At 45.2% G+C, this 121,896-nt stretch overlaps 11 protein-coding genes and 1 long non-coding RNA gene across 18 annotated transcripts in view; 6 read left to right on the plus strand and 6 right to left on the minus strand.

Moving 5' to 3' along the window:
* The window catches only part of apln (apelin), a 23,243-nt gene extending 971 nt beyond the window's left edge, over nucleotides 1–22,272 (plus strand). Inside the window, exons 2-3 of the mRNA XM_076046321.1 lie at nucleotides 14,395–14,567; nucleotides 17,854–22,272. Of these exons, the coding sequence (XP_075902436.1) occupies nucleotides 14,395–14,561 (167 nt within the window). The 3' untranslated portion in view covers nucleotides 14,562–14,567; nucleotides 17,854–22,272. The remainder of the gene's footprint in view (nucleotides 1–14,394; nucleotides 14,568–17,853) is intronic.
* An 18,099-nt stretch (nucleotides 22,273–40,371) lies between these two features.
* On the minus strand, nucleotides 40,372–57,418 carry vimr2 (vimentin-related 2). Its single transcript, XM_076046644.1, has 10 exons — nucleotides 57,217–57,418; nucleotides 55,385–55,529; nucleotides 55,135–55,293; nucleotides 54,899–55,018; nucleotides 52,757–52,852; nucleotides 50,779–50,910; nucleotides 48,317–48,433; nucleotides 44,957–45,067; nucleotides 44,738–44,862; nucleotides 40,372–41,266 (listed from the first exon to the last, which is right to left on the minus strand). Exons 1-10 carry the CDS (start codon nucleotides 57,315–57,317, stop codon nucleotides 41,224–41,226), a joined length of 1,149 nt encoding a protein of 382 aa, XP_075902759.1. The 5' UTR covers nucleotides 57,318–57,418; the 3' UTR covers nucleotides 40,372–41,223.
* Nucleotides 57,419–57,544: 126 nt separating this feature from the next.
* Nucleotides 57,545–71,668, minus strand: ocrl (OCRL inositol polyphosphate-5-phosphatase). Of its 4 annotated transcripts, none has more exons than XM_076046640.1 (23): nucleotides 70,525–71,667; nucleotides 68,789–68,880; nucleotides 68,323–68,361; nucleotides 67,810–67,923; nucleotides 67,031–67,198; nucleotides 66,628–66,874; nucleotides 66,331–66,504; nucleotides 66,136–66,237; nucleotides 65,919–66,033; nucleotides 65,624–65,740; nucleotides 65,060–65,241; nucleotides 64,733–64,844; nucleotides 64,300–64,409; nucleotides 63,792–63,927; nucleotides 63,558–63,668; nucleotides 63,300–63,465; nucleotides 62,898–63,133; nucleotides 62,251–62,274; nucleotides 60,728–60,847; nucleotides 60,536–60,620; nucleotides 60,300–60,427; nucleotides 60,108–60,219; nucleotides 57,545–59,646 (listed from the first exon to the last, which is right to left on the minus strand). In XM_076046640.1, the coding sequence occupies exons 1-23, from the start codon at nucleotides 70,659–70,661 to the stop codon at nucleotides 59,522–59,524; spliced, it is 2,952 nt and encodes a 983-aa protein (XP_075902755.1). In that variant the 5' UTR covers nucleotides 70,662–71,667; the 3' UTR covers nucleotides 57,545–59,521. The 4 variants fall into 4 exon arrangements, with proteins under 4 accessions (XP_075902755.1, XP_075902753.1, XP_075902754.1 ...); XM_076046638.1 differs by having other exon boundaries at nucleotides 67,004–67,198; XM_076046639.1 differs by lacking the exon at nucleotides 62,251–62,274 and having other exon boundaries at nucleotides 67,004–67,198; nucleotides 70,525–71,666.
* A 295-nt stretch (nucleotides 71,669–71,963) lies between these two features.
* Nucleotides 71,964–76,888, minus strand: LOC142901908 (protein eva-1 homolog C). 2 transcript variants are annotated; one of them, XM_076046642.1, is made up of 8 exons: nucleotides 76,763–76,888; nucleotides 75,317–75,522; nucleotides 75,082–75,205; nucleotides 74,303–74,455; nucleotides 73,974–74,117; nucleotides 73,806–73,877; nucleotides 73,642–73,722; nucleotides 71,964–73,012 (listed from the first exon to the last, which is right to left on the minus strand). In XM_076046642.1, exons 1-8 carry the CDS (start codon nucleotides 76,839–76,841, stop codon nucleotides 72,639–72,641), a joined length of 1,233 nt encoding a protein of 410 aa, XP_075902757.1. In that variant the 5' UTR covers nucleotides 76,842–76,888; the 3' UTR covers nucleotides 71,964–72,638. The 2 variants fall into 2 exon arrangements, with proteins under 2 accessions (XP_075902757.1, XP_075902758.1); XM_076046643.1 differs by lacking the exon at nucleotides 73,642–73,722.
* LOC142901912 (uncharacterized) lies at nucleotides 76,812–79,266 on the plus strand. The gene is made up of 3 exons (XR_012929009.1): nucleotides 76,812–76,928; nucleotides 77,495–77,603; nucleotides 79,053–79,266. It is a non-coding gene; the product is annotated as an uncharacterized LOC142901912 (long non-coding RNA).
* A 795-nt stretch (nucleotides 79,267–80,061) lies between these two features.
* On the plus strand, nucleotides 80,062–83,893 carry clic2 (chloride intracellular channel 2). The gene is made up of 6 exons (XM_076046645.1): nucleotides 80,062–80,360; nucleotides 81,560–81,669; nucleotides 82,196–82,321; nucleotides 82,428–82,528; nucleotides 82,818–82,999; nucleotides 83,300–83,893. The coding sequence occupies exons 1-6, from the start codon at nucleotides 80,307–80,309 to the stop codon at nucleotides 83,456–83,458; spliced, it is 732 nt and encodes a 243-aa protein (XP_075902760.1). The 5' UTR covers nucleotides 80,062–80,306; the 3' UTR covers nucleotides 83,459–83,893.
* Nucleotides 83,894–84,176: 283 nt separating this feature from the next.
* Nucleotides 84,177–86,436, minus strand: urp1 (urotensin-related peptide 1). The gene is made up of 4 exons (XM_076046646.1): nucleotides 85,664–86,436; nucleotides 85,297–85,425; nucleotides 85,164–85,204; nucleotides 84,177–84,996 (listed from the first exon to the last, which is right to left on the minus strand). The coding sequence occupies exons 1-4, from the start codon at nucleotides 85,764–85,766 to the stop codon at nucleotides 84,871–84,873; spliced, it is 399 nt and encodes a 132-aa protein (XP_075902761.1). The 5' UTR covers nucleotides 85,767–86,436; the 3' UTR covers nucleotides 84,177–84,870.
* A 1,252-nt stretch (nucleotides 86,437–87,688) lies between these two features.
* Nucleotides 87,689–89,961, plus strand: c1galt1c1 (C1GALT1-specific chaperone 1). Its single transcript, XM_076046789.1, has 2 exons — nucleotides 87,689–87,956; nucleotides 88,625–89,961. Exon 2 carries the CDS (start codon nucleotides 88,639–88,641, stop codon nucleotides 89,593–89,595), a length of 957 nt encoding a protein of 318 aa, XP_075902904.1. The 5' UTR covers nucleotides 87,689–87,956; nucleotides 88,625–88,638; the 3' UTR covers nucleotides 89,596–89,961.
* A 531-nt stretch (nucleotides 89,962–90,492) lies between these two features.
* mcts1 (MCTS1 re-initiation and release factor) lies at nucleotides 90,493–92,320 on the minus strand. Its single transcript, XM_076046791.1, has 6 exons — nucleotides 92,122–92,320; nucleotides 91,544–91,696; nucleotides 91,363–91,460; nucleotides 91,155–91,288; nucleotides 90,843–90,910; nucleotides 90,493–90,750 (listed from the first exon to the last, which is right to left on the minus strand). The coding sequence occupies exons 1-6, from the start codon at nucleotides 92,130–92,132 to the stop codon at nucleotides 90,669–90,671; spliced, it is 546 nt and encodes a 181-aa protein (XP_075902906.1). The 5' UTR covers nucleotides 92,133–92,320; the 3' UTR covers nucleotides 90,493–90,668.
* A 789-nt stretch (nucleotides 92,321–93,109) lies between these two features.
* Nucleotides 93,110–102,608, plus strand: cul4b (cullin 4B). Its single transcript, XM_076046777.1, has 20 exons — nucleotides 93,110–94,086; nucleotides 94,644–94,759; nucleotides 94,848–94,951; nucleotides 95,437–95,506; nucleotides 95,918–95,991; nucleotides 96,092–96,254; nucleotides 96,765–96,854; nucleotides 97,320–97,402; nucleotides 98,078–98,145; nucleotides 98,268–98,386; nucleotides 98,477–98,669; nucleotides 98,769–98,873; nucleotides 98,958–99,068; nucleotides 99,203–99,288; nucleotides 99,771–99,878; nucleotides 100,013–100,126; nucleotides 100,240–100,345; nucleotides 100,445–100,617; nucleotides 100,693–100,845; nucleotides 101,502–102,608. Exons 1-20 carry the CDS (start codon nucleotides 93,612–93,614, stop codon nucleotides 101,595–101,597), a joined length of 2,607 nt encoding a protein of 868 aa, XP_075902892.1. The 5' UTR covers nucleotides 93,110–93,611; the 3' UTR covers nucleotides 101,598–102,608.
* Nucleotides 102,609–102,753: 145 nt separating this feature from the next.
* Nucleotides 102,754–112,606, plus strand: lamp2 (lysosomal-associated membrane protein 2). 3 transcript variants are annotated; one of them, XM_076046785.1, is made up of 9 exons: nucleotides 102,754–103,086; nucleotides 104,190–104,293; nucleotides 105,086–105,296; nucleotides 105,379–105,549; nucleotides 105,627–105,841; nucleotides 105,927–106,046; nucleotides 106,380–106,434; nucleotides 106,511–106,681; nucleotides 112,083–112,606. In XM_076046785.1, the coding sequence occupies exons 1-9, from the start codon at nucleotides 103,041–103,043 to the stop codon at nucleotides 112,223–112,225; spliced, it is 1,236 nt and encodes a 411-aa protein (XP_075902900.1). In that variant the 5' UTR covers nucleotides 102,754–103,040; the 3' UTR covers nucleotides 112,226–112,606. The 3 variants fall into 3 exon arrangements, with proteins under 3 accessions (XP_075902900.1, XP_075902902.1, XP_075902901.1); XM_076046787.1 differs by having other exon boundaries at nucleotides 111,017–112,225; XM_076046786.1 differs by lacking the exon at nucleotides 112,083–112,606 and adding an exon at nucleotides 107,870–110,045.
* Nucleotides 112,607–114,731: 2,125 nt separating this feature from the next.
* atp1b4 (ATPase Na+/K+ transporting subunit beta 4) lies at nucleotides 114,732–120,923 on the minus strand. Its single transcript, XM_076046681.1, has 9 exons — nucleotides 120,719–120,923; nucleotides 120,468–120,524; nucleotides 119,737–119,953; nucleotides 117,398–117,526; nucleotides 117,171–117,275; nucleotides 116,660–116,859; nucleotides 116,039–116,095; nucleotides 115,798–115,890; nucleotides 114,732–115,716 (listed from the first exon to the last, which is right to left on the minus strand). The coding sequence occupies exons 2-9, from the start codon at nucleotides 120,519–120,521 to the stop codon at nucleotides 115,555–115,557; spliced, it is 1,017 nt and encodes a 338-aa protein (XP_075902796.1). The 5' UTR covers nucleotides 120,522–120,524; nucleotides 120,719–120,923; the 3' UTR covers nucleotides 114,732–115,554.
* Nucleotides 120,924–121,896: the final 973 nt, after the last annotated feature.

Genomic DNA, 121,896 nt, shown 5'->3' on the forward strand with positions numbered 1-121,896 from the left:
TTGCTATGATTATTTTTGTTGTTGTTGTTTTTGTCTGGCTTCCGTTGATTCATTATCGTGGTTTATACGTTCTCACAATCCGCCTCACCTTGACGTTTTGCCCGTAAGACTCGAGAGATGAAATATTAAAGGGTTTTTGTGTGTGTGTGTGTGTGTGTGTGTGTGTGTGTGTGTGTGTGTGTGTGTGTGTGTGTGCGTGCAGAGCGATGGATGGGCTGCATGCACGGGGCTGTTATGAAATGTGAGATATGCATGGCACATGTTTTGTAAGGTGCGGTGATTGTTGATGTGCTCCATCTGACCCGAGTCCAAGAGGATTATTACACCAGCGCGATTGTGCAGCAAAGCACAACGGCTCCTATACGTGCGTTTGTGTGTGTGTGCGTCCCTCCTGCGGTGATGATAATGAGGACTGTAATTGCCGTATGCATCGATGAAGGGGGGAACGCAGATCCCAGACGCATGGATCGCACGGTCTTCTCCTCCTCGGAGGGATGGTGGTGTCTGCGGGGGGGCTCAGTCTTGATGCCTTGTCACAGTAAATTTCCGTGAAGCCGCCGCGTCTCCGGGAGCCATTGTCGGATTAGGTCTCAAAAAGAAATCGTCACGCCGGGAACAAAAACATTAACACGGGACATTTAAAAAGCAGAGGCTTCTCGCTTGAGGCTTCTGGCTTTGGCGGCTGGCGAGAAGCAGAGGGGTTTGTGAGTGATGTGGCGAGCGGCGGGGACGGGGAGGGTTGGCGGGTCGATCCGGGGGAGAGCGGCGGTGGTGGCGGCGCGCAGATGTGATGCAGGTAACGTTTTGGTGTGAAAAAACAGCAGTTAGGCCTGTGCAAATTGTCACCAACCCACCAAAAAACAACCCCAAGACAAAACAGACTGAAGCTGTGTTGATACTGGAGGCATGTGGCATGAGGTGGGGGGGTAGGGGGGTTAAAATGCAGCCAAACACAAAAATGCTTGGCAAAATGACTGGACACAATTCCATGTAGTGGATGTGTGCAGGTTTTCCGAAGGTGCCTCGTCCTGCTCTGCGCTATCGATCACGGCTCCCAGCGCTTCCCAGCACATTCGTTAAGGGCGACGTGCTATTTTTGTCCGAAGGCGGTGAGTAAATGGGAAGCAATTATCCGGCGTCGTGGTCAGTGGCGTTTTTTTCACACACGCCCCAGCGTGAGGTGCTGAAGTGCGCCTGAGAGAACCGCGATGCGGGGTGGGTGGGTGGGCGGGTGGGTGGAGAGGGGGGAAAGAAACACGGCTGCTGCGCCTCGGGCTTTTCACAGCAGCTTATCCGTCTCAACGTTGTTTAAGCCGCGTCGCTTATGTCTCTCTCTCTCTGGCCGCCGCTACAGCGGCTGCTACTGTGGCGGCAGAGCTCCATTGCCGGAGAGGAGAAGGCAAAAAAGAAGGAGGGTGGCGGAGGTGGGGGGGGGGGGGAGTCAAAGGGAGACGGAGGGAGATGCAAGTGTGTTGCAGCGCCGATGGGTGTGGGGAGGGATGCTAGTCGCTAGTCTGCGTAGCAGCGCGAGCCTCCGCTAGCGGCGCGCGCCGTCGCGGGAAGGTGTCAGGAGAGGCTCCGCATGCAGGCAGCGGGTGTGAAGCCTTTCATCTGGAGACAAACGCTTTTCCAGTTGACTGGGCTTTCTCTCAGGCATCTGTGTGTGTGTGTGTGTGTGTGTGTGTGTGTGTGTGTACATGTGTGACTGCGAAATGAGAAAGAGATGCGCCGATGCGAGCGAGGCGGGTGAGCACGCACTTGCAGGTTTCCAGGAAGCGTGGCGCGTAGAAATAAATAAATAAAAGGGGGGGGGGGGACAGCTGAAACACAGCGAGGGGTGTGGAAGCGTGCGTGATTTTTTTTTCTTTCTTTTTTTTGTGTGTTTTATTTGTGGACGCATTTGCATACGAGCGAGAGCGCTGGTGCACGCAACAGGCGAAAAGCAGGAAAAACAACCCCGGCGCTGCTTCCAGTATCCATTAAGTGCTCTGTGAGTGTTGCTGCAGATTTGCCCCCCTTTGCGACATTAGCATCCCTTTAGCAACCCCCCCCCCCCACACACACACACACATACACCTCCCCTCCCACCCTGGCAGCACACTTCAATATCCCATCCTTGAAAAGCACTCCGCCTGAAGAGCAAAGGCTCCAGCTTTAGACATGTGCTATCCATAATTCATCCAGGAGGCCGGTCACTCTGCCTCCCTGTGTAACTCTTCAGCCGGCCGTACAGACGCCCCTTTCTTCCCAAAACAGTCCCGCCGTCTGTCACAGCCTCTTCAGGAACATCAAAGCTGGATTTTTTTTGTTTTTTTCCCTGTCTCCACCACCACCCCCCCCTCGAACCATCACCACCGTGGAAACGCGCAGCAGCCCGTCTTCACCTTGGGACGTAAAGGATAACAAACAATAGCAGCCGGCTCTGACACGCACGTACACTGACACGCATGCGTGGGCTGAACAGGTGAGCGTGCGTGTGCATGCAAAGACCAGGGCCACTATCTGGCGGAGAAATCACCCGCTTGAGAAGTGGGACGATTTCATGCGAGCTGTCAGCAGTGCTATTATTCGGTATTAAACTTTGATGCATTGTTGGGGCTGCTTGCTCGGCGGCTCCGTCACGCATGCGGACCCCCCTGCGCCGCACCCCGCCTCGCCGAGATGCTAAAACAAGTTTTACAGGTCAGCGCGCAGCTACGAAAAAGAGGAGCTTTATTAGATTTAACCGCTCATTAAGGCACCCGCAAGACACAAAGAGCCAGAAGTCCGATTGTTTTCGCTTAAAACATCTGTGGATTTCAACCGACTGCAACCAGGAAGCTTTAAATCATAAACCAGTGGGAATGTTTTTTCCCCCTCCCTTTTGTTTTTAACGTGAAAGAGGTGTTTGCGCCCCGTGGACATGATTACCGCGGCCGTGGAGAGAACAAAAGCAGCTGAACTCTTCCAGATGTGCAGGCATAACATGCTAACGGTGGGCAAACATTTATGTCGGGGGTGTTGGGGCGGTGGAGGGGTGGGGGAGGGGGGAGGGGTGCGCTGAGCGGTTATTACAAGATTATATAGAATCTCGAGGCTGTTACCATCCTGTTTTAGGTACGGGAGCCTGTGAGCAGCAGCTGGGTTTATGTCCCACGCACATACCAGGAACTGACACAAACATGGGGTCAGATGGAATCCGTTCTCTTTTCTTTTTTTCTTTTTTTTTACGATGAAACTGGATTAGGTCTCCGGCAGCATTACGAGCTAAAGAGCAGAGCGTGCACCACATACTAAACAAGTTCAGGGGTTGTTTCTGGAATGCGAGCAGTCGCTGGTTGCGTGCGCCCTGGTTTGCCTCATGTTTTGCCTCCCCGCGAGTGCACGAGGAGCGGCATCAGGACCACAGCAGGCGCAGACATTTGTAGCATATGAATGGAAGCGGTTTGAAAAATTTAAGCACTTTGGCGGCGGCTGTTTCTGAAGCTGTAATAGGAACACTGGGATTATTTGTCAAGGATGTTATCCCCCATCTGGTTTAGGGGAAGAGCAGCAGACATTTTTACAAGCTGCTTTCTTTGAATAATGCAAGAACGCTGTTCAACCATTTGCAAGTTCAGGAGCTGGAAACTCATCTCTTGGTTGTTTTAATTGCGATGAACAAACTTTGATCAAGAGAGCAACCAAAGTCACTTAACATGTGCTATAACAAGTTCATTGGAAACAAGACCGTCTAAGCATTGATGTATTGACCCAGCCCTCATAACATGATTTGAATCATGCGCTTCAGACTAGCTGCAAAAAATAAAATAAAATTTTAAAAAAATCCCTCTAAAACGTTTCCTGTAATGAAGCACTTTGCATCTGTGAAATGTCATCCAACAGCAGCTTGGGTGAGTGGGACTCACATTTGCACCGGGGATGGTGGGAGTTGCGCGAGAGATTTTGTGAAAAATCATAACTCATTTGGTAGGGATATGAGGCAAACCTTTTTGGGGGAGGTTGGGGGAGTCGGTGGGAGGGGGGGGGGGGGCGAACACTCCCGGGAGAGCTGGGATGTTGAGGAACTCGGGGCGTGCGCGACTGCTGAGATGCTGTAATGTGATTCAGGACTCTCTTTGAATGAATAAATCGACTCACTTAGATCTTCCCCCGAGAGCGAAGGCGGTGGGAGTGGAGGGAGTAAAAAGTCCGGGCTGGGGATGGAGGAGGGGGGCGGGGCAGGGCGGGGCGTGGTGGACGGGAAGAGGCTTTCTGGGAGACTCGCAGCTGCATCTGACGTCTGGCAGCCGGTGATCTAGTCCCACTTAAAAGATGCATTCACTGACGCCGATTCTTTGCTGCAAAGAGCCGATTGTGCCAAACTGCAAACTTCTGATTTTCATGCCTCTTGCGGTTCATGCCCCGCCCCCACAGGCCAGCCTTGAGCGAAGCCCCGTGTAGGTGGCGAGGAGGGACAGACGTCATGTGATCACCAGCCCACTAAACTCAACAGCGTGCGACTTAATCAGAGCCAGATATTTTTTTCCCCCCTTTAAAAAAAATCCTCCTAAAAGAAACTCTCAGGGCGCAATATTAAAATGATTTATGGCTCACGCTCCTTTTCAACATTAAGCGTCGAATTTACGGCGGTGGATCGGATTCCCGATCGAGATCTGAGAGGACGTTTTTATGAACGGGCCGCCGGACAGAGGGAGAAAACGCAGGTGCTTTAATTACTCACATTGCTCAATTTGTAGGAAATTTACGACCGCGGCGCATTGCCTTTGAGAGGGCCTCTGCGCTCGCGATCCAGAATTTAGTGGCCGAACGCGACGCGGGAGTGGGAAGAATCAAATAATAAGTTGGCCTTACGGTCCTCTTGCCGTTAATGTCAAAGCTCGACGGGCGCCGTCGGAGATCAGAGTGGCTTTTCCTTCAGGAAAAATCAAGGAAAGATCCCAGCCTTGCAGCTGGTTACTGTTAGGCCGCTCTGTGCTGAACATCAGGCAGAGGATTTCTGTTTTCTATGAAGACGCTCGAACGGATTAAGGCTGCGAGGCGAACGTGGATTTTGGGTTCATTTAGCGACACCCCCGGTGGGATCAGCGCTAAAGCCCCCCAGCCTGAGGCACTGAGGAAGCCCCGGGCCAGTAACTGGTTGTTGTGGTGAACATCATTGCGCTCCCAGTCTGTCATACACGTGATCTCACCTTGAGTGAGACGCATGGTGATTGTGGAATTTCCTTCACCTCGCTGGAAGTCACTGACTTGTCCATTATTCATCGCCTTTGGTGTCCGGAATGTAATTTTCACACTCACGGATTCGTACTCATACATACATGACCAGCCACGGAATATAAACCAGGACCTCCACCGCCTCTACACGCTGTTTCCTGGATCAGGACCGGGCCCCTCACCGTTTGCCTCGTGCACTGATCAACCTCTCAGCCCCCCGTGAACATAAGCAGATGTGTTCGGGAACACACGAGCAAAAAAACAATGTACGGGTTCCATAAACATCCTCCAGACACGGGAACAAATCCTGGTAGCTGATTAAAGAGGCAGCGGAGGGTCACAGGGCGCCAAGACTCGCCGCCGCACCGGACTGTCTGTCAACATCCTCCCCAGGTTTATTCCCGGGCCTAAATGCATGTGACAGAAATCACCTCACATTTCATTGCATAAGTGCAGACCAAAGGGCGTTTCATCCCTCGCAGCACGCCATGTGCTCGGCACATGCTGCAAGAACAGTGTCGTCTTAGCTTTGAGATTTGCTACAGGTTGAACAGGTATGACACGACTGTAGAGTATAGATTAGCGACAGATTCGGATGATTGAAAATCCAGTTTTGCAATGTTTTTTTTTTTAGAATATTATATGCCTTCTGCAAGCGTCCTCTTCTTTCTCCTTCTTGACTTCAGTTGTGATGTCACAAGGGGCTCCCACGTCAGTGAGTAAGCTTCCAGTCACTTCAGGTGTTCCACCATCTGAGACCAAATTGCAGTTAAATTTGTTGGCAATTGGCTTGTTTTTGTCCTATTCCCAACATTTGGCAGGCGCTGCATAGCATCAGGTTTAACAGGAAGCTGCAAACAGAGGGCTAAAAACATGTTGTTTGCTGGAGACAGAAGCAAGTGAGCGATGCCGCTGCACTGGAGCAATGAATATTCAAGGCCATGGTGTCTTCGGATATTTGTGTCTTTCTCAGTCTAATTAGACAAATCATCAACATACAGCAGTATTTTTTTGTGTGCGTCAACCACTAAAACGTTCAGCTTCCCTCGAGGCGATTCCGGACGCTGACCGGATGGCGCGTCGAGTTAATGCGTCCGCCGAGGGAGGGCTTTTGTTTCGCGACCCTCGCTGTTTGCTTCTTTTCATTGTATCGGTTGACACATAACAGCGTCTGACGCAACTCCGTTGCTACTTTCCAATAATAGACGAGCGTGCGGCGGTAGAAGGGGGAAACTGTCCCTTCGGGCACTGGAGGCTCGCTGACGTTTCCTTTCACATCATCGCGTCCAGAATCGGGAGACGGCACGGCGGGTTCACAGCATGGGGCGGGTGACGCAGGGGAGGGAGGGGCTGCTGCGCATCAGATTAGTGGGTCCATGGAAACTGGTGGCTGGAGGATCCTTCGCCCTTGACACGCAGCCCCTGGAGATAAGCGCTGACGGAAACAACAAAACGCAGGTCTCCGCCGTCCCCGCCTCCCCGGAGGGAAAGTTGAAAATAAATAAATAAAATCTCCCCGCAGAGCCGCACCAACCTGCAGTAACCCCACCGCCACAAGCTCACCCCTCGCTCAACTGCGGCGGGGAAACAGTGAATAAAACAAGAGGCAGCCGAGCATCGGAGGGGAGTCAGCGGCTTCATTAGCCAGTTCAGCGTTGCGGCGGGGCCCCTTTGAACTCGCAAGCGCTGTGATCATGGCGTGGCACGCCGTCTCACACCTCATCATTTCATGTATATACGCTCTCTAATTCAGGAGCGCGCGCCTCGCTAACTCAAAGGGACATCTGCTGGAGAGCCCCAAACTGGCGGCCGGAGCACTTCATTCTGCTGCGGAGCCTCGGGTGGGAGTGGCGGTCGGCGGGGTGGATGGAGGAGGTTGAGTTTGGAGCGGGGCGGGCAAGAGGTGAAGAGGTTACGGTTCTTTTCATGCACTTGGGCTTCCTGTTGCAGACAATCGCCGCCTTCAGCTCAGCTGGCAAGGACCGACATTATCGCCCGACAACAATGCCGGGCCACAAAACAGCAATAAAAGAAAGTGATCACAAGCCAAAACAACCTCGCAAACCCGCTGCTGCCCCCTCCTAAACACACCCGGCGGTGCAGCAGAGGTTAAAGACGCCTCGCCCTCGCTCAGAGCTCCGATTCAAGCCGAGCACGAAAGCGAAATGTGTAAATTGAGAACCTGCTCGGTTTTCGGCTGACGGTGTCACTCTTTTCTCTTCCGAGCGCCTCGCATGGTGGCTGCCATGGTAACGTGGTCTGAGAGTCAGCAAAGCAATCGGTACCAGTTTCTGCCGAGACCCAGGGCCGACGCAACGAGCCGCCAGCCCAACACTAAGTGCAGGTTTACCGGAGCCACGGAGGACGGGGGCGACTGAAATGAAGGCTGCGATCCATATGTTTAGGATAAACGTTGCGTGTGGGGGGGAGCATCATATCTCCAGCATGTCGCTGGAGACTCATTAAGTGCTGAAAGAATGTTTGGCTACAATCCGACACTATTAACACATGTAATCCTCAGCCACGCAATCCTGATCCTCCCTAACGTGCTTATACAGTGGGACGCATCTCTGTCTGACTGACTGGCTGGCTGGCTGGCTGTGTGGGCTGGTGCGTCTGCGCTAATGGCATGCTATGGAGGGATTCATCAGCTAAAGCTACTTTTAGTGAATGAGAGAGGGAGGCACACGATGGAGACAGCAGGCCTGCTCCTCCAACGTCATGGTAATAACCATGGCTACACACACCAGGGTATTTAGCTTTCCGCTCTCTCTCTCTCTCTCTCTCTCTCTCTCTCTCTCTCTCTCTCTCCCACTGACACAAATATTGTTCTCAACGCCCGTGAGTATCATGCACGCGCACACGCACGCGCGCATAGTAGGAGTAAGACAACCTCGCACAAACACACACGCGTGCAAATAAACCTGTATTGTGTAATGTCGAGGAACTGGTGAGATGCAAAAATGATGTTGCAGCAGGAACACAATCTACCAGGAATATGTCAGCTTTAGTACTGTTAGTGGTACGTTTGAACATCAGGCGGCAGAGCAATTACGGCAACCTTTAGCGAGGAAGCCGATTCCAATTTCCTGGATAATAACGTAGCTTTGTGTTAGATGCAGATGTTATGACGGTTTAACAGTGACTTTTTGCACAGCGCTCTCCTAAAGGCCCAGCGTGTAAGATTTAGCCGCATCCAACGGCAAGAAAGCAAACTGCAAAGAAGGCTAATTCTAATTCCTGTTCTGATGGCAGTCTGTGTGTCAGTCGGGTATCACTGTAAATCATACGTCTGCTAACTGCAAAAAGCAAACTGCTAATCTCAGATTGCTGAAAGTAAAGACCCTAAAGAGCTGATTGTTGTCGGATATAATGTTCTATGTTGCTATTATTTTTTAACTGAGGTTTTTCTTGAAGATCTGCAAAGCGGTAATTATAGCAGTTGGCTCATTTATATAATGTGCCATGCAAACGAGGTTATGCGGTGGAAACCTTACGTAACCCTGCAAGTGACGTAGCAAAACAAGATTTGTTTACCATTTTCAATACAGACCAGATGCCACATCTTCAAGGTAAAGTTGTTACCAAGTGGCCGCCGCTATGTGACAGGCCAAGTTGGAGCAAATATTAGGACAGAACAACAACATCATCCTGTAGACTGATGTGTTGTTACAAGTTATTTTATTGGGGGGTGATGAGTAAAAATATAAAATAATAATAATCACACAGTAGTTTCTATCTGGGTTTTCAGCACTGATTTGTTCACAGCAGTTTGCTTCCACTTCAAAACACACCTGGACAAAGCCAAATTTATGTCACAAACTATAAGTGGCAGACTACTGATGCGGAGCCAGAAAGAAAACAACAAGGAGAACATGAATCAACGAGAAAACAAGCAATTTATTCATAATCAGCGAGCCTGCGAGTGATGAGCCGGATGAGTAAACAAACAGATAAGATTCGAGTGGACAGGAAATCGATTTCAGTGTGACGCGGAAGAGGCGGGGTGGGGGGGGAGAAAAAAAAATTAAACACGGCAAGGTGGTCGCGCTTGACTGAGTGTGTTTACATTTTCAGGCGGCAGTTTTATTCCTTGGCTGACTTGTTGCTGATTGGTTGCCGTCCCTCCCAGCGTTCAGAGTGGCAGACAAACTCCTCGCTCGCGCCGTGGCTGCGTTTATCAGCGCGGCCGTTTGCCGATGTGGGTCCCGTTGGCAGGGGCGACTCACAAATCAGCTTTACAGCTATTACATAGCAGCCCCGGGGCCCATTTGCAATGCTGACGGTGTTCCTGTATTGATGCTGGAGGCTGTGATGTACAGTTTGCTCTCGCCAAACCATGAGGGCAGCTGATGAACTTGGCGTTCAACCAGAGGACGGTCATTTATTTCTCTTCCCCCGGCCGAGCGGCTAAACGGACGGACTGATGGACGAGCGCTGCAGGATGAGCGTCTCTCCAGGTTCTGCTGATGGAGTTTCTCGGACAGATCAGGGATAAGCTGTCAGGCTTTTCCACTTCCTGCTAGTGACGTTACAAAACGAACGCAGGGGCCCTTTGAAAAAGACGACATGACATGTGTCACCTCAGGAGGCGGCAACGGAACTAGGACAGGGAACGAGGTGGGAACCAACGGGCCATTTGCCATTTGTCTTGAAGACCGGGTCATTTTCTGACAACTATTTTCTTCTCGTGGTATCAGCACATATTTTGCGAGTACGAGCAAAGTACTAAACCGCAGTATTGGTACCGATACCCAATACTGGTATCAGTATTGGTGCATCCCCACAAAGAACCAAGTAGGATGACTAGTGTTGGGGTTGGAAAAGAATCTCAACTCAAAGGTCTTCATAAGTCAACCTGGGACCCATGTTGTCAATCATGTCCCTGCGTTTCGCCACCTGAACGGAGATGTGTGAATCCTCACAAGAGAGAGATCCAACATGGAAACACTTCAGACGGCAGATCCCATTTCACAACACAATGGCAGAGATATCTTTGTGAAGATGAAATAAGCCTCAATCTGCTGGTAAAACCGTGCAAAAGGTCGCGCACGTGCAACAGATGCCGCCAGGTTGAATTTAAATCAGGCGCCGACGCTCTCGTCAGAGACGCAGTTCCTCTGCCGGGCCGCAGGGGTTAATCTATACTGCCGGCGAGGCGTTATCACAGCAGCCCCAGCTTATATTTAGCGGCTTTCATTACACTTCCCCATCCCTTGGCCAAGATTGGATGTGGGGGTTGAGATTTGTCAGGAGATGTTCCTCCGTCAAACCTCCGGCGCTGAGGTGCAGCGGCTGACAGCTCCACGTCTAAATCGTCTCATTACGGAGCCAGGTTATGACAGCCGCAGCCACCCGGCGGAGGAAGGAAGGGCGGAGGAGCTGTGCACGAGCAATTACTTTACCATCTTTGCCTTGTAGCGCGTGTGTGTGTGTGTGTGTGTGTGTGTGCGTTTGTGAGTGAGGATCCGTGCATATGTGAGGAACAGCTGCTAAACTAGCTCACATCCACCGGTCCGCAGCACTAAGGCATCCTGGCTACATCGTGCATCTTTGCCAGGATCAGCTTCACTGCAAGCGCTTGAAATGTCAAAACGGCTGTGAATTAAGTGTCGGGTCTCCGGCAGAGTCGAACTTAAAGTACACATTTGAATAATTGCGTCTCGTTGCTGTCAGCGGCGCTCGGCTTTTGTGAAACGGTGAAAATTGTCTCCTCTGCCGCGCTCACGCAGCAGACTGCCGCTTTGTACGCCTATAGATTGTTCTCCTTTTCTCGGGGAAATGAAGCAGCACTCCCCCCCCCCACCGCCCCTCTCCTCCCACCACCACCACCCACCCACCCAAATCTACTCCAACAGACTGTATTAACATTCAACCTCCAGGATTTGCGAGAAATGAGCTGAACGGCTGCAGAATGTGGCCCTTCGCTCTGCCGCATATCTGCAACAATAACAAAAGGATAATGCCCGCAGATTAGAGCTCTAAGGGGGCAAAGATGGGCATTAGACGTGGAAAAATATGCAACACAGACTTTTTTTTTTCCCTCGGCGCTACAAATGAATTAGCCCAGTGTTCACGCGCCAAAAAAATAAATCGCAGCAGGGAAATATGCTCCCAGAAAGGAGATTAGTGTGGAAATGGAACTTGAGACGTCTGGCATTTAGGGATATACATTGAAAACATTCAACAGGCTGCTCAGCCGGCTCAGCGCTGCGCTGCACTGCGCTGCACTGCGCTGTAATTTAAAAAATCTAAAGGGTAGGAGCTTGTCGATTCTTTTCTCGGCTCTACAGAAAAAAGGCCCATAACTCGCTGCGGCTGAAGGTCAACAAAATGAAAAAAGAGGGAAAAAAAGGCTGTGGAGAGACTCGGCCTTCCTTCTTAATGGCGTTTGAGTTGTTCCCATAAAAAATAAAAGCGCCCTCCATTCTGGCAAATTGATCTCGGCTATGAGAGAAGCAGTCTCAATCGGCCGGCGTCCTCGAGGGCACAGCTGTGTCTCGCGCACGTGTGGCGGCTGAAAAGGCTCTCGAGGAGGCTGCTCGTCCTCAGCCTTCGACTTTCAGTCCGTCTTTTCTTCTCTCTCACTCTTTTTTTTTTTCTTTCCCCGAGCCGCCGCCGCAGCCAGCCAGCTGACCCGAGCTGTGTCTTCACCCAAAACACCGTAAAGTGAAGGAAGGTCATTCTCGTGGGAATTCTAAAAATGGTGCCGGTGTCTCTGAGGAGCTGAGACAGGAATGTCATGACCTCGTGTGAGTGATGTCAATCAGCCCTCTGATGGGAAACAGACAATGGGGATTTGTGTTTCTGGCTTTTGAAAGAGTCTCGGAAGTTGCGAGAGTGGACGGCGGAGCATGTTGTGCACTTTAGAAAATTTTTTTTTTTTGACTGGAGCTTCCACAACCTGTGTGATCAGTTAGATTGGCCTGGAGAAGACCTCTAGCATTTGGAGGAGAATGTGGATAACGCCACCCGAGTTAACTCAGCTCAACATTTGGACTTAATAGGCTTTATATAACAATGTAATGAGGAGGACTGGCATTTAGAAGAAGTCGTGGCTTCTTAACTGGTGTCCCGTCTGTGAAAATGTGTTGTGACCAAAAAGCAGTGGCTGTGTAACAAAAAGAAAAATGTAAAATTAAAGATAACGAACGTTAAAACAAAAATGAGGAGCGTAAAACCACAGCCATTGAACTAAAGGAGAGAACAAGGAGATGAATAAGTAAATAAATAGGTACCAAGTGATGTCAGAGCAGCTGTTTCCTGTTTTCTCGACCAGCCATCAGTTTAGCGCAGGTGTCTAATTATCAATCCTGCTGCAAACACATTAACCATGAAAACCCTGAGAGACGCGAATCACTTTGATTCCATTTGGCCTCTGCTGATGTTTCTCTATGCAGGGGGCAGATTAAGAGTTAACCAGTAACTAGCTCAAACCTCCCCGACAGACTCTGGCTTGAACAAGCTCACTTTGGCCCACAACAGCTTTCAGAGCCAATGTCTTCCAACGTCACTAAATGGGCTCCAACTGCTATGGCCGCCTCACACACAGTGTTACGGTGAAGGGGAGTGCAATGCGGTGCGCAGGAGAATTACAAGCCAGAGGTTGAGCCCTGAAGCACCTGCACCGCAAGCACGTGACCGCACTTGAAATTCAAACCGCAGATGGTTTGATGGCAGTAAACCTCTGACATGACCACACACTCAATGACATAATAACTTGCAGAGATGGATTCCCCAGATTCACGGATGTTAAGTCTGTGTTTTTCTCTCTACCGAAGACCTCCCTCTTTCTTTTGTTCCCCCCTCCTTGTAACATGACAAGTTGACATGACAGCTGCTCCAGTGTTGTTCCAGCAGACCTCTTTTTGACCAGAATGATGACAGTTAATGGTTAACTTCCTGATCCTGCCTCGTTTTACACTCAATAACACAACAGCGGCTACACCAGAGCATAGCGGAGCTTGTCGGAGGAAAGATACAAGGATAAAATGCAAGATAACATATAGTGAAATCACAAAAACTACATTTTGAATGTTATTGTGCCTCAAAAAATGACAAAGTAGGGAAGAAAGGGGAAAATGAAATTAAGTTCATGTAATGCCAGTGTTTACTCTCCGAATTAAATTCAATTTGTGTTACACATTGTGTAACTTTCACTGTTTTTTTTGTTTTTTTTCAATGCAATTATTTACCAATAATAAACATTAATAATCTCCTTAAATAATGATTTCACTTGGCAGTATATGCCGAAAGAATGAATGGCCAGACCACGCATCTGCTCAGGGTGTTGGAATTTTTACCATCAACTGGGGTGCAAGAAAGGTGTGAGAGTCAGAAAACATGGATTAACATGAACATTGTTTGCACTGTGCTTTCTTAGCATTAACACACACACACACACACACACACACACACACACACACACACACACACACACACGCACACACACACACCTTCTCACCTACTTATTCAAACATTTTGATATGGCCAAATAAAAACTGCCTGCTGCTCGTACTCAAATTTTACGGCCGAGACAAAACGATCTGTGGAGCAAAAGAGCAGGCACGTTAAATATCCCGTTACATACGGCGATATTAATTGAAAACATTCAGGGGAAGAAAAAAAAACAATCTCGGAGAGAGATGGTGTTTCGGCTGGTGAGGGTTCAAAGGTCAGAGAGACACTGGAGGTGGACCCTAACCATTTGGAAAAGAGGGGCTTAAGGGGATCAGGCCACACTTATTGGGAGGTGACTGGGAACATCTGGCATCACTCTCACACACACACACATGTGCTCGCGCTCGGCACGGACGTTCACACACGTCCCACAGCCACCGCGGCTCATCTCTAATCTGGGATCAAACGCCGCGGCCGGACGCACCTCCGCACTGTCTGCTGCCGCGCTTTTGTTTGCAATCTTGAGTGAGAGTGACGGAGACATGAGACATGAGGGCCTTCGACTTCTCGCTTTGTCTATCAGTGGTGCCGGGTGGGCTAAAAGAGGGGCCACACACACACACACACACACACACACACACTCACTCCTCTCCGCAATTGCCGCTTGTTTCCTAAATTTATTACCAATGTGGTCCCTCGTTCTTCCTTGCCAAACCCTCATGATGAGATTTTGACACTCTGCAACCTCATTCTCAGGCATGTAATGGTTCTCCCCTCTTCTATTTGTGTGTCGTCCAGGTCCCATGGCCTCCACGGAACATGGCAGAGAGCTGGAAGAGGCGGCTCCAGTGAGAAAAATGGTCCAGCAAAACCCAGCGAGGGTCGGCCAGACCCACAGACCAGCCGGCTGGAAGAGGAGACGCCCACGGCCACGTCTCTCCCACAAGGGGCCCATGCCGTTCTAAAGCAAGGTGGGGTTTTTTTTTTTTTTTTTTTTGTCGGTTTTGCTTTCTAAGCAGCCACAGGTGAAGAAAACAATCAAAGACGTCGTCTAAAACAGCATCCAGCAGCTGCGCTCTGCCTGGCGGACCAACTTTCTGTCAAGTCAAGAACGTTGCGATCCTCCAGAGGACGCGAGCAAAAGCTCTCACTAATATATTAAATCATAAATGCTGACTAGTAAGCGGGGAGGAAAAGGAATTCATAAAGGATGATGAATATTGAGTTAGGTTGTAAAGCTGTCCGCGGGTTCAAACTCTTACAGGAAACACTCGGGAACTCGGGAGCACGGCAGCCAGACTCGGCTGCAACATGAGGATGTTATTGTTGGCGCTGGGGGTGAAAGAAAAAAGAAAAAAAGGTGCATGTCTCAACAGCTCGCTGGACCACGGCCCAGAGGCTCGCATGCCGCCGGGGAAAGATAGGGGGCTGTTTGTTGAGGCGACGTCATTTGATTCCACGTATGGGGTTATAGATAGGAACCCAAAAACCTTTGGGCTCCGTCCAGCTGTCCCCATCTGAGAAAGTCAATTAAAAGCCTCTCACAAAGATAATACTTTGTCCGGTGGGTGGAAACTAATTTTCTCGTGACGGAACGTTTGACTCGCTGTTCTTTTCATCCACACACACAGAGAAAATATTTTCAGTTTGCACCTTTTTCGGGTTCAGTTTTCTGCGCCGTGCCAGAATAAACTCGCTACATTCCAATGAAAACAATTTTGGGGTTCATTGAGAAGCTAAAACACGCTTCCACTGCGATCATGTTTGCAGCACACACAGATTAGGGGACCCCTTGGCGGCGAAGCCACCGCGTCCCCGTCTGCATCAGGAAGTGAGGAGCCCTTTCATATGTCCCTCCCAGATGCCCTGAGACGGGGCGCCTCGGTAAAAACTCAGCGTCTCAGCGGGAGGCGCTAACAATACCAGCCTGACTCGCCAGAGTGCCTCCATAAATTACGCCGGAGTGAGACGCGGTAGCAACCAGAGTGTCGGGGGAAGTTCTGGGAGATCCTTTGTTGAAGGAAGCCATTCAAGTTAAAAAAAAAACCCCATCTATAGTGAATTATAGATCATCGTTGTGTTTTTGAAAGGTTGAGAACCTCCTTTGGGATTCAGCCTGCTGTAAAGGGGTGAAGTGTAGCCTGGCCTTAATATAGGTCGGCAGCCTTTCCTCGGCTTGCCAAACCAAAGAGAGAGAAAAAAAAATGTGGCAATCCTCTGTGCAACTTAATCAGACGCAACTTGTGCTCAGCGCCAGGAGGGCTGGCCACACATTAGGAAGAGCTTCGGGAGGTTGTTAAGCAAAGCAAGCGGCTCTGTGAGTCATAATGCCTTTCACCACAACACACACGTTTGCCCCTTTTAGACAAGTTGCATTTCCCTTTCCTTTCGATTTTTGCTGAGTTTAATACTCCGCCAGGACTAGACAGACACATTTACTCATCTTTGTGTTTTTAATGGGGGAAGTTGTGATAGAAATGACATTAGTGCAGTGAGCACCACTGTACGGCTGCAGTAAATTGCAACCACAACGAGCTGTGGTCCCATTCAGGTGGACTGAGGATTATGCGAGTTAACAAATTGGTTTCTAATTTCCAATCCACCAATAGGAGCCATAGAATTGTTATCAAATGACTCCACTGATGGTAAAAAAAAAAAAAAACAGCACCTTTCAAAGGTGCTAAATGGTCACACAATAGCGTCACAGTTTTCTGGTATTTTTGAAAAGGGACGACCCTATTCATTTTCATTTTCTATGGGATCCAAGTGGAACATATCTGACGGATAATTGAACCCTTCAGTGTTGTGAGGAACTCAACCGAGTCAAAACTGCCTTGAATGTCAGGACGGTTTACACCAAACTGGCCACAATGTAAACTGGGCAAAAAGTTCAAATTATTTCTAGTAACAGTGTTCCAGCCTTTGAACGAGTTGGCCGAGGACTTAAAGGCCCAAACTCCTTTTACAATTTCTAAGTACCCCGCTTCATGTAACAAAAAAAACAAACACACACAAAAACCAGCTCTGCCGCGACCCTGCATGGTTCTGTCCCACTCAGCTGCAGCCTCCATCAGTTGGAGCCATTGACGGTGGTTGCTATTCTGAAAGCAGCTGGAGAAGCATTTACACGATCAAAGCTGCAGTTCAATAGAGACCACCACCATCACCACCAGTGGAGGGTAGTCAGCCGGTCCACTTAGAACAACGTTAGAACTACACTGTTAAAGTCAAAGAAAAAGAACTATGAACTACTGTAAAGTGTCTGTCTGCCGACTCTTTACTCTAAAGTGACATATCCCCGTTTCAATGTAAAAAGCAGCTCTTCTTTGATTCCCCCGGACAACCCAGACATTTTTTTTTTTTTTTTTTTTTTGCCTTTTCACTGTTACACATTCCAGATGCAGGGCCACTCTGAGAAGAAACATTGTGACCCAGGTCATCCTTTTTTTTAAGTATCAGAGAAATCACAGATCTGAACAAGCTCTTAAAATCTGCTGGATGAGAGCCATGCCAGTGACAGGCTGAAAGACGACAGGATGTTACAGATTTAATGCCGCAGGCAATTTACCAAAACCCCTCGAGACCTTGAGTGTGAGTAAGTTAACTGAATGAGTCTTTTTTTAAAAATAACATCAAAACATCCCAGAGTCGGTCTGCAGATCTTCCCATGCGCTCACTCTGAGACATAGTAGGACTTCAAGACGCTCTTGCCCTGACATCATCCCGAAGAACCAAAAGAAAAAGAAAAAATTCACAAAGGATGATAATAAACACAATGGAACCCAGTGGAGATCAGAAAGATGTGCCATACATTTCTCCGGGCATTACATGAACACAAAAATATGGCATGTTGGAACCAATGCAGGCTCTTATCGATGAATGAACCTTGTTGTTCTGCCACAAAGGCCCGCTGCGCTAGTCATGTGAAAAGTTGGAAATTATCGTACAAGAGAGCGGCAGATACAATCTGGGGGAAGATAAAAGGCTCCCTCCCAGCTAAGAAGTGCTCCAGTGTCCCCGAGCGCTGGGCCTGCATTCCGTGCCGACGACTGTTTTTGTTACTTTCCTAGCGCAGACCATGAAAATTGGCTTGAACACGCCTCCGCGAAACCTTTTGTTCACCGTTTGCTAGTTGTTCAAGCACAACGGAGGGAGCTCCACCCGAGGGGCTTCCATATTGGAGAGGAAATTGAAATGTCTGCAGGAACAGTGATGACACACGCTGATAGCAACAATCTCTCTTCTCTGTTTTTGCAGACACTGCTTTGAGCGCCGTCCCCCAGGTCTCTGATTTCTATGCTCTTCCTTCGCCTCGGGGAGCCTTTGCATCGAAGAGGCCTGCGCTACGCCCAGCCTGAAGAGTGATGTCCATAGCAACCTGCTGGTTCTTCAAGCAACTCTGTCCACTACAAAAAAAAAAAAAATTAGAAATCAGGACAAGCTACTCACCCTCAGTTTTATCGGGAGGCGTTCAAGGGGGGTTGGGGAGGGCGGGGAAATGGGGGTGGGCGGGGTCTGGAGCCCGAGCTATTAGACTCTGTTTCTCTGTCTCTCTCTCTCTATCTCTCACTCCCCTCACGACTTACCGATCTCTGTCTTCTCCCAAGTGTTTTATTTTATGGTTTTGGTTTATTTTTGTTTGTTTTATTGTTTACCCTCTGCCCTTTATCAATTCCCCTCCTCATTCGCTTCATTCAGCCCATATGTGACGATCTCTCTGAGTGTCTCACACACTTTGCATGACATGTGGTGGAGAGGGAGCCTGGTTCTAAAACGACCCGAGTCTTAAAGCAACTGTCACTTCTCCTCAACGCGATAGTTCCCATCTCTCAGCTCCAAGGTTTGCCGACAGTCACCGATCCCACCGCTGCGCAGCCTCTCAAAGGGTCTGCAAGCGGTTCTGTGACTGGGAAGCTACCGAGGTTAAAACGCCGAGGTCCTGTAGTATAGCGGAAAACACGATTGCAGCACACAAAACAGGTTTTGAGTTTGAGCGGCAAGGAGAACTTGTGACCTTTGTTCAATTAGCGTTATCAATGGTGCTTTTGTACATCAGCATGCGAGGTGTCGTTGCACTGAGAACAGCACACGTCGTCAGAAACCATGTGACAGAACCATTCCTTCCTCTAATCCAAAGCTATCTTGGTGTTTCTGAACTCATTAACGCCTCGGAAGGGTTTTTAAAGGAGTGAGCTCAAGGTGACTGTAAGGTGTCCCGCCTCGGATTCCTTTGACCCCCAGATCCCAATCCCAGTCCTGTCCCCAATCCCCATCCAGCCTTCTCACCATAAGGCTGCCCAGCGCAGCTGCTCTACACGACTGTTAACAGGCGGGGCCAGTCTGCCCCCACTGACAGGCCAGCTCGCCTTTTAATGAAGTGCCAAATAATCACCTCCGTCATAATGCTGCCAGAGATGAAGGAACGCTCAAAAAGAAAGAAAAAAGGTTAGGGAGAAACACATTACCTCTCGTTTTCAAGTCTCGCTACACCTACACGTTGTGCATTTCAAAATTCCTGCAAACAGAAAAATCCCCCCATGAGACGAATTAGGGACAGAACTATGAGCAGCGGCCCGCCACGAGAGCATACAGCTGACCGATATGTCTCTGGAGAAATGCTATGCCTTCATATCATCACGTTGGAATATTTACCGTTTCCTGTTTATCTCTGTATTTAAGTATTTTATCCTCTTTTTTTGTTTCTCAGGGTGCTGTGATAGAGGCTTGTACTAGAGGAGTCTATTTTGTGCATTTATTTAACGGGGAGAAAAAGAAACTCAAAAGTCAAACACATTTTAAACCTATAACGAGTTTATTTTCATATAGTAGTACTCTCTCTGTACTCTCGACATATGTATTCGCTAATATAGCCATGTATCCACGCCGAGTTCCCTCTAGTTCCCCCTCACCTTACCTTACTTTCGGGCACAGTGTGCCCTTCCACAGCACAGGTGGTCGCGGCTTTGATCATTACGCTCATTAAATCCTCCAGTTAATCTTTCTCAGATGGATCTCCCCAAGGCTGGCCAGGGCCACTTAGTCTGAGCTCATTGGTAAATTGGCTTAGACTGAAACCACACCCTCCCCCCGCCCCCCTTCTCCTTCCCAACCCTTTGACCCCTGCTGATTCAGTGCGTGCCCATATAACTTATAAAGGATCGTAACCTGTAGAGCAGCCACCTCTCTGCGTACTGGGTGCAGAGAGCAGCTCCCCAGCTGCTTTTCTTTTTTCTGTCACTTTTTATTTCTTTCATACATTTTTTCCCCCCACCCACCGCCATTCAATCAGCAAACACTCAGAATTTGAGGTCAGCTAAAAGACCCTTTAAGCGACTGACAGGTTAACCCAGATTTCAACGCGTTTTTCCCTCTCGCCATGTCTCATGCAAATATTATAATCAAATGTGGAGGCTTCTCGGTCCCGGCGTGAGAGGCTGCATCTGGAAAAAGCACAGTGGTGAAAATCCACCCAGCCGAGATCACCCTGATGAAAAATGTATTAAATCCTACGGGCACTGTGAAGAGTAATAATTTCAGTTCCGCCATTACTTTTTCATACCCTCTCAGACAGAGATGTAGATTATATTAATGCTCCTCGGGAGTGAGACAGCTTTGCTCAGGATGTCTCATGTATTATTGGGGGAAGGCGGTGGGGAGATTTGAGCTGGGAATGGAAACTCAGAGCTGCAGGAGTCGGGACGCTGGAAGTGGGCTAGGCCATGGCAAGCGGGGTTCAAATCAATATCCCCCCCACCCCCATCTCAGAAGTTTTTTTTCTTCTTCTTTTGATATACGGAGCCGAGAAACGTCTGTATCCGCACTGTTCTTCATGAATGTATCCTCACCATCTGCACCAGCCGTGCTGCCCTCTCAGAGACCGGAGCAAACCAATGTTTATGTAACGTGCGCTTTTAAACAACCGTCTGGGTGATCAGCCAAATCCAGAAATTTAAAAAGCCAAATATCCCATTGATCCAAAGCCTCCGGTGTCCACCAGTCCCAACAAGACACACGTGGCTTTGCTCCAAGACTTCTCTGCATGGGCTCGCAAGGCTGCACTTTTTTGCAATTCCATTATGCTGCTGGAAAAAAAAACACACCCTGAAAAAAAAACAGGAATCTCTTGGTATGGAATGATTTTTCCAGTGTATTGTGACAATTTTTTTTTTTTTTTGTCTGATTCTTGTCTAGCTGGTTGTCCAAAGCTTACCTTTTTTAAATACAGTGTGAGAAGCTGTATCTTTTGTGGATGTAACAAAATAGAGAAGTAGTCTGCAGCACAATATGTCATGGACACGTGAAAGCTTTCAGGCGTTCTTTTCTCGTCGATGATAGCCCTCAGTCCTGCCCTGCACATCAGGTTAATGGGCCTTGCGGTGTGGAAGGACAAGCACGTTCAGGCTCAAACTGAAATGGTAAACCAATACATTATGCTGGGGGAGCCAAACCATTTTGCTTAATGGTCCTTTCCAGCAAAGGCTTACACAAGAGAAACGATTCCTGCCCCTTCAACGTTTTCCTCTCCAGTTCCTCTTCTCTGTGACCATCACAAGGCCTGAGTAATGTTCCTATGCACTTGTTAGCATGTTTTCCCGGTAAAAAGAACATTTGTTCCAAGAACTCGCCCCGGTTTGTCTTTAGTTCTCCCCCCCCCACCCCCCCTTTGGTTTTCGCCGTCCAAACAAATTTGGCTGGGCATGTTCGAGAAGCTGTGACGGAGATTAGAGTAATTTTACAGCGGCTTTTAGGACATTAGCTTTGCCGCTGACCTCTGTTACCCAATCAAAAGTAGATACAACCATGATATAACGAAACAACATAAAAACCACAATGTTTTTATGTTATGGGGATATCCCCGTCCTCTCCCCACCTGATAAAATTCCTTGCAAATTGTCGCTCATTGTGGAACTGGAAACAGAGTCTGCACGCAAAACACATTCCATGATTTTGCTCTGTGAATCTCAAGAGCCCATCAAACTGCATCATGTTGGGCTTCAGAGTGGGTGTCTGCAAGATGAAGTGGCTGATACTCAATCCAGCGCATTCACACATTTCCACTGGCTGGGCAATCCAAAGGAAAACTAGATTTTATCTCCCATGGGAAGTGACTAAGATGCGTCATTATCCCGCAGCCTCCAAATGAGACTTCCTCCACCCAGAATAGCACAGGCCCCTCCCGCCTTGATTGCGACCCATTCACCATTTATCTAACCAGAACAGCAGAACAATCCAAGGAGAGACGCAGTCCATAGGTTTACATGCCATCGCAACCGTGGTCCCAACAGTGTTACTAGGCCTCCAGCAGATTCCATCCAACGACAATGTATTACTCCTGAAAACTTAATATTCTGTTTATGGTGTGTGCTCATATTACTCACCAGGCCAAATGTACAGTCCCTGTCTCTGTTTTGATGTTGAACTGGGCAAAAATAAATGACATAAATAAATAAATAAATAAATAAATAAAACACGTGTATCAGATAATGGTTGAAATACTGTGTACATATTTGAACTTTTGGTTTCTAATTTATAAAAGATAAGCTTTAGCTCTTGGAGTACTTATTTTATTTTTTTCCTTTCATGCGTAGCTTTGTGTTTTTATTTTCTATTTCTGTAAAGTGTGTAAATATATCTTTATGATAATAAGTAATATTAAAAATCTTATTTTAAGAAAAACGCAGAGTCGTGTCTCCTTACTTTGGCAGAGTTAGTTCAAATTATTAGGTGAGATGCAAGGGTTTCTCTTTTAACTGTTTATCTTTATTTTCTAAATGCACTGGGTTCAATTCAAATGATTCTTAAGGCTTCTTGTCTCATAAAGGTCATTTATCATAAAGGGGGAAATTAATTTTGGGACGCAAATCTGAAATCCGAAATCTGATTCAGGCACTGAATGAAAAGTCAGAAATTAACCAAAAAAAACATTAAATGAACAGCGTAGTTACATTCGTCCATCTTAAGAAACAAAATGCCATTTTGTGCAATAGTCCAGGTAAACAAACCAAAACCAGGAATCTGCCAACTCCTCTACTCTTATTCACAATATTTCCTTCATGTTTTATCCCAGTCAGCACTGTTGTTTGGCAGTTTTTCCTTGGAGCAGCAGAAAACTGGCCTAAAGCTCCCGAAACGTGTGCCCGACTGCTGTGCGCGATAACCTTAACCGTCAGCTGAATCGTCATGAGAATGAATTCGCTGCAGCGTGCGCGTCGGCTTCGGAAAACGTAAATCAACTCTTGATCCATTAAGGAAGGCTTCGCCAGTGACAGGTAGCCTTTCTGCAGCCTATACTGCATGCTAAGCACGCTGCGCATTAATGCATCGCAGCTGCTGAGCATGCACGGAGACTATGGATATGTCGAGACGCTTTTTGAGATTCAGCCTGCATGAGCGCCACATTTACATAGTCCACCAGTTCTGGCCGCTGGATCCAGTAAAGGTACATTGATTCTGTCAGCATTTACATTGCTTTACAATCTGTAAAGTTGCCATTTCAAATCCATTTCCAGATTTTCATGTTTCAGGGTTGACTCCATTGGAGCAGCCCTGAGAGATCATTTCTTTAAAAAAAAAAAAAAAGTAAAATAAAAATCAGCTTCTGTTTGCATATCACAAAAAAATGCTCACTTAAAACTGATGCAGTTTTTGACCATCCAGGTTTGGAAGGGTTCACACCGGGCTGAGGTGTCAGTAACCTGGTGTAAATGGTAAATGGTAAATAGACTGCACTTATATAGCGCTTTCCAGCACCTTCACGGTACCTTCGATCCTCTATTCGCGGCCCGCTTGACCAACTGAACCACAGCTTAGCAGCTAAGATTAGTGGAGTAAGTCAAGAAAAATAACTGCTCTCATTTCTGAATGTATCATCAGGCTGGAGACAATAACTGTTAAGCAAACATAGGCAAAGAGAATTTCGCGCCTCGTGAAACTCAAATTCATATTTTGGATCCAATCAATAGGTTTCAGTTTAGCTGTTGTGCATGCAAGACATGCGCTCGTGATGTCACCAGCAGCCACTCTCATCATCTCCACCATGAATTACATGTTTACCACACATGTTGCTTTGTAATTACGTTGCGTACATAAAGAGGGGGGGGGGGGGGAGGCAGTGTTGAAACGCTGGCGCTGAAGTCTTGCCTCTTCAAAACCCCCCACCGGGACCACTCAGGCAAGTGTCTGGTTAACGCTCGGAGCTGACATGTCGTGATAGACAAGACGTGCACCCCTGAGCCCCAGCAGACCCCCAAAAGACGCCCCAAGGTTATATCATCAAGCCCGGGTCAGCTGTATAATTGGGCTCGGGGTCGCTGGGTGGATATGGAGCGTGACAATGAGGCTCTAGAGTTACAGTTTGCGGCCAGGCGGGCCGAGAGCCACCAGCCGGGCACTGCCGCAGAGCCAGACGCTTCCCTTTGAAGAGTTCAAGGTCCGTCTGCGAGCGTGGCTCCGGTCCTGTTGGCTGCGGTTGGAATGTGTGTCACCGCCTGCCATCAGGACTTCCCTGCTGCTGCTGCTGCTGCTGCTGCTGCTGCTGCTGCTGCTGCTGCTGGTGTATGGGAGAGGAGTGGGGGTGAGGCGGGGGTAGATGGTGGGGGGCTAATGGGTAAAATAAGTTGTCTATCTTTGGTTTGTCCTGTGGAAAAAGACGGTCAAAAAAAAAATGATGGGCTGCATTCCGCGGATATTAAGTGTCCGACTCCAAACATCCGCTAGCTTGAGAAAGAGGAAATGCAGCGATTCACAGATTGGAAGGACGTGGAAGAATGCGGCGCTCCTTGCCGTTGGTACCGACTTATACCATCAGAGTGGAGACCAGAGGATTAACATCTGGGTTGTTCTTGGCACAGAGACCCTGAATACATTTCTGCCACATCATAAAAAAAAAGAAACCTCAAGTGCAGCTGGCTGTCACACCGTACCACCAACAAAGCCCGCAGAACCGGGCCGACAAACCCACTGTGACGGATATTAAGCAGCTCTCCGCCGTCGCTCAACCACCTCAGCTCCATACACTCAATTAAATCACACGGAATCCGTGCGGGGACACGGCCACTGAGGCACACGTGCAACCACCAGGTGTTGAAAAAGGTCTTGGAGTTTTTCCTTATCCTCCTTTGTACTTTATGCCGTGGCTCTCGTCTGTAGCAACAAGTCGATGGTTTAACGGCGGTGCGGGTGTGCGAGGCGTTAGAGCCAAGAGTGGCAGGATGTTGTTGACAGGTTTCTGTTCCTTCCACACCTTTGATGATATTTTAGCAGGAACTGCATCTGCTTGTCACCTTGTTGTACACATAGGAAGCAAGAAAGAACTGTGAGACTTTCAAAGAAAAGAAGTTTAAAAGAAGGGCAAATTAAAAAGAATCAAAGTTAATGATGGGTTTGAGTTTCTGAAACCGAGCCTGTTTCTATGCATCCTGCTTTATCACTCAGCTAGTCTTGTCACTGTACTGCAGAGTTAGAATTAGTTTTGTCTTATAAATAATGCCCAATCAACCATCTTCCCACCAGGCAGCATCAACAGTCGACTGCCAGATTGGCATTTGGCCTTTCAAGGAACACAAATCCCGCCTTTGGTTTAATGAGGGACAACTGGACACGGGGGGGCCGTAGCGACAACTTTTTACAGAGGTCACGGTCGTCATTAACTCCGGCTCGGGGGCCCGCGGCCGTGCCTTGTGCATCTGCGTCGGCCAGCGAACCCGCCAGGACGGCAGACGCGAGGCTGGGGCCAGGTAGAAGGCAGCAACAACAGCCTGGCGTAATGCACCTCAGCTGTGTTAACAACAGCGGCGGCGACGGATCACTGGAGTGGTCGTAAAAACAGAGGCAGCGCAAACACAAACTATAGGGGGAGCCGCCGGAGGAGAAATGGAGAGCTCGCACGGGATTGACATGTAGAAAACGAGAGACGTAGCGGCATGATTTGGCGTTTCCTCTCGGCTGTACATGTGTTTGTGGTTTACTGTAATTTTTAAACAGAAAAAAAGAAAACAAGGAAAAGGCTGGGAGGGAAAATGACAATAATGTCCGGGGAATTTGCGCCTCCCTCTGAACTCGAGCCACTTGTCAGCGAGCCAAGACTTCCTGGAGGATTATTCTATACACCGTGCAGCTTAGCCACATTAGCTTTAACTCGTGGGCGAGGAACAAAGTGAGTGCACCGGGCCGTAGGATAATATTATCAGGGTCATAACTTTCCCATCATTACAACGTTACACATTGATGAGGGGGCCGACTCTGGATACGAACCGTTAACTCCATCCTGGCCCTCCTCAAGTGTCCTCTCTGGGGAGCGACAGGGTGATGCGGAGAAAATTTAGCCGCTGGCTTCCAGGATCCATCCATATTTTTTTTTTTCAGTTTTTGTTACAAGAGCATGAAGGAACGGTGGTAAAGGATTCACGGGTCCAGTGTCCAAAGGAACCTCTTTTCCGTCACGTATTAAGTTCAAAACAAGCGGCCCCGGCCCGCACGCAAATTTATGTGACAGCGCCACGAAAAATTTGCCTATTGTGTTGCACGGCCGAGATCTAAACATTTTCGCGGAGCAAGGATTCAGTCTGGAATGTTTCCTATTGTTTTGGGCGAATCATATTTTTAACAGCGTCGGATGTCAACAACTTGAGAGAAAAGTTTAAAGTGTCCACTGTCGTCGGGGGGTCAAGGGGTTTACTTTGGTGGCTCCGTTTTGAAGCGCAAAAACATTCCGATAAATCCAGAACAGAGCGAAAACATCACGACAGCTGTCCGGAGGTACGAGAAGTCCTGCGGCCTCATCAAGCGTGGCCCTGATGGCTGGGTGACACTAGGCGGGCTCCGTCTGCTGGAGGATGTGTGGCTGAAAGCCGACAGTTCTCCTTTGACCCGGAGCACTTAGAGAAACAATTTGCCGCCGAACGGGGGGGAACCGCGCCGCGCTTTTCATCTTCTTAGAACCAGTGGAGAGGTCGTCAGAGGTCTGATCCGACCCGGCCGGGAAGGCGACACTTTGCTTCACGGGCTGTCATGCGACCGCAGAGTCGACGGCCGCCCAAACCTCTTTTTTCCGCATGGATGATCAGTGTGACAAAACACCAACGCCTGCACGCACGCACTTGGTTCTCCATCTTTGTGAGGGCTCTGCGCTGACTCACATTCATTTTCCAGTCTTTAGTGCAGCCCAGCTTTAACTCGAGTCCTTTTAACCCTCACCTTAATTCATACATTGCCTCTTTACTTACATTTTGACACTTAATGTGAGTGGTAAAGTTTGTGTGGATCAGCAAAAACGACCTCGTAGCAAAGACAGACCATCAAGGGTACACAACAGAATAGAAAGACATGTTTACACACATACATGCACCACGCAAACGCACACATGCAGGGAAGACAGACGACAACATGAGTTGCCCTGCAGGTATGTCTCTGATCTGTCAAGATGCTCACAGGAGTCTTCGTAAAGACTGTTTGTCTTAGCCCGATGACGACATTAAGAAAATATTATTCTGGGACTGACATTTATCAAAAAACCTGGTTACCAAGTGGGTGTCGTTAGATCAGTGGTGCTCAAACTTTCTCTGTCACGCCCCACCTTGGAGGAAGAAAGTTCTTCATGCATCCATGGCTGTGTCTTGAGGGATCCCGATGAACCTGCAAGTGGCCCCATGTCTCTAGGACAAAGTTGACTTTTGACCCCATAGACTTGCATGGCATTCGATGCAGCTTCAGTTACGTAGGCAGGCATTTGGATATATTCAAAAATAGAAGTCATGGAAGTCTGTTCCTGAGCTTTACAGATCTCGCAGATCCATTATGTTTCATTAGGTGGCAGAGGAAGTTGATTTTCTGTGACAGATTCCCCAGAGCTCAGCCTGCATTATTCCTTCCAATCAGTTTTACCTGCAGTGTGTCGCAGAAGTGCGACGAGGGTTCGATGTCATGTTGCAGGCAATGAGAGGGAAAGATTTTGTCACCATGTTAACATGCATGGTATTTATTTTACTCATCTTGTCTTCACCAAGCTGTGTGTGTCAAAATCTATACGATGCGTTGTGACTTGTTGCCCCATCACATCAGTTTTGGTTTCACATTTGCATTTATTTATCTATTTGTTTTCTTAAAAAATTAAAAGGTTTGTGAGGGTGAATTTACGAGGATCACATTACTCCAACCTGTCAGTCAATTCAGTGGCTTGACTTTCGCTTGTTCCACTTTTCAGGAAGTGTGCACTCAAAGAAACTAATCTGAAAATCAACCCTTGGTGATGTCATACAGGGCACTGACACCTCTCCCAGGTGAATGAGAGCAACCCCCCACCGTGGTGAAATCAAGCATGTGAAAGGTCAAAGAAAACATCCGTTTCAGCAGGAAACTTAAGCACTTAAGCGCTTTTCACAGGAGACTTTAAACACAGGGCTAAAAATGCAGATTTCTTTTTTTTTGAAGAACATTGTAGTTTTAAAAGCCATCTGCTCCGTCGTTTTCAAAGCACAGCTGAGTTTCCTCAAAGAGAGCTGAGTTTCTGCAGCCAAAGACAATTCTTGAGAATATTTTCTGAGACTACATTGTTCTTGTAGTAATTGTGCAGTAATACCACTTGGAAAAGCACAAAGAAAAAAGTGGGCTATTGCCACTGTAAATGTAGCAAGCCACTTCATACTGGGAGAAAACTGGACACTGAGCAAATATTTTTTTTTAAAGAGCAGAAAATGAGCAAAGTTCATGGACCAAGTGGAGGACTGAAGCAGAACAAGTAAAAAAAAAACATTGGTGGAAAAGATATCTTAAAAAAAAAACAAAAAAAAAAACGTATATATAACCAGAGTGCATGCTGCAGGAGCCTGTCCAGAGGCATTTTAACACAATGATTTTGTGACACACACGGTGACCCATAATTGTCTGCAGCAGAGTGCCGAGGGCCAGCGATTGGCTGCCCTCACGGAGCCCTGTGGCCTCGTAGGATGAGAGCCATCATTGCAATTGCACAGGATCAGCAAATCACTGTCAGATGCCCACTGGCCAATCGGCTCGCAGAGAGCCGAGGCTGCTCTCCCCACCAGTGTCACAGGGTTTGTGGGAAACAATAAAGTCAAAGTGGTTACAATAAAAGAAAAAGAGGAAGCCATTTGAGCATCCTTTTCAAGTCAAACCTCTAAAAACGGGTGCAGGGGGGACATTTGGGAGTAATCGCGTGCGTTGTGATTTCTTTTCCTGCATTGATTACAGTCCTGAGCCTTGCCTTAAAAAAGGGTGGAAGTGTATGAATAGCAACAAAACGTTGGGCTTTCATTCAACAGGACACACAGAGAAAGGCTGTGTTTGTACATGTCTAGTAAATACATTAGCGTGGACCCAGAGACATCAGTCAGAGAAGTAATTGGGTGACGTCCAGGCATCTCCAGGCTGCCAAGGCAGATTAGGTGAAGTCTTTTTAAAACCATAAAGGCAGATTTTCTTAAATCGCTGCCAAAACTCTGCACGTTGACAAGCTTTTTGAAGACGTTCTGTGGGGAGGGGGACCGTCCCCATTAGCCCGTCAAGTACTTTTCTGATGTATTAATGCAGGTCAGCTCGAAGACCTGCAGCTGCAGTGGGGAAAAGGAGCGAGATGGGGTTGGTGGGTGTGGAATAAGCCCAGAATCAGCAGCTCTGCCTCCGCCGTCTTCTCTTATCTGCCTGCACAGCCAGCTCAGATGTGCGCGGTCTCCAGACTCGCAGACACAGTCACGCTCCCCCCTCACCATCCCTCCGCCCCTCCACCACTCGCCCACCACCCACCACCACCGCAGGACGAGTTCCTCCCCCTGCCTCGCGCGCATCAAGCTGTGGCGGTTATGAGCAGCACCTAATTGGCCAGCTGTCCGAGTGGACAGAGCCGCTAATGACCTCGGAGGCGCCTCGCAGACAACACTTTCTGGCTTTTGTTTTTCCACGTGACACTGGCTTCAAGCTCAGGACACCCTGGAGTTGGTGTCAGCGCGAGGTGCCAACCTTGCCCTTTACGTGCCGGAGCGAATCTGCATTTTCACATTGCTCATTCAGGACGCCGGCTGATTAAAAATTCATCGTATGGTAATAGGAGGCGTGCAAGTGAGGCGCCGCTCGCAGGCGATAGATGCAGTCGAGTCTGAACGCTAAATCAATCTGATGGCTTATCAACTAATTATCTCTTGGGGGGGGGGGGGGGGGGACTTTGAATGTTCTTTTTGCTGTGGATGGCGTGTATGTGTGTACTGAAGTACAGCTCTGTGTGTGTGTGTGGTGTGTGTGTGTGTGTGTGTGTGTGTGTGTAGGAGAGGGTTATAGGTGGCAACCTATGTGGCAACCATTGGACATCAAGGTAGTAAGAAACTGACAATAGGTTGATAAAGAGGAGAGGACATATTACCATGTTTGGAACAAAGCAAAACTCAAAACGTTTTTTATTGTGCAAAAATGTTGCCAGTGTTTTCTTCCAATAACGCGTAATGTGTTCCCAAGCTTGTAACACAAGCTCACAGCCACCTTCGGTGTCCTTCTGTTTCTGAAAAAGTTGAAGGTACAACAAAGCATCAGCTTAACATGAAGCTAAGATCGACGCGGTTTTCAAGAGAAGTTGTCAACAGAGGGTTAAATATGCCGATGATGAGTTTTTGTATACTCGAGTAAAAATGTTTTTCTTTTAGTTAACCTTTAATTAACCAGGAAGATCCCACTGAAATTAAGGAGGGAGGCCTGGCAGCCAATAAAAAACACAGGTACAAAGTACAAAGAAAAAGCACTGACAAGTAAAAGAAGTGTTGAATTTAGAAGCAAATTATGAAAAAACAGTATGTTAATGTAATGTAATGGCGTTCGCATCAAGTTTTCTTAGTTTGGTCTAAAAAGCAAGATTTGGAAATAGGGATGGATTTGGGCATATAGATTCTCGACAGAAAAAAAAATCTATGAAAAATTGCTGAATTATGAACTACATGTCATCCATGTTTCCACGCAACACCACAACCAACGCACAAACAGCAAGGCTTTAAATCTCTGCCCCATGTCCAAGTTTTCGGGCCAGTTCTGCTTACATCCACAGAGCAAAGATCTGCAGCCAGCTGCTGTTCCAACCCTTTTCCTGGAGAGTATCTCTATGCAACAGGTAAACATAACAGATCATCCCAGAGTCAACCAAACGCACGGCAGGCAAACACAGCGAGGCAGCGGTGTCCAGAGTACACTCGCACCAATATCGACAGCACCAGATTAGGGACAACTTGACAAGAGTCAGAACTCAAAAGGTCAGACGTGCGGGCAACCATGTGCATTAGCTAACAAACTGCGAGTGGGTGGAATATCTCAGCGCCTCACCCGACTAATCCACCCCCCCCCCCCCCCAGTTTACAGCTATAAGTCACGTTAGGTAATTGTTAAATATGTAAACACTGAGGCGTTACCTTCGCCGAGCTGAGCGGTGTGTTGAGAAAAAGATTTTTTTGGCTAGGTCCAGACTCGCAGCTCAGCTGAGGTTGGCCCGTGCGGGGCTGTCCCTACAACAGCTACTCGGCTCGTGTAAACACGGCCTCTGTTAGACTAACAACTGGCTGAAAACATGCAGTAAGTAAGTAACCTCATTCCAGAGGGGACTCACTATAAAACCAGTGCTGGCACTTTGAAATACACCCTAGTTCTGTTGTTGTTGTTGGGGTTTTTTTGCAAAGCAAAACACGTAGTTTTAGCAGAGATGAAGAGAGAAATTCAGCGGCACGTTAGTCCTGCACACAAAATACATATAAATACCTGCCTGCATGATGTATAAAAGGCGTCACATGTTTCACCTCCATTTGTACAACCTTCCATATTTGATTGTGTTATAAACTAGCAGATTAAAGTGAGCTAAGAAAGACAGCTGAGTTATGAGCAACTTTTCAGTAGCAATGAAACAATTTAAAGGTATGGTGCCTAAAAATGTGGCACGATTTATTGGCAAAAGCTCAACAAACTAGTCATATATACATATTACTTACACAAAATATTGTGTGTTATACCACGATAACTCAATTTTAAAACCAAAAAAAATGCCTACATGAGCAGTTCAAATGTCCAGGTTGTTCTCGAATGCAGTTCAAAACGTTATCTTGCTCATGTTTGCTGAAGTGACATGCCAGATAAAAAAGTATACACACCCCAGGGATTTAACTCGTCTGGAAAGAGAAAATCCTTCATTTAGGAAAAGAAATGTGCCAAAACCTTGACATTGACTCGATGAACCCCCGATCTGACAAGCAAAAAGGTTCAGCCTCTTCCTCCAGAAACGGACGCTAAGCAGTCACATGCTATTCCAACATGAACACAACAGTCAAAGTTGCTCCGGGTGAAGGGGAGGGTGATTGGTGGTTGGTGGTTGGTGGTGGTTGGACAAAGAAGGTGGTCTACAACCCTGTGATTTACAACATCTCGTGGCAATTTGGGTGGAATTTTCTGTTTCTCCTTGTTGTATGACTGCCAAAAAGGTTGACAGCAATATTGAGTTCCAGGACCAGCGGCCAAGCAGACACACGAGCCATATACGAGGGAGTTTTGAGAGCGTTCGGATCTGATAGATATCCTGGCAAACGATCCAAAGTTATTTATGTCAGATTTTCCATAAGGCCTTTTTTTAAGCCATACTTCAAACAAGAGCAGAGGGCAGGCCACGCTGTTCTTCTGACGTCTGATTTGCTGAGAGAAACTTTGAGGTCAAAAGCTCGTAAGACAGTCGCAGGACAGCGGCTCTCAACACAGTCTCTTCGCCAACAGCTTGACCCAATCAGACAGTGCGACCAAACTGCAATGCTCTTAGATACCATCAGCAGTGGCCTGTGCTCCAACACATCCAATTTATTCATGTGTTAGATTCGCAGACAAAATGTGCGGAATTTGTCTCTTCATGTCAAAATGAAGATCTTTTTTTTTATTTTTTTAAATGAAATAAATAACTTGTGCCTTTAATAACGGGGGTCATGAGCAAACAAGAAACAAACTGTGGTTTGACTTGATTTTTTTTTTTTACAACTCTTAACCACTCTGTTCAGGAAAAGAGACTAACCGAGTCCGGCAGCTTAAAAGCTCTTGGCAGAGAAAAGAGTTTAGCGCGTACAAATTCAATTCGCTTCATTCAACAGCGTATCTCTAAAATCCTCGGGTTATGCAGCTCAAACTGCAGGAGTGACAAAGTCAATGGCGTCGGTCCATAAATCACACTGTCATGAACCATTAAACAAAATCTAAAAAATGACCCGCGGGTCACTTCGTTTTCACCGCGCATGTTTACGGACTCTGTCAGCGTCGGAGCGAACGGCGGCTATTTTGCGTGAAGCGCGGCGAGGGGTGGCGAGGGGTGGCGAGGGTGCGAGGGTGGAACTTGCTCGGGAGCGCGGACGTGCTCTTGGATGCCGTGTTTCAACACATCCCTGCGAGGTGTTCCGACAGCGGGGAAGACGTGGACAGACAGGATTGTGAATGTTACATGAGGTAGGGGGAGCGAAGAATGTCTTTCATCTCTAGGAGTTGTTTTTTTTTTTTTCGTCCTTAAAAAAAACAAAACAAACGATGAGTGTAATGTGGGGCAACGTACATCTCTCTCAGAGTCGCGCTTTCCTTGGCGTGCAGAACGTTTGCAGTCAGTTTTAATTTTAGGCAGAATTCTCTGATGTTAATCACTGTAGTTATAGCTTACCTGGTGTGTGACATTAGAATGGTGATAAAGGTTGAGTTTGTCTATTTGAACACTTTTTCAGGTATGTATTGGATATTTTATCAAGCATAATAAAAGTACACAGTGGACAAAAAATGAACTTATTGTAACAATTATTTAACCCCCCCCAAAAAAATCTACTGTCTTCTGATTTATGCACCATAATACAGTCAATCTCAGAGGTTTTAAATTGAAGCACTGAGCTTTCAGAGCAAGGAAAGTATTTCCAAGGTTTGTAAACACCTGCTGAGCCAACATTCATCACTTCTACAGAAACAACACTTAAAATAACTAAAACCCATTACAGGGGACAGTTAAAGGGCCATAACCCTAATTCCTGACCTGCATCAACCTTTTACAGGGTCATTTCACAGCCAGTCTCGTGGTAGGGGGGCTGAGAGACCGCGTACCCACAACAGGCTGGCCGTCCTCGTTTGTGGTCACTCAACGTTATTTTTCTTATTTCCTCCTTTTTGATGAGACAGTTTATTGAGAGCTTTGCACTCGATGAAAAGTAAATATTCCCACGCACGGGAGACGCATCCCACCGCAACAGATACCACTGGCCCACTGTATTTTAAGCCGTATGTGTATTTTCGCTTTTATGTCGGCGGGCGATAAAACATAGCATGCACCGAAATACCGCCTCTCATAAAAAATAAGCATAAACAGATAAACATGTGCCGTAATGGGGAAGAGGCAATGGTGGGGTTGGGGGGGGGGGGGGTTGACTGGTTTGCGTTTCCTTTGCTTCTATAGTTAGCAGTGCCTGGAGTGCCTCTATAAAAATTCGCAAGGGCATTGTGTGGCCATATTAAACCAGGCCGTGTGGGTCTAATTATCAATTAACTGGGTTATTACGCTCCCTTAACTGAGTGAAATAGCACATATGTGCTGTGACGTGCGCAGGGTACTTTGATTAGCGCTAATAACCGCTCTTTTGCTCGTTTCTTTTTTTTTTTACCTCTACCGTTCTCAGGTAATTTCCTCTACGCCAACTCCGCATTTACAGCGTGGAAAGCGTACAAAAAAATAATAATTTTTACATCCTCACACGGGAATAATTAGAATCACATAGCGTTAGCGTTACACTGCGTGGTACTATTGAAGGTAGGGGAGGACGAAAAAAAAAAAGGTTGTGGACATGCTGGGAGCGGCGGCCAGTAAAAATCAGTCTCTTTAAGGCCCCCAAATCCTGGAGGCGCAGATCTGGTGTTTCTGTTTTGCCCTCGTTCCCAAAACATTTGTCTTCATCTTCAGGGTGCCTCGCTGGTTCTGGCCACGCCGCTGCCTGTTTGATGATTGAATACATTTTTGGCCGTGTTGTAAACTTCCTGTGCGGTTGCACCGTCAGGCCCCTTGTTCCACTCTGCTGCTCCCCAAAGGCCTTGCATGAACACCATTATTATCCCTGCAAATTAGCCCAGTTAACCTGGCCCCGCTCCGGCCCGCTCTTTGTTAACCCCTCATTTTTCAACTGCGTCTGGACCGCCGACCAAAGGGGCGCAAGAGGGGAAGGCGGGGGGGGGACTCCCTCTCCCCTCCGTCCCCTTCGTCCACCTCTGTCCCGACAGATCGTAACCCCTGTGAATATTAAACAGCGCAGGGCCGCAGGAATGCCGGGGCTAAATTAGCTGCAGATGTCGTCCGAGGTTTTTTTTTTTTTTTTGCTTGAGAGGTGTTTTGTCTGCAAACTGAGATGTAAAGCGTCGCAGGGCCTGACGTCCTCTGGCGAGCCTCCGCGCTGAGGCGGCGCGGCCCTGCGGAGCCTCTTTCAGGGCCTCGTCTGCGGTTGAACGCTCAACCATCCATTTAATAGACACTTGCAAAAAAAAGAGAGGAGCTTCAGAGGACGACCCCCACAAAGAGCCCTCTTCAGAGCTGAAGGGAAGACTTGAGCTGTTTGACCTCAAGGAGACGTTGCAAAACAACAACAGGAAGAGACGGTGCAGCTCGTTTCCTTCGAGTCTGCCGCACTTTTCAGACTTTAGCGTCCACTGTGGTTAATGACGGCAGAATCTCAACCCAACCATGAGGCAAAACCTAATCAAATCATTTCCAGTAATCCTCCGTTATCCCTCCATTCAAAAACCTTATCACCATACAAATGATCACATTATAACTTAATCCGCATATAGGCTTCATAGTTCAGCCAGCCAGCACTTTTCCATAGGAAGCTACACGGCGACTGAAATAACTGATTTATATTGCGGTTTGGTTGCTACACAAATGTCCTTTGCGTGACACAGGCAAGTTTTCCAGTCAAGCGAGACACAAAAAAGATTTCCTTCAACATGCAGCAATCATGTCATTCCAGGGGCAGATTACATTTTAATGAACGGTGAAATCTAATTTAAAAAAAAAAAAGCTGATGAAAAAAGTGAGGGAGGTTGTTTCTTACCTGCTGGTCACGTCAGTTTGACAGGAAGCAGGCCGTAGGTGTCTGGGTGTCTGGAAAAAAAAGAAAAAGATGAATGACCGCGGAGCAAAGAAAATGATTTCGTAGTTTGTTCCAAATTCTAAACCAGCCATGGCTCGGGGCTACGGCTGCCGACATAAACTGTGACACATGTGATTTCTTACTCCCAGCACAAATTATGATAGTTTGGACGACTGCTGCTCTGGCTTCATTGCCTCAGAGGCACAGGAAGAGGTATTGGCTCTGGGCTCAATGAGTGGAACAAGAATAAATCTCGATATTGACTTGGTTTCACCTTGAGAAGTAAGTAAGAAAAAAAAAAAGAAAAAAAGAATGTGTTTTTAAAAGCAATCCATGACCTTTCACAGTTTGTATAAATCAATACTTTGTATATAAACGATGGATTAGCAACTCAGCGTGCACTTTCTCTCAGTGGTGAAGTGAACCTTTTAAACATAAGGTCATTGTTTTTGTTTGATGGCTGTAGCACTGGGAAAACTGTTATTTACCCCCCCCAGCCCCCACCCCCCAAAAAAAATCCATTAGAAATAATAATGGGAGGGGGGGAATGTTGGCACAAAGGTTAAAATAAAGGTAGGGTTATAGAGAAATACCTACTGGAGCGGAACTTATCAGATCTGCAGACAAACAACTTTAAATAACTACTGAACAATTATCTTACAGATGCAATTACAAGTTCTCTTAGGCTCTTAGGCTCATCTATTCTATATCTATTCTACAGGTCTTTTTGACCACCAGCTTGCTTCTGCTTTCAAAAACAGTCAATATCTGCGTTGAATCAATCAACGAGCGTCCGTAGGTGCACTTTGACCGCCATCCCAGAACATTCGCCGCTATTTGGTTTTGTTTGGCATTTTGCAGGAGATGTTGTTCTAATTTTCTAACATGGACAACGTGTGTATGAACTCTCTGTCTTTGCAGGTTTTCAGTCCCACTCTGTTCCTACTTGACACTCGTGGCCCCTGTTGGCGGAGGTGGTCAACCTCCCCATTTGCAGGAGATTTTCAGATTTCAATGAATGCACACTACAGCGGCAGCCATCCACCATCTGAACGATACCGTTTGAATTTAGGGGTCGTGTTTACATAGGAGAGCAGACGGAATTAATCACAACACCGTTGTGTAACTCCACCACGTGTAGGTCAAACTACGGGACGATATTGCAGTCTGTGGGTGCATTAACTCCCGACTGCTCGCTCAGCCATATTAATTCTTCTTTATACACACTACATATTAAAGTATGCCATCTATCACAGAGACATTCAGGAAAAATAATAGGTGTGAGTGCGGCGGCAGGTTAGCAGGATGTCTCTCTGATACCATTTTTTCTTCCCCCTGCATCTGATAAGAAGCCATTACATGCCAGACACGAGCTGCTATACGCAGCATTAAGTGCAGGGAGCAGCCCATTAACTGATAAGGTGAAGCTGAGCATGAGAACTACATTCAAGGGTGGCCGAGACACCCCCCCCCCAAACCCCGGCGGGCCATCTGCCAAGAATCTAATGCAGCAAATGTTCGGATCCACCTAAGACTTAAGCTGACAATAAAGTCATTAAACGGGTCTGAAAGCCACTGCGGCAGAATAGAAATCCAGACAGTTTTCTTCCCCCTCGCTCCCCGTAGCCCCGGACTTATTATCTACCTCCATCCAGCGCGGCCTCGTCATGTTGATTAATTGAACAGCTTGGGACAAAAGTGGAAACTTTTATCAACTTTGGCCGTGACGAACGCACTGCGAGGAGTTTGGGGAAATTAAAAAAGGCTGCCGCGCTTTATCGGGCCATCGGAAGGCGGGACGAGGCGCTGAGGGGGGATTTTCTTTCGCTGGAGAAGTGACGGCTTTCAAATTTCGTGTCAGACGGCGGATCAAGATGAAGAGCCTCGGCGGCCGCAGGGTTGCAGCGGGGCGTTTGCCACCTGCTCTGGGAACGAGTCGGGGAGTCGCGGGGTAAACGCGGGGTCGGCGCTGTCAGCAGCCCATCACTCAGCCACGCGGGCCAGCCGAGCGGGCCTGTGAGATACGAGCGGGGCAGAGACTGCAGCGATGACATGATGAGGGAACCAGAGGAGTTATTTTTTTTGTTGTTTTTTTTTAAGCTGTCACACCACCACCATCTTCATCCAGCTCGGCGCCGCCTATAAACTGTGTGTGTGACGGCCTGAATACGTGTTGATTTGTGCACTGGGCCTTTCTGAAGGTCCCACAGTGGAAGCCCCGCCCCTGACCCCTGTAAAAAGAGAGGGATGCCCACTTCCTGCTGCCCTCAGGCGTGCCAGGCCCGTCCCGGGGGAGATGGGGCCTCAGTAATTTATTATTTGTTCCCCTCTTGTTAAGGAAATACTTTCTCAATAGCTCCTTCTCCTTTGTATATTTGTACTGTTCTTATTTTCTTCCCCGATTCAACCCCGTCCCCGTGTTGTTTATTTGCTTTCTAAACACCGCCGCGGTTCATCACGGCCAACCTGCCACAAAAGAGACTTTAAAAAATGACTTTTGTCCTCGCCGCGGACACTGTTTATTTGTCCGGGCCAACCTGAAGGGGGATAAAGTATTTTTGGGGGGATACCTACGCGTAGGTGACAGCTGAGCTGAGTCATGCACGCTGACCCCCCCCCCCGATCGTCGTGACCCCCGGGGGCCTTAATCAGATTCCCTCCGCCACGTCGCCAGCAGATTGAAGATACGCGTGCGCGTACACAAGCGGCTCGGATGTCGCGATTGGTCAGCCAGAGGCCTGCCACTCTTAATGCGGAGGCATTCCTGCGCCGTGTGACGTTAACGAGATGTTATGTGCACGTGTGAGATGGTTTCTCTCAGTGCAGAGTCGAAACCGTCGAGGAGGATTCCGTCTCGCAGCCAAACGTCACCCCGAGGGGGAGCAGGCTTTCATTTATCCCCTGCAGTGGCTTCTTTGTTTGTTCATGTTGGTCAGGTTTTGCTGCACACACACACTCCAACCATCGAGACGAAATTAAAAAAAAAAAAAGGGAAGATGAAAAGGCCAAGTCACTCAGGCCGCTGATCCATGACTAAGCTTTGCAAAAAAAAAAAATCTTCTCCCTTCAAATCAAATTGTCCGGCCTGGGGGGTTGGAGGTGGGGGGGTTGGGGGGGGGCAGGGGGGGCAGGGGTGGGGCAGTCCTACCCCCGGGCCGCTCAGTGTCACCGGCCATCTTACAGGGGTTAACGCGCATTCTTCTCAGTTGTCAAGGACGTGTGATGGGGGCAAAGGCAAACAGAGGAGCAGCAGAGGTCAGCGCACTCACAAATATGGAGCCTTTGAAAGGCTTAATTGGGTTATGGAAGAAGCTTAGGCAGCAGAAATGAGCAGACGTCCAAAGGCCAGCCAAAGACATCCAAAGTTGTATTTGGTATAGCAGCCCATTTGGACTTTAGTACGATATATAACACCGTGTTTTGTTTGAATGTACTCTGGGATTTCGAGGACTTCATTACTTTTTCAGTTTAAACTAATAGCTATCACTTATTATCCGGCCTATTTATTTAAACATTTGTGGTATGTAGACGAATAAACTTTTGAGGCTTGCATTTTGTATCTCAGAATTCATGCTACGTCACAGGTAGGTACGACTGGCTACAAACAAACTAAATGACATAGTAATAGAGCGATGTTCTGTTGTCCATGTGATCTGAAATACAATCAGTAACTGAGCCTTATTCCAACCACGATAGAGTCAAACACACAGTCGGCAACTAAACATCAGAATGGTAAAGTTGATATTAGTGATTTGTTGTGCATTTACGGACTTAAAGTTCACTCTGCAGGTCTTCGTAACACAGTTAGCTGTTTAATTGCGGCTGCTCTGGGACTTCCGGTCGGCGGATGTAATGGAGTAGCTGCGTTTTTTCGAGCTCCCGCCACACTGCCTCTATTTCAAAATTTAATTTGGTTTAATTCTGCTGAAGTTTACAACTGATACGTTTTTGATTTGCGCCTAATTGCGGCTGCTCTGATTAGTTTTCCGAAGCCTTGCGACTAAAACCACAAAAAGTATGACCTTTCCTGCACAGATGCATATCCACAAAAGCAGGATGGATGATGAATTTCCTGAAAGTCCACATTTGACTATTTTCGCCCGAGCCTATTCTCCTCCGTGCGTTTCCTTGCTTTCTAGCTTAACAGCCCTTCCTCCAGAGGCTGGGCTGAGGAGATAAAAGTAGGGAACGGCAACTCTGGAGGACAATCTTCTTTGATATTTTCCTATTTACAACAAAGAGCGGAGACGTCCCACGAGATGCGCGCCGCAGAGTGCTTCACTGAAGTAGAGATGTAGAAGGGAGCACTGGCGGGGTGGAAAAAAAAACATCCCCTCCGTCTTCCATCCTCTGAGATCCCGGTTGAGCTCTGCAGTGCTGAGAAAATAGGCGCAGGAGTTTCCTCCTGAGCTGGCCGTGCTTAACGTCGAGACAATTAAAGCAGTCACTGCAGCAACCCAGCCCGGCCGCTCGTCTCCCGACACTGAACTCAATTACTGCGAGGGCTAACTCCTCATCACTGCGTGTGGTTAATCTTATCAGATCCATTATTAGCTGCGTTTTTCATCTTTATGGCAGAGCTAACAAGTCTTTGAGAGCGGCTAATAGCCGAGAATCTTCAAGTCACATCTCATCACGTCTCATCACGGTTGACAGAAATGAATCCCCTCGCTGTGCTTTTTATTGAGTGGAGCCGGCGTCAGTTGATTTGTCTTGCAAGTGGTTTAATTTGTGCAGAGAAGGAAGCCAACATTTAGTCATCAGAGAAGCACATAAGGCGGAAGATCAGCGGGGAACGGGTCTGGAAACGCTTGAGATGACAGCAAACTGGGACACGCTGACACCGATGGGGGGAAAAAGGAAATTGCGGCGTGTTTGTCTTGTGGAAATACAGAAGAGCCGCTGCGGGAAAACAAACAAACTTTTTGAGCCGTTTAATAAAAGTGTTCCGCTGAAAAGTTGAAAGGCAGCCTCACACTTTGTCAATGCACGACTGTGAGCGCAGAGGAAGAGTAGGTTCCTTCACTTCAGCAGCAGTGACGGGGGTCAGGGGTCAAGAGCCGCTAATCAGATAAACTTTGAGTAACGTATGAGGTGCTATGAGTCGACAGGGGATAAAGTGGGTCTGCCTGCGTTTGCCGCCCAACAAAGCAGGTCCAAAAAACATGTTTGATGTTCTTTTGCTCAGGATAAAAACCCACTTGAGGAAACATCGCTGGCCGACACTGAACGGATATTTACTTATCACAAAAGCAGGGCTCCCTCCCCCCATTCCCAGCCCTTCCTCCCATTGGTCTCTGACAGCTCCATCCTTCTTCAAGTCCAGGGGAGGTCATGTGCCAGTGACCTCTTATCGGAGGCCCCACTTTAGCTTGCAGGCAGCGCGATTTCGCAATGAAACGTTCACACAACGGGTCAGTCAGTGGCGTCATCTTGAGGAACACGTTTGGTTTTCTTTCTTCTTTTTCTTTTTTTGTGATCCAGAATCCAGCCACATCCTGCCCTCAGGTCACAGGTTGCAGAGCCTCCCCTCCTCTCCCTCCACCAGACCCCTGGAGCAAAGAGAGCCATAGAGACACACAGTCAGCAGGGAGGAGCATCGGCACGACCAGACACTAGTTGGCGCCAGCAGCTCGTCTTTATAAAGTCCAGACGGAGGAAGTAGAATAATGCAACAAGGCAGCATGATGAAAGTTATGTTGAGTAAACGGCCGTGCAATTTGGCTGAGGCAGCGTGGGAATGGGTGGTCAGTTGGTGAATAAAATGGACTTATAAAGACCATCAAGATGTGAGAGCACAGCAGAGGGTCCTGTAGCGAAGGATGAGTAACTTCTCACTTGTTAAGCTTGAAACTGCACCATTACAACTTCTGCATAAGGAAAAGAATAGAAAAAAACAGAAGTTTAAGTGTTTGTTTGAATTTCAAGCCTCTCTGACGATGCTAAGGCTGGATGAATGATGTGTTGAAAGTTTTGTCCTTTAACTTTGGATGGACTTTAATGGGCTGCCAGCGCTTCTATCGTCTATCCAATAGAAGGATGTCTATAACTGCTTTGAAAGGAATTTCAGCAGTATCATTTTCGCACATTAACTATGGACCATTCGCTCAAGCCAGGAAATGGTTCAAATGATGTTTATAGCTATAGTTTTGGATGCGGATGCTACTTTAATCTATGTAACCTGCAAAAACACAAGCATGATTAAAGTGTCAGAACTATATACTAAGCCTCAGTCCTGCACCAAACAAGCACTTTAAATTTCTTTTTTACTCCAACTTTTCAAAAAGTGCACAGCAGAGCTGCTCTGCTTGGTGCACCGTGCCGCAAATTGTTAACTAAATAGGATATTTGTCGGTTGTCGAGCAACACGTTGCGGTGCAGCCGAGAGCGGACAGAAGCAGAGTGTGACACAGATCTCATTAGCTGTGAGCAAAAGCAGCGAGCATCTGCTTAAACTGCTCTGAGATGCTCTCGCAGGCGATAAGCCATCCGATAATGGCTTCCCGGGGTCATTAGGATCTGTTGTGCAGACAGTTGGCCGAGGCTGCGGGGAGAACAAACAGCCGCCGCTTTCATTTCTTATTCATGCTCTCAAATCTCAGGTGACGCAAAAAGCGTCCAAACGAGAAAAACAAATAAATAAAAAGAGAAAGTGGCGAGATGGAGGAAAGTTGGCTCGGGCCACTCGCCGTTCCTGGGCTTGGAACGTCTTTGTGGCAGTTTGTCTGGTAACGAGGGGGGATTAAAACTGTGGCGAATTTGGAAATGTGTGTAAGAGGGGTTTGGGGGGGCTGACATTAACAGGCTGGCATGGAGAGGAAGCTGGCACTGGCCCAGCACACAGCAGCGACAGAGTGAGGCCCCCTTCGCCCATTCTAATGAGCCGTGGAGGGTCTGCGGCGGGGCCCCCTGGAGGTGGGACGCCGTCAGGAAGTGTCGGGCGGCGGCGTGAGGGAGCTGAAGTGCGTCACTCAGCGAACCAGGGTGGCAGATGCTCAAAAAATGTTGTTTTTTGTTTGTTGTTTTTTTTTTTTTAAAGAAAATACTGATTAAAAAAAAACACAACACAAGACATCTTCAAGGACACAAGTAGGAAATTGCATCATCTTGTACTTCCTGTGAGCACAGGTGGCCAGTGATGTCAACCCTTTGTTAAGAGGAACATGTTATTTTGAGGAATGTGGAAGTCCAGATGGGAAAAAAGATGTAATTCAGTCCTCTCGACGCTCAAGGAACCAGTTGTTACACTGTAAAAATAAAAGGTCACATCATCTTCCTCTCCCACTTCCGGTTGGTTCCTTCAGGGGTGACAACAGCAACCGTGTCCTCTGCATCTCCTCTCTGGTCGTCCTCCTGGCCTCCTGTCTGCCAGTTCCAACATCAGCATCGATAGATTCACTGCCCCTCCTCTTTAAATGTCCGATCCATCTCAGTCTGTCCAGTTCCCACTCTCCTGCTATTTTGAATCAAATGTAATTTCGCTCAAAGACAGAGAAGCACTTGGATCAAAGTGAACAATGGCTTTACAATAAATAAATAAAAACATGTACGGCTCTCTCAACATCTTAGAGGCACCGTGCAGAATTCTGCTTCTGATTCCAGTGTGGGAGAGGTATTATTGGCTTTGTGACGTCATCAAGGGCTGAATGCCAAAACTGTTTGTTTTCACACACACTCTCTGAAAAGGGAAACAATTCAACAGGTTAAAGGGGGGACCCTTCTTTCATTTCTGAGCGGTTCATCGAGACATATTTTTGTTGGAAAAACACCAGCGAGGTGATTTTTTTTTTTTTTTTTTGCACAATCCGGGACCTTTGAGGTGCAACGTCCCCCAAATAAATGAGGTTATTGGAAAAACTGCTTACGAGGTGAAAAATGTCACATCACTCACATATCTTCACCTCTGTGCAGTCTCCTCCTCCAGCTGCCAAAAACTGTTCACGATGAGCATCCAAAGTAAACAGAGCATCAAGTTAGCTTCGAATGCAGCGAAACCACCCCGGGATCAGGATGTGCTCTGCCCTGGAAGGTTCATTCTCCTCGACGTCTTTTAAACAATACGTGGCACTTGGCTAAAGCACCACAGGGGACGTCTGCTTTCATTTGACCCTCTGTGCGGCAGAGATGGAACTCTAACTGACTCTAACTCTAAGACGCGCGCAAAAAAAAAAAGAAAGGCTGAAAGGCAGAGAGCCCTTTAATTGCAATCAGAGAGCCGCGCTGGTTGAATTTTAGACTTTTCAACAGAAGAACACAAACTAATCAGCGAAAGAGCCGAAGGCGCCGTGTTTTTGTTGGAGCCAAACCCCTCTGCGTTCGTCTGGGGGGGTGGGGGGCGCATCCGTCCATCCCGTCCCACGAGAGTCGGTTCACAGTGTGAGCGCGCTGTTCAAAATGTCTTCTTTTCATCTGGGCCATAATTGCACAGTGCTGCTACGTGCCGTAGTGTGTGTGTGTGTGTGTGTGTGTGTGTGTGTGTGTGTGTGTGTGTGTGTGTTTCAAAAGAAAAAAAAAATGACGGCTCTCATTTAAGAATAACAACCTGCAGCCGTATAAAGGTGAGCAGGAGACGTGAAGGTTGGACGGGCCCTCTTGGTGCGGCGTTTATGGCAGCTCATCATCACAAAATGGCCCAGCGCTCGCACATAATGGACTGTTATGGCATATTATGTCTGTAGGTTAAAGCGTAATCATTGCCATAAAGGCCAGTCCAATAGGACAGAGAGGGAAAGACAATATTTCATCGGCGTTAAGTGTGAAATACCCGCTGTCGTATACTCACAGCCTGTTTCAATCACCACCGCCGTCTAATTCACTGTGCATATGGTTTAGTACGAACACAAAGATGATAAAATTGCTTTGCTTTTTTTTTTTAGCTGTTCTTGTTAGCCAAGCCACTGCCGAGCTTTTGTTGTTCTGTTAGCACACACATCAAATGTTATCTGTATGAAAAATGGATGTGGGACATGGTCTGACATCGTCACAGTGATCTCTTTTTTTCAAGCGTGTTGCACCGTACTCACCTGTAGGCGGCTATTTCCATGTCTCTGGCCATCTTCTCCGCCAGCAGCTTCCTGTAGTCGTCACACTGCTCCCTCGTCTGCTCCCGCAAGTCGACCTCTTGGCGATTCATTTCATCTATAGTTTCCTATACACAAAGACAAAAACCCAGTGGAGGGGCACACTGTTCATTCTGAAGAGCTAAACAGGTGCACTGATCTTTGATGGCGACCCTCTCAGACCTCCAGCCCACTGATCTCCTCTGTGTGCGCAGCCTTCCTCATCTCGACGTCGTCCTCCAGCTCCCAGTTACACTTTTCCAGCTCAGAGAGCTCCTTTTGCAGCTCAGAGACCTGCAAACACACACACACACAACATACAGCAAACACTATTCAGTGAAACACCATGACCGGAGAAACCACTATGATTATTCAGCGACAAATGCAAAAATGCAGGAAATGTTCTAGAAATTTGAATTTCCCAAAGAATAATTATCATGCATTTTCATTATCTTTCCTGCAAATTATGCAAATGGAGAGACGAAAAAGCGGTGAGTGAGTAATGGCTCACTGTGTCAATAATGGGGCTAACAATGATGTTATTCTGAAATTAGTCACTGGAGCGTTTGCTGGTACAGGAGGGAAAGAGTTTTAAAGTCTAAATCCAACAAACAGTGACTCTGCAAAAGGCTTCCAGTCTCTCCAAACTTGGAGCCAAGGACTAAACTCTCAGTGACTTGCTGACAAATAGTTTCAAGGCTTTAACAGAATGTTTAAAAAAAAAAAAAAAGCTTTCAAGAGACAGATAGATGCCTGACGCCTCATGTCTAAAGACACTGACAAAGCTAAAGACTTTGTCACGACTGAGCGTGGGCCAGAACCCAAATGCTCGAGGGGAAATGAAAGAAGACAAAGTAAGTGCAAAACCTGACTTGATAAACACACTTGGCACTGAGTAAAGGCTGATTCTCAGGACGAACTGGCACAGGACAAAGGGAAATGCAGCCCACACACACACACACACACACACACACACACACACACACAGAAGTAACTGTGGACAGGTGGAAACAAACAGGGCCAAGAATGACCATCAGACAGGTGGGATGCACAGAAAGGGGAAAGGTAAATTAGTGATATGAAACAGGAGAGAAAAACTTCAAAATAAAACAGGAAGTAAAGGGGGCAGGGCAAAACAGGGGAGTTGAACAACGGAGTTGTGATGATGAAGCAGGTTTATCTTGACTGCAATGCCAAGAACCAGAATCAGATTCAGAATTTAGAATCAGAATAACATTTATTTTCCATTATATGACCCCTTAACCTGAGACTGGTTTTATTCCTCATTGTTAAAAAGGTAATCATATGTAACGTCAGCATTGTATGTTTTCTACCTAAGCTATTAGGTGGAACCGCCACCAGGACAGTGTGCGCAGTCTGGTTGCGTCAACAGTGGCATTCGTTTTGAATCCGAGGCTGTGGACTCCTGTCAAGAGTAATTACAGCAATCACACAAGTTCAACAATCAGCTCTGTGGGCCAGATGTGGGAACCTGCACCTCAGCTGCAGCTCATCCTTTAGTCGCACCATGTGCCCAGAGGATGGCCGCTGGCTGATGGAGACTCCCCGGCCAGCAGCCAGCCACTCAAACACTCCCGTGATAAGTGAAGCCTGGGACGCCTGTGTAAACCAGCAGAGGCGTACCACCCCATCAGTCCCGGCCCTCTGCTGTATACAAGCCTGCGTCAGGGCTGACTAACTTCGCTGCAATCTGAGCCTGGCCGCCTCGTCGTCAGAGAACACGGCATCCATCTAGCGCGAGGCGAGGCAAGAGCAGATCGGACCGAGCCCACCGTCAGAGGACGGCGGTGCACACCGGGTGACTTGACTGCGGTTACAGAGGCGGCGTGTTTATTTAAAGAGCTCGGTAGGAAGAGCCTCAGTAATGAGAACCAAACCACCACCTTGGTTACAGATGTGGGCAGGTGGCGGCTGTGGTCCGATTGTTGATGGATGTAAAAGCAGTTTAGACGGGGAGGAGGACATCATCTGTGTCCTGGAGTCACCTGATGGCTTCTGGCTAACAGAAAGAAAATCCTTTTTTTTCCCACTTCATTGATTTACTATTTCACTGCCTATTTCCCTCGGACAAAATATAGGGTGATATTGAACACTGATGGAATCGCTCCCATAATAAACTCATAATAAACACCTAAGCTGTTCAATTTCATTGAGCTAGACTTAGTAGTTTTCAAGATAATTGCTTTTAAAATGATGTAAAATTTTTGGGTCACCCTGTATTTTCCTTTCTTATGCCCTTTTTTCCGGTGGCTGGGAGGAAAAATATCAGATGAAGGTTTATTTCCTCACATCCACTTACAGAGGAAATATCCGGTCACTCAGTGTGCGTGTGCGTGTGCGTGTGTGTGTTTCTGAAGTTTTTAAGAAGTTTATGACACTGCCGGCGCTCCGAGAGGCTGCGCTTAATAACTGAGGACACGGAGGGCAATAAATCCTGTCTGAGCTGAAGTCGAGCCCCTCACATCTCCCGTTGGAAGTGTCAGCAGAGTAAACACTCCGGTCAGCAGGATCTCCCACACTGTTGCTCCGCTGTCACTCAGCCACTCCCCACTCCCACTCGCCCCGCTGTGGGAAACCATTTATTTTTGCCATTGTGTCTGATTTAGAGGCTGATGGCCGACGCAGAGCCAATTGTAATTCTGAGAGGCTGTCAGAGACGATGTGGGAAATGCACGCAGAAAAGGTCTGAGCCATTAGGCAGCGAAGGACGTGGGGGTGGGGGGGTTAAACGCTGGGAAATTGTCACACTGTCTGACTTTGTGAAATACTTTTGTTATTTTTGCCTTTAAACGAAGTCGTGCAGGAAGGGATGCAGAGGCTTAAACCTGCCAAAATGGGAAGCAAATGGGACTAAAAAGGTTTCGCTAATGATTTAACCTGAACATTTGCTCCCCTAAACGCCGTCCTTCTTCATTGTTCTGCACAACTGTCAGATATTTAAGTCTCTCTGGCAGTCTGGCTGACGTCCCTGTTGGCCGTTACACTGATTAATATCACAGGTGAGACGTGGCCTCCAGTTGTGTGTGTGGCGGTTATCGGACAATAACGTGGACACAGTGAGCTACACAACTGAATGTCACACAACAGGTCATGCGAGGTGGATTAATGCTTAAAGTTGGTTCAAACACCACACGTGGTATAATGTGTAACAGCACTCACAGACTTGCATCACTCTGTGATGTTGAAATGACCTTTAAACATCTAAATCACATCAGATCATCTCTGATTTCACTGCCGTACATTGTGTGTGTCTAACATGTTGCGCACACACACACATGCATGCATACACATGCACACACACTGGCCTATCCCCAGAAAAGCTGTATATTCATTGGAATGCAGTTTCATGTGGACTTCAAAGGCAGAGAGCTGTGGGCTGCGTGTACTGTATGCAAAGCATGTATAAGGAATCCAGTGGAGGCGTGTGCACGGACACTCTTCTCTAATATTTCTTCCCTTTTCTTATCACACGTGACACCAGAGAGACACCAGGGAGACATCGGGGAGACGGGCCGCGCTCACCAACATCTTCATTTCGCCGACATCCTTCGCTCTGCCTGCAGCTTCCTCCATATCCAGTCGTCCCCCAACGCCGTCACCGCCGCTAGCCGGATCAGAGGCGGCCGCACCGCATTTACACTGCAAAGGAAAGAGGAGGAGGTTCTATTGAGAGATTAAAAATCCATGACTTAAAAATGTATAATGGAAAGTTTTAAGATGAACCTTGTTTCACGGCATTTATTTTTGTATAGCGGTCTATGGGAAAATTGCTGCACGGTTTTTGGCTGCAGTACCTCAAGTGGCCACCAGGGGGTAAAATCCGTGCGCATGGCATATTGACAATCTGGTATCCAGTTTGTACAATACAATCATGGGACAAACAAGCAGAACGTTCGAGGGTGAGAAGCGGCTGCACCGAGCTGCTTCGAACAAAAAAAACACAGAAGAAGACGAGGACGACGCTGCTACAATGTGTCGCAAGACAATGTCTGACATCAAAGAGCGACATGGATGCCAATAAAGCCGCTGTTCTGTCAAAGCTGGATGGCATTTCCACATTAAAAAGTGGTCCACGATACATGTACATGTACAATCATGTATCACTGACCATAACCTCTGATTGGTCCACCTGAATGTGATAGATTGTTAGATGAAGTCAAAACCTCAAGTTCCACCTTCCTTTTCCAAGCACTTTCTGTCGCCCTTTTCACCAGATGGATGGTTTATAGGTAAGGGGAAAAAAGGATTTAGGAAAGGTTCCATCTGGCTCGCCAGGTGACTCAGTGTGAGTCTGCACAAACACATGAGAGGCTGCAGATGACGGCCCTTTCTGTTCTGCCGGTCAAGTGCACTTTGGTAAAAAAGGGCAAAGAGCAATCAGAGCCCCTCGGCCTGGCTAATGGTTAAACCTCTCGGCCGGCCGCGGCCGCACTCTTCACTGATTAGACGGAACAAGCTCCGAGCGGCTCCGAGCGGGCGACAAGGAGGAGCGCACAGGTGTGCGACGGTCGGCCGGCAATCACCGCGACCAGGCAACAATCATCTCGGCATCCACACAATCGCGCTCGGTGATTGAGGGCAGGCAGCTGCAGACGGGATGGTGTCCAGCTGGCCAGAGATGAGAAATTTGGGAGGAACAAACGCACAGGAAAAAAAAAAAGAATATATCAGCACAACACCTTTCAGACAGGAGAGTGTAATGGACACAAACACACACACACACACACACACACACATTAAGGGCAGCATTCACTCGGGTGCTGCCGAGGCGTCTGGGAAGGCGGCCAGCAGTCTGATTACGGCCCTGACCTTTGACCTGGCCAGACATCCCGACCCCAGAGGGAGGTCAGACCCACCGGAGCTGCACGCTGACCCCCGGAGCAGCAACCTCTGCCGCTCCCAACACACACCCAGGTGGACAAAGGCGTTCTGTTCGGGTCCAGGAGAGCAGCGCCGATTCTCAGGTTCTACCCCGAGTGTTGTGATAAGAGAGCGGGGAGGGGGGTGGCAGGACGGCCGTGTGCTTTGTGAAAGTTGAGATTTACACGCGAGGCCGGGGGGGGATGAGCTGTGGAGGGGGTTTGTTTCAGAAAGAGAGAGAGAGGTGATGAGGTGTGGAGAAAGCAGGAGGGGTCCGAGTGGTCAGCGGGAGGATAATGATGACAGCTCACTTCTCAGAAGTATGTAAACACACTTATTTTGAAAAATTAACAACCTTGTCATTCCTCTAAATATTTTGCATTCCATATGCTTACATATAGAATACACAGGACCCCTCCGAAGGGTCACATTATGACTTATGGAGTGAGCTAAAAATAAATAAATAAATAAATAAATGTTTTTGTGCAGCACTGAATCTGTCCTGTAATTCTGCAGTGGTTGCAACATATTTACTGATGCAAGGACAGAAAAACAAAGAAAGAGCGCTGCTTGGGTCCTTTAAATAAAATGAGTCAAAAAAAGAGAAACAGGTGCTCTTTGGCTGGGGTGCATTCACAGAAGCTGACACATTCAGTTAAGTCCTTGCACAAGAAATAGGGAGTGTACAAGTGAAGTGCAGGATGAGGGACTGAAAAATAGATCTACGCGTTTCAGCTTCTATATTTACTGATGCATTGTTTACCTGCTGCCTGTATTTTTTATCTAATACCAGCAGACCAAGGAATTCATATTCGCTCTGCTAAGGCAGATGGAAAAACACATTTTCAAGGACTGCTTATATTTAGATTTTAGTCGAAAGCAGTTTTTGAAATATATTCCATTATTGCCTCCAAATTTTTTTTCAACATTATCAACAGTAACATCTCACCACCCGTGAGGAGGATGATGTCTGAGTGCTTTCATCATGCAGGTGTATCTCAGAATGCGCTAAGTAGAGAGCTGCGATAAGACGTAAACAAGCGTGCGGCGCTGTTTTGTCCGAAAGTGCTTCCGTGTCACGACATGTTTATGTGCTGCTTTTTTTACGTAACGCTGCGCCATACCTGCAGGCTCTCCGCCAGCTGGCTGTAATACTCCTTTACGTCCAAGGCCGGTGTCATGTCAGGGCACTCAAATTTAATGGCTGCGACCGCGCCGCACGTCCACTCAGCTGGCACTGGTCGACCTTTGACCCCCTGCCCAGGAAGAGAAGCAGCAGCAGGTATAATAAGATCATTTACTGTGACCGCTTACATAAGGGTTGCGCACGGGTGAGGTACAGTACGTTGTTATTTTCATCTCTACCGAAATAACTGCATTTACAACAACTTGTATGGGAAATATAACGTCCTTGTTGTGTCACTTTGACTGCCGCGCCTGCTTCACAACAACACAACACAATTGGAACATGTTTCTATATTTTTAAAAACGCAAAGTATATTTTGCCGTATTGAATTCAGCATTTCACATTCAACAAAGTGTCCGATAATGCTAGCGGTCAATGACAGATGCATCAGCAAGGGGAGAGCCCAGTTAAAATGTGATTGTGTTGTAATTTTATGTTTAAGTATATTTATGATTTTATGCATTGAAATATTTTTTTTTTTTTTTTAGATACATCTTATTCAAATGTATCTTAACTTTATTTAAACAAGATGGTCTAATATTTGACTTTCTAAAGTGTAGTAGAGGGAAGATGGATTTAATCCTTAAAACAACAGTGAAAGCTTTTAGCTGGAGAAACCACCTGCAAATCAGAATTTCACACATGGATCATTAACCTCAACATGTACATTCTCAGTTTCTAATATGAAGGGTCTTTTCTTTTTTCTTTTTTCTTTTTTTACTGTATCCTTTGAATAGAAAATGAGCTGTTATAGAGTTGCACCATTTCCCCCCTTCTTTCTTCTCCATCTGAGCAACATGGCTGCTGATTCATCAGGGGAGACCCGGGCCTATCTGGAAGTGCTGATATTACCGGCAGTTAACAAAACAAAGGCAACTTCTGTTTTCATTTAGCATTCAGCCACATTTCGTGCGCCGAGCCATCAAGCGAGTCCCTCAGGGAGTCTGTCAAGCGGCGGGCGGGCCGGCCGCCCTTGAGGAGACAAACACGGTGTGATGGAGCTGGCCCTGCTGTAGCTCCCCGCCTCACAGCCCTGCCGCCTCCTGCCTCCGCCGCCGACACTGGGGCGCGTCTGTCATCTCCCGGCGACGCGGAAAATATTGCCAAAGGTGGAGAGGGCAGGTTGTGTGTGGGTGAGCCATAAGCTATGATGTGCGGTGGGAAAAATGTACCTGCGCTGCGGCTGAGGGCTGGGAAACAAGTTGATCCGGCGTCGTTTAAAGAGGCAAAGTTAACATCACAGCTTTTTGCTGCGAGCTGCCCATAAACACAAGTTTCCATTTCCCCTTTATTGTGTTGCAGATGAATGTCATATGTGCTTCCTATTGAGTTTAAACATACAGTCAGGTTAAGCCAACCGGACCAATCAGAACCACCTATCTTGAGTTTCTAACATGGAACGATGAAACAGAGGTATTCGTATTGGTTCCCAATGAAGGTTTGAAATAGCTCAGCTCATGAATCATGTAAAACTAGCGCTGGATTTCTCAAAAAAAATGGAACTACTATTTTTAAGAATACGTGTTAACAAAGTGTTACCATATGAGTAACACCAACTTAAAAGCTGATTGAGTCTGTTTGCTTCACTGAGTAAATTTGCTGAGGTGCCCGTTTGCAAGTTTTTTGCCGGCTGAGTCACAGATTTTTAGTCGTAATTTGAACGCTGCGCTTTAAAACACTAGGCCGTGCCTTGCATGTTTTTTAAACGACTCCCCCGCATCTCTGTGCTCGCGGGGCCGTTCTTGGCTCCTCGTCAGCAAGGTGACCGGGGTCGTCACAGCTGTGTTTGTCGCGGCCAGATCTGGGCTCGTCTCCAAAGCTCCTGTCCAAAACCTAAGTGCTACATTTTGAGTAATCTTCACGGCTATAATAACTCCCCCCGCTTCAGCACGCCGCAAATTTACGTCCCGCCTCACCATCGCACGTCGGGCCTCCGCGGCGGCCAGCTGCTCCTCGTAGATCGCCACTTGCTCCCTCAACGACAAGCACGCCGCTGTGAAGGCGTCCACCTCCTGCAGGGGGAGAATCAGGTGAGAGGAAGGCGAGGAGTGCCGTAGTGCAACACTGCAGTGTGGAAAGCGTTGCCTCTTTTTTCACCCTGACAGGGCGACCAGCACATCCACCTGTTTCACTGAACAGCAAGGCGACACTGCAATGCAGAGGAAGGGGTGAGGAGGAGGAGGAGGAGGAGGAGGAAGAGGAGGTGAAGAAGGAGGAGGATCAAACACAACAAAAGCTCTGTCCACCAATTCATTTGCCAGCAGGAGTCTCTCAGCTCATCCACTCTTTCTAAAGGCCAGATTCATTTTCCACTTAATGCAATTATTGTTGTCACTTCGGCCTGCATCTACAATCACCCAGAGTGGGTTTGGTGCTGGAGTCACGCAGTCTTTCCTGGAGGGGAGACTGTCTGAATTGAAAAAGTCTGATTTTGTTGCTGCTGCTACTGTTGCTGCTGCTCAGACAGAAGCCAGCAGCTGGAAGGAAGTTCTTGCAATCGTTATCGCTGATTGCTGATTTTACCAGCAGATGGCAGCACAGCAATCTGGATAAAGATTTGCAGCTATAGCACTGAGCACATTTGCGAAGTTTTAAGCACAAATCCACACACAGGTATATAATTTGCAACCTTTTTTTGAGCTGAATCCAAAACAAATGCAGAGCGGTGCAGGAAGTTCTGCGACTGAGCAAAGCGACTTCAAACCACAAACAAAACACTCAAAAATATTAGCAGCTGCAGTCACAAGGGGGAGCGACAAAGCTTTATCCAGTAAAGAAGCATGACAGAGACGAAATATAGCGGGACCTGGAGGATGTGTCACTCATAAAGTAGTTGTGACCAAAATTACAATAGATGGAAAAGATTAATACCATTCACTCTGGCATGGTCCTTTGCTGTCTTCCACACACACACACACACACACACACACACACACACACACACACACACACACACACACACACACACACACACACACACTGTAGGTAAGAAACAGCCTGAGCGTTCAGCTGTGTCACCCATCGACTTCCAGAGATCTTGTCAATCTCATTTTATTTTTACAACTGCGCACTGCCACAGCCAGCCAAAACAAAAATCCTCGAGCGAAAATAACCGTGAAACAACGACGAACAAAAGACAAATGTAGGTCTTTGAAAGTGGAGCGGAATTGGCAGAAGAGCAGAGGGGGGAGAGGGGAAACAAAAGCAGGCGGTGTTTTATAAAACAAACCAAACATGTCCTGCTTCATCACTGTCAAGTCTGTCATTATGTTGGAGGAGCTGCAGCTCGTTGTGGGCTGAGCTGGGCGGCTGCGTCTCCTCTGCTGCTGCTGCTGCTGCTGCTGCTGCCCTGCAAGCTGCTTCCAATTCACAAGCTGAAAACTTTTAGGCAGCAGCAGAAACAACATTACAGCGCTGCGTTACATCTGTGAGGGCAGAAATTAAAGCTTCCCTCGCATCTGGCCTATCTGGAAAGGAGATCATGATCGTGATGGAGATGATGGGAATTGGGAGGACACACACACACACACACACACTCACACACACACACCGGAAAAGTGGCTCAGGTTGCAGCACAGACTGTGTGACTGCTGCTGCTCAACACTCAGCGGGTCGAGCTTCAAGCTGTGTCTGCTTTCGCCACTGAGCAGGAGCGGAAACATGCTTGACCATACTGCCACCTAGTGCTGAAGGTGCAATATCACAGCATGTTGATGTGAACATATTCCAATTAGCTGAGTGAAGATAAAACCAGTCAAAACTTCCAGTGTCATAACAGTTCTTCTATTTCTCTTTATTCATTCATTTTTGTGCGCATTTTTTTAAGACTTACTTTTTCAAATATGCTGTCAGCTTAAAAAAAATCATTCATCGAAAAGATTCTCTCGCAAATGTTGTTCTCAATATTCATCAAATGACAAAGAAAGAGTATTTGTGACCGTCACCGTCTTGTCAGACACTTTTCATATTAAACAAATGATATTCCCACTGCAGCCTTTTTCATCCAGGCTATATCTTGGATGTGCTACCGCTTTAGACTGTGCTCCATTCATATTTACCTCAGCAATACCCCGCTGTTCCTGCCAGAGGAGGGTTCTCTGCTGCGCAGCCTCCTCGCACTCCTTCATCAGACATTCCAGCTCCACCTGCAGCTTCTCTGTGTCCTGCAGAATCTCATCCTGCAGGGAAGACGCAGAAAAATGTTGTTTTCTGCCAGGTGAGGAAGGCCGTGAAGCGGTGGAAATTGCAAAAGCTAGAAAGGTGCAGCAAGAACAAGAAAAGCAGCAGAACCTACCCTCTCCCTGCGCAGCCGTATCACCACCGCATCCAGACTGGAGTCAGACTGAGCCGCAGTGGAGGTGCTGCTGACGGAGCCTCGTCGTCCGTTCAGCCTCTCTCTGAGCTCTGCAACCTGGCTTTCAAGACAGCTGTTCTCCTCTTCAAAGCAGCGGGCCTGGAAGGTGCAATGAATGTTCAGAGACCAAACAGCAGAAATGAAAACAGCACTGATGTGTGCGATGTGAAGTCGTGAGAACTTCTCTGACCATTTCAATGAGACGGACCAGGCGGTCATTGAGGACAGCAATGGTGGTGCGCTCCTGGGAAAACTGGCCCAGGCCCTCTTTGCTGAGCGCCTTGGCAGCTGCAAAGTCCAGCTTGTCACAGTCACACTCATCCGTGGTTGCAGCCCTAAAAAAAAAAAAAAAAAGGTTGAATTTTCAGTCAATTAAACTTCCCTTTTTGCAGCCATTTGTAAATATTACCTTCATAGAAATATATGGCATATTATGTCGTCTGTTTACAGAACTTTGCAGCTGTTACAGCATAAATGCTTCCTACTACAAGAGATGCATCATTGAACCTTCCACAGATTTGTCACTCACTGACCCAGAGAGGGCTGCCCTCCGTGACACCATAAAGGGGCCGATTTCAAGAATTGTGCATTTCAGCACACACTTCATAATAAAGCAAGAGGATGCAAGAAGCAACGGGTGGAATATCTGTACTTAATGACATATTTTGCTAAGGGTCCCGTGTGTAGTTTTTGGCTTGATGGTTTTATACTGGTAAAAAAAACGTAATATACTGAAAATAAATACACTGATAAACGTGTATAACTGCAGTACAATAACAGTAATTATGGTTTTCGTACCCTTAGAACGGTTCTCGATAATAATACACAGATAGTAAGCACGGCCATCATTTTAAGGAAGACGGGAATGGACAATCCAGGCCGCCTGACAACGCTGGAAGCCCCAAATTTTACGTGGCTGTGTCTCGAGGGATCCCGATGAACCTGCAAGTGGTCCCATGTCTCTAGGACAAAGTTGACTTTTGACCCCATAGACTTACATGGCATTAGGTTTAGCGATAAGGCTGGAATTAGGGTTAGGGTTACTGCTGGAATTAGGGTTAGGGTTACTGCTGGAATTAGGGTTAGGATTTTGGGGTTCCTCATGGGCTAGAAGCAGACTTGCATGGCATTAAGGCAGTGGTTCTCAAACTTTCTCTGTCACGCCCCACCTTTGGAGAAAGAAAATGTTTCATGCCCCTCATAATATCGCGCCAGTCGCGGCGTAGATCACGTACTGATGCAAAGGACTTTGCTCACGTTCTATCAGCGCTCGAAAACTGTTCATTGTCCTCTGGCTTTTTCGCTCGCGGCTCGCGCATTACAAAGAAAATAGACCAGACGCGGAAGCGATCGCTGCGCGGCGCGAGCCAGCCGCGGAGGTGCACCTCGCTTCAAAGTCTGGCGTGAACGACACCATCGTTCCGCAGCTACTCGCGGAACGATTCTACAGCCAAAAGGGCCCAACAACAAAGAACACTGGCCACCGCCAGACTCCTGAATTCTTATTTTCGTCCCCGTCAAATATTTGTCCATCCAGTGTACCTGAGCAGCGTTTTTCTTAGCTACAACCCACTGAACACTTTTCGTTAATTGTTCCGCCCGGTGTTTCGCGCCACCCACTTTGTGAAACATTGAATTAAACCAACGAAGAAGAAGGTATCAAGTTTAATGTGCGTAAGCCTCCGAAGCTCACGGGCAAGTTCGGGAGGGAAAGAGAGTGAAAGACGCTGCAATCTAAAATGTAACCACTTGATGTCGCCGTTTCTTCTTCTTTCTTGTTTTTTTTTTTTTTTTTTTTTAAAAGACACTTTTTAGCCTAATAATGACAAAAGTCTCTTAATGTATTTATACTCATTCAGCGTGAGCCTGTCTAGATGCACACAAAGCTGCTCTCCTCGGAGGAATTGAGGAAAATTGGCTTACGTTCCTTTTTAAAAGGACAGTCACTCAACAATGGAATAATATTATCTTTTTAGAGATACTAACATTCCATCCCTCCATCTACCACAGACTCACACTTACCTGACAGAAGCCTGGTACTGCCCTGCACAACGAGCCCACGTGCCTCCATTTGGACTCCAGTCAAACAGCCTCCGATAAGATGAGACTCTGAGCATGGCCATGGCTTCAAGCTGGGCCGGAACAGAACGGGGAAATGGGAGCAAGGGCAAGAAGAGAGGTTTTATACTCACCAAGAAGGAGAATGTGGCACCTAAGTGAAAGACGCGTCACCTGCGGACTGGCGGACTAAGTATAGCGTGAAAATATCCTGGTAAAGATTTCACATGTACTTGAAGTTTGATCAGCCCATGTGCTGTTTCCCCAAGAAGATGACGACAACGAGACAAGAACAGCTCTATACAGATTTATTTCAGTTAAATAAATAAAAAAAAGAACACCTAAATTCTTACAGCTGAAATAGGTGAGAGGAGAGTGTTTTCTTGTGTACCTTTAAGATGTACCGCAATTGGCTTTTTGTATTTTAGGAACAGATTGCAACAGAAGTAAAAACAGGGGGACACACACACACAATGAAACCATTCAAATACACGTAGATACAGCTACAGAAGACAGGACTTAAAAAAAAAAATCAAAAGATTATACAAAGTCTGTTTTCGAAATGAATGTTTGTTTTCTACAGAGAGAAAAAAAAAATATTATATATATATATATATATATATATAAATACATATGTTTTTGTTTGTAGTTACTCTCCCAAATATGGTTGTCGGGACATTTTGTACCCAAAGACATATTTTGCAGTGTTAAGTTCATAAAAGGCAAACAAAAGAAATTAGCGTAATGAAGGCAATACGGTGGCGATAAAACGTACATCAGCTTCAGCCTGGCCGCTATTTTGCACGAGCACTTTGATTGTCAGTGTTGTCACACTGCTTCAAAACATGATGCTTCCAACATTCCAGGAGACGCTGAGAGACAGAAACGATAATCTGATGTGAGGGAAACGCTTTGGATTTTAAAAGAAGCTGCCTGTTAAAGGCAGCAGCAAAGGTTCTTAAATTAGGGACCGTGTTTCTTGTTTGTTTTGCAGCAAGAATTTTAGCAAACAAACTGTGCAAATGCAAAACATGACAGGCGAACCAAAAGGCTGCTGCCGACTACGAATAGATTCACCCAGAAACTGTTTAAAAAGGGGGAGGGGTGCTGCTGATCTGTGTTTTTATGTAGACCACAAAAGCTGAGTCACCACATCAGCCCTAGAAGGCAAGAAAAATACATAGTTTAAGATGTGGCATAAGTGAGGAAAAGGGTTTTGTAAACGAATAAACAGACATTTAAGAAGTACCACTTGAACAACAAGCATGACACACTGCAGAGACCATTGCACACTTGCACCACCGGAACGGAAACGACAGCCACACACCCAGCAGGAACGGTCACTATTTACAAGACTTAAGACGTGCACGAGCGCGAGCGCAGAGGGAGTCTCCTCCCTCGGCTGGCTCAGAGGAGGAAGTGGAAGAGTGTTACCAGACTTGTTTTGCCACTGAGGGAGGAACTGGCAAAACGAGATGAGTGGCTCACGGCTGAAGTTCAACACACACGAAAGAAAAAAATAGCACAACATTCGTGTTCTCTTACTTGGTGACGGAAACAAGCAATGGATGTGTTTTCCACTGAAATATATCACAACCAATGCCCGACTTGAAATAAATGTTGCATTTGTAGGAAAAAAAAAACATTATAAATAACAGGCTAAATGCGAATTGTGTGGTAATGCTCGCAAACATCCTGGCATTGCTCCTTCCATTAAAATGCTGCAAAATTTATGATTGTCAAGATTAAGATTAATCTGAAGCTTTAATATTTATACAGATTTCAGCCTTCGTCCACATTTAATCTACCTAACGATTAGAACCGAGTACTCTTTTTGCTTTTCCTAAACCTCAGTAATTGTTTTCCTTTAGTGTAGTCATGTCTTTCACATAACGATCGATTGAAACGTAGTGTTTTTATACTTGTATCCCACTCAGAAGTCCAGAAGTATTTTGGCATGAGCTCCAACAGTAGCGTAGGTCCTCTCAGGTCCAGGACAACATCAGTCTGAACGCTGCAGGACCTTTACATTATCGTCACAAAGTGCAAAAGGCGTTGTATCAAACGTCTCCCAAGTGCTTCCAAATGAGGCCTTAGTGTGAGTCGACCGAAGACGCGACACTTCCGAAAGTCTTTCTCCGACATGGTTTGTGAACAGCAGGATGCATTGCAGTGGTTCGGGTTCTCCGATGGATGAATAGCGAGCGGGTCGTGTTGCACAGGGGACCAACGGGTCAAATACCGTGAGTGAGAGAAACCTCCGCCTCAGTTACTCCTCGTCTCCTGCCATGAGGAACCCCAGGATGAAGTCGCTGGCCTTCTGCCGGTCATGTGGCGTCTGCTTGCCCACCATGTTCGGGGGAGGCCTGATGAGAAGGCTGGCAAAGAGTGTGGCTACAACAGAAAAAGAAAATAAAGAAGGTTAACAATGGTAGTTGATGGATTCGAACAGAAGACAAAGATTAGTTTTTAATCCATTTTAAAAATTCCTATGTTATCAATAATTTTCCCATTTCGGATCTTTGTTGCCACATCTTTATTTTTTTTTCATCTCTGATTTAATTATCAGAAACTCTGGATCTTCAGAAGACAACTTAGTGAGCCTTGTGTTTACAACTTGTAGTGTTCCGCTAAAACTGATGTTTTCTATTAAGACAGATACATTAAGGCGACGGCAAGGAAGTCTGAGCTGTCACTAACTATGTGACGCAGCAGTGTCCTTTGTGACATCACAAAGGGCTGTTTTCCTACACGTTTAAACACTTTTTTCTGAGAAGTAAAATAAGCATAGGCCATCGCGGATGGACCCGTTTCATTTTCGAGGAGTCCACAGGAGTGATTGATGTGGTTCGTACCTATCAGGTTGGCAGTCAGGTTGTTGTTGTGCGAGTGCTTCAGGAGCTCCTTCAGGAAGGCCATGAGATAACGAAACACATTGCGGTGGGCCCGGGGCAGCTGGGAGATGAGCTGTCAGTAGGAGGAAATAATAACACATGAGCAAAGGGAGGTTCACACGTGGAGTCTAATGAAGCGAGTCAAAACAGCACCTGTTTGCAGAGGCGGCTGTCGTGGGAGCAGTCGAGGCAACGGTGGTAGAGCTCGTAGCAGAGGACGGGCTCAGGCAGGGCCTCCAGGAAGATCAGCAGCACCTCAGCGACAGAGTGGTTGCAACCAGCTGCAGGGAGCACGTTAGGGAAGAGCACCAACTAGGTTTTAGACATGTCGACATTACAAGTGAGACTCCTTCAGTGGCCCATGTCCAGGGCTTCATGAACAAGGATACCAAGTGTTTCTGGGATGCTGGTGTCCAGACAGTCGATGATGTTTTGCAGCTCCTCCTGCAGTCCTGGCGTCTGGAACAAGTCCTCCTGGAGACACAGGAGATTAAAAAAAAATACATACATAATTCTAATAATACATGCTTTTGAAATCAAACTTTTTACGAGCGAGAATTTGCTGGTTCAAACCCTCCTACCTGATCACAGGATTTGGTGAAGAGGTGATTGACAAGGATCCACACCTCCTTGGGGATCTTCAGAGGCTTGTCCTCATTGTCTGATCCATCCACCATCAGAAAGTTCACCTTTGTCTTTTCCTGATGACATTAAATGCATTGGAAGTTTTACATTGACACACTGGAGCCCAGGTGCTAGATTATTTTCCGACCTACTGTTTTTAATTTTTCTTGCCCTTCCCCCCATAAACATGATGCACAAGAACGATTAGACATCTCATCTATTAACACAGCAGAAATGAAGGGCTTGAAGGCAGGATTATCTCTGGGTTGTGACAACCTAAAGAAGAAAGACTTGGCTGTCACATAATTTTGTCTCTGCATATAAATCTAGAGTCACATGAGATGTCCAAAAATAACCACTGCTTAATAAGCCCACACAGATGAATGTAGGGGAAAGCGAGGCTATGAGCTGCCGCATTGAGCTGAATTGCAGCACTAACAGGTTTCTCTGGAAAACGTTTCATGCATGGTGAGTTTATACCACAAACCTCAACATAAGTAAACAATGAAAAGGCAACAGGTCCTACCTTGAACTTTAGATTGATGTACAACTCCTCACTGTGAAACCACTGTTAACCATATTCATTCACATCGACCTATTTTACAGTCAACTGATTATTTTTCACACTGCTAAATTTGACCTAGCCATGTACGTAGCCTTTTCTTTTTATTTTTTTGCATGCTTCTAGTTTTTTTGTGCACTATGTGCAGTCTTGAGGGTTGAATGGAGCTCTGTTACGAACACGTAATTTCCCTCGGGATTAATAAAGTATTCTGATTCTGATTCTGATGTAGATTTGAACAAAAGCTAAGTACAAAGCACTTGGTTTAAGGCACTTGCTTGAGCTTAGCCGAATGCTCTCACACTTCCAGTAGTGAGCTTTCATCAGGTATATGATCTCATGTGCGGTGAGGTTACTTGCTGGGGAAATAAAACAACGACACCATAGTGACCTTATCAGTACCCTCACACTGTTTGCGTTGCTTGTAATAAACCAGGAGACTGAAAGGCGGCTGACAAACAAACTCAGTTTATGAGCAGACTGGCGTAAGTTCTCCAACCTCCAACATGGACTGTTAGCGGTCTACGACTTTGTTATTATATATAAATATATATGTATATCTTTTTCTAACAAAATCGAAGTTGTTAAAAGCACCAGTACGCCACTGCATAATAACGGGCAAGATCAAAACAAAGGAGCAGCAAATGTTGCAGTTTAAAACAAAAATGTTTTATCATGGCGTCCCTTTAGAGTCTCTTCTCCACATAATGAGCTACAGCTAAGAGGCATTTAGCTCAGAAAAAACTGCCTTTCCACAGTCACTTTGACTGTTCAAGTAACCTAACATGACAGAAGCGAGCAATACTGAAGGGCGTGGAAAATCAAGGGTCAATAAAGCGCCATAAAGCGCCATTAAGCTGAAGGAATATTGACTCTGCTTTAACCAACTGCTGGTCCGTATCGCTGTGAATGTTTTACCTTTTCCATGTAGCTGTCCTCTCCCTGAGCAAGGAGTCAGCCCGCAACCACAGTGAAGAGTTGGAAAGGAATGATCAAGGCAAGGAGAAGCGATGGAGGGAAACAAAAGAAGACAGTGGACAGAGGTGGTGGCATCAACACAGAAATAGAGAAGCAGCGTAAACAGTCACCATCTAGAACAAGAGGCCAGTGGGAAAATGTGGTAGCTTAAATTAGGGAAAATTTACAAGACAACTGATTTCTGAGAGCACTACATCCACAGCTAAGACAGAACAGGAGCAAGTCAAAAATAGCCAGATGGAAACAGCCAGTGGTGAACGTGTTAAAACTGAAGACGTCTATTTATGTCAGTGCCTAATATGGTCCTGACCCGAGTCAGTTCCTGCTTTATTTAGGAGCTCCTTCCATTATATTCTATTACTTCCTTGTTCGTTTGGTCCTGCTTGGCCAAAAATAGACTTGTTTGAATGCATCCCCACTGTGAGTAAACAAGCTCACGTGTGCCAGTTTAGATGTGGAGAATAAAGGCAGCGATGTGATTACCAAAGATCAGCAGGTTTACGTTTCTCAGGGGAGACTAATCTCTGGAAAATAGGCGGACTGCTCCTGTCACTTTGCTTGCGCCGTGCTTTCTCAAGCTCTCTCACCAAGTCGATGAGTTTGGTAATGGGGATCTCTCTGATGGGCTTCTTCATGCGGCACAGGGTGTCCAGTGACGTGCCAAAGCAGCTGGGCAGGTAGTTTCCAGAGATGGTGATGAAGTAGTCCTTGCCACGGTCCAGATGCAGCACCAAGATGTCTTCTATGGAGTCCTCTGCAGAGTTCAACAGCGTGACCGAGTCCTTACTCACGTACACCTCCAGATAAATCTCCAGTGTTTCATCTGTTTGGGACCAAAGAGGAAACTTTGAGGGAAACTTTCTGAGAGACTCCAGAGAGAAACTGTGGTGTTACTGGCTCTTCTATTCTATTCTACAGTATAGTTAAGACTAGAAGTTTTTTTTTTAAAGATGTGTCTCGCCAGGATCATCAAATATAAAGGGACTCACTTGGTTCTAAGAATCCATCACTTGGCTCGGCACGGAGCCAAGACTTGCAGTAATGCACGTCGTTCAGTTTGGGGATGAAGGCAAAGTGACAAGGGACCTGTCCGTCATTTTTGATCAGGAAGCGTTCCTTCTGGAGCTGCCGGAATTTCACATTCTCAAACGCAAACTGTCGGACAGAAAAACAAGAGAAAAGTTAAAAGTCGGAGTGGAGAATATTGTGGCAGCCATTCCATTGGAGTGCGTGTTAAAAGGCCGCACCTCTCGTCTGCTCAATGACACAGATGGAAGGAAATCGTTCTCCATCCTGTCCATGGCACGAACTATATCCTCAAACACCCTTTTGTGGCGCTCCGCATTGACCACCTTGACCTGTTCGGCAACCATAAGCTTCCGATTAATAAATGCTTTTCAATAATAAAGCAGCAGTCTGAGGAAATAAAACGCATCAACCTTGATGAAGCTATTTTGATAAAAGCGTTAATTCAATTATACCCCAACAGTGAAGAGGGAGCTGACAGGCTTGTGGTCGCTGGTCTGCAGCTGCATGTGACTCCTGTATTTGAGCTGGTTGACATTATTTCCTCTCCAAAGGATTCTGTCACACCAGGCAGGCACGCGGCACTTCCCACTGCAGAAATGAGAAAAATTTTCGCAGGGCAACTGAGACACCCGTCACACATTAACACAGCCGTGCTGACTGTAAGAGTTGGTGGAGGCTAATGACGAGGCTGCGGAAGGTTTCCGCTGCTGCAAAAGCCAAACTGGAATTCAGAAGTGTTGCTGCGAAGACGCTGAGGATTTTAACAGCTGGAATTTTCCCATGTTAAAATGGACTTTGAACTTTTAACGTTGACAATGAGCTACAAATCAAGGTTTGCAGATTTGAAGGAATTTAATGGGGGAGTTCATACAGTTTCAAGTTTCTATGATGATAATGGCTCCAGTCATGACTATTGTGGAAATATTGTTTACCATGGAAAAATGTATGTAACATTTTTACCTTGAATCCCATTGGTCTGTTTTGGGGTCATACTTGTACGTGGGATCAAAGGTGATCTCTCCCTCCATGAAGTCTGCGAAGGCTTTGTTTGTCTGCCTCTGGATGTTTAGCTAAGAAACGACAAGTGGCAACATTTTATTATTTGTTTTTTGAAAGAGCTTAGACAGAATTAACAGAGCGTGTGTGAAGACGGAACAGCAAAACAGCTCACTGTAAAGAATTTGTTTTATGAAAATATACAACAAAGGAAATTATGAAAATTTACAAAAACTACAAAAAAACGCAGCAGGCATGTTTAATGAAGCAGAAAAGTGAGAGTTAGTGCTTATGTGGAAGTGAAAGACTAAAAAGAAAAAAATACTTAATCTGTAAGGTTGCCTTGAAAAAAAGTTGTTCGGGTTGGCGACCAATAGTTCAGTTTGGCGTCTCGTACCTGATCAACCTCCTGAAGTTTTTTCAGCTCCCGCCGGACAATGTGCTGTTTCACCTCAGCAGCATCGTACATGAACAGTCGATAGTTTAAATCCCCGAGCCAGATGACAACACTGAAACACAGCGAGACGACATGCTGAGACAAAAGAATTACCGCACGAGGAGAGACTGCACGTCACGTATTTATCTAGGCATTTTATATATTCTTAAAGCAAAATCACACCTTGGACCGGCCCCTGATATGAATAGTGCTCATTAATAGCAAATCTCAAACACAAGCTATTTGAATTTTAGTAGATTTATCTCCACAAAGGATTGAGCTACTCACTCGTGCTTGACAATACTGAGTGGAGGGTGGTCCAGTAGGTGGAAGGTCATGCGGGCACATATGTCCTTATAGTCCTGGTTGCGGCGCTCAAAGTCTTCAACGTGCGCAGCCAGGTGAGAGTTGACGATGCAGAAGCTGGTGTTGTGGAAAACAAACCTCACTGCGACGCCTCCTTTGTTCCCCTGCAAGAAAATAAAAATCCAAATAAAAATTCAAGGATGCTATTGCTATGAGTAAATACCAAAATGAGGCCAACAATCACATTGAAAAACGAATGCCCTGAGTCAAAGCCGAGAGCTATTTTGACTCAATAGAAGAACTCAAAAAAAAGGACATCTCTGCAGACTGTTCGTTTTGCTAACAAGTGCTCTCTAGGCAACCACCTTCCCATGCGACCCAGAAACAGCTCTCTATCTGCCATCTCTGTGGCTTTCTTTTTCCTTTTCCCATAATGGAAGAGGTTAAAATGCAACAAAGAGCCATAAACAAGACCGGGTGGGGTGTATTTTGGCTGAATGGAAAAAAAACTGTGTTTTGATGGAGTTGATGTCAGCTGATACAAACCATTTTTCCCATGATGCCAGTTCCCACATGTTCTGCAGCCACTTCTTTGATGAAATTCTTCAGAGACTTTTTGACATAGACCACCAGCATCATGCCAACGAGCCGAATGATGCGAACCTGACAACAGAAAAAATGAAGAAAAAAAAATAGGTAAACACCAAAGTATGGGATTATTAACATTCAGGTTGTTTGCGATGCTCTCGCCGTGAAAATGCAGAAAAACGAAAAATACAGAATCAGCGTTTGAAGCCATTTTGATCAGAGCCCTGTGAGGAGGTTTTCTCTGCAAACTCACCCTCTTGTATTTGGCTTTTTGGTGGAGGCTCTTCTCCACAGCCTCCACCCACAGCTGCTCCTTGGACGAGTCCATGTAGAAGAACGCTTCAGTGCTCAGGTCCAGTTCTTGAAAGCTAGAGTTACATCGACAAGCAACACCGTGTTAGACAGTCACTGTGAAAGCAAGAGGAGCGTCAGTAAGTAAAGAAAGAGAAGCACTACAGAGTCAAACGGACCCGATGGCATAAAGGTCTGGAGGATCCACGTCAGGGCAGAGCCACGGCGTCAGTTGGCTGTCTGGAGACTGGCCATTCACATTCCATGTGCCAGTGAAAAACCTAAACACCAAAGGAAAAACCCGCAGCATTAGTTTGAAACTGTTCAAATCTGTTGACGTGTCAAGAAAAGTTGGAAAGAAAACTTCTCCCTACTTAAAAGTCTCAATGTCCACATATTCATTCTCCTTCTTCCCCAGGCGGTGCTTGATGAGGTATTCTCTTTGTCCCGCCTGGCTGGAGAACATCGCCTGTCTCATGGTTTTGGAAGTGGGGCTTTCGCACCAAGACGGCGGCCTGTCCACGCCGCCAAACCCCGCCACGAAACTACTGCAATGGAAAGGACTTGTTATCTAACACCGTCTACATCGATGGCACAAGAAGTATTTCATATGAATTTTTTTTCTGATCTTTTTTGGGGGTGGGGGTATCTGTGCTAAAATGTGAACTTACTCGGGTTTGGAGCTGGATGTGAAAGAGTTGGCCGGCAAGGACACAACCCTCTCTTTGGGGATCGGTGGCGGAGGAGCTTGAGGATTGGATGAAATATAGGAGGCTTTGCGAGGAGGCAGAGGCGGGACAGGAGGAGGCTCCCTGGAGGCCACTATCCGATTCTGATTATTCTTCTTCTCTTCCACTTTGAGAGTGTGGTTGAAGTTGTCCTCAAAGCCAAAGTCTGAGGCAAGTGTTTGGGCTGAATCTTTAGAGGATGACGGTTGAAAGGCAGAGAGGAAAAAAAAAAAAAAAAACATCAGACAATTCAGTCAAAGCCTTGCTGTGCTGATTAGTACAGTACAGTGTGGTTTCCCAAACAGTATCCACAAGGTACCTGTGAAACTGCGGTTTGATGACATACTGTTGTTGAAGTTCGGAAGCAGAGCGCTGGCAGTTTTGGCCGGGTTGACTCCAGAATTAACGGCGTTAGTGTTCCTGTTTGCTCGCTGAGGGGGGATGGGGACCGGACCTCTGAAGGCTGCTGGTGAGATGGGCTCCATTGCTCTGGGTTGTGCACGTTTTGAATGGACTGCAAACAATTAAGTTTATTGTTAAAGAAAAAACAGCCTCTCCACATCTCACTTTAAGGGATTGGGGAGGTTTATGCCCTTTCAGGCCTTCTCTCTGACCCTTTCCACAGGAAATATGAAGAGACTGGAATGAGCTGTCGCAACAAAAGGAAGTAGATAGTACCATTTTTCAAGAGTCAAGCTGACACGTTTCCTGCACTTCTACTTATGACTAGAAGATAGACCAGTCAGTTCTGCTGTAAAGGCTATAAAAAAAAAAAATACTCTAGATATTAAATGTACCTGGATAGCTAATATGCTAACACACACACACACACACACACACACACACACACACACACACACACACACACACACACACACACACACACACACACACACACACACACACACACACATTTCTTGTATTGCTTAAAAAAAACACACAGACTACATTTCATTCCATAACATGGCAGCAAAATGATGGACGTTCTTTAGGACATCACTTTTCAAACACAATAATAAAAGGACAGGAAGTAAGCAATCCAATCCGGGCCCGTGTGAATAAACCTTAAGTGAGTCACTAAATATTTAAGCAGCCTCACTGCCCAGATAGATGATAGAATCTTACCTTGATCCTGAACGCTGTTCACTTGGGTAAGGAAAGTCTGAGTGCGATCGTCATCCTGCAGTTCCAATACAAGCTCGGGAGCTTTTTCTCCTTTGATTCGCAAGCGAACGCAGGCTTAAGAGGGAAAGGCACGCACACGCACGGGCACACACAGACGGACACACGCACGCGCGCGCACACACAGAGGGAGAATCAGGATGACTTTGGACTTTTTACAAACTCACATCTACAAACACAAAGCCGAGCAATATAACACTGACACAATTTGACATTCTTGCGGAGAGCCATGGGAACTCATGATCAGCATCAGCTGCCAAATAAGGGCGCTCTGCGTTTAGCTAAAGGCATGCCTTAGAATTGTAGTATAGCTGGTAGGGGCCAAGTAGGAAGACTGCTTTTGTTCCCACAATAACACTATGTCCCTCTGGCATAGTCGAAAAGTGCAAACAACACATTTTCTTTCAATCTGCACGGAAACAAAATAAGAGAATAGGAGATGCCAAAGCTACTTACAATCTGCTGAGAAGTTAATGAGGAGGGCCTCTTCAGCTTCTGAAAGGAAAGCATAAAACCAATGAAGCAAATCACCTTGAATGCTTGTGTCTGTGTCATATAAATAACTTCTATGTAAGATCTATAAATCTTCTGCTATTCAAGGTGTTTTATTTTTCCTTTGGCTATCCTGCACAACCACAGGTGTTTCCTCAACTTTTTAAAGGGGTTTGACACCATGTTGTGCTTTGCCAACCGAGTAAAGTGGCGTATTTCTGTCGTCAACAGGTCCTATTTTGTCTTGACAACAGTATGAGCTTCACAGCATTTTCAATGAGGTGTGAAATTAACCTTACAACACGGGGTTATCATTTTGAGGAAACAGTGACAGCAAACTTAAAAAGATGCCGCATCTCGCAGCTGCAATAGTCTGCAACTGTTGACTATGTCTGGATAAAACTTGATTATTAAAAAAAGGGTTACATACCTCGCAAGATTTCAAACTTTCTGTTGATGGGTATGGACAGCTGAGCCACAGGAGAAGACACGACAGCATCAGGGGTGGCCAGAACACACAGTCTGTTTGGGGACAAGCAAAGATTCACACCCAATTTAAGTGTCGGTGTTCAGGGCAACACAGAAACTTCACAAAATTTTTCTGCAGCAAAAACACATTCTCAGCATTCATAAAGCCGTGCTCCAAGGATTAAAATGGTTTCATGCAGGGCACACGGGACAAAAACATTTCAGATGCATCGCGGGAGTTATATGCAGCGCTGGGAACTGAATGCAAAGTGTGGTCAGTCTCATTTGCAATGCAGATACAGTTTAATGGAGCCACAAGGACAAGGAAACGATGTACAAACAATCTCCACAAAATAACTACTGTAGCAGGCCAGAGCACAAGCTCTAGAACTAAGCCCCAACTAATTGCACAACTGAAGTTTTTAGTATTTAGTCAGGCCATTTCTTCCCCCTTCTAACAATGGATGACTAACTTCCAAGGTCAAAGCTGCATGCTGGGCGCTGCCTGCGTTTCCCCTTCACTTCACACCAAGACTGATAACAAGCCAAAGAGTGGAAAATGATTCAGCGCTGCTGGACAGTGTATCACAGGCACTTGAAGGGTCCTGAATCAGCAACGGTTCAGCCGATGTCAAAAGCAGCACGGCACTCGACGACGGCAAAAACGCTTCTCACGAGATGAGACGACGGCTTGATCAATGCCACGCTGATGTGGACGTGACACTGTGATCAGCGGCGCAGTGTCCGTTCCCGGTATAGACATGTTCCTGTCACTTGCTGAGGCCTAATATTACACTTCATGTCATTTGAATATAGCAGATAACTTTTTTTGACGCATTACTAGCCAAGCGTTAAACAAACTGTGAGTTCTGCAAAAACAAAAAGGGTTTAACACATTAAAAAAAAAAAAAAAAAGACAGCAGAGTGGTCTAAATAAAACAATTTCATTTAAAAAAAATTCACAAATTGCTGTGACTCCTCGAGACTACACCTCACATCTTTCTTGCACCACCTGCAACTGTGCAACTTCAAGGTCAATTCCAGAAATGTGCCCAATGTTTACCCTTACAGCAGCACCTACGTTTTGCAACTCTTCCCCCTCCCATTTCTCCTGTCAGAGCCAAGCTATGTGTGCATTGTGCAGTCAGCTGAGAGAGGAGCTTTTCTGCCCATGTGAGTCTCATTACGCCGCCGACCCAAGTGAAGGAATTCTGGATAACGCTGTATAAGCTCGCAGCTGATAGGTGTGATTTTCCTCTTGCCCGCAAACCAACAACGTGCAACAAACACAGGCAAAACAAGCACCCACTGTGATCTACGACAGGATGCCGCTTCATTTAAAACAAATACTGGAGCTTTCCAGAGTTTAGAATCCTGTAAATAAAATCCAGAGATTGCACTCTCTTGGAAGGAAGAATCACTCTCTCTTTATTACACCGTTGTGCCCCAAGCTTGTTAAAAAAAAAACAACAACCCTTTTGACCACAATGATTCATGGGTTGTTGACGTGCTAAAAGCTATATTTAACAATACGCCAAAGCAATTGTCAACTTTCAGGCATCAACCATCACATTTGACTGCATTGCATTTAACAATCCGAGCGCTGCTTTGTAACAAAACATGATTTGGCTTTCTTTGTTCATCCGCTGTCTAACAAGAAGCAGAGGTATTCCAGTCATCAGGTGTTCTGATACTTACATAAACTCTCCATTGCGCTCAATTAGTGAGAGCAGCCTGGGCTGCTTCTGGGCACCCACCAGCTCCTGCCCTCTGACAGTGTGAGCATGACAATCAAGGATTTTTTTCTTTTTCTTTTTTCTGACCGTGGAGGACATCACAAGAACATAAACGCGCGGACATCACAAGAACTTGCTGTTGTTATTATTAGTAGGGGGTAGCAGCAGGATAGTGCCTTGCTTTCAATACAAGCCTGTGAGAAAGAATTTATGTGTGCTTGTATTGAAAGTTGTGTTAAAAGAGCCATGCTTGTTTTTGGAAAAGGGATGCAAATTGCAACGTGGAAAAAAAATAGCACGTTAATAGCGCACATTAAAGCAGAGAAGTCTTAAAGTGAAGGGAGTTTTACAGACAGGTTAAGACTGAATGACGCAAATTATAATGTTAGCTTGGATGAAATACAAAAAAAAAAACTTAACATATTTTGAAAGACCATCTTGAGAATATAGTTCTTGACTACCCCACTATATCCTCCTAATGTCTTTAAATGTAAGCCCGTTTGCAAACCCGAACCGACGTTCCCAGACAGAATAGTTTCAGTGGAGCAAGCTAGCCAGCTGCAGCGAGCTACCGCAAGCTCAAGTCATCGCCGTCAGACTGTGGTAATTCAATTCAACAAAGGATATTGTCAAGCACTCCTCGCCACTTAAGGCCAAAGAACCATCCATTCTTACCAATGACGACTTAAAAAGCGGTTTAGCACTGGCCCGCCACTTTCGACAGGATCCAACTCCCGCAACACGAGCAGAGAAAGTTAAATCCCCACCCGGCGCCACGGCCTTCCGGGCTGACAGCTGTTCGGCGCGTTAAGGCTAACGCTACTAGCTTCTTAGCCAGATGTTGATGTTGTTGTTATTGTTGTTGATGATCCAGCTGCCGCCGTTGAGTGACAGTCACAAATGTTCAGCAAAACCGAGGAGGAGACATATCCGAGTGAGTGTGTCCCATTGCGCCCCCGAACCCTGAACTATCCGGCTTCTTTTAAGGTCCAGCAAGCGATGCGGTCAGGCTACATGCCTGGTAGTTTCGGGTTAGCCCGCTTGCTCAAGGGTTGCTCTGCCACACGGAAGACGTCCCTCCTCCCTCCTCCCTCCTCTTCTTTTTCGTCTAACGAATGTTCAGCAGCGTGTACGAGGGCAGGCGTAATGCTGCCCTCCTCCGAACAGGATGTTCTTTTTCTATTGACAGGCTTTAGCCTTTGGCAAATTGGTTTACAAGCGCACTACTGACATCCAACGGATTGGAGTTGGCAACGCAATAAAAAGAATTGCGGACGGGGAGGCCACAAACGTAGACACGCGTTAATTTTTTTTCCATCTTTTTGAATAGATTAAATGATCCATTGCTATATAGTTATGTATTGTGAATCAGTTGTTAGTTGTCAATAAAACATAGACAACTTGGATGCAGGTAATATTTATTATAATTTTTTTATTATAATTATTATCATTATAGGTATCTGAAATGACTTTTTACATCACAGCAGATCAAACAGAATTCGGTGTTGTGTTATATTTTACAGATGATATTACTGTATGTACATTTATATTACAGAAAAATATGTGTAAAAATAATTAGAATTTGTCAAGTCAAATAAGATAACGTGTGTGGTGTATCTAATCGATTACTCGGTGTTCGACTGTTTTTGACTGCAGCACTCAAGGTGTGCTGTGATTGATTACTCTTCAGTTATTGTGACGTTTACCTGCCAAAAAAGATCACAGCCTCGACTCCTTGTGTATTATTTAATAACATTACCGTAGATACCCACAGTCCGGACTAAGTCAGACATAACACATAACATAAAGCCACAACAATGTATTTTTTATTTTTATTTTTTTTAAATTGTTATTGTGTTTGCTATTGGTTTTTGAACGGTAATGTCTTTGTAAAATGTACTAAAAAAAAAAATTCCAAAATGTAAAGGCCTAAGCTGGAACAGTTACAGCTAATCTGGTGTCTCATTCAGACAAGCTGTCTGTTTCAAATGTGATGTCTGATAACCAAAGAAGTTTGACAATATGGCCAGATACTTAAAATGTACACATGGGCATTCTAATGTCCTCGTGTAGCCCTTATGGCATTTTGTGAATGGCGTAAGGGCTGGAATCTCCATGTGCCCAAATGTCTCCATTGGGCACGTCTCTCGTCCGCACAGCTTCACGTTCCACCAACTCTACCACCAGCGTTGAAGGAGTGAGGCCTTCCGATTTGCGGTAGGACTGCGTGAGCTGACGGAAGGATGACGTGTCCGAGATGTCGTCGTCAAACAAGTCCTCGATGAGTCCCTTGCGGCGTCTGCGCGAAGCTCTCAGTTCGTTGTTAAGATCCGAAACGAGCTCTTTCACGTCCCTCACCACAGTCGAGCGTATCCCAAACAGACACAGGAGGAAAACCAGACCAGCACAGATGCCAGAGACAAAGTAGAGAGCCACTTTTTCTGGAAGGCCTGGAAGGGAGAGATGCTAAAAAATTAGGCTAATCGTATTTAAAATACCTACTTTTATTTTACCGTGCAATGTTATAAAAATTTGTGGTGTGACGAAGACCTGTAATAATCGTTTAGCCCTCAAAGGTCGTGCACCACACAATGACAATATTTGTCTCCAGTCCATGAAATTGACTCCCACAAAATGAGAAAAGTCACACAAATTGTGTGCTAAAACACTGCTCTGTGTGATGTCATGTTTGCTCTTTGTGAGGCATCATTGCCTTCATGATGCCTCACTGATACCTCTCATAGGACATCCCAGTCAGGTGTTAGTCCCGGCCTGGAACAACATCATGACCGACTTGTATTTTTTTCCTTCCAGACATGTGGAAATTACAACAAAGTGTCCGTGTTAGCAGCCATAGGACTGGGTTTCATTGCGGAAGCCGGTGAACAAAAGCGCTGATCGTGCGTTTTTTTCGCAGATTAATTGCATTTTTTTTAAGTGTATAAGCGAGGCTGCCTCACTGAAGAAGGAAGAAAAATAAAGATTTGAAACTAGGTAACAACAACAAGGGGCTTTTGCACATTGTTGAGAAACGTACATGCAACCCCAGCCCGTGTTTCACAGGCTTCATTGCACATACCCAGTATTTTGTCAATGATCTCCAGACAGTTGGTAAAGAGCACGTTTTGATGCCTGTAGGTGGGGCCAGTGTACCATCCACCTGCAGGCGAGAGGATGGGGTCTGAGCTCAGACATCTGCCACATGCAGCTGAACCTTGAGGATTCTCTGCACTTTGTTCTCACCGTGCGTGTAGTCAGAGATCATGAACGGATCCGTTGACCCTCGGCCCACATCTTCCAAGAGGTACCGGGGCACTGCGGAGAAAATGAGAGTGACTTTTTTTTGTTTTTTTTTGTTTTTTTAATCACCAGTCAACCATATCTGCATTTTGCATGTGGTTTGTCTTGTACCACAAGTGAAGGAGACCCGCAGGTGTTTCCTGGTGCCGGGGAAGCACGGGTCCCCAAAGGTTTGGGTATCTGCCAGGACTGAACAGTTTGTGCGGCCGTGACACCTGCGAGACACTTTCCTCAAAGCTGAGGGTGACAAACACTCTGCAAAGCAACACAAAAAAATGAGTTTTAGTCAAAAGCTGTTCCAAGTTTAAAATCCCGCTCTGTAGTTCTGTCAGACAGTAACCCTTAATCTGGGGATTTCACCCATAAGGCAAAGACGGCCATTTTGGAGTGCTGTAGCTATGTGCTGCTGATGTTTTGGATATTTGGATCTTGTTACACACCCATGTCGACATGTGATCCAGGCTCCTGAGGACAGTAAGGGCTGCCGTGAAGCAGATGTCCAAATGTGGCCGAGTAGATTGTGAGGACGGTTTCATTTTTGCACGTCAGCTTCAGCCGCTCATTTTCACACACCAGCCTTGTACGGTGGTGCTCTAAAAAAAAAACACAAAAAAAACACAGCTAACAAAAAATATGTTGCCAGCAATATAAGAAATGAAACTGTTTAATCAGATTATTTTCTTGTGATGAACCAATACTTGTGCGTGCTTTTCAACAAGTTCCCTGCTACATTCCAATGACTTACTATGCTGTCTATATTATTGTATCAGTGGTGTCTTTGTCACTGTATACTTTGTCTTTTCTATGAAATGAAACCATTTTCTATGATGGATCAGAACCAAGTGTTACACACAAAATGACATGAACATCAACTCCATCATCTGTAGCAGTAAAATACTTTTCATCAATTGTTAAACTATTCTAATTCACTAAAATAAACAATTTTTGAAGGTTACTTGTATCTTATCCTCAAGGGAAGAAGTCAGAAGGGAATAAGGAAGAATGTCAGGAAGAAGTAAAAAACATGTGGCCACCCATGATGGGAATAACCCAGTAGTGAACTGTTTATAATCACTCACCTAAATATGACAAATAGATGTGTTTGGTTACTTTGAATTGTGAGGCAAACAGTACTGAGCAAGTAAGCAAGCAAGGAAGATGGTTTATTTTTGCACTGCAGTGACTATTTTCACCAATCTTCACAACCTGAGCAGCATACCCGGTCTGCACTTGTAGGCAACAAGAAGGTACTTGGTGGTGAGAGGACAAGGGTCCTGTCCAAACACAGGACTGAAGACAGGGATGTGGCAAGAGCGACGGTCCTGACACTCTGAGAGAACTTTCTGTCACAGTGGAAAAAACACATTTGGATGATGAGGCATAATTTGTGAAAGAGCCACAATAATTAAGTTGTGTCATTTTGTTGTTTTTTTTTTAACTTTGGCTCTGCGTACCTCAACAGCAACAGGAGAAGCGCATTCTATGTCCTCTTCTGCAGTTTGGTTGGAGTTTGCTGCGGGGCACAGATGCTGGTTTGGGACCCGTCGTCCGTAGAAGGCTGACAGGACAGACACTGACGTCTTGGAGGGACACTCGATAGTGAGTGTGTCTCCTTCACAGGCGTGGGCTGTGTGGTTCTTCAGGATGTTGAGCAGATAGGCTGCAAGAGATTGTGGGATGGCACAACTTCAATCTTCCATTCATGGTGGAGTTGACAGGAACATACAGTAACGGATGAATAGAACAAAACCGCCGCTAATCATATCTAATCAAATCTCATATCAAATGATATTACATCATGTGTCAAATGCTACTCTAGCTTGTCAAATAAATTGTACTGAAGAAGATTAGATTAGATTAGATTAAGATCACAATGTTCATAAACCCCAAGACTTTATTTGCCCAAATCTTCTGCTGATCAAGTTTAGAACTTCTTTACAAACTCCAAGGAGGAACATTTTGGTGAAAACATACCGGACACATCCAGACAATGTACACTCTTTAAAATGTATGCTTTGTGCTTCTTTCTGCCATTGGAAAAACACATTTTCGTCAATCAAATGGTTCCTAATTTAATACTTATTAAAAAAAAAAAAAAAAAGAATCCAAAATAAATATTAAATACTGTTTGAAAATGTTTAATTTTTTTGTTCAATAGTGTGGATTTTTTTTTATTTTATTATTTCAATATCATTTTAAAAGTTCACTTCTCAAACTACTGGATAACTTTGTTATGGTCAGTGTTTTAATAAAACAGAAAATTATATTTTGGGGTATTATTTTTTTCTCACCTTTGATGACGTCATAATTGCCATCTTAGTATTAAACATTGGAGTTTGGCCCCTGCTGACACTGGGTGTAGCTCGGCAAGACAATATTTGGACTATGACCACATATGTAAATATGACTCAACATAATGCAGTCAGTCAAGTGAAACGTCCCCTCCCAGTTGTTTCCTGTTGGTGGGGCCACATGCGTGGCGTGCGTGCGTGCGTGCGTGCGTGCGTGTGTGTGATTCTGTACCAGGCACTCACTCAACAATGAACTATTTAGGGGCACCACAAGAATGGAAATATCTCCTGAGGTCAAACACGGAGACAGAGAGCAATGTTCGCAACGTGTAAAGAACTTTTGGTTCTGCCTAGAGTTGGAGCCCACAGTGATAGTTTTTCATCCATTTTATATGATTATCAAATACCAAACAGCTGAATTTCTTTTTATTTATCGTTTGGGAGTATCGCCCATGTCCTCCACCCTCATTATATTAGTATGAAATGCACCAGATGTTCTGCAGGCTGCAGGCTGTGCAGGAAAGAATCTGTGATAAATTATCACTCACCCTTGTTCAATTATTGAATAACTGGCCCCTTAAAAAAAGACCAACAAAAAAAAAAACTTACTTGACAAATCAGGAGCTGAACGTGTTGTGTGGATCTTCAGAGCCAAAGAAAGCAGGAAGACGAGGCAGAAGAACCCCATGGTGCTGTCATCATGCAGATCCTGCCGGACAGAACCCAGGGTTTCGTTGAGAATGGGTCGTTGGGCTTGGGACAGCAGGGGAGAGCGGTCAGTAGGTCAATGAGGCCATTGTACTTCCGAGAAACAGCCTGCTCTCTCTGGCAATAAAACACACACACACACACACAGAGTTAACAGATAAGCTTGAGTGTTGGTTTGGCTCTGCTTGGGATGATTTGTACAGCTCAGATAGCAAGCAGATGCAAAAATCTATTCCTGCAGATATAATGTTGGTTGCCTACCCAGCACCCTCTTATTGTAAAATGCTTTTTCAGTCTGGACAGGTACTTGTCATCCAGTCCTTCGTCAAGCAAATCATGCACAATGTGACAATGACACACATGAACGAATCATCAAATAAAAGAAAAAATATATGTTGAAGCGATCTTTTAAGATTTAAAAACATTAAATCAAAGTCTTGGGGGGTGCAGTGGTGCAATCAAATCATGCGCTGATTTTTCTGAATGAGCTTTTATCTGCGTCTTGCCAGGAAAACAGAATGAGCGTCAATGTTTAAGTGCGTAATGGCAAAAATCACGCTGCATTGTCTTTTGTTGTGCGTTGCCACAGCGAGGGCCCTGTGCAGGAAGATAAGGTCTCTTTCTTTCCCTCAGGAGGTCACTTCCAGCCATCGTGCACATCCAGGGAAGTCGTGTTTATCCGTCTGCTTGATAAGAGCCATCAAATCTTTTCGCTGGTGGTAAAGGAAGAGGAAGATCATCGGTCAGTTGTGTGTTTCCACCACAGCCCATTTTTTTTTTTTTTTTTTTTTTTTCCAGGAATACTCAGGAAATCACCTCCCACTACCCAGCCGCAGTCTTTTGGTTTCAATTTACAATAAGAGCTGCGATTCTGCCCTTAATTTCCTTTGAACACATCCTTTTTCTTTCAAAAGCCTGAGTGACTGCAAGTTGCCATGCTGACCAAATGTAGACACAAACAAAGACACACACATACACACACAATGCACCCAAGTGATTCACCAGCCATGTCAGCGATAGAAATCGTAACGTTGATGTCTTGGGTTCATGATTACAACAGCCTCAACAAACACTCTGCCCACAGCAGAGGAGTGGATGCCATACCTGCATCTGCTAGAAGCAGAGGACCATGTTTTTAATCTTGTACCACCCTCCCATCTCACGTTCCAGCGAAATTCCAGTAACCTCCCCAAAGTGTCAGCGAGGTGACTGACTGTTCCTCTCAGCTGTTTATTCTGGCTGAAGAGCTGCAGCAGCATGGGGAGAGAGAGAGATTATTTTTCTGGCATTTGGAAAGTATCTGAAAATGTATCCCTCGCTGAGTACATGTTTTTTGTTTAAAGGTTTGATGTTAGATCAATATGATTAGTTATCCAAACAACTATAAAGATCTCTTAAAAAAACAAAAAAAAAAAACAATAACGATTGAATTAACTACCATTCAATTCCTGCATGTTTGGAAGGGGACAAAAACAGGGTCTCAGAGGAGGAAGCAAATACCCGGTCAGTGGAAGCATCTCTTTATCTGTGACATCACCAAGGGCAATTTCACAAAAGAAGTAAAGAGTGGTGGTATTTTATTAGTGTTTTATGAGTTCAGTGACAGTGTAGAAATATTTTGAGAACTAAAGCCGTCAATTTGGCTCAATGAGCCATTTCAGAAAAATGTCCAATTCCTCCTCCCTGCCCTGTTTCTGTTGCATTTCCTGGGATGTCCCAAGTTTTAAACTTCCGGGATTTGTTTGGAATTTGAATGTGATGGACTTGTTTTACGTGGCACGGAGCCACATAGAACAAAGTTCTTGGGTTAAGGCCCTGTATCTTTTCTCTGGAACTGTCTTATGGTGTGTTGCATAATACTGCTGATGTTATTTTTTTCTTTTAGAGAAGTGCTCACCGCAGCATGTGGCTTCAGTCATACTAAGTTCCTATGATTGCTGTAATGACACCATAGAACAATAAACGAATACAGAAGCACACCTTGAGGCACATGACTGTTTTTTCAGTCATGCATTATCATTTTCTAAGACACTTACTACAATGACACAATTTACTGGAAATAAAACTACTCTGTCTTCAGAGAGGAACAGAGACAGGATTTTTTTTTTTTGCACACAGTTGTATTTGAATTGCAAAACCAGCCACAAATGAAAGTAACCATCTCTTGATCTTCTCTTTTCTTCATGTCCAGAACAAAACCGGCCTTCCCCTCAACAAGCCGCATGCTTTCACAATTTAACTTTGCCCCTAGAGTGTTACATCTTGTTTTCAGACTTTCGCCAGTTGCACCATAATAGTTGTTCTTGTAAATGAGAAGAGTGAAAAACACTATTAAACATGTAATTTCTGTGATGTTTCTTTTATTGGCAGTACAATTTGGCAATTGTTGACAGCATAATTCCTGTTAGGAGTCATTTTTTGATATCCAATGGTCATATACCCAAAAAATAACCAAAATTGCCTTATTTGGCGAATGAAAAGAGTCTCACATATAAGAGTAAGTTAAACAATAAACAAGTTTGATCTGCAACACTGGCAGTGACGCATCAGCAACAGTAATCTTTAAGTGGCAATGTCACAAGTTAGTAATATAAATGTGGGGTAAACTAGGAGTTCAGCTACCACTAAGTATAGTATAACTATTAATCTGCCTTTTGACACGGCTATGAAGATGTGAGAAATGGAATTCCCAGGAACATGAAGGGACTTTTCCACATGAAAAAAAAACTCTTTAATGACTTTGATCTACAACATAAGAAGCTGGTGCAAGGCTGTAGCCTATAAATGGCAGCGAAGTTAGAAGGCCTTCTTTAACTAAAAACAAAAATTGACTTCAGTTGATAATAATTCACTAAAAGGTAAGCAGTGCCCAATATTATTATTTTCTTATTATTATTCTTATTATTCTTATTCTTATTATTCTTATTCTTATTCTTATTCTTATTATTATTATTATTCTTATTATTATTATTAGGTATGCCACTTCCTGATACAATGCCTCACGTGTTTCCTCTTCTCAGTATCTTCTCTTTTATTACATGAGCGAACAAACTAATCATTCATCTGACTGTGACACACATACAAACACGAGTTTATCAGTTGCGCCAAGAAGAGTATCCTGCTATTTTAAGCTCTCAAGAGTTTGTTCATGAGTATATAAGTGCTGTTCTCCGCCCATTTCTCTAGGTCCTCCCCTCCTCTCTCTGGCTTGTCAAGACTTTCAGAAGAGCAGAACTCCAGCCTGCGGAGACAGCACAAACAGCCCACAGAGGTGTTACACTTTTTATCCTGACATTCACAACTGCAGCTTGGAACCACTTTCAAAGCTGCTATTGTCTCGGATTTTCTGGGACAGAACACATCGGAGCACTGACTAGAGGAGCAGCAGGCTCTAGCTGGTGCAACATCTTGGACTTTAAACTAACTAAACACTTCTTGGGGCAGCATGGCACTTAGGCAGAGCTCTGAGAGAGAGCCAACTATCGAGTTGTTTATCAAGGTGAGTCATTTCTTTTTATTGCTTAAATAACTTAGAAATAGATTAAATAATCTAAACACTGAATATGCAGCCACACGGAGTCAGTCTGTTTTCAAATTGGCTATTTTAAAATAAGGTTGCAACCGCCCCAAAAAAAGTGACAGCATCAATCAGAGGACAACTATAGCACACGCTACAGAAGCCCCAAAGTGTTTGTGTGTCCTCAGAGGGTCACAGCGCACTTTTATCGCCGCAGTCAGACCGCACACAGACGGTCTAACTTATCATCACGCACACAGATGGAAAACAAGCAGTGTGCAGGGAAGCTGGCCCCCCGAGCCTGAACCAGAGACACACCCATCCCACACACACGCTCACATTCACTCCCGCTGCCCCTTTAACTCCTCCTGCATGTGACCTCATATCAGAGGTCCTTCAGAGACTTTTTGTTTACTGCAAATGCCGCCAGGGCTGAGACACCGCGTCTTTGGATATTAAAAAGAATAAGGTTAGCCTATGTAAAACACGACCAATAGTACACAGGGTTGGTTAGCTCTTCATTTGGTCTAATTATCCCCACAGTGATCCAGTCCTGCTGCTCACATCCTATCAAGACAAGACTCTTTTATCAGTGGGTAGAAACAACAAATGACAATTTTTAATGTATAATTAAGTTAGGTGAGCTTGTGCGCGTGGTGCGTACAGAATGGGGAAGCAGCTCCTTGAGCTCGGTCTTAAAGACAAAGCAGCAAAGCAGAACGTTTAGAAGAGCCAACAAACTGTTCCTTGGTAGCAGTCGCTAAGGGCTCCATTCATCACTGTAACGTGTACTACTTCATTAAAACACGGGATAAACTTGTGACCTCTGCTGAAATCTGTGGTATTTCATCAGAAGGGGAGAGCGTTACACAATGATGTCTTAACTTTGCGCAAGAAAGTCAAATCAACGTAACATATGAGAGAATTAATACGTGAAACTCTGGTCGGCTTTTCGAAGGTCCAAACGAAAGATGACAGCAAACGCTTGCATCCGTAACAGCCTGCAATTCCACTTGATGTGGAAAATGCCTGAGGCTATAATCTCTGACTGGGACACGCCTCTCACCCCTGAAATCACTTGTTTGCCATGTAGGGAGTGGACCAGATATTGCCATTGCCACAGGAAAAGAATGTGTTTGGCCATGAGAGATAGTATAGATGACGCTCCGTCTTTTTTTCAGGCTGGACACGACGGTGAGAACGTGGGCAACTGTCCCTTTTGCCAGAGGCTCTTCATGGTTCTGTGGCTGAAAGGAGTCAAGTTCACTGTGACCACCGTCGACATGAGGAAGTAGGTGTCCCCCCTCTGCTACAATCGCTTCCTGAGCATCTGGTGGAAGGGAACTTTCTCACAGAAACTCTATTAACGAGTGAAACGAGGCAGCCTTTGAGAGGTTTCTTTCAGTAATCCAAGCCATTTTGCACTGACGCCTATCAAAAGGTGCGCTGCGCCTGTAGCAGGTCAGAGGGAGGAGTGTGTACAAAGAGCTCAGTGTGGCCTTCAAACAAACACCTCCTTTTAATTGAGTATCTTTTCGCCCTTTCTCAGGGTCATTACTGGGGAGCAAATAAGATCAGGAAACTTTGAAGGAGGCACATAATTGAATGATTCAGAATGTACACACACACACACACACACAACAAGCCCTTCAACTGGCAACCACTCCCAGGGCAGTGTTTCCATAACTGGACCAGTAGGCAGCGATGAAATTGCTAACCAGATGTGCTTTCATGATGCAACAAACCCATTTTTATTGATGAGAAAAAAGTTGACCCAAATGGAATAACTAAGTCAGTGGTTTCCTCCCCATCTCCAGGAAGCCGGATGAGCTCAAAGACCTCGCTCCTGGGACAAACCCACCTTTCCTCCTCTACAACGGCATCCTCAAGACAGACTTCATCAAAATCGAGGAGTTTCTCGAACAAACGCTGGCCCCGCCCAGGTTATTGTTTCTCTCATGTAGTGTTTATGGCCGGCGTCATGGTGGTGGTGCTCGTCTCCGAACAACCACTCCCACCCGTCTTCAACCTTTCTTCTGTCTCCTGCAGGTATCCTCATCTCAGCCCCATCAACAAGGAGTCGTTTGACGTGGGCGCTGACATTTTTGCAAAGTTCTCTGCATTCATCAAGAACAGCCCAAATAACTCCTGTGAGTTGTTGTTGTTTTCTTTTTCTTTTTTTTACTCTCTATACTTAATATTCTCATTTCCACTCATCTTCCCCACAAAAATATCCACTAAAATATAATTTGCGTAATTCAAAGTGGAGCTGACTGAAGTCAAGTCATTTTTAACCTGTGCTCTTTTATTATTTTAAATCATTGATGTTTTACTGCACACAGCTACCATTATCACCCACAGGTTCTGTGACAGAGTAAACACTCAAACCTGTTGCTGAGTTTACAGATATACAACTTATCTATCTCTTTATTCAATCAGACCAAGAGAAAAGTCTGCTGCGGGAGTTCAAGCGTCTGGATGACTACCTGAATTCCCCGCTGCCAGAGGAGATTGACCACAACTCCCAAGACACCATCGCCGTCTCCAGCAGGAAATTCCTGGACGGAGATAATCTCACCTTAGCCGACTGCAACCTGCTGCCCAAGCTGCACGTCATCAGGGTGAGTTTGTTTTTGTTTTTTTGTTTTTCAACCAGTTCCGTGTTGCATCTTTTATATGTTATTGGTTATTTTAACTGGTTTGTATTACTGGCAGGAATGAAAATTTAAAATTTGAGTTTGAGTCCATCTAAAATGGGCTCTTTATTCCACTGTTTGTTCATTGTCAAAGACCATAATGCCAAGTGACGCATCAAAATAGATATTTTAACAGTTACAAGCCTTAAAGTATTAAATTTGTCCTGAATTCACTGGACTTCTTAATTTATCTTGTGTTTCATCTTTTTCTTCTAATCACCTCAGATTGCTTCCAAGAAGTACTGCAACTTTGACATCCCAACCCAGTTTACAGGCGTGCAGAGATACATTCAGAATGCCAACGAGAGGGAAGAATTCAGACAGACGTGTCCAGCTGACATTGAAGTTGAAAAGGCTTATTTTGGTGTGGCCAACAAAAGATAAAATAATCGTTGAGGATTTTCATGTCCTCCAAGTCTTGTTTTGAACCAGCTTAAACACCTGTAGAGGGCGCTAAAACCTACAATAACACACTGAGGTGGCACATCACTGACCTTCTCTTATCAGCAGAAAATTTAACATGTTGCATTTCTTTGTATTGATTTCTCATTAGAATGTCTCAGACCAATGGTTGGCATGTGCCACATAAAAAGGCCAAATGTACAATTCACTGTTTATCATGTTGTTCATAGTGTAAATATTTTTTTTTATGATCAACCACCCCATTTAAGTATTCTTTTTGTTCGGGTGTGCATCAGCTTCTTAACAAAACTTTCTAACAAAATATGCAATAGTGCTGCTGTCTCTTATCCAGTATCAATTCATTTAGATAAGATTGGCGTGCGTTTCTGTCACAGTAATAATAAAAAACAACAATACTTTGGCAATCTTGTTTGTATGAAAATCACAAGTCATCTTGAAATCTCATCACCACCAAAATCAGGGGACAGTTCTGAATGTTCCAGTTTATTTCGCCCAGAAAGTTTTGCTTCAAAAATATATATCCTGTTTTTAACAGTACATGTTTTGCGGGAAAAAAAAGAAAAGATGATGATGGTCCGTAATGATATCTTTAGCTTCAGCTTCCTTCAGCTTCTAGTTGGTGACACAGTATTTCCAGAAACATGCTGTAGGCAGAGTGGAAAAATTACATTTGATTAACATTTTTCATCTAGACTTCAGACATCTTTTACATTTTGTTTGTAATTTCTTGATTTTTTCCATTTTTTTGTTAGTTTTGTTTTTTGCTTTGTCCCTTAAAGAACCTTCGTCCTGAAAATGTTGCTTGTGGGGATAAATTGAATTACACAGTAGTAGTAATTGTATAGGTTATGACTAATTACTAGAAAATAGTGAAAGTAGGCTAGGGAAAAAGCACTCTAATTTGACAGTCTAATTATCAGTTCCAAGGAGCATTTTAATCTGATATCAGCAATGCTTCTATTATTGATGCCTTATTGCAGCCTTCACATTAATAATGGAAGACAAATGTATAACATAACTTTTGGCAAATGCAAGTGCGTTAAAACATTTCACAATGACTGTTATGTTATGCAAAATACACTGACATCTTCAATTTATGTAGACTGACATAACTGATGGGAGCATATTGTTACTAAATAAAAAAAATTGTATTTGCTTCAGGTTTATTCTGCTTCATCTCAGTACAGTGCACAAATGAGCTGAATTGTTTTAAACGGCACAAGCCTTTGTTAAACATCCTGCAGGCTCGTAAAACAAACTCATTGCACATGCTGGATTTGACGCAGCTGGCTATAAAAGCATGTGGTCGGGTTATATTTTGTCATGTTTGAGCTTTTGATCATGTGATGTGTACAAAGAACAGGAGCGGTCATTCAAACAACCACAGACACACCTCTCTTGTTGGTCTTTGGCAAGTTCTGTTCTGATCTCAGGAAACCCTGAGCTCGGAGTTTATCAGCTGCTGCCAGCTTCAAAATAGTTTCTCTGAGATCCTCCACCTGCGCAGCAATAAACAAGATGGCAAAAGTAGACCAATAACATGATAGAGCCCCAAAAAATCAGTGACAGCCTCTTCCTGAATACTTTTCATTAGCTTTGCACTTTCGTAATGTCTCAGCACTAAACATGGACAAAAACAAATTTATTTCACATAATGAATTCTTACCACATTTGTGTATTTGTCTTGCTGTGCTGTACCTTTCATACCTACAAAATAGTCATTCAAAGAAAGATTGGTGTCTGTGTGTTTATGTGTAAGTTATGAATCATGGCTTATTTGATTGTTGAAATAGTTTTACCTCTATTCCACGATTCACTCCCTCCATTGTGCTGCATCAGTAGAGGATACAGATTATTGGCAGGGCTGGGATCCCCGTCAGCAGCGTCCGATCCATCTTCCACCCCTGACACTAATTTTTTCATGAACTCTGTTAAGATAATACATTTAAGTTTTGTACAGCACAACGAATAATCAAAGACAAAACTGATGGAGCATTGTATCTTAAAATGTATTTATCTGAAAGAAATTTTGCAAGTATACAAGGACACTAGGGTAAGAATTTCTACATCATTGCCATTGAAACACATGTTGACGTTACATAAATTGGGTAATACGACTAAATTAAAAGGTGCATGAAGGCATTTTAAAAAAAAAAATAGATTTACCTGCCTGTGGCTCCAGGTTTGTATCTGGGTACAAAGGTAGAGCTTGGGTCCGTCTTGCAGAACAGATCACAGCAAGGAGGTAAAACACAGCGACAGAGAGCATGGTGACCTTCACCTTTATCCAGCTAGGACTTGACTACACCTCTGTTGGGTGAGGAACTTCCCTTATATATCCTCAACAGCCATCCATCACCATCTGATCAATACATTGTCATCACCCTGTGTCTTTCTCTAATGGTTTTTGACACTGGATCGGGCATCAGACACAATTTAGGGGATCCTGTCAATTCAGCCCAGGCCTATCTGTGCTTGTACAGGGCAACCTAACAAATGTTTACTCTGCAGCAGTAATCAGCAGCTGTCCGCTGTGATGCTTTATGTCCGACACCATTCCTGTGTGATGGGCGACTCAGACGAATCATTGCTCATGTGGAAGTGCAGTTTCTGGGCCTGTTTCACTGCTGGGTTTCTACATTTACCATTAAATAAATAACTTGAGAAGCAGCTAATTGGGTCACACAATGGTAAATTGTCATACTCAATTTTGGCTAATCTGTTACTTGAAGCGCGCGCATGTACTTTATTGAACACATTAACTAAACTTGTTTCTTTCTGGTTCAAATGTTGGCTGAAGAGATTGTACAATGGTGATGTAGTAAAAAAAAAAAAAAAAAACTAGGCCAAGACCAGTGGTTCTCAGACTTCCTCTGTCACGCCCCACCTTGGAGGAAGAACATTTTTCATGCCCCCCCTCCAAATTTGGGACTAGAAGCCCCAAATTTTACGTGACTGTGTCTTGCCGGCCGCAGAGGTGCACCCTGCTTCAAGTCTGGCGTGAACGACACCATCGTTCCGCAGCTACTCATGGAACGATTCTACAGCCAAAAGTGGCCAACAACAAAGAACACTGGCCACTGCCGGACTCCTGAATTCTTACTTTCGTCCCTGTCAAATATTTGTCCATCCTGTGTACCTGAGCAGCGTTTTTCTTAGCTACAATGAACACTTTTTGTTAATTGTTACGCCGTGGAAAAAGTTCAGTTCCCCCGGGCGACGTGACTCTGCACCCCCGGGGGTGCGCCACCCACTTTGAGAAACACTGGCCAAGACCAACACACTCCCAAGACCGTGGGTGAAAGTGTTTGAAACGATCGACCGCTTGCATGAATTGTAAAACAAAACAGTAGTGCATGAATGGGCAAAACACAAATGCTTGACAACCCTTTGTTAACAGAGGTGCTGGGACAACAAAAGTCTGCACTGCACTCACTAATAAATATTAGTAAATAAGTAAATAATATATAAGTAAATATTTAACGATAAACGCTCATATATATATATATATATAAATATATATATATATATATGTATATATATATATATATATATATATATATATATATATATATATATATATATATATATATATATATATATATATATATATATATACATAACTTGATTTAATGTAACATTATACTATTACAAATAAGACGTTTTCTTTCAAAATGAGGATTTGATGCATTGTTTTTAACCAAAAGCTACAAGTCATTCAGATGAAAGTGTGTCTGGTTTCAGGTGATTTATAAGGTTGTCTCTGTGAGAAATTGCTATTAGAAGGGGGAAGAAAAAACATTGCGGAGCAGTCAGTGAGACAGATGTACCCTAGAGTTTGGTTTTAAGGTCAAGTGAGAGACGTCAGCTGCTCAGACACATTAGTCACCTGGAAAACGGATCGAGCAATAACTGTCATCTAACAATCGATAACAGGATTTATGGTGACGTGTTGATTGTGCTGTTTAGGGAATTTGAATTTTAAGCCTTGAACCAAAAACTGAAGCGTTTTACAGTCGACTGTTCAGTGACGCTGTGCAGTGACGCTGCAACACGACCAGCTTGCCTGTTTCTTCTTCTTCTTCTTCTTTTTGTTTTTGTTTTTTTAATCGCTATGAGATCATTATATCCACGACCGTTCTAGGGTGCCATAACATAACATTACGGTTGTGGAACGGGTGCATGGCTTCCTCATGTTGCTTTGGTGGAGCGGTACAGCTCGGCGTCTCTGGTCATGTGACCCGAGATAACGGAAGTAGTGGCGGTACGAGCCAGTCGCGTTGTTTAGCTTTTTTTTTTTTTTTTTTTTTCCTCCACAAATGTACCGCAGGCTACCTGGCTGCTGATTAACTGATCCGAGTGGCTTGTGGCCAGGAGGCACCCCTTCCGAACAGGGTGAGTTGTTGGTCGCCTGGAAGTCATACTAAAAATCCAGGAACCACCTGGTTACATCAACGAGGTAACAGAAAGTACTTCATAATTTGCTGGGAGGGTAGCGAGCAACTAGCTACATTGTGACGTGTGGACGTGAGTCTCTCGATAAAGTGGTGGGTTTAAAATCGATCATCTTAATGTCGGTGTTAGGTTTTTATCGTGTCGTCTTGTCAAACACGTTTCAGGTCGCACTGTTTAACAATGATGTTGACGCCGCGGATGAAGTTTCAGGGCAGAACGTAGCCTGCCCGATATGTCGACATACAAATCAATGCACAGCTGCTACGATGTGTAGTCTGTTCCAATAAAAGGTGTTAAGCGAATATGCGCACATTATGAGCGACGTAAGATTATTATTTGTCAGTGTTCGCTCCGCATCAACTGAATGGCAGCACACGAAATGTGTCAATTGAGGAAAAAAAACAAGCCCACGGACATTTTGTGCAATAACAAGAAAGCGAGCTTGTTAGCGAAGGCTTGCCAGGTTTCATGACCTCATAATCATGTATTTGTGAAACCCATTGGTTTTCATTATCGGAGGAAAAACTGATAGTGATATAAATAGATATTACAGAAATATATTCATATTGGGTCGATAATATTGGACATCGTTTTTATAGTGACTTAATCATTTTTAACGTGACTGTTCCTATTGTATGTTTAAATACCTCTGTGATGCATTTCTTCCCCTAGTGCCTGTTGTCAAGATGTTGTCCGAAGGCAGCTCTTTTATAAAGGGGATGTTCCTGGGAGGTCTGTTTTGCCTGGCGTTATCCTTCCTGGGAAGTTTCAGCCCTGACACAGATTCCTCACCAGAGGACCACCACCACCACCATCATGTCCAAGCAGCAAGTAAAGACGAGCTGACACGCCTCTCAGATGCACAGATGCAAAAGTTAAGCAACCAAGTCCGGGTCTCCTGCCTCATCATGGTCAAGCCCAAGATAATTAGTCACTGGGCCAGTGCTGTTGACACCTGGAGCAAACACTGTGATAAGGCTGAGTTCTACACTTCTGAGGCTACAAAGGCATTTGAAGCAGTCGACCTGGATGAAAAAGATGACTGGGCAAGGTTACGTAAAGCTCTGCAACATGCCTACAACAATGCTGGAACGCTGCGCTGGTTCTTTATAGCAGAAGCCACCACGTTTGCCATCATTGAGAATCTCAAGTACCTTTTGCTCAACAAGGATCACAGCGAGCCCTTCTACCTGGGCAAATCCATGAAGTCGGGGGAGCTTGAGTATGTGGAATATGATAGTGGAATTGTTCTAAGTTATGAAGCACTGAGGAGGCTGGTCAAAATTTTCAAGGATGAAGAAAAATGTCCTGAAAGAGGAAACCTGCTGTGGAAGCTCACTGAGGAAAAGCAGCTGGCAGAGTGTCTCAAATACACTGGAGTATTTGCAGAGAATGGTGAAGATTCACATGGAAAGGGATTGTTCAACAGTAAGGGTGTGACCAGTCTGATATCAGACAGCATGAAGGCAAACCCCAACAATGTCCTAGATGCTTGCTGTTCCGACTTGGCGATCACATTCAATGACATGTCTCCAAATCAAATGCAGGTCTTGATGTTCGGAGTTTACAGACTTCGTCCCTACGGCCACGTCTTTCATGACATGCTGACATTCAACCCCCCAGAAAATTCAAATAATGATTAATGAAATGCTTGTATGATGACAAAAAAGGATTTTGGGAGAGGGTTTTTTTTGTTTTGTTTTGTTTTGCTTTTTTAATTAGTACTTTTTTTCTTATTCCTGCTGCCGTTGGCCCACTCAATGGGTGGCCGTTCGGTGAAATCAGAACTTGTGACGGAACATTTGGGAGCCCTTTTCTGGAAAGGACAATTTTGAAGCTGCTTTAGTCATATGTTCTTGGTGTCTTCATTACAAACTACTGTGATTTATTTCCAAATCATCACTCCATTCAGAAAATGTACGAAAGCACTACTAATTGAAATTATGTCGTGCAAACCAACAAACGTCTTTTCCTTAAAACTTGAAAAAAAAACAACCATTATAACAATGCTCAATGTGGAATTTTTTAAAAGAATGTCTCTTTGTCACACAAACAAAAGGCATGTTGCAGTAAACTGTTTAGAAACTGTCGTAATCTTCAGATTCCGATGCCGACTCTTTGAACTCAATTCATGAATTTACTTTACATTCAAGAAAGGGAGGTGAAATGTTTGTGAAATGATGCAAAATAACTATTGTAGCTTTTCATCCATTCATTTCACATTGTCAACTATTTTTCAAAAACTTGTTTTTCTGAAGGTAAAAGAACACTGTTTACATCTCCGTGCAGCCTTGTGATTCTCTTTTGTAAGTCATTCTGATTAGTACAAATATTTGCAACTTAATTGTGTGTCATAGCATACTAAGTGTTTATGTACTATAGAGCAGTGACTTTACAGTTAACAGGTAGAGTGAACACTAACAAGTCGGACCAGAAAGTCTGACCTGACACACCTTGTGTAAACCATATGTTCATATCCTCATAAACCATATCCTCATACTGATGGAACACCAACACATACGGACAAAAAAACAAGTGGCTGTCAGTTGCAGCAAGATCTTTGTTTTATTTGTGCATAATTGGTGATTGATTCAAAGCCTTCAGCAGGTTACAGAGAAGTCTGTGGGTGTAAACAGTAGACTGGCAGCCCATGCCTCACTGTCAACAGCTCTGCGCCTTCTTGGGAGGTTGTGGCAAGGGCTGGGTGTCAATGCTGTCATTTGTATGTCTTCATGTGCCACAATCCATCATTCAGATAGTGGACATTCTCAATGCCGATGCCCTTGTTGACTTTTTCTCTGTTTGCACAAGAAAACCGCATTAGGCACCGTCGGTCACAGAATGGACAAGCCATTGTATAGAAGAAAAAAAAGAAGACGACAAATCTTACATGCTTTCAGCAGACATCTTCATAACGCCAACACAAAGTGCCTGTTGCTTCCCCTCTGCCATTATGGCCTGAATCCAAATGTTAAGAAACAACTCAAAGAATAGTAGTTCAGGATTTTTTTTTAAAATAAAAAATATATATGTCCTGTTAGTTCCATATTATACAAATTTCCCTCTATCAATATTTTTGGGAAAAAATACATTTGAATTTATTTGAAGTAAGAAAAGTATATATTTTACTTTGTTTCACCACACAAAAGGAATCACAGAAGACTCTTGACTTTCACAAGGTCAAAGTACATATAAAGGATACAACTACTGTGTCTGCCTCTGATGGGTAGAGTTTCGCGCCTGGTGACGTCAGCCCTGGGCACATGATATTGGCTCCGCTTAGAACAAATTTAATGGCCCCCTTGTCCACTTGCTGGTGCGGGAGAATGAAAGGATCTGTCAAAAAGATGAAGGTAATCAGTACAGTAGGCTTCAGCATCCATCACTCATATGACGTCGATAGAGCTCACATTTATGCAGCAGTCTGAGGGTCGGGTAGAACGGCCCTTCTCGTTGTCTGAAGAAGAGCAGCTCGCCATTCACAGTCAGGATTTCAATGTGTTCATGGCTACAGGAAGAATGCAGGAATTAAGGTATGACGCTCAGAGGGAAAATTCACCAGAGGAAACACACTGGACGGGAGAAACTCACCATCGCACTATTTTGACTGGGTCCTTTTTGGGCATGATGTTATTGAGCCATGACTCAATGTCAGGAAACTGTTCCACAAGCTGGTTTTTGATACCTTTGATCACCGACGTTTTCAACTGGATACAGTTGGACACATTCTCCTTCTCATCAAATCTGAAAGTGGAAACAGCTGTGTCAATTGCGTGTGATGGTTTTTAAGAATTCAAGGGGGGTCCCGAAAACAGGTTAACATTTCCAATCATATGAAATATACGGCAGAATTAACATTGACTTTAAACATGTTAAGTACAACCTGACAAATTAACGAGGTAAAATTCGTGTTTAAATATTTATAGACAAAATTGGAAGACACTTTAACTTTATCCATCCAGCAACGAAATACATTTCCCCCCCCCAAGAATGTGAACGAGTTAGCCTTACCTAACACTGAACCTACAATTAATTTTTTTATTTATTTAAATATAGTAAATGGATATAAGCAGTCTGTGCTTTCTGCCACTAACTCGAGAAGCGACGCTAAGCATAGCTTAGCATTAGCCAAGACTACAAACCCCTAACAGAGATGTTTGGCATCTTACTTTTTAAACATCTTCGGTGGTTGCTGCGAACGCGTTCTTCGTCTTATCAAATTGTGTCCGTACTTAATACACCACGAGTGTAGTCTATACAAAGAAAATAACGGAAAACAATGTATCAGTGAACCAAGGCAACAGTATTCCCACGCCTTTAAAACTGTGGTGGGCCAGTTGCATTGGCGTTACGTCATTTTTGCAACACTTGTTTGCGTTTTGCGGCAGGTCAGGCTGAATCTGACGACGGTAACGGAACAGCGAGCGAAGAGGGGGAAATGGTAGACGTCTCACTCGGTCTCATTTCTTGTACACAACATTTTGAAGATAAATATTAAGAGGTTTCACTCTGTTCTATGCCTAGAGCCCATAACTTCAACGCTCATTCTCGACGACGCTTTTGTCTCTTTTTTTTCTTTGACAAGGACTTAAATATGGCTGTGTGATGAGCAAAACATTTAAACGAATACGAACCCGTCGGCTGTTTGTCTAGAAACATATAGTCTCGATTTAAAATATTTTTTCGTCCTAAACCAATCGCTTGTTTAAGCTTGTTTAGTTCGTACGAAATGTACTGCCTTAAAACTACTTAAATATAAATATAAGTATATATTATATTTAATGTTGGTGGTATTAATATATTTTTTGGATTTAAACATTTCCTGGGCTTCTCATGATTTGTTTATTTAATATGTCAGGATCATGCAGTTAGAACAAAACTTGCGTCACTTTGGTGTATTATATGAAAGTCATATCTTCTCAAACTATACCTGCCTGTATTTCCCATACTTTTATAAGACCACACACTTTTATTTGATTCAGACATGCACAATCACACACATCACAATCAAGAACATGTAAACAAGTTCTGAGATGGGAGGAAAACGTTTCACCCATCTAAGCCTTTCGTGTTAAAATGGTACCATCTGGTGGCCACATCACGTATCGCAACTTTTGTAGCCTTTATTTGAAAAAAACACGTGCAAAAGTACTTTTGTACAAAGTACTTCCGGTGGGGTCACTGATTAGCTTTCACGAGTGTCTATTCTGCCGTACTTACAAACGCCTGTTTTGTATCATGTAAACACATCTTTTTCGTGCGCAACTCCTCACCTTGTTCATTCTTTTCTTTTTTAGCTTATTTTTTATTCAGCCGCTTCTCCGGAACGACTGTTGCAACGCGGGCAGACAAGCGAGGCAAAAGAGGAAGCAATAGCCGACCATCTTTATTCTTCTGCCAGCAATAACAAGACAGATGCAAGGCAAGATTCAAGTGGGGGAAAGCTGTGCAGTTTGAAATTTATCGGGGTTTCTTTTCTTTTATTTTCTTTCTTCTTTTTTTTTTTAATTTCGGAAAAGGAGTCCATAAACAGCGTGTGTAACAGAGCCGTAGGTAGAAACTTCCCGTCGCGGAACCCAGAGCTCAGCACCCCGAGGCAAAGCCTGGAAGTTTTGGGATCAGAACACTGGCTGCAAAGGAGATAGTATTGCCGTTTTTCATGTTTCCAACAGGTTTATCTTCCCCTAATCCCCCACCACCGCCAACCCAGGAGGCTAGACCAGCGTCTGCTGATGTCAAAGGCGACAGTGGTAGCATCACGTCCCCCAAGAAGAGGAAAATAAACGGCTCCGAGAGGGAAGAGAGCGCCGACACCATCTCCTCCTCCTCGCCTCCCAAGACCCTGTTTCCCTCCTCGTCCTCCTCGTCCTCGTCCTCCACTCCGCTGCACATCCAGAAGAAGTTGAGGTTCGAGGATTCAGTGGATTTCATCGGGCTGGATGTGAAGATGGCTGAGGAAGCTGCTGCTGCTGCCGCGGCCGCTGCTTCTTGCTCCAATAACAAAAGCAAAGCCGTGTTCCTGACCGTCGGCGTGGGCCACCACGCCAACGGGCTGTCCAAGACCGCAGGCTCCGGCACCTTCTCCAACAGCAAACCTGGCGCCTCCAAGAAACTAGTCATCAAGAATTTTAAAGGTAGCCCACACTCTGTCTGGTGTCCTATGTGGCCTTTAGATGAAGATATCGTCAGTAGGGGCTGCAGAGATCCTCGCTTCTCACCTCCCCAAAAATTAGTGTCACAATAATTACAAGTCATAATAGAAGGTGGCCAAACTTGAGGACTTTTGTGAGATATATCTTTATTCTCTTCAAGTGATGATATAAGATTTTTAGGCTGGACATTTGTTCCTAATTGACAGAAGTAAAGAAGGAATTGTTGTTGTTGTTGTTGTTGTTTGGAAGATAATAAACTAAGTAAGTTCATTGGGGGGGACTCTAGCTGAAAATATAATTTTCAGTATTCCGTTAGCAGAATCACACGACTAGCGTGGAGGCACTAAGGACAAATGCTCAATATTCTAATGCCTATGCATTTGATAAATGTTGATTAAAACATTGATTTCTCATAAGTGCAAGGTATTAAGTTTGCACCTCGTGTTGTTTTATTCCAGCAGATAATCCCTGTCAAATCTTTCACATTTTTATTTGCTTCAAATGTCTTTTTTTTTTCTTTTTTTTTGTTCTTCTCACAGAAAAGCCCAAGTTGCCTGAGAACTACACCCAAGAGACGTGGCAGAAGCTGAAGGAGGCGGTGGAGGCCATTCAGAACAGCACTTCAATCAAGTACAACCTGGAGGAGCTCTACCAGGTAGCACCAGAAGCCTGTAATGCAGGAAGTTCTCTAAAGTTCCAGCAAACTCTCTATTTGACGTTACGTTTTCTCTCCCCTGCCCCAGGCTGTGGAGAACCTGTGCTCCCATGAAATATCTGCCAAGCTTTACAAGCAACTGCGAGCTGTGTGCGAGGACCACATCAAGGCGCAAATCGATCAGTTTAGAGAATATCCTTCCATTAATATAAGAGGTGTGGAAATAACGAGAGAGTCCGCAATCTAGCCGCGTTCAGACTGCCAGCCAAACATCCGATTTTTAGCCCATCTGATTTTTGCAAAACGGATTGAAACCACCTTCGGGAGGTCGTTACAAATCAGTGTGAACAGCTCCAAACACACCGATCGGTTTTGACCGTCCTTGACGTCACTCCACTCGAGGCAAGAGACTAAGATGAAGCAGTACGCAGGTCGGAATACAGCAACCCACCTCATCAGATGGCGAGCACTTGAGTGAGCAGCAGCTCGCTGCAAAAACACCAAGTGAAAATATAAAATTGCATTTCACACTTGACACGTCAACAGCTTTATTTTACCTCAGTAACAGTTTTTTTTTATACTGATTGTATTTCAGTGATATTTTTTCCACATTGTGTTTTAAAAAGTCGTGTGGAAAAATGTGTGGAAGCCCACATTTCCCTTAACTTTGTTTCTACGGACACTCTGGACAGCGTGCTTTTCCTAAAGAAAATCGACAAGTGCTGGCAGGACCATTGCAGACAAATGGTATGTGTGTTGTTTTTGTTTTTGTTGTTTTTTAATTGTTCTTGAATGGTTTTCATGCGTGTTTAATGTGCAGTTGGAATTAGAAGCATGAGTCATAAATCCTGAATCATCTTAATAAGAGTAATCCTCCGCCTTGTAAAATGTTTCAATTATTGGCATGTTTTGCACATTTTCTATAGAGTCAAAATTTAATCAGCTTTAAAAATGTGTCAAGATTATCGCTCAGACTTACAACCTGTTACCTGAACAAATGGAGGCAACGTTTATGACATCTTGTTAACTACCCACAAAAAAAAGAAACACTAAAGCAGTTGGAGTTCTTTTCCCTTTCAATGGTCTGAAACTGTCCGTATTAGCAAAATATTTAAATATTTGCAACCTTTAACGCAAGTCTTTCTTACTGTTCCACAGATCATGATTAGGAGTATATTTTTGTGTTTGGACCGCAGCTACGTTTTAAAAAATTCAATGCTGCCCTCCATCTGGTAGGTGATCCCACTATTCAACATCAGCAGCAGCAGCATCATCATCATGCAGATGATTTCAATTTGAAGCATGTGCTGAGCTTGTTGTGGTGCTCTGCAGGGACATGGGTCTGGAGCTGTTCAGGTTCTACATCATCAGTGACCTAAAGGTTCAGAGTAAAACCATCGACGGGATCCTGCTGCTCATCGAGCAGGAGCGGAGCGGAGAGGCCATCGACCGCAGTCTGCTGAGGAGCCTGCTGAGCATGCTCTCTGACCTGCAGGTACCCAAACTCTTGGTCACTTTCAGCTTGCGACGTATCCGGTTGTGCAGATGCTTTGTTTTTCTTGGAATTACAGAAGCTAGGTGAAACAAGCAAGGGGTTAGCATTTCAACAGCAAAATTAGCGCTTGCCGACAGATAATAAGAATAGAATAGAATAATGTCTTCACATGTGTTTCCATGACCCCTAGGATTGCGCAATAAAAAAAAATGTTAATGGAAACACCTAAACTTCCAAAAACATCTCAAATATCGCTGAAAGGTTTTTATGCTCTCATGAGGTGCTTTTTCCAGACGTATCGATATAGAGGTATATTGCAAAAGTGTTTTAGTACTTTTTTCACATTTGCACGTCACTTGACGAGATTTTATGAGAATTACGGCTCATCCGCGTCACACCATTCAGTGGAAACGCCTCCAAATCGCAATTGTGCTTTGTCTAAATTTTTAGAAATATCGCTTTTATGTAATGGAAACACAGCTACTGACACTGATGTCCCCTCCCTGGCAGATTTATCAAGACTCCTTTGAACAGCGCTTTCTGGAGGAAACAAACATGCTGTATGCCGCCGAGGGACAGAGGCTGATGCAGGAGCGAGAGGTGATTCATGAGGCTCCCACTGCTTGTTTTGTTGCGTGTCGACACTTTTCCACATTTTTCAGGAAAGTTGTTTGGGATGATTGCAGAGAACCATGTGTCACTGGGATGCAGCAGCGCTTGGTTTCAGTGCCACTGGAAAACCCAATAATAATCAGCATAACCCAAATTGAGAAAACGGCCCAGTTAAGAAAATCCAATAGAAATTTGCTGTTTGCACGGCTCGTATCAGATTAGAATACTGGTTCTTCACTTCACATTCTGAGTCATATTGGAATACTTGTGTGTGTAAATATGCATTGAGTGTTGTTTGGTCAGTCTTTGTTTTATGTTGATCGTACCAAATGGCACTATGCAGTTTATTATATGAGCAACAAAGCCCTACAGCCACTCTACAGGCCAAGAATGTGCCTCTAGAGAAATGCCCTCAATTAAATTCTCAATATTTCTTTTTTCTTTTTATTATAGGTACCAGAATATCTCCATCACGTCAACAAACGCTTGGAGGAGGAAGCTGACAGAGTCATCACATACCTGGACCAGAGCACGCAGTAAGTGTTGGTACCGCCCTGTCTGTCGCTATACATCATACGTGTCAAACTCTGGCCCACGGGCCAAATGTGATGACACTGCGGCTCAAATTTGGCAAGGCAATACAAAATCACTGCTAGAGTTGGCCCTGCGGTAAGTAGCGCTAATACTAGAAATCCCAGAATGATCTGCTGGTGTTTTGGTGCATCATTCAGGACAGGATGCTCATTAAAGGATATTTTCATTACTTAGTTGGCTTATTGTTGTTATTTTTTAATGTATTATTAGCCCATGGAAAAATATCACTGTTGAAATTTACATCAGACGGCTGCAAAAAAAAAGAGACAATTTTTATTTACATTTAATTAATTCATTTGTTTTTTTTAATTTGAAATTTGCTTTTACATGTGTGCAATATGAAGTTATTTATTGTATAGTATTGCTTGTTCCATGTTCAGTGTTGAAGCAAAACTTATTTGTGTCCAAATACAAAAAATCACTGATATATCTGGAGAATATCTTTCTATAAATATCAACTATTTTTCAACAATTATCAATGTTGGCCCGCGACTTTGTCCAAGTTCTACATTTTCACTCCACTATGTATTTGAGTTTGACGCCACTGCTAAACATAGTCATCAATTTGCCAATATGGAAAAAGACTGATCTGTAACATGTTTCTCTTTTGCCACCAGAAAACCTCTGATTGCCACTGTGGAGAAACAGCTGCTGGGTGAACATCTCACAACCACCCTGCAAAAAGGTAGACGGCCGTCACACTTAGGCAACATTCGTGAAGTATTTTTTTTTTCAGTGTCAAGATATGGACGGTGTATAAGAGTGGCTGACAGTTCTGACCTTCCTCCTGCCGTGGTCGTCCTCCAGGGTTGACTCATCTGCTGGATGAGAACAGAATTCAAGATCTGACGCTTCTCTACCAGCTCTTCAGTCGAGTGCGGAGCGGCGTCCAGGTCCTTCTGCAACACTGGATAGAGTACATCAAGGTATGGTGGTGTCCGAAAATGTCAGGGAAGTCTCTACACGATGATGCGTCTTGTGTCATTTTGCCGCCGTCTTCAAAAACCCACCCACAGGCATTCGGGAGCACGATCGTCATCAACCCGGAAAAAGACAAGACGATGGTACAGGAGCTGCTGGACTTCAAGGACAAGGTGGATCACATCATCGACATCTGCTTCATGAAGAACGAGAAGTTTGTCAACGCCATGAAGGAGGCCTTCGAGACGTTCATCAACAAGCGGCCAAACAAACCAGCAGAGCTCATAGGTCGGTGGCACCGCGCTTTTCACGCTCACAGCCGCCGCACTCTCTGCAGACGTGGTGATAAAACGGCCTGACAATGCTGAATGCAAATGTCCTTTTCAGCCAAACACGTGGATTCCAAGTTAAGAGCAGGAAACAAAGAGGCAACAGATGAGGAGTTGGAGAAAATGCTGGATAAGATCATGATCATCTTCCGATTCATCTATGGTAATATTTTCTCTGCGGTTCATTCAGCTCACTTCCCCCCCTTCAGCGCTCGCTTTTTAATACTTTTATTCTCTCTTGTTGTAGGAAAAGACGTCTTTGAGGCCTTTTACAAGAAGGATTTGGCCAAGAGGTTGCTCGTTGGCAAAAGTGCGTCGGTGGACGCCGAAAAATCCATGCTGTCGAAGCTGAAGCACGGTCAGTTTAATCCGTCAGCTTCGCTCCACGGCACGCACACTAACACGGCAGCTTGTGCGAAATGAACGAGAGAAACGGAATGAACTGAGTTTTTTTATTATTCTGTTTTTGTTTGTTTTTTCTTTTCCTCGCAGAATGCGGGGCGGCCTTCACCAGCAAACTAGAGGGGATGTTCAAGGACATGGAGCTGTCCAAAGACATCATGATTCACTTCAAACAGGTTTGAAGATGGTTCAGATCTACTATTCGTCTTGGTTTTAACTGTAGCAGAAGAAATAGACTTGATATTGTTTTGAATCCATTTGCTCCTGATGATATTGAGATGCCTTTTTTTTTTTACCATCGATTGTATTTTCAGGTAGGGGAGTCATAATAATAGTTTTATGTTGACTCTGATTTTTATTTGGACAAAAATACCAACAATATGGGGTTATGACAGTGATGTAATGATATTATCTTCGTTACGTGTATCTGATATAACAGGTTCTTTCATGACTGCAATATTACCACTGGAATTGCAAATCTGAATTAAGAATGATATCGTAAATGATAATAAATGACTATTCACAGCCAAACTACCTTAAGAAAAAATCCTGATGGGATCATCCCTTGTTACAGTCCTCCTTATTTTTCATTGTTTACTCCTATGCAACCTCATGAAGACATTCCCCCAAACTCAATGCATCCTCTATTTGTTTGCAGTACATGCAGTGTCAAAACATCCCCGGCAACATTGAACTGACGGTGAACATCCTTACTATGGGCTATTGGCCAACCTACATCCCGATGGAAGTGCACCTGCCGCCTGAGGTTAGTGGCTCAGCAAATATTGACATTTTCGTAACTTGCTCAGTTTTTATCCTCTTTTCACCTCCCACCCCGAACTTTCCATGCGGTAAACACACCGAGGGCTGCTTTGTCACACACCTCCTACCTTTGTCCAGATGGTGCGATTGCAAGAGATCTTCAAAACCTTCTACCTGGGCAAACACAGCGGCAGGAAGCTGCAGTGGCAGTCAACACTCGGCCATTGTGTGCTGAAGGCAGAATTTAAAGAGGTAGATGAATCATTCCTGACATTGCTCGCGTGTTGTTTTTTTTTCCACGTAATCAGTGAAGATAAGCACGTGTCTTTAATTTTGAATTTTTATTTTTAATTCTCCCACAAAAGGGCAAGAAGGAGTTGCAGGTGTCGCTCTTCCAAACACTGGTGCTGCTGATGTTTAATGAAGGCGAGGAGTTCACCCTGGAAGAGATCAAGCTGGCGACAGGAATAGGTGCGTGTGATCACATCCCAGTCTTCTCAACGAGGTTCATCAAGAGTTCGTGACGCAGCGCCCCCTGATCTCAACGCTGCATTTCTGTCCTCTTTGCAGAGGACAGCGAGCTGCGGCGCACTCTGCAGTCGCTCGCCTGCGGGAAAGCGCGCGTGCTCACCAAGATCCCAAAAAGCAAAGACGTGGAGGACGGCGACAAGTTTTCATGCAACAACGACTTCAAACACAAACTCTTCAGGATCAAAATAAACCAGATCCAGATGAAAGAGACGGTTTGTATTTGTCCCTGTGTTTCCTTGCTGTTCCGAGCATTGGGATTTTCGTTTGAACCGCGTGATTTGTTCCAGGTGGAGGAGCAAGCCAGCACCACGGAGAGAGTCTTTCAGGACCGTCAGTATCAGATTGACGCTGCTATTGTGCGGATCATGAAGATGAGGAAGGCTCTGAGCCATAATCTTTTGATGTCTGAAGTGTACAACCAGCTTAAGTTCCCAGTCAAGGTGAGTAGTGACACGAGCTTAAAAAAAAATTAATACGTTTTAGAAAAGGTCTATTTTTAAAAGTTTTCTAAGGCTTTATTTTCAAACCCGGACTTCTGGAAAGCAACCTCTTTGGATTTTCAGAAGACAAAATAAGTAGTCTTCACATCCTCCCCATAAATGGTCATTGACATCACAAAGGACTGGTATTCTGAATTTTGTGTCTTCTGTACAATTTCTGGATGTTGGAGAAAGCAAAAGAAGGAAAGAATTGACATAGTTTGTGGGCAATCCACAAATTTGGCTGAAGACACTTACTTACTGTTTGAGTAGTGAAATTTGATGAATTGTGTGTAATATGGGGGCTTTGGATCTTCTGAATACCCAGCAGAATTTTCTTGTGTATTTCAACAGGGTTTTTGAAGTTAACTTCTTTTGACTTATTTTTCATAACCTAGAACAAACATTTTTCGTACATCACCTGATAATACTCTGACTTATGAAAGAGTAAGAGTAAATTAAGTAGTATAGTAACTGGCTTTGCCGTTCATTTAAGAAGTGACCCTAAGCATTGCAGCGTGGCTGACAGTAATCAGTCTTTCTGTGTTTACCACCCCAAGTTTAAAAATAACCAGAAATGCTGAGTGTTGACCTCCGTCTTATCTCTGCCCTTTCAGCCTGCTGACTTGAAGAAGAGGATAGAGTCTCTCATCGACAGGGACTACATGGAGCGTGACAAGGAAAACTCAAACCAGTACAATTACGTGGCTTGAGAAGTGGAAAACGGGACTGAGAAAACGTGAACGGACGGTCCACCTGGGCAGAGCTGCCGATCAGCCTATGGACCTTTTGCTCCGACGGACACCAACCATTATCATCTCCAACCCAGCGACCGACAAGTGAATGGATAGTGCTCCACGGGGTTTTCTATCTGAGGGTCTTGTTGATCTGTGGTCTGCATGCCCATTAGGAAGAGAATATTGTTCATATCTCCTAAGTGTCTCAAGAGAGTTGTGCTACGATGGCCGGAGGAGGAAGACACACAGATGTTCCTTTTGCTGTTTTGTTTTTTTTTGTTTTTTATGGAGATGAAAAATATTTATTTACAAACTTAGATTCTTTTTTTTTCTTTTTTTTTTGTCCATTCTAAACATCCTTTTGTTACCAAGTCAACTTTCTTCTCTTCCTTTTTGTTTCACAAAGTACTAAACAAAGCTGACACTTAACAATGCTCTAAAATGTAACACACCTTGGAGGGAAAGAAAAGGATGAAATCTATTAAAACCGATACTCATTTCTTCGGTCGGTGTCTAATGTTGCAACTGTTGAATTAGTGTTTCATTGGAGGAAACTGACAATTTGTGAAGTGTCTGTAAGAACGTGCTCACACGATTATTTTCCTTTTGACAAGCTGTTCAGTTTACCACACACGCATTCAATGCAGTCTGTGCCAAAAACAAGAGCACTTATTTAAATTTTGAAAATGCTGAAAGCCACATTATTTTTTCATTTTGTCGTCTTCGTATGCTTTGTACATTGTTGACATTTAAACAATTTTATAAAACATTTTCTTTCTTTTTTTTTTTTAGATTTTGTTTCGTATTCTAACCCTTTGACAATACTAAGCACAGCGACAACGAGACTTATTTCGCCATCATCCTCAATGTCAAACCGCATACAAACTGACACTACATATTTTTCATTGTACGTCTTCCTGTTGGGCTCGGTCGTGGTGAAAGGTAGGGTACGTGAGAGTGGATTGTCTCGGCGCGACGAGGGGGAGAGAGAGAGAGAGGGAAAAAAAATCTGGTTTCGAAACAATGCCCTTGTTTGTATGAGTCTGTTAGAGTTATTGCTAGATATTAAAAAAAAAATGTTCAAATCAGCTGATCTTTCTACTAGTCATTGGTCCAAAGTGGATTTCCGCTTTCGTATTTAGGAAGGGAACTTAAAAGTCACGTTAAGTGCTATAATTTCGCGAAGGGTCCGATCGTACGTGGCTTTGTTTTCAAAGGCCAACAGCTACAAAGTGCAGATTCTGGCGGGGCTATAGTCCACACCTCTGTTGGCTTGACTCACTGCGGTCATATGACTGTTGGATTTCCTGGTACACTCCATTCGGCAGTGGTGCGACACTATTCCAAACACCGCCAACTGACACTCGCTGCGCGCTAGCTCTTCACCAGTAAAACTGACAGCTGAACCACTTGACGACCATGTATCGATACGCTGCACTCATTCTTCTCCTGTCCTGTGGGATCGGTACGTATTTTTCACCTCAAAATGGATTAGAAAAAATGTATGAATCGGGTCTCTTTTGATGTGACGTGATTGAACTAAGGGGACTCTCTGGGCCCTTTGTGCTTCATGTCTCACGCTTAACGTTAGTTTGGGGGTGTTTAGAAATAATGTCGATATTTGCCGTTTTTTTGTGAGAGCGACTGTAGTAATGCAAGTGCTGTTACTGCGCAATAAATACAAAAAGTTTGCCACTGCCCTTTGATGTTTTGCTAAGGAGGCTAGCTCGATTGCTAATTGTAAACTACGTCAACAACACTAACACTGGGTGTTTGCGTCATGCAATGTACTATTTTAGCGTGATGTCGTTTTAATTTAACTGGTGTATACGCCTAGTATTATATTAACTATGCCACCAAAAAGAAACCCGTCAATTTCTCCCGTTTGTTATAGGTCTTTAAGTGGAACTTGTCAGCTAATTTAGCCGTTAGCTTGCCGGCTGGTTGGGTAACATATCATAAAGCCACGATTGTGTTGTGAACCCTCCATACACTGTTAGATTACTTTATCCACTGATAGCATGAGTAGGATATTTTTTTTGTAATTTTTTTTTTTTTTTTAATTTTTTTGTAATTTTTTTTATCATCCGAAAGCATTTGAGACGTCACTGTACAGCTAACTTGACGCTAGCCGCCTTTCGGTTTGCCGTAATTCAGCACGTGACTGAACCAGCAGACTGTCACGACCGTGACGCAAATGATTGATATGCACATTAGCGTTCCGCTAAACCGTCTAACAGCGGTGATATTCATCTCTTCTTTTAAATCGCGGTGAAACACGCAAATGTTTTATACCACTTGGTTGTCTCACGTGATTTTTATGACAGTGACAGGCAAGTGGCTGCGCAGAAAAAACACCTACCTGTAAAACCACTTCGTCAACATTAATGAGGTCAAGGAACAGAATTTCGATTAAACAGCTTTTTTTTTTTTAAAGAGTGCCATGTCCTTTGGACTTTTTACATTATTTTACTGATGAGGGTCATTGTGATATTTATAGTTCCAAAAATGGTTTTGTTTTTTGTTTTTTTGTTTTTTAATTTTGTTGTTTGTTTTGTTTTTCCCCAGCACATGGCATTCAGGTGAATGCCACAGACAAAGGGGGCAAATTGTGCATCTACGCTGACATAATGGTCAATTTCTCAGTCTCTTACGAAACAACTGAGAACAAGGTGAGTGTCTTTTCTGTAATCACCGGATTAGGGTCAGTCATGCTTTGAAAATAAATACTTTAAAGTTCTTGCAGCCTCTTCTTTTGCCTCTATGTTCAAGAGGACATTTCTCAGGGTAGATACTTGCACTTTAGTCTCAAAAAGCGGGGGATTCACCACGAAGCAACCAAATTCTTATCAGTCAGCATTTCGGGCAGAAAGTCTTACTGGTACATATCCTGTGGTTGCTGTTTCCTGTCTCTTCCATGGGACTTTCCATCGCATGGACTTGTTCAGACTTTAATTGACTCTAACTAATTAACTCTAGGTTTGCAACCCTTATTTGCAAATGATAATATTAATATGAAAGGATTTGGTAGCTCTTCTGATAAAGCTCAGTGTTTTTCATCAGTCAGTGCACTAAAATCCCTGACACAATCATGTCTCTCAGAGAATGGTGAACCTTGGCCCCAACTGTTTCGTAATCAACTTTATAACGCCTCAGAACAAGGAAGGACAGCCCCGTTATCCACAATCAAGAAACCTGATGCCCTTTATGAAAATGTGGTTTCATTTAGTTTGTGTAAAAAGTAAAAAGTGTTTGCCAAGTTTTTATACATTAAAACTATTCTTCATAGACTGAAAGTCTCTCGTCGTACTAGGAATCCTTGATATTTGAATCTGTTAGAAATGATTGAAATCCCTTGTTCACAAAGTTAAGTCTCTTTAAAAAAAAAAAAAAAAAACCCACACACCTTAGACATTGCAGGTCAAATTGTGTGAACTCACTGCAACTTCACTCTGCTTTCACAGAGCGAGACAGTTGTGTTCCAATTTCCTGCTAATGCCACCGCAAAGGGTAGCATGTGCGACGACAATAGCTCAACGTTGAATATCACCTTTGGAGAGGGCCACTCTTGGAGCTTGAACTTCAGTCGCGGCGGGGAGAAGTATGCGGCAGACTCCATCGTTTTCGTCTACAACCTCATGGACAAAACCCTTTTCCCCAATGCTAAATCAAATGGTAATTCTACATCTGACAGAACCAAACAAGGAAAGACCTCACAATGACATTCACGTGTTTTCTCGCTCTCTCTCTCACACAGACACTAAAAAAACTGTTGTAGTGAAGCCTCACATAGTAGATATTGGCCTGGACACCTGCTACTCTTGCAAGAGTACCGAAGTAATCGAAGCCGAAGACAAGTCGGTCAATCAAACGCTGTGGAATGTGATCATTCAGGCTTTTGTCACCAACGGCACCAAGAGTGACAAACGTAAGTGCGTACATGCGGCCGCACACCTCATCTCTCCGCTTCAATATCAAGCTAACAGTTCTTCCTTCTCATCTCAGTCACCGTTTGTGCCGCTGACAAGCCCACCCCAGCACCGACAACTCCCTCCACCACCGCCGGCCCCACCACCACCGCCGGCCCCACCACCACCGTTGGCCCGACCCCCACCTTGCCCACTCCCAACTCCGGAAACTACAACGTCACGACCAGCGTAAACGGAACCGTGTGTCTGCTGGCCAGCTTCGGCCTGCGAATCGGAGTCAAGCAAGGAGACGTACGTGCATCGGCGAACCTTGATGGACCTGTTGCGATGATTTGTTTCCCTCCCGCTAATCTTCGGTTCTTTCCTTCCGGCTTAGAAATACGAGGAGATGAACTTGGAGCCTAACACAACCACCGTGTCTGGATGGTGTGCAGTCAACACCAGTGAGCTGACGCTGGTGTCCGGCACCATGAAAATCGTGTTCACGTTCACCAATGTGAGTCCCAACCAGACCAGTTGCCATTTCTTCACACAAACACTGTTTTTTTTTTTTTTAACGTCACCAATTGGTGTGGGTTAGTTTTCCGTTTGGGGAAAATATGCTGTTGTCTCTCTGATTGGCTATTTATATACATGTTGCTTCTGACATAATATTGTACAATTCTAGGCTTAGGATCTCGCAAACTAACAAAAAAAAAAAACAACAACGTCCTGCACGCCATGTTTATTTTGCTTGAGCAACGTGGCTACAACGGCAGAGCTAATTTAACATTTAACTTTGTTCAAATGCACATTTTCTAATTTTCAACTCGGTCTGTCCATACCTCAGGACTCCAAGAAGTTCCACCTGCAAGCCCTGAATGCCACTGGCAAGACGAGCTCTGGTAAAGAGAAGAGTCGCTTCCTTTAGCCGTTTCTCGTGCGTCGTTTTATCAACGCCAAGTGTTGGTTTATTTCCAGGTGCGGCGTTTTCTGAGGGCAACAGCAGCCTGAACCTGTGGCAGGCGTCCCTCAGCAGCTCCTACATGTGCAACAACGAGCAGAACTTCAGCATCGACGGCAACCTCAACGTCTTCACGTTCAACCTCAGGGTGCAGCCCTTCGCAGTCAAGGCCGGCGTCTTCAGCACAGGTACGCGACGCTCGGAGAGAACTCGCCACTTTGCTTTCTTACACCCCGACAGAGGAAATATTAAGCTGCAGAAAGTCAAATGCGACCAAGAGAAGGGTTAGGTTAGGTCAACTGGACTGGTTCTTGCCGTCTCAAAGACGTTTCACCTCTCATCCGAAAGGCTTCTTCAGTTCCGACTTCCAGAACTGAAGAGGCCTTTCGGATGAGAGGCGGGACATCTTCAAGATGGCAAGAACCAGTCCAGTTGCCCCTCACTTAACCCTTCTCCTTTAAGATGACCTGGATGACGGAGAACCTTCACAGACATAACAGTCAAATGCTATCAACTTTATTCCCATGAAGTGAAGATTTGAAATTTAAATGTGGCTGCATCACCCAAATAGAAAGAAAAAAAAACCCACAGACCTCTTTGTTATTTCGAGAATGAGCTGCAGCCATGACTATAGATTTGCATGCCACACGAAATATGACCGCAAACCAGGAACCACAGTGTGGACGGGAAGTTATTCTACCACAAATATCTAGGTCCCTTTTCAATCACCAGCAGCCTTGACTTAGCTGGTTTAAAGGGGATGCAACAATGCCAGAGGCCATAGTGTGATATTTACTGTCCATTCCTGCTGAGAAAAGGCCCCAGCGTCTCAGATTTAAAGCGAGCTAGAGCGTCTGCTATTAAAAAAAAAAAAGAAGAGAGATGATTAAAAAATGTCCGTCTGCTCAACTGCTATGCCAGTATGAGTGAGAAGAGCACCGATGATAATAGGTGGACAATGACTAATAACCGAAGTTCCCACTTCTCTGTTCCGCTTCCGTGGCTGGAGGGGCAAAAAAAAAAAAAAATAAAAAAACATTTTTGGACAATTGACCATTGTTGTGAAACTGTCACACGTTCACGACTCAAAGATACGTTTGTCATCATGAGACCTCAAGGGCGCCGTCACATCCCCCGGTTAGCTGCTTACCGTCCCGTTTACGTCCCCAGAACCCACTCCCCAAAACCCCCCCCGATGATCATTTCCACCCATTCTTTCGCACAGTCGCCGTCACACAACCAACGTCAAGCCACCTGTTTCTTTGTGTCAAGCCACCAAATGACCTTTAGTGCCGCCGCCGCCGCTGAGTCTTTGTGTGTGTTGTCTGTCAAAACGGCTGTTCCACCGGTTAACCCACTCTCCTCTTTATCTGCAGCCCATGAATGTCCTCAGGATGACGTCAGTGTCTTAATCCCAGTCATTGTCGCAGCTGCTCTGGCTGGCTTGATTGTCATTGTAGTGGTCGCGTACATTATCGGGCGGAGAAAGACGCACGCCGGATACCAGACCCTTTAAATCCAGACGGCACTCGAACGTTAAAAAAAATATCCACGAGGTGCCAAAGCTCGGTCCTTGGCTGTCTCGCTCTGATTGGCAAAATAAAGTTCATAGTGGCCCCACGCCATCGTCCATTGAGAGATCCCAGACTCCCAATTTCGACAGGTTCTCGTCGCAAATCCTGGAGAGCCGTCGAGGCCCCTTTGTGACATCACAAAAATGTCCGATTTGCAGCACGCAGTGTTTTTTTTTGCGCACACTTCTTTTGAGTAGAACGTGCAAAATAACTTCTCATTATTGGTTGAATTCACTGACCTGGGACACAATGTCATTGGAAAATGCATTACTTTTTGAAGTTCTGAAATGTTGCAATGATGTTGGGGCGACGGGGTTAAAAAAAAAAAAAAAGAATCCCAATGATGCATTAAAACAAATTCTTAAAACCAAGGACCAAACTTTGCCACCCTCAGTGATTGTGTTTTTCTGTCACCCCCGACCCCCCCCCCCCCCTCACCTGCCCACCCGCCTCCCTCTTTTTTTTTTGTTTTGTTTTTTGTTTGTTTGCCTGTCTTTTAAATGAGCAAGTGCAAGATCCACGCCGTTTGCAAGCAGGCGTTGGCAACGACAACAATCTTTTATTCAGGCCAAAGTCCACACGACATGTACCCAAAGTTGCCCGACGTAATTCCAGCCACATTTTTAGCAGGTGTGGCAGGAGCGTTTCTGCCGGTCTGGATTCTTCCACTTGCTCTGCGCGCATTCCCCTCAGTGTCACATGCTGCCATCAAGGAATGACTGTGCACAAATCAATTCTTACTTCCTCTCAAAGAGTTGCTTTTCAGCCCCATTGGTTTTTTGTTCATGTGAACACACAAGAGTGCACACTTTTCACAGGAGGCAGGTGCCCAGTCCGGTTAATAGAAAACACATTGGCGAGGTTAAATTGTGAATGTAAGAAAAGATGTTAATTTATTTCCCCTGTAGAGCAGGATTCTTGTTGTGTTCATGTGGATCGAACCACGCGAGTAGAGTGAGGCATTTGTTTTTTGTTTTTCTTCATTTTTTTTTTTTATATATATCGAAACATGTATCGACTGTTTGTTGAGGAGTGAATTCTGTGTAGATCTCTCTAAATTACCAAGTAACCACAGCTACTGCATGGGATCGAGCACCCCTGTCCAAACGCTGTTGTAACGATCCCTTGCGTTTTGCACATGCAGTCAAAAGTTTTAAGTTGTATTTCCACTTCACGGCATTAGGTATAGAAAAAAGGGAGACTTATTAACGTGTATATTACTTAGCACAAACCAATCAGAAAGATGTTTTCTATGCATCGAAATGCACTAAGGCGCTCTTTGCTTTCTTGTTTGCATTATGTTGAAAGTATCCAGTTTGCCTGGCCTGTGCGTGGGTCCAGACTGACGGCTGCAGCTGAGTCACGTCGAGCGACATAGGTCACTGAAAGCAGTTTCAGTTCCACAAAAACGAAAGCTTCAAGTCAGAGTCCGCTGGGGGTGGGCGGGGAAAGGGGGGCAGGGTGAAGGGGGGTTAGTAGCCAAGGCCAAATTGAGCGTCTAAATAAGGCCGATTAGTTTCCTGCCAAAAGCGAGGCAGGCTTTGACACCCTACCCCTGCTTGAGCAGACTGATTTGTCCTTTTAAGTAGTAGAGCTGGAAAATCCCTGTTTTGAAATCAAAATGGGGATTTTCATTGTCCCAGTAATATTTCATTAGCATTCCCACAATAATTAGCATGTAGGTTCCGTCGGCTCTCCTATCAAACTGAACATGCATTAAAAAAAAAAAAATCAAGCAGGAGATGCCCACATGTGAAAAAATACCTAAAACCTTTTAATGAGAGCGATGTTGGAACATCTGTTGGGCTTGACGAGCTTCCGTGTCGGTGAATCGGCACAGAAACTCCCAAACCGAGTGTCTCTGTCAGAGGAAGCCATTATGACTCACGTTTGCCGGCTGTGTGTTCATGCCAGCGGAGTGCAATGTAGTTTTGTTAGCGTAGCTCCAGCAGCTCAGGGCTGGAACGACACAGGCAACTTTTTTGTTTGTTTGTTTGTTTGTTTTTTTAATGTTTTGCTTTACTCGCTCGCTGTGTTACAGTTGTTGAAATAATGAAGAATCAAGTATTGATTATTTTGATTTTGATTGTCCTTTGTATTTCTGTTTTTTCCTGCTTCTTAATGATTGCAGTTGCCTTAATGATTCGGATGGTTCTGCAGCACATGTACACTATGTTCTCAACACATCAATCCGCATGTTTATCACCATCACAGCTGTGCCTTGTTCAAAGGCGCCCGTACTTTACCCCCCCCCCCCTCCCCCCCATCCAACCGATTAACTGACAAGAGACTGACTGAACCCCAGGCGCCGCCTGAGTTTGCTGCATCGGTCGGTCAATTCGGCCCATTCGATTGGCTCGTCTCCCCCCCCCCCCCGCTGGGAACACTGCACTCAAGCAGAGCAAAGGGAATTTGTGCTGCAAGGCCGTCGTGTTAACGATCAATCACTGTGTTGTGTACGTAAAAGAAAAAAAATCCCTGATTTTTATCTTTGTCATGCTCTCGTTGTTAGCGTTCACGCATCAGATGTCAAAGTGTGTGTGTGCTGTGTGTGTGCGTGCGTGCTTGCGTGTATGTCAAATTAAAAAGTGGAGCTTTTTAGCATTTTCGGGATTTGTGAAAATAAAAATGCGTTGCTGCCCCAGACACTGGAGTAAATGTGTCAGTGCTTTTTTTTTTAATATATATATATATAGGTTATATATATATATATATATACATATTATAAATTATAAATTAAAGGTGTTTTTGTGGCCGTCCACCTTTTATGCTCTTCCCAAAAGCCGCCAGCAGGCTTCCTGCTTCGGGTGCCGATGCATTTCCCCCGCGGGGTGTTTTTTTTTCTTCTTCTTCTTTCTAATGTCATCGGGTTGATTTAACAGAAACTTTCTACCATTCTTCCAGCCTTCTAAGACATTCACCTCTCTGTTCTCTCCACTCCCCCTCCAGCTGAGGATTGCCAGCCGGAGAGCTTCCTTGTTCCCATAGCTGTGGGAATTGCCCTGCTCGTTCTTATCCTTATCGTTGTGCTGGCCTATTTCATCGGGAGACGGAGAAACATGGCGGCGGGCTACCAGTCTTTCTAGCTTCACGCCGCCTCGCCCCTTCCTCGCCCTCTCGCTAACGGATAGCCGCTAATCGCTGCCTTTTTTTTTTTTTTTTTTTTTTTTTTGTCGACTTGATTGTGACGTTACGTTGTCCTCTTGTCGTGTTCAGTGTTGCCGAGCGCTTTGCGCAAAAAGGGAGCCGTGCGACATCTTGAGAAGCGTTGAAAAGTTCTGCGATTACTCACGGTACAAATCCGACGTTTTGTATAATTACTTGGATTGACTTAAAGGTCCCCATTTTCCAGCCTTCTGGTTTTTTTTTTAGACGTGAGCTGGAGTGACTTCAGCCAATTGATTACGTCTGTGAATGCGGCCCCTTGTCTCCCGTGTCAGCACATTTAGCCCGCTGTTTATCGCACAAACAAATGTTTGTCGGACCTTCCTGATGTTTGCAAAGGGAGGATAAAATGTTGCTTCTCTAATTTGTGCTGAAAAAAAAAAAATCTTTTCAGCACAAATTAGAGCAAAATGCCGCTATTTCTCAACACAGACGGCTTTAGTGTAAAACGGGACCTGAGAGATTCCGATCGTGACACCAATTCTCAACTTTGTTCATCCAAGATGTCCCACTGCTCCTTTAAGAATCTGGAATTTGCTTGAAGTTAATTGCTTTTTTTTTAATAAAAAAAAAAAAAAGAGAATAATTGTTTAATAATCGGGTAATAACCACTGAGCGATAACCACTGGTGCTGCTATTGATCATTGACATTCACACAGTCCATCCCCACAGTGGCGTCGGTCCTGACTTGCCCTTTTCCCTCACTTGCTCCGCCTTTCTCTTGTGAAGGGCCTGCGTCACACCTGTGCACACTAAACCACTAACCCGCTGACTCTGTCCCCTCTCTCTCTCTCTCTCTCTCTCTCTCTATCTATCTATCTATCTCTCTATCTTCCTGTTTTCCTGTCAGCCGACGAATGCTTCCTGGACTCTGATTTGAGCTTTCTGGTGCCCATCGCCGTGGGCGTGGCACTCAGCTTCCTTATCATCCTCGTGCTTATCTCTTACCTGATTGGCCGGAGGAAGAGTCGCACTGGCTACCAGTCTGTATAATCTGAACTCCGCCCACCCCCCCCAAACCCCCTGCCTCTCGTACCTGTCCCACCTCCACAGCACTCCACTTCCCTCCGCCCTTCCCATCTTCCTCCTCTCCTGTCCTGAAACAATCCTTGAAAAAGAAAAACTTGCCCCCATCCCCCACCCCTCCGACACCCACCTTTATTATTTTTCTTTGTCTCTCGCTCTCTCTCTCTCTCTCTCTCTCTCTCTGTTTTGCTTTGATGCCAATGACTGCAGTAGTACCAAAAAACATTTATGCTCAATAGTGCATCCTTCCGCCAGTTAGATTGCATGTTCTTGAAGATATCAAACTCATGGCTGTGACTTGGGCTCCGCCCCTTTCCTGCAGAGAGCGACCCCTTCCTCTGTCCGACCCCTTCCTCTGTCCCCCCCACCCCACCCCACCCCACCCCACCAGAGAGGCTTTATCCTCTGTCTCTGTGCTGTATAAATAGTCTGTGTAAATGACTGTTGTACAGAATGACTGACTGACTGACGCTGATTCGGATGAATGTATGAGCAAGCTAACGGTCGTTGCCCATCATCGTCACATTCCACTGGTGTGCGTGTGACTCGAGCTGACCGCCGTCGCACGTGATTTCCCTGGGTTGTAGCCTGAAGAAAAGGGACTCCGATTTATCATGTCACCAGCAATGGGACCTTTTTTTTTTGTTTGTTTTGTTCAATGTTTGTGTTTCACTCAATAGATGAAAATTTGTCTTTGAATGTCGCTAAAGATTAAAAGAAATTGATGCCATTGATTACGAGAGCATTCCCTGATGATTTCACCACTTCACAAGTCAAAGGTTGGGAGATTTCGCGCGTTAAGGCAAGTTGGGTTTTTTTTGTTCGTTTTTTTTAATCCAGACTCCAAATAAATGTTCGCCTCAGTTTTTTCTTGCTTGGCTTCTGCTTAAACGAGCGCACATTGCTAAAGAGCGAGATTCATGTTTGTGTCTCTCCCACGTTTTGTTTTTGTCTCTTTTTTTTTTTTGGCGCCTCGTCTCAAACCCGGGACAGTTTTGTGCCTTCCTGTTGTTGGCACCTCTTGCTTGACGCTTTGTTTTTCCACCTGATGAAGAAGAATGTGACGCGATGAGCTTGTTTAACACGAAAAAAGGGAAGCGAATAAAGTTTTGTTCTTGTTTTGTATCGTTGTCATTCATTCCAGCGGGGCTGCGGCTCGGCCTGATCGGAAGGCTCTCGGCCTTTTAGCTCTTAGCTGCGCAGGGAAAATCGCTGCGTCAGCTTCGACTTGTCGTGAAGACGTTTCTCTGCTACTACCTGCACTCAATACACCCAGGCTTTCAGTGTTTTCTTCATGCACTTTTTCCTGCTACTACAAGGCATAGGCTTGAATGGCTGCATGTTCACTCAAGGACATTATAAAAATGTTATTATAATTATTAGTTATTAATTATTTCAATGAGGGTTTTTTTTTTACCTGGAATTCGACTTTGCATGTGTGCAACATCAAGTTATTTATTGTGTTGGATTAAGCTTTGCTTGTTCTATATACAGGTTGATGCAAAACTTGTTTGGTTCACTGTTAATGAACAAATATCAAGGTTTTAAATCATGGCCCATTGTGTATTTGAGTTTGACACCCCTGGTTTATATGTTTACGTGTCCATAGTGATGAGCCTGTGTTTTTGTATGGACCTTAAGACTGAATACTTTGCGACAGGCTCCTTTATCAGAACTTCAAGCCAACATATCTGCAAACCTCATCCTTGGTTGTGCGTGACGCCCCGTTCACATAGACTGCTTATCAGCCAGGTAAGATCCCAGTATGAGGTATTTGGGTCAAACTGATAGATAAAAGTTCCAGGCTGCTGTACTGCCCTCGGTATAGGACCAAAGTACATTACAAACGACACTCGTAAGACTTGACCTCGTTTTTCACTCGTTCTTTACTATGCCAGGTTCACCAATGTTTTCTAACATGTCTCTCTTTTCTTTTAAAGTCAATCTCTTACTTATTTTTGCCTGCACCACCTTCCAGCAAGTTATGGAAATCATTCCCTTGTGACGTCACAGAGAGCGCTAGTGGGAGTTAGTGATAACGCCCCCTTGTGGCTGAAAGGAATCTTATCACTTTCTAGTCTCACCTAGTTTTGTTTCCTTCCAAACAGCAAGACGTCACATTCCAGCAATAAAATGAATGGGTTCACACCTCAAACTTTGATGCTTTTAACGCTGGCAGATTAATGGCCCTTGTGCATTTGAACACCTGAACACAACCTCTAAAGTAAAAAAATACAACAACAAACAAACACACACACACGTGGTGTAAATTCTGTGACACTGGATATGTAAGCCATTACAGGTGTAACAGAATTATTAAAATATTTCAAAAATCAGTATTCTCTAAGTAATGTTTGAGAATTTCTATACTAGATATTAAAAAAAAAAAAAAAAAGAACGAAAATCTGATTCCCAGACAGCAGTGTGTGGTGTGAATGGGTCTATTTTTTTATGTGGAAGAACACATGCAGTGCACAGGTGAACAATGTATTTATTGCAGAGGTCTAATAGGAATAAATACAACATGTATACCAGGGTTAGTAGGACAGTTCACTGGGATTATTACGATCACAAAATAGTTATACTTTTCAAAAATATTACATTACTTCCACAAGCTATTTCACAGTAATGTCTCTTTATTGATCAGTCATGTGTAGTATTTCATTTCCAAAAGCACTTTTATCTTTACAAAAGTAGACAACATTGCGTATGATGCTTTATCATAAATGTGTAATAGTATTTTATTCAACACAAAATATAGTAAAAATGTATTTGCAGCCATTAATTGTTTCATTTTTACTGTGTAAGTACAGTACAAGTCCTGCATGAGAGTTCTTTGAATTCTTACAATATACATGCTTGAAAAATGTAACGCAAAAAAAAAAAAGGAAAAAAAGAAATTAGTACACGTTCACAACACAAACCGTGTGCTCACAAGCAGTGTAGTCTAACCTGATAAAAACGACTTCGCTAATCGTCTATTAACGTTTTAGGTCGTAATCGGATTTGCATAGCCGGAACGCTACCTATCGGGCCGATTGTAATTTAGTTGGATTAATCTCGCTAATCATTACAAAACCTAAGGAAGGGAGCTGTTTGTTGGTGGTGCCGATGCATCGGGCCCACTGGGAACGTGCTTCACAGCAGAAGGCCGTAGATTCTTAAGTGACGGGTGAGAAAAGGGAAATTATATCTCTCACAGAAAACAATACTTCAGATATTTTATTTGTTCTATTGTACATTTTCCTGCCTTGTTGTCATGGGAGCCCCCTGCTGGCAGCGCCGACACCCCGGTCTTACGCTCCTACGTCCATGGAAAAGGTCACGCTGCCCAGGTAGCGGTCAGTGGGTGAATTATTAACGATGCCCTTCCCGTTGAGTTTGCATTGCACTTGGAGGTGAGTGTCATAGTGAACTCCGGCGAAACGCACCGCCACCACTGGGGCAGAGTAGTTTACCTGTGGTGCGGACATGACAGGCGGTGACTTCACACAGCAAGAGCCGAAAAGGAAAAAGGAGTCATCATGAGTCATACTCACATGTCTGAGCTTCCCATAGTAAGGATAGTACCTCAGGTCAAATGTGCTCGCAGGGAAAAACTGGAGCTCTCCCAACGCCTCGGGAGGTCCTTTCTGAAAGAGGAAGTGGTTATTTGTTTATTTTTTTTTACTTGTTCTTGTTCCCTGTGATTCCCACTTGACAACCCCCCCCCCCGCCCGATCTGAAATACTTCACGTTACTGCAATAAAAGAAGAGAAAAGAGAAAGAATATCGGTGTACCTTGACTTCACAGGTCACATTGACTGGTTTGCCTTGGCCGGGTAACAAACCTAGAATCTGTGAAGTGAGTTAGGATTTAAAAAAGAAAGAAAGAACTTTAATGAATGAATGAATGCTCTCCTTTCACTTTATTTCCTATGTTCTTCATTTCCTAAGGATCATTTTCTGGGGAGTTGAACCTTCATCTTCAAGGTCCAGAATTTAAGATTTAGTGGCATCTACTGGTAAAAAAAAAAACTGGAAATTGCAACAAATGTGTTTTCTCACATCCCACTGACTGAACCTTTAAAATGCTACGTTAAAGATCAATAATAAAAAAAATCTGTGTAACCGTTCGCTCATTTATGCATTTTCCCTGAAAAGACATCAAGATGTCACCCGACAGGGAATGGGAGCATGGCATTGGTTCGACCTCCCATTAGTCTGACAAATTGCCCATTGGTCCGACCTCTCCTAACCCAAACCCCAATCCTAACCCTAACCCGAATGGGAGGTCAGACTAATGGGCATTTCCCCAAGGAACTAGCATGACAACAACACACTCAAGACCCTTGTGTGATCACAGTTTTTTGTTTTTTTTACACACACACACACACACACACACACAGTTTCCCTCCTTACCCGGTTCATCCGCAGGAGGATGCATGGCCGTCCCCGGGAGTAGCCGTAGTGAGGGTCCTGCATCCCCGAGCAATCCCCCAGCCAGGACCTCTTGAACTGACACGCTTTCCGCTCGGCGCTCTCCTCCAGATCATCCTGTATGAAGTATTTCTCCTTTGTGCACAGCACGTTCTTCTTCTCCTGAGCGCCGTCGTTGTACGCTGGAAGTGGACGGCAACCAGAGAGGCACGGAGGGAGAATGAGCAAAGAGGAGGGCATCAATAAACTCTGGCTGCGGCCACTGCGCTGCCAGCCTCAGGCCTCTGATTAAAGAGGGCTGACAAAAAGCAAGGCGTGAAAGAAGGAGGGGAGAAAAAAAACGCATTCAGTGGCAGCGCTCGGCCCACAAAGGGGGCTTCCTCTCCCAGCATGCCCCGCGAGGACTGAGGGGGAAACGGGATAAAAGGCAGTTCAGGATTAACTAAATGCGAAACAAAATGGTCAGGCAGGCTCCTCTGGCAGGTCAACTCACATCTTAGGTATTCGTCCATCGATCTGGCGTATCTCTTCCAGGATTTGCGGTCCGAGGCGTTGAAGGCGATGTCGTGGCCCTCCAGGTGCGGCATCATCGTCAGACCTGCCAGTGGAGACGCACAGACAGTCAACTGTGCCGAGACCCGCGGGGAGAGGCCGCAAACAGTGGAGGTTCAGGTGCAGGTGGGAGGGGGAGGGACGTGTGGGGGCGGGGCTTCTCTTTACCTGGTGTGCTGACTCTATCGTTGTAGGTGGGATGGTAGGGACTAATGGACCACATGAGGCAGAACATGCAGCCGCCGAACATGGCGGCCAGGAAGGCGTAAAGTGCAGCGTAGAAGAGGAGGATGAGGCCTGGGAGGGAGGAGAGGAACAGCAGGATCATCAGCAAGACGAGCTGCAGCGAAGACGTTGAGAGTCTGCAGCAGTCAGGTGGAGGAAGGTGCAGGCCAGTCTTTGGTTTGCAACGACTTGCAACAGCCATTTATCTAGATACACCCTAGACCAGGGCTGGGCAAACTGCTTGACTGGTAGCTGGTGGGCCACAATGGGTTCTAAAGTCAGACAGAAGAGGCCGTAGCAGCAGCGTATTGATGGAGTGTTTTGGTGACCCACCTCATAGGAGAAAAAAATGTGTCAGGGGATATGTAGAAACATGTTGTTTTAATGTCTATTGAAAATGAACAAAAGCAAAGTTACAACAAAATCAGAAAGTCGTCAAAAAAGTATCAAGATTAAGTAGCTACTTTCAGTACGCACCTTTTACTGTGCCTTTAACATCTTATATCTTACTCATGTGCTTTCATTCTTTTATAAACAGCTAGACACGGTGCAGGTTGGGACAGAAAGCCAACAGCATTTTATTGATGGACTCATTTTTTTTTTTGCTTGTTTGTTTTCCCCCTGAAATCACGTTTGATCACACCAGCATCTGTGAGGTCCTATGTCTGTGTGTCTGTGGGGTCACCACTTGACTACAAACAGCAGGTGTGTGTGTGTGGTCCTGTGTGGAGAGAGAGACAGAGACAGAGAGAGAGAGACACAGACAGAGAGAGAGAGAGAGAAAAAAAAAATGGAATCGACATTGTCCAAACTGGCCTGGTTGCCCTTATTAATAACGGTCTGTGGTCTCGTCGTGTTTTAAAAAACCGGTTCAGACCTGATCATCTTCCAGTGTGCGGCCAGCATTACATAACAGAGGCTGCCAGATAAATAATTCCCCTTTTCTCTGAGTGGAGAAAAACAATGAAGTGGAAGTATTTCACTGCTGTCGGGATGATGTGGTCTGCCTGAACTCAAACTGTCCAGCACCAGGACAGACGCTCATTATTTTACCAACACAAAAGCTCCGTCCTGGCCGTATAAAAACCCTGCAGTGCTGCCGAGCTCATCGAGGAACTAATATCATAAAGAAACTGTTAAACTTTCAATTAACATTTCGCCGGCCGCTAATCGAGCCAAACGTGCTCCAAGTGAAGCGGCCTTCGCTGGACAGGCAATTTCACAGGGCACCGGCTAGAGCCAGCTTTGCGTCCCCGTGGCTACAAAGGCCTTTCTGTTTGAGCCCAGTGAGAATTCTCCCAGCTGTCCTTTCACTCAGGAACACAGTGAACCTCCGGTTGCCATCGTAGTGAAGGTCTTTTTGCAGCCATAGAGGGCCGGCCAGCTCCAAGGAGCCCCAATCACCCCGCTCTGGTATTGTGTCCCTTCTTACACACTCATCTCACAGGACACGCAGCACAGACTTCAACTCTGGGGGCTTTTCTTCGTCGGGCTCCCCCCGCCGCCCTCCCCCAACTCACCCAACGAGTGCGCACGCAGCAGTGCGCGCAGCTGAAATGAGCCCTCAGCCTTCGCCTGGGACCCACCGTTTGAGTTTGCCCAACTTATGCAACTCTCTCTTGTGTGCTTGGATATTCTGCCCAGCGCTCCGTCGGATCGTCTTTGCCACCGTGTGCGTCACATGGCAGCCACCGTCGGGCTGCTCCATCACCCTCGACTCAACGAACCCGACGGCGAGAAAGCCGCCCGCGACCAGGGGGGTCTCGGGGCTCGGCTTGGCTGCGATATTTATGGACCTCAGCGGAGAGAAGAGCAAGTCCCTTCCTGTCAAGCTGCAACTGAGGGACCATGTTCAAAAGAGGCTCCTGCAAAGGTCGTCGAGGCTTTGGGAAAGAGGCTGAGAAGAGCATGGTAAGATGAAGAGGAATGTGATTCCTGGCCAATATGAGGCCCAGGTCAGCGGTCTCCCGCGGGGGACGCGTCCCCAGGCAGTCTGTTTTTGTCGGGACACTCTGAATGGTCCATGCACCTATGTAAACACTGAGCATAAGGACACACACTCGCAGCACAGTGAGCCGAGTCTCAGGGCTCCAGAGGCATTCCGGCGACCCTCCACATTATTCCCCGAGTGCATTTCACTACAGATTTCAGATTTCAGAGTGACACAAGCCGCACAAATACATTTGCACCGATTCAAATATCCCACCCAGCACCCCCACCACCACCACACACAAACGCACACACCGGCAACAACAGAACACCGTCACACTCCGTGAACTCACTCCAGCTCTTCCCGGAGCGACCCATGAATTCGTTGGTCTCCGCATTCCAAAGGTAAGTCTTCACGTCGTCTATTTTCTGGTGCAGCGTCCTCTTGGGTAGCGGCCTGCGCTTCCACCTCTCAAAGTTCAGGTCCTCCTGCTCCAGAGGCTGGTGCTCGGCCAACTCCTCCTGTTCTTCCTCCAGCTCTTGGCCGTGCTTGAGGATGACCTTGGGAGGCTGACGGAGAGAGGGACACGAGAAAAATCCATCACCACACATATTCTCCACTGAAAAGATTGGCATGCCTTCTGCTGCTCCGAGTATGAGCGGCGGTAAAAACTGCCAGCGTGCTCTGCATATTAATGAACGTCGCACTGCTGGTCCAGTCCCCTGTTTCGTGCAAATTATAAACCCGCTGGTGACCCCTCTGGCTCTCGTTGGGAGAGCTGACCTCCTGTGAGTGGACCCTCCTGCTTGGAGCAGCAGCTGCAGACAGCAGAGCCGGAGGGTCACTCAAACAGCCAGCTGTTACTCACTGACTCTCAGCATCGGCAGGACAGGACACTGAGATCCCAGACACGGCACGGGACACTTTCACTTGTCAAATTTGGTTCATTGTTTCAAACTTCTGCCGAGACCGTTTGAGCCTCGCGTCTAGGAAACCATTGAGGTTCATTATCGTTGACGACCGACTGTGGCTGGGACAAGTGCAAGTCTAAATTCAACATTCTACACTGTAACCTTTACTTACAGGACTTCTCACAGGCTTGGCATCAACTCCTCCCTCGGTGGAACTGGGCTCCATGGTCTTTAGAGAGAAAAACGGGCACTTGTTACACCAATCACATCGCACTGCGCATTCGAAGCACGGAAACACTTTTTCGAAACTTTTCACAACGGCAACATCAAGACGCTCACACGATCAGGACATTCACACGGATCTAACCGCACGAATTTGGCACGAGGTCCTCGAAAGACTAATCGGCAAAAGTTCTGACATACCTGAACTTGTTTTGTCTTTCTTTTTGCTGCTCGGATTAGTATGTGGAAATCCCTCCTGATTTCCCTGACAGTTACAAAACAAAAATAACAATAATCACCTTTGTCAAAAAGTTTTTGATGTCATTAGAAAGTGTTAGTCTTGCAGCGGGGAGCAGTTATGGAGTGGCTCCTCCAACCCGGCGCTCATCGTAGTGAATGAACGCAGGACAAGGGGGGACAAACTGGGGGTGGGTTCTCACTGCTTTTTTTGCTTCCTTGGGACGTTTTCTGGCAGCGACACGGAGCCACAGAGCTGTATTCCGTCCACGCACGACACCATCTATTGTCTGCCCACCCGGACTACACTAGGGCAATGCCTCAACACCATATTTATGGCTTTTTACCTCGACCCTGCGGCATCAATCACAGACACAACAGTGCATGAGCGGGGATGCTGCACCTCTTTTTTGTAGTTTTGTTTTGTTCTGTTTGCAAGTATTCCTCATCAACGGCAAAAGCATCATCAATAAGTTAACTGTTGCCACTGCTGCATTGTCGGCACCACATGCGTGCATGCTAATCCAGTTGCCAACCAACAGCAACCGGTGCACGGAGCTGCGGGAACAGGCGCGCTCTCCGTCAGGTTTGTCCTGCGAGGTTCCTCCTCCATCTGCACTCTGCTCACGTTCGCCTCTGCTACCCCCGTGTAAAAGAGTGGGACAGGGTGGGGGGCGGGGGGCTTTTGAGAACTACCCCCTACCCCCATCCCTCATCCCTTCCACCCTCACCCCGTCCTCCCCCCTTCTTCTTTTTCTTGAAAGGAGGAATTGCGTCATGGAAAAAAAAAACGGTTCTTTGAGGGCCCCAGACGCCAAAAAAACCCTGCACGTGCACGCCCGTGTAAAGCCCTCTGAAGTCACTCGTGCAGTTTGCAAAATCTTGAATATTAGGCCTCAAGTGTAGAAAGTCACAGTGTCCTGGAACTGTTGACTGGAATTGTGTAGGCTGTGCAATTAACTGATAAACAAGTCACATCCTGGACATCCATGTGTAACAGACAGCTTGGATCAGACTGGATAGGGTCAAGAAGCAGCCACAGTGCAGTCCTAAAGCCATATTATACATGGATGAATGTATGATGTTGTTGTTATTGTCACTTGGTAAACTTGCTCAGCTGTGGTAGCCTAACATTTAGAACG

Source organism: Nelusetta ayraudi, unplaced genomic scaffold (assembly GCF_046127955.1).
Source record: "Nelusetta ayraudi isolate G7.1 ecotype Tasmania unplaced genomic scaffold, CSIRO-AGI_Nayr_v1 ptg000090l, whole genome shotgun sequence".
Lineage (NCBI taxonomy): Eukaryota > Metazoa > Chordata > Actinopteri > Tetraodontiformes > Monacanthidae > Nelusetta > Nelusetta ayraudi.

Excerpts from the sequence above, each read along its gene's own strand:
- vimr2 (XM_076046644.1), bottom strand. The coding sequence starts at position 57,317 with ATGGCCATGCTCAGAGTCTCATCTTATCGGAGGCTGTTTGACTGGAGT. Across the intron at positions 55,530-57,216 it reads CAGTACCAGGCTTCTGTCAG|GGCTGCAACCACGGATGAGT; the intron begins GTAAGTGTGAGT and ends TTTTTTTTTTAG. Across the intron at positions 55,294-55,384 it reads TGGTCCGTCTCATTGAAATG|GCCCGCTGCTTTGAAGAGGA; the intron begins GTCAGAGAAGTT and ends TGCACCTTCCAG.
- ocrl (XM_076046638.1), bottom strand. The coding sequence starts at position 70,661 with ATGTCCTCCACGGTCAGAAAAAAGAAAAAGAAAAAAATCCTTGATTGT. Across the intron at positions 64,410-64,732 it reads AACTTCAGGAGGTTGATCAG|CTAAACATCCAGAGGCAGAC; the intron begins GTACGAGACGCC and ends GTCGTTTCTTAG. Across the intron at positions 60,848-62,250 it reads AGGACAGCTACATGGAAAAG|GAAAAGACAAAGGTGAACTT; the intron begins GTAAAACATTCA and ends TAATGTCATCAG.
- LOC142901908 (XM_076046642.1), bottom strand. The coding sequence starts at position 76,841 with ATGGGGTTCTTCTGCCTCGTCTTCCTGCTTTCTTTGGCTCTGAAGATC. Across the intron at positions 75,523-76,762 it reads TTCAGCTCCTGATTTGTCAA|CCTATCTGCTCAACATCCTG; the intron begins GTAAGTTTTTTT and ends AATCTCTTGCAG. Across the intron at positions 74,456-75,081 it reads TGCCTACAAGTGCAGACCGG|AGCACCACCGTACAAGGCTG; the intron begins GTATGCTGCTCA and ends TTTTTTTTTTAG.
- clic2 (XM_076046645.1), top strand. The coding sequence starts at position 80,307 with ATGGCACTTAGGCAGAGCTCTGAGAGAGAGCCAACTATCGAGTTGTTT. Across the intron at positions 81,670-82,195 it reads ACCACCGTCGACATGAGGAA|GAAGCCGGATGAGCTCAAAG; the intron begins GTAGGTGTCCCC and ends CCCCATCTCCAG. Across the intron at positions 83,000-83,299 it reads CCAAGCTGCACGTCATCAGG|ATTGCTTCCAAGAAGTACTG; the intron begins GTGAGTTTGTTT and ends TAATCACCTCAG.
- urp1 (XM_076046646.1), bottom strand. The coding sequence starts at position 85,766 with ATGCTCTCTGTCGCTGTGTTTTACCTCCTTGCTGTGATCTGTTCTGCA. Across the intron at positions 85,426-85,663 it reads AAACCTGGAGCCACAGGCAG|AGTTCATGAAAAAATTAGTG; the intron begins GTAAATCTATTT and ends TTATCTTAACAG. Across the intron at positions 84,997-85,163 it reads AAGACAAATACACAAATGTG|GTGGAGGATCTCAGAGAAAC; the intron begins GTAAGAATTCAT and ends ATTGCTGCGCAG.
- c1galt1c1 (XM_076046789.1), top strand. The coding sequence starts at position 88,639 with ATGTTGTCCGAAGGCAGCTCTTTTATAAAGGGGATGTTCCTGGGAGGT.
- mcts1 (XM_076046791.1), bottom strand. Across the intron at positions 91,289-91,362 it reads CCTCAGACTGCTGCATAAAT|ATCCTTTCATTCTCCCGCAC; the intron begins GTGAGCTCTATC and ends TCTTTTTGACAG. Across the intron at positions 90,751-90,842 it reads AAGATGTCTGCTGAAAGCAT|AGAAAAAGTCAACAAGGGCA; the intron begins GTAAGATTTGTC and ends TTGTGCAAACAG.
- cul4b (XM_076046777.1), top strand. The coding sequence starts at position 93,612 with ATGTTTCCAACAGGTTTATCTTCCCCTAATCCCCCACCACCGCCAACC. Across the intron at positions 98,874-98,957 it reads CATCTTCCGATTCATCTATG|GAAAAGACGTCTTTGAGGCC; the intron begins GTAATATTTTCT and ends CTCTTGTTGTAG. Across the intron at positions 99,879-100,012 it reads AAGTGCACCTGCCGCCTGAG|ATGGTGCGATTGCAAGAGAT; the intron begins GTTAGTGGCTCA and ends ACCTTTGTCCAG.
- lamp2 (XM_076046785.1), top strand. The coding sequence starts at position 103,041 with ATGTATCGATACGCTGCACTCATTCTTCTCCTGTCCTGTGGGATCG. Across the intron at positions 105,842-105,926 it reads TCGGAGTCAAGCAAGGAGAC|AAATACGAGGAGATGAACTT; the intron begins GTACGTGCATCG and ends CTTCCGGCTTAG. Across the intron at positions 106,682-112,082 it reads GGCCGGCGTCTTCAGCACAG|CCGACGAATGCTTCCTGGAC; the intron begins GTACGCGACGCT and ends TTTTCCTGTCAG.
- atp1b4 (XM_076046681.1), bottom strand. The coding sequence starts at position 120,521 with ATGGAGCCCAGTTCCACCGAGGGAGGAGTTGATGCCAAGCCTGTGAGA. Across the intron at positions 117,527-119,736 it reads TCGCTCCGGGAAGAGCTGGA|GCCTCATCCTCCTCTTCTAC; the intron begins GTGAGTTCACGG and ends CCTCCCTCCCAG. Across the intron at positions 115,891-116,038 it reads ATGTGACCTGTGAAGTCAAG|AAAGGACCTCCCGAGGCGTT; the intron begins GTACACCGATAT and ends TTCCTCTTTCAG.